Genomic DNA, 120,011 nt, shown 5'->3' with positions numbered 1-120,011 from the left:
AGAGATTTGTTTCCAAACAGATATTATAGGTGCTCGCTGAAAAAAACGTGGAAAAAAGTGCTTTGTGTTCAATGACCACAAAGTTTGAATTGTTTTTTGTGTTGAGGACTTTTTGGATGGGCCTGAAATCATGGCTTGTTGAAGCATTAAAGCCTTCCTTATCCAAACCAAGCGATATTTAACTTGCTTTGTTTGGGGGCCATTTTTGCAAAAAAATACAGTAGGTCAGAGGTCATCGGCCCCATTCATGTTTCTATGATTTTAGGATGTTTGTCGGATTTTAGGACATTTCTCGGATTTTAGGATGGTTTTAAGATTTTAGTACATTTCTCAGATTTAAGGATATATCTAGGATTTTAGGATGTTTCTAGGATTTTAGGACATTAGGGGCTTCGGCAGGACCTCTGTCAGGGGTGCAGGGGATTCTCCACTGGCACTTTTTTTTGTTTATCAAGCTCTGTTTTCATGCTGTTATGCTCTCTATGAATCACTTTATTTTTATTGTGAATTAGAAAATGGTTTAGGGGACCACCTAGCACCCTATCAAGGGCCAGATTTGGCCTACGAGCCATAACTTGTGTATCACTGTCCTAACTGCTCTCTTACATTATATTAACAGTAGATCATATAGCATCAGTGTGTCTTCCCCTGCTCAGTTGTAAGTTACATCACTTAACGTTACTCGCCATAGTCTTTGCGTTTGCACTCACCAGACCTGTTACAAGAGCCAGTATTGAGGCCTGCATTGAAATTTTTGCTTAACTCAAAGCAGGTAAATATATTTTGGAAAAAAAGTACTTAAAGTATTAAAAGTAAACATACCAAATGCAGAAATATCTTGAAAACAAAGAAGGAAACCACCCCCATAACTCATAATTGTGAAAAAGGGAAAAAGAAAGCCCCAAAACTCAAAATTATGAAAAAAAAAAATAGAAAAGAAACATCTGAAATACTTAAAAAGTATTACATTTGTTTTTTTTAAACCTTCAAAATTATTTCGAAATAGAAACAAATCACACCCGAAACGCAAAAATATAAGAAAAAAAAACACCTACAACACTCAAAAATATATTTAAAAAAAGAAAAAGACTAAAAAAAGTTTGTAATCAATTTTCTGTCAATTGACTGATTGATTAATAAAAATTTCAGCTGTACCATAAGTAAACTGCTGGGTACTAGTTTAAGTGTTCAGATAAATTTAACAAAGTAAAACGGAAAACGTGATACTCTGAAATGTAGTCGAGTAAAAATATAAAGTATCATGAAAATAAAAGATTTAAGTAAAGTACAAATACCTCAAATTTGTACTTAAATACAGTACGTAAGTTACGTACTTAGTTACATTTCACCTCTGTGCACACAGTGCGGGTCCAAATGGCAGTGACATGGAGCTGGTTATAACTTGTAACAAGTTTTCCCTTACAGAGCTTACTCAGAGCGCTGCTTTGTCACTTTGTCACACTGCATTGACTGCTACTGCTTGTTGCTGCCAACACTGTCACTATATCAGGTGAATGAGACCACTCTTCAGCAGACTACAAACTGATGTTTAAAAAACTAATTTCATGTATTTGGTGTTTTTTTAATCATTCAAATTTGACTGGGTTGTTAGTAACACGTTTGTCTGTGGTTTGACAAAATCAGAATACTTATGATATTATTACCAGGCATTATTAGTTATGCTACTTTAGACAGACTTGAAGTGTCATTTTTTTTAAAAGCAAACCTCAGTTGTTTTGGTGTAAAGGATATCTGATATCTAAAATCCACAACAACTATAACAAAAACATTCTGCATAGCTAGATACTTTTAGTGGCCCTTTAAATGAACAAACATGAGTGTGATTCCAAAGTCCACATTTTTTCTTGAACGTCCATCACATCAGCAGAAGACAAAGGCTAACCGATAACTGATATCTGATTAGAGGTCAATATCATCCTCCTGACTTAATCAATATATATCTAACACTCACAGATATCAGATCATTGCTTTCACTAACACTTCCACAGCCAATAAACTCAATGACAAACACACAAATACAAACACACAGTTCAGTGAGCATGCGCTCGCCTGGTGGCAAGTCAACAGCCCCGGCTGTAAGAGCTCCTTCCTCAATATCAACAGGAAGCCCCTCCTCCAGGAAACTATTAACAGGTTATGGGACCATGTTCACAACACACTAAAGACAGACGCACACACACACACACACACACCATGCAAAACAAGGCCTGTGTGCACTTAATGAGAGCAAAGTAGAAGTGAAGGTGGAAACTGGTCTTTAATTGTTTGCTTGCAACTTTTTCTTCTGCGTTTATGCACAAAAGCTTTTACAACTGAATTTGTTTGTGTGTTCTTGTGTTACCACTTGTTGGGAAACACAGGAAGAAGAGTTTGAGGCACTTAAGGGACACTTTAGCAAAGTCAGTACACTTTGGCTGATTCACATTTCTTCAAGGAGTCCCTTTTAAGGATAAGCTCTGGTTTCTAACAACGATCCACATACATTCTGATAAATCATCATTTTATGCTGTTTTTCAAAATTCAAAATTCTTTTTATTCTCCTGAGCATTTATAGGGAAAATCTGATTTTTTTTTAAGTGGGGTTGTAGAAGCTACTTATCTATAGTCAGTAGATAGTATAGTACTGTAGATGTCAGTCAGCATGCCACCAGTTTGGAGAAGCAGGCTGAAGTACTGACAAAGAAGCTAAGCAATGTACTGCTGTGGACAGAGGCAGGAACAACACATATTTTAGTCACCTAGAAAAAATCTACAACAGTTTAAATGTATTCCATATTGAAAATTTTTTCACCAGTAATTTTTCTTACATTCATTTTTCCTACATTTCCTAGAACGGGAAATGAGTGTAAATAAAATGTGCTTTCTAAAACAAGAGTTGTGTTGATTGTGTTGAAAAGCTGTGTTTTGTACTTTACCGATTTATGCATCTTGTCTTTTTAATGTCACATGACACCTCAGGTCTTCCACCATTCCAACAGTCTCCTCTCTGCAGTGGGTGAACTGGATTTGGTTCCCCATCTCAGCAGGCTGCTCCACTTTTTGTATCTGGGGAAATAAAAAGATGCAGGAGGAGGAAAGCCAGTAAAGTCAGGAGCAAACAGCGGCCAGCAGAGAGCTACCCCTTTGTGTGGCTTTTTCACTGCTTCCTTCCAACCAGGCCGCATCGCTCACCACATCTCTAACGCTGTGAAAACATAAACAGCTAAAGTCTCCACGCTGGGCGACAGCAAGCCAAAACATTTCACAGTCACTGGTGGAGAAAAGAGGCAAAATGACACGTATCACATGAACATGCTTTACCAGATAACAAGCAGGAGTGACATGGATGTATGTAAGCCCATTACCAGCCAAACAGAAATGACAGATAATAAATTAGTTATAATGAACCTTTTAGTTTGGATAAATTGCAAGTTAAGAGAGATTTCACTATGTTGCTAAAAACATTGCCCTTAAATTCCTATGTAAAATAGCAGGCACCAAATGAAAAGCTTAACCTCCTCGGTCAGAGTTATGAGATTTCTAAGCAGGTCTCACTTTATACTATGTCATAGTGTTGACAGTATATTTTATGAGATATTAAAGGGGTAGTATGGATGTTTTGAGGTGGGGGTTTTTATGGTGCTTATCCATAGGCAGTGTATTACATATAGTAGATAGCAGTCAGCATATCAACACTTCTGGAGAAGCAGGCCAGAGTACCAATACAAAGTCTGAGCAATGTGCTGTTGTGGATGGGGGTCACAGCAAAACATGTCTTAGCCACCTAAAAAAAATCATATCAGTTTAATGGTACGCTATATTTAGATTTTTTAAATGTGTTTTTTTTTTTTTGCTGCGTTATCTTGCTGCAGATTGCCATTTCTGACAGAAGTTACTGGATTTAGTTTCTCATCTATGCTCTCGTCAAAGTCATTTATCGCGCTGAACATTGCTGGTCTACCACTGATTCGACCACTGATTCGATCAGTTCATTAGTTTGTGTAATTGTGTGACTTTGGTGAATCCAAAATAACCCTTTCAAATGCCAAAGTTACATAATAACACAAAGTCACAGACTGATAAAGGAAAAGCAGGAAAATCCATTTTTCAAATGCTGTCTGGCTTTAAAGTGAGAAACTAAACAGCTTCAGTTTGCCGTCGGAGATCACTGTCTGATGGTAAGGTATAGATGTTGAAATAAACTAAATATAGTGTACACTTAAAATGATGCTAAGTTTTTTTATGGGACTCTTCTTTAAGGTGGCTAAAATACATTTTGCTATTGCCCTGGTCAACAGCAGCACATTACTTAGTACTTACTTAATTACATATCTGTACTCCTGCCTGCTTCTCTAAATTGGAGGCCTGCCAGCTGATTTCTACTATATGTAATACACTGACTATAGATAAGTACCTCATACAGCCCCACTTGAAAAAATTTGAACTATCTCTTTAAGTCATAGCAATGCTCTCATAATTCTGACTTCTGACTCATAAAATGCACCGTCACAAAGTTTTGGCGCATACATTTTGAATTACTAAGCAACAACATTCCCAAGCATCATTCCCAATTTTTGATTTTTTTTAAAAATGTTGTTGGTAGTATTGAGTTTCAATATGGAAAACAATCCAAATAAAACATGCTTTTACTGGTATTAATGAATCATCTGTATGGGGAATAGTTTCTCAATAAAATTCAGAGCACAAAAAAAATATTTTTGACCTATAAAGATAATGTGAGGATTTAAAATGGAGGAATTAGAAGTATGTAATTTCACTGTGCTCAAAATTTAAGGGCCATAATTCAGATTGTCAACATTTTAGTCCTTAAGACTCTGTGAACATGAGTTCCAATCAAAATAAAAAACATAGTGTAAGTTTATTTTTTTTCTAAATCAGCCTTTGCCTGGACAGAAATACAGACAATACTAACAAAATAAGTGCAATAAAGAATATCATTTATCTGTATACATTATATTTATATGATGTGGGGAAACAGGGACATGTATTTGAGGCAAAACACAAATTTTAAAATTACAAAAATGATGCAAACAAATTACAATTAAAGATGTAATTGCAGAAACAACCAACTGCTACACACACACACACACACACACACACACACACACACAAAGAGGTCATACAGCAGACAAGCACCGTCTGTTTTCATAGCTGCAGCTGCCTTGATTCGATGTAACATCCATACCAACACACACACACACACACACACACACACACACACACACACACACACACACACACACACACACACACACACACACACACACACACACACACACACACACACACACACTGCGCGCGCACACACACGGAATGTCCCAGCCAGACTGTGCTCTGCTGTGCAGCTGGATATCCTTAAGAGGTGAAGAAAGACATGGAGAAAATATGCTGGCATTACACCATTACACAGACACACAAAAACGCACACACAAACACAGACACACACATTCCAGCCCAAACCCTGATTAACCCACTGACCCCTGAGAGAGACCACCAAGGTGGACATTTAGAATCACACTAAGACACTAATTCACAATCACAAACACACACAACCCTGTCCAGCAGTCTCTGCTGCAGTCTGAGGAAGGGCGTGGTCATCCTCAAGCGAAATGGACAGGTTATCCATCCGTGTCCTCGCTCTCCCTCCTAGACCTCTCCTCTGATGATCGCACGTCCTTGAAGATCTTGGATTGGTGGAGAAGACACTCCTTCAGCTTGTCCTCAGTCAGGCTGAGACGCTCCTCCAGTACTGAAACAGTCTTTGTGTTCGAGGAGGCAGGAGGGGGTCGGAGGTACAATAATTATAAAGTAGTCAGAGAATAATTATAGAAGTAGAAAATCTGAAGAGCAGAGATCAGTCTGACAGCCTTGAAATAAATCCTGTTGCCAATGTGGAAAAATATCACAAGAGCTAAAAAGAGTTTTTTTAGTTGTTATGACACATCAGGATGTCTTTTCAGGACATGTTTTGACCTTGGTGCTGGAAGTAGCACTGTTCTGATTGTAAAATCTTACTTATACTTTTTAAAAGATATAGAAAATATCTACTTGTCTCTCATACAAAATGAGTTTAGCAGCAAATTGAAGACACCTTCATGAGGTGATTCTCCAATCCCCCCAAAAAACCCACACACAGTTAACTCAAAATGTATAGAAACTTTTCTGAGGGGTTTGCGTGTATGCATTTTATGTTTGCTGTTAATAAATATATAGGATGTGAACCTTTTTTGAAAGCCATCATTGTATCTAAAATCAAACACGGGGGCAGCATGATGCCAAAGTTGTTTGATTCTGTGTGAAAAAGAAAGACTGGTGTCATGAAGTGTCTTCGTCAAAGCAGTGTCACAGGATCTCTGTGTAAAAAAGGGCAAGCTACTTTACACTCAAACTCAAAGTACTTTTCAATCAAACATATGAATGAATTAAATAAGAAAAATATGAATATAAATGAATTGAAAACAAAAACGTCTCCAGTCACAGGTACCACATCAGCTCGCCAAATCATTCGTCAGCTATGTTTGTTCAGCTTCTGGTGACACCTGCTGAAACAGGTGCACACAGGGGCAGGTAAACCATAAACCTACTTCTACAGGCGTCTGTGTTGGTTTGTTTTTTATGTCTTTTTATTTGACTTGGCCTCAGATGCAAATCGCTGTGAGTTTGACAGAGGGGATTAATAAACTGCTTTAACTGAATTTCCTATGAAGAAAGATTTTGCAGTCTAGATGGTGCATCAAATACATTTCCGTTAGTTAATGTGACATTGAAATAAAATATTTCAGACAGAAAGATTTCATATCTTCAACAGTAACCCGTTGGCCCACCTCACTTTCGTAATTAATTCCCCATCTTTATGATGCCTTTTGGCTACTTCACACCCTGTCAGTTGACGGTTTTGACCTTTACTAATAACTGACCTGTGTTAGAATATCCAACTGTTGAACAATGTGCCGCAGGGTGGAGTCCAGACTCGATGGATGACCGGAGAGAACTTCCAAAGGGTGCACCTGCCCTCTCTCCTCCTCCTTTCTCCTTCCTCTTCCCCCCTCGCCGGCCCCGGTCTGGCTCCAAGCAGTCGCACATGCCCTTCCGGTCCTTTCGTCTTCTGTCCATCCTTCTACTCTTGAAGTAGTCACGTGACGCGCCAACAAACCGTTATAGTTGTGACTGTTGGCGGCCTGTGTGGGTGTCAAGTGTGTTCGACCATTTAAGAGCTGCAGATGAAGGCGAGAGAGAGAAAGAAAGACTGGTCTTCAGCTGATTGATTTTCAGTGGACGGTGCCCTCCTATATTTGTGTGGGTGCTTTCTTTAACATAAAAACACAAGTGCTAAGCTCTGCCATGAATTTTTCTCTCATCAAATGTATTGTATCCCAGAAGAAACCCACACTAAATCAAATCACCACTGTGACACCTTGACATTTAATTGAGTACCTGCCACTGAAAACAATGGGACCTCTAAATAATACCCCATTACAGGCATCCTGAAGTATCCAGCCTGATTCACCACTGTACACTTCAATGTACAGTAAGCAGAGAAAGGACTAGAAACAGTAACATTTTTCTGAAGAAAATTTTAGTGCACTCGCTTCCACTGTAAAACATTTCAAAGAGCTTAAATGTGTAAGCACTCAAAAAAGTTAAAGTGAAGCAAGAAGTTTAATCTCTCAGGTGAAATAAAATCTCAGTTTAAGCATAAGCACTGGATGGAGTTCCATTCTAAATTGTAAGTGTCAGGCAAAGTCTACACATGAAACAGAGTTAAAGTTTCAGTTGTGAATAATAATAATAATAATAACTTAAGTTACTGATGATCTTGTTTAAAATAATAACTTCTGGTTTGGTTACACCCATTTTTAGTTCAAGTCTTGCCCACTTCCAATTCATACTCATTACGAGCACAAATAAAGATACAAATAATTTGGTATGTGGTGATAATGGTGTACTTGCTCATTACTATTACCCTATTATTCTCCTGGAAACACTACATTGTGTACAACAAATCCACGCTGAAATCAAAGAAACAGTGGCATCTCGTGACTTTGCTTACTTTATACAACTTATGTTTTGGATGTTATTATCATACTGTCTGTGGTGTTTCATTGTTTTTGTTACAATGATATGCACACCTCTGAAACCTGCCCCCCAGCTCACCAAAGGCAATGGTGTCTGCAGCACGACACAGAGGCTCCCAAGGAACTCTGGTAGACAATATCTTTTTATTTTAGGTTTTATAAAACATAGCCTAATTCACAAATATGTAAGCTTTTACTGCAGACATTTTAAAGTTCAATTCAATTAAATTTTATTTATAAAGCCTATTATCACAAAACACAGTTTGCCTCAGAGGGCTTTACAGCATACGACATCCCTCTGCCCTTAGACCCTCACATCACCTAAGGAAAAACTCCCCCAAAAAAACCCTGTAACGGGGGAAAAAAATGGTAGAAACCTCAGGAAGAGTGACTGAGGAGGGATCTCTCTTCCGGGACAGACAGACGCGCAATAGATGTCGTAAATAACAATAAAATGAACAACAAAACAACAGCAATAATGATAACAATAGCATGTCATTATAACAATGATGGGGTAAAATTACTAAATGCACTCTATGATAGCATGTGATGTTATCTTACATGGCAATGTCTGCTGTGACAGCAAATACTGAATTCACTCTTGTCTATGATGACCCAATGATGCTTTGCTGTCCAGGGGACGTACCGGGTTACGAAAATATTTCACCACTGCCATATATCTACAGTTTGGGCACATCCAGTTTTGTTCATAGTCTTAATGAGTGAATGAAAAACATAAAAACTCTTCTCAGAAAGTACGTGAACGAGCAAATTTCTCAAAATGGTCAAGTATTTATTTTTTCTATGAAAGATCACATCTTACATTTGATTTACTAGATATTGGGTAGCTGATTTTGGTGCCCTCTTTACAATCAAATCAAGATGTCACATTTCTGTCATGTTTTGTGCAGAGACTTTATATAAAAGAACATATAAAGTCTCATAGTGGTTTTATAAATTAAGTTTTCAGATACGGGATTTGATTTGAATTTAAATTTTAAACATTTTTAGGATAAACGTATATAATCATAGTTATATTCATATAACATCAAAAACAAGTTTACCACAAAGCATCAAAAACAGAAACTTTATTTATGACTCTCTTAACTGACCACCTGTGGGTCCTGGGGACTTGCTACATTGAAAACCTATCAGCGTCACTGAATAATACTAATAACAGACCATGAATGGAGCCCTACACATTAAGCCTGCATTATTTCACTGTCTGATAGAGGAATCAGAGTGTTAATTAGCCTGCCTAATGTGCTTTGGTGATACATAATGCCACAAAGCCAACATCCTTCCTGCCTCATTCTTCTGTCAGCAGAGTAGGCCTTGAGCCTGTTGTAACTTGGCAGACTGAAGGAGGTGGATGACTCACACTGCTGGATTACTGACTGAACGACAGACTCTGTGACCGATTGACTAACTGACTAACTTGCTGGCTGAAGTGTTCACAAGGTTACTTGCATTCAAAGGCAGGGAAAGCTATAGCGACAGAGCAAACGAGAGAAAATTTACCTTTTGTGGAAATTTGACCTTTCCTTTTATTAAGAGTGGTCTTAACAAATTGATTTTCCTTTTCAAAATTTAAAAAACAATGACAAACAAACATGGAAAGGGAGACTAAACGAAGAGAGCACATTATGTTCACTTAGCCAGGGACACATTTTCCACATTCATCAGACAACTGAGCATGACTTCACATTAAATAGTTTCACACATGCACAACAGAGGCTTTAGGGTACAGGCTCAGTATTCTACTGGTAGCTGCTGAGAAGTGTTGCTTAAGGACAAATAGAAAAACAGGAGGATGTGATTCAAACTAGCCACTTTCTAGTCTTTAGACTTCTGCCTCAACTTTACTTGAGAGTTTTAAACTAGCCAGTCAAAACTAACTAATGTAAAACATTCACAAACTAAACAAATTGTTAATTTGTCAATAAAGTGACTGACATATAAAAGCTTTGGTAGGGCTACAGGAAATGCAGAATATGTTCTTATCGGAGGCATCTAAGCTCTTCAGCTAACTTGCATTATTCTTTTATTCCCCTTTAAACACAGTCTGCAAATTATGACCATTTCCACCAGTCCATTAATCTGTTTTGATTAATAATTTAAAGCTGGGGAAGGCTGTTTTATTTTGGTATTACTGGGCAACAATCCCAGAATAAACTTTGAGCATATTGTAACTCAAGTGGAATGAGAGAAAGCAAGATTTTAACACCTCATAGTCCTGTTTTAAGCCTTTAGAAAATCTAGCCTTTCACAGGAGACTTTGGCCATCACAGATCATTTCAAAGAGAAAGTGTTCCCACTGGGTGTTCTACAAATGCAGATGCGTGGACCTTTTGGTGAAAGCTTGATCCAATGAGAGAGAATTCTTCAGAGAAAGTTGCTATTCCAGCATTAGCAACAACTGTCTACACTACAAAGCAACCAATTAAGGAAGACAGACTCTTAAAATAGTCTAAAAGAGTCTGTCAATAAATAAAATAAAATGTGTCAATATTAGAGAGTAATTTGAGAGATGGAGAGAAAATGTCACTAATAGTTTGGCCTTCCATTAACTGGAACCAAATAAGGCTCACGGCTGTGGCTTCATGTTCACATTTATATAGGTAATGTTAGCTTGAGCTTGGAATCACAACAGATCACCTCACTGGAAGGAGAGCGTGCAGCTCTTGTACAAATTGGTTGCCAGTCAGCAGCTACAGCAACACAAATCCAGTCAGCGCAAACCCCAGCTCTGGGGTCCTGACAGCACTGACTCCCTGCCGAACCAACAAACTTCTTTTGCTGCCATTACACATATCATAATAAATGGTAGGTAAATGGGCATGCACTCATAGTAGCACTATGAGTCACATTCACTGAGGTTACCGTTCAAGGTGTGGTAACTGGGACAGCCATCGTGAGCAATTTGGGGTTCAGTGATTGAACCCCCAACCTTCCGATAAGAGGACGATCTGCTCTATCATCTGAGCCACAGTAGCCCCTTGTTAGATGAACACTGGCCACCCGCTGTGACATAAATTGCTGGGGGGATTTGTGCAGGCTGAATGCAAGCAGCTACAGCTGCCAGCCAAAGGGCTGTCTACCAAGCTGCTGCCTGCTTTCCTCCGGGTGAAGCAGTCCACAGCGCAGAGGCACGAGGCAGAGGAACCATGGGATGCTTGCTATCTAATTCTTGTCTTATTTGTGGTCTGATAATAATGAGAGAGCTCTATAATGAACTAAGATGAAAGAAATCAGTGTATGGGAAACAGTGGGTTACCATTGGAAGTGCATACATATGGCCAAGGTGGTTTGGTGGGAGGGGGTTAGGACAGAGAGGGGAGAGGAGGAGGGAGTATTTTCAAATACAGGCGTTCTTTTTTATATTGCCTTTTCAAGAATTCTGCTACCCCACTTTAATTGTTTGGCATATGAAATCTAAAAAAAGAAAAGAAAAAGTGAAAATGAACCATCACAATTTGCCACACTCAATACTTTTACATGATGGTAGGAAAAGTCGAATTATGGTGTTAGTACGACTAAAACTGGACTTTTAAAATACATGTAAACATAATACCAGTAATAACAAGTATTTTAAACAGGATGTGTAGTTGATAAGTTGATGAATTACACACTTATTACAGAAAAGCAGCACAAACCATGACACACATGAGTGTCTAGACTCAACTCATAAACAGTACCGGGTGAAGAAGTGCTGGGCTGTTGTCCAAAAAAATAGTCGGGTCTTGTGTGAAAGGTGGAGAGGGGGCAGGTGATGTATGGTGTGCACAGAGAGGAGCAGAAGGGGGGAAATAAATGAGGTATGTGTCAGGAGGATGGAGGAGGAAGGAAGAGGAGGGTGAAGAGGAGGAGGGTGTCACACATTCCTGGGCTAATGCATGGAGCAATCGATTCCGGCTCGCTTCCTGCGCACTGTCCTCACTTCAAAGACAGCGTGGAGGGAGGCAGGAGAGGAAGGAGGGGGGAGAGGAGGAGAGTGTGTCTGGAGAAAGGAGGAGGGAGAGTTACTCTTAACTCCTGAGTGGAGGTGAACAAAGCTGTCAGTGTGTTGATGGTGATTCTCTTTTGCACGTATTTCCCTCTTTATTTCTTCTCTCTTTTTCCCTCCACCCCCCATCCTCCCTGGCCACATCTGGCCAACATCTGCTCAGCTCATTTACACTCAGCAGTTGCAGATCTCCATCCCTCTGCACTCTCCCCCCTTCGCCAGGAAGTTTGGGTGCAATCAAACATTTAACAGGCAGGGTACCCTGGCTGGCCTAAATGTCAAATCAATGCACACACTCACAAGCAAATTCAAACATATAAAAGTACACACACTTTAGATTTTATGAAACTAATAATCAGCAGCAGCAGCAGCAGCAGAAAACTGGACATATTAAGAGTATTCAAAGGAAGTCTGACATCTCATTACAGCAAAATGCTGAGAATTAAGCGACAAATGTATAAAAATAAAGCATCATGAAAGATATTCACAAGTTAGAAGTAATGAAAAGTGCTAATTGATAGCTATTTACTCTGTCAAGTATATAGAAAAATGTGCAAAATCATGTGAAAATACAGAGCATGTTATTGTCAAGTTAATCTTAATCAAAGCACATAATCAAATGTACTGACTAAAGCTAGTTAGATCCTGCATATTAGCAAGAAGCTCGATAAGGACACTGTGCCACTGATGCAAAAATAAGTGCAACAGGAAGATTGATTATAATACTTTCAAGGCACACAGAGCTGACGCATGATATCTAAAACAAGAATCTTATGATTATAAGGGTCAGTTTGGAGATAAAATTATCTCTGCTCAGCTCTGTAATGTCAGGGGTCACGGCTCGCTGTAACTGTGGCCAGCAGGGGCAGGAATGTGGTGATGGCGTGCTGCAAGCTGGTGTTTTTTTTTGGTTTTTTTTTTGTGCAATGGGAGATGAGTGGGTGGTTAGACCAGAGTGGCAGAGCACAGCAGGAACTAGCTGCTGTGATAATAAGGAGGCAGTGGGGGTGAAGTGACAGTGCCCTAGTGATGATACTGAAGCAACAATGTCAACGCTGTCTCTACGTGACATTGTTAATGGATGACTTTTGCACATCATTAGATTCTGTAGGATAAAGTGGCTCGGTGCAGAATGTTGGTTGAAAGGTTACCAGGTCACGAGGGGTGCTGATGGAGTAAAGACAAAGACAACTGCAATGTTTATTGAATATAATATGTACACTTTGTGTGGTAAGTCAAGTAAATGTGTCATAGTGTACCATGCATACAGCTTATATTACTGCAATACATAAAATGTCTCCAAATATTCAACCAGCTACTAGGCTTGGGCGGTATCACGGTATAATGGTATACCAGGATATTTATAAATCTCAGGGGAAGGTATGTTTTTCAATACTACTATAAATACAGGTGCTCCTCTTTCTACTAAACGCATTATATGTAGTGCACAGCACGCACCACTAGAGCTCAGTCTCTAGTCTCAACTGGTGGAACATGCAGCTTAGCTGAGCTTGGGGCGGAGGGGTGGGGCTGTTGCACTTATACTGTCATATACTGTGTACCCCGGTTTAAATTTCAGGAAGCTATGAAATATTACATTATGCTCGTGCTGTTAGCCTATGAGCATGGAAGAACAACAACGCATGTAAGATGGCAGAGTGCAGCTGCAGCGATGGTCCGCCTTTTCTTGAAACCAGTAAATTTTGTTAATTCTTTGCAATGGTTGACTTCTAAATTTCTGGTATCATGACATGTCTAATTGCACATACTGTTAATAATTGCACATGACTGCAGCAGATTTACCAAACATGGCAATCAGAAGAGAAGCCAATGTTAAAATATTAACACTAGCAGTGATGTTTACGATCAAAAAGATCCTCAAGAGAAAACAGATCAAAAATAGCCTTCCCAAATCAAATCACAGATGTCTGATCAAAAACATGATTAGCATGAGCACCAGAATTAGCTGCGCTCTCTTCTGCCAGGAAACCTCAGACACTGTGACCCTTACATAAAAAAGCTGTTTGATCTTAATTGAAGGGCCTCTCTGATGTTGCACCTCCCCTTCCTTCCTCCCAGTTCTACCTGAAGCCACATACTCGGCTTCAAAAAACTGCCTGATGTTTATTATTTGACACTGAAAATCCTCCTTACGATGAGAGCAAAGATCTTCCGATGCCAACAACTTAAACTACGCTTCACTTTTTCAAGAATAACAATCCTGTAAGATGTCAATGTTACTTCAAAATGACAACTCTTTCGCTCTAGTAAATTGTCAAAAATACACTTAGCCAGTATGAATATAGAATATATGAGTGCAAAATAAATATTGTAAATATATCAGCAGAATAAGCACGCTTCATAAGGTGGTCTGTCACGTTGGTCAGAGCATCCTGTCCGCTGCAGAGGACACAGATGGGCTCTCAGCCTTGTGATGTTTAGAATTCACACTGAGCTGCCTGCCCTTGTGATGGACAGCACTGGCTGTGTTTACATGCAAACCAGAATGTCACAAATATTATAAGCACTACTTAAGGTGAGAGTGTGACTGCACAAGTTCTACAGTGACACTTTAATTATCCACGTGACATGGGGTTAATGAATGGAATCGAGTCGAATGGAAATAATGAATAAAGAACCTCTTGCTACAACAGCTTTTCAAGGCTGATATTGTGTAGAGATGACAAGCGGGTAAAAGTCTGGCTAGACACATGCGGGGGCGAGTGATGACATCTTCAACCACCACAGCAACTGTCAAGAGTTTGTCAGTTAGTTTATCATCATTAGCAGTATATAAAGTTATGCTGAAAAGTAAAAAAGGAGTCGTCTTGTCTGAGATAAACATCAAGCAAATAGACAATGGAGGTGAGTTTTGCATTGTCTAGACATAAAAGGCATAAATTAGAGTTATGTGATACTAGCTAAAGATAAGGCTTAGTCACTATTCATGGGCAAGTGAAAACTATTATTTAAATGGGCTTCTCAGCAGGATAAAGGCCAAAAACAGGTAAAAGGTGTATGAACTGGACATCCAAGAAGGTTTGGAGCTGGCTACCCCCTAATAAAATGCATCCAGATAAATATGGTGTTTTGTTTACCTATACCGAACCCTCAAGGATGGGGTCACGGTTTGGTGCACGCAGCCTCACACAAAATAAATATTACGTAGACTGATATAAGTAACATCGAACCAAAGTTCACACACACAAGCTCTGCTCTGAGACATTTAGACCAACAACGTTAGCAACATATGTTTGGGTTAGTACAAGCAGGCAGATAAGCATATTGGCGGACTGACTCATACAATGGCGTGCTCAAATAAGAAAACGGAGCTTGAAGACCTGCCTGCAGGTTCCCAGTGAGCAATGGAGAAAGAGCTGTGTGCAGAGGGCAGAAGGCATAATACCCCTTTCCCACCAAAAGTAGCACGTGCATGCATGTTTTTTAAACACGGGTAAATCAGCTAAAAATATGCTATAGACTGCTTTACCACTGCCCAGAGAGCAACACTGTGTACACGGCACTGTAGCAGACAAGTATGCCTCTCTGTCAGTGTGGGCGGGGTGTATTGGTGTGTCCAGTGGACATCACAGACAAACAGGAAAATGGGTGAACAGCAGACAGCAGCATGGGCAGAGGTCTGTGAAAAATTTACAGTGGTCACTTCTCTTCTATTTCTTTGCTTTCAGTCTCTCTTTCAAACTCAGTGCAGTATCATTTGGATCAATGTTTTAGTGCTACTTAGGAGGAGATGGAGGATAATTAGTGGCAGCACTTCATTGTATCTTGCAGGTTGTGTTTCCATAAATGGTGATCGTTTTTATTTTGTGCAGTGGGAATGAGGCTTTTGACACTTAAACTACTGTCTGTTTAAAATAAATAAAAAGAAACATAGAAAAATTGACAAAGAATTAAACTTACTTTAGGAAATCATTCGTACACGCAATGAGCCATAATGACAAAACATACCTTTTTTTAAACAAATGTTTCAAATCTTGAAAAAGGAATCTGAATGCTCTCTGAGGTTACTGTGTACCTCTGCTAGGGTTTGATAAAATTGCTTGTTGATTCAAACAACTGCCCTGACTTGCTGACCAAGTGCTGATATATTTTTTTGTTATTAAATATCCATTTCTAGCATGTTTTGCAACAAACACATATATAGTTTTCTTTACAAAAGTATGTCTATGTTGCACCGTGTTTACTGCCTTAGTTTTAATTGTAATATTGTCCCAGTGTCAGATTTCATTGATCAGAAACGTGAACACAACCCACAGTTAGAAACACACACACATCCCTTCAGTTTGATCTGAACAGTGGGAATACACACAAACACACAGTCCAATTAGTTATATTTGTGAGCTTTTTCAGCAGAGTAGCTTGAGTGCTTCAAACAATAAACCAATCAAACAGGTCTGCGGGTGGTTCCCTTTGTTGCTCTCTGTGGCGCTCACAGGAAATGGACTATTAGCAACTGTCAAGCTCCATCTGTTAACAGTGAGGTAAATAAACCACTGCTTGACTGCTTCCTGAGCCTTTTGTCCAGTATATCATGATGACATGGCAGCATGGCTTTATCTGGGAGGCTATAGATGTGAGTGAGTCTTAAATGATTTGAAAAGAAGTGTGCTCAGCGAGCATGTTGGTGAGTCAGTGCTGTGAGTGAGCACTATTCTAATAAAAATCTGAAATTGGCCACTTCATGTCACCTACGTTTGATATGATGATTATTATTCAGTATGACTGATCGCATAATCATCATATTATGTAAAATTATGTAATGCATGATATAAAATTACTTATTTTAATTGAACCATTTTATACAAATAAATACAAAAATAAAATAGTCAAATTAGAAACATTCTGGACAACAAATACTGACATCTGCTTTAAAACCTTTATCTAATTCTATTGTGTATCCATTGAGTAACCTCACCACTCCTTTCCTGAATTAGATGGTTTGTGTTGGACTGAACTTGGTCCTGTGACGGTAAGGGGGCATTTCCTGGTCACAGGATGCCATGTTATGCCTTTTATGAAGCTGGCTCCATGAAGGGAGGAAATCCTAGTTAAAAATCAAAGGAGGCATTAGCTGGCTCTGACCCTCTGCCCTGGTTTCATGTTTCTATTTTTGCAGACCAACGCACATACAATGCCCTCTGGACACGAAACACACATTCTAGGCAAACTTTAATGATGGCACGTACACACATGTACAACTGGCTGCCATTCATACAAAAAGACAGACGCACAAACTACCACCGCACACCCAAACACAACTCACACAGCTGGAGTCACTCTCCAGAGATCTTCCCTTGATTGTTACCAGCAGTCAGGGTCCTACTCTTTTCCACACACACAGTCACATGGAGGCGACCCTGTTGAACTCAGTGAGACCAAGAAAATGGCACTGATGTTGGTGTGTTGCTTCAGGTATCAGTGAGAGAATGAAACAAAATCCAGGGTGGTCAGTTTGACAAACACAAAGTCAGTCGTTTAACAGCTGTATCACTACAGCATTCATTTCAACCATGGCTCGGTCCAAGAGACAATGCTTTTTTTTGTTTGTTTGTTTTTTAAACCAGAGACCTCTGCATTGGCAAAAGCAGTTCTATGTTTGAAAGTGAGCCCAACTTTTTCATGTCCGCTCTTAGCAAAAGGGTTGAGGTTCTTCCCAGAGCCTTTTTCCCCTTTTTGGAAGAAAGTGTTCTTTAAGGAAAGCATGGGTTTTAAAAAATCCCCACCCTCAAATGTTCAAGCAAACACCAAGTAGGTCTGACTAAGCAATGACATGGCCAAGAAAACCCTCCTGTTAACCCTGATATCATGCTGGCTTAAATGCTCTGGGTTTCCCACAGATTACAATTTATGTATAAAATTAACAGCAAACTTAAAAAAACAACTATATCTATATCTATATCTATATCTATATCTATATCTATATCTATCTATATCTATATCTTCATATATATATATATAGATAGATAGATAGATAGATAGATAGATAGATAGATAGATAGATGAGTCTGTCCTTTAAATCAGTCTGTGTCCCCTCTCTAGATTCAGAGGTTTTTGTGGTCAGTGAACGCATCGCAGGTGGAACTCTACATGAGTTCTTTTTTCCTTAGCAAAAATTTCGACTCGTGGTAAGGATAATTAAACTATCGATCCATTCAGAGCTAATCTTACCAGATCAAAGGATGAGAGGAGCTGCTGCAAGTGAATGCAAATGATTAAACCCAGCTAAATGAACTGTTTCACTTTCAATGCAACTGGCGTTCTTCTGCTCCATCTGTGCCCAGAGTAGAGGTGAAATGCTTAACAGACCAGTATATATTTTAACAGCGCTCCAAATGGACAGTCCAGCTCCAAAAATATAAAATGTATTTGTGGCGGCAGATGTTTACAACATGGCGGGCAGCCACAAATCAATAAATGTGTCAGAAACCCTGATGTTGGTGACATTCTTTTGTAAACATACATGCATGAGCAATATCAAGGACAGCAAAATGATCAGAGTCATTTCCATGTATCAAACGATAAGTCAATAAAGTCATTTTCATGACAGAAAGAATGGTATTTGCAGTATAGTTCTAAAGCAGTAGCAGCAGCTTTAGTGCTCTGTGTGAGGTTGACTGCAATAATACAAGCAACTGTCTGTGCGGCAATAAACAAACACACACACAATATCCTCTTTCCCTCCGCCCCTGACCTTTATCCTTTAACAGGAAATCAGGTGGCAGGTAGAACCGGCAAGAGATCTGATAGCTCTGCTTCCTGTCTGTATTGCTAAGACATCACATCAGAGGATTCATGCTCCATTCATCTCTGTCACACCTAATTGTCATGTACACAGGTGCTGTCCACACCTACACCACGGCATTGTTGCTCTTCAAACAAAACACACACACACTCATGCACGCACGCACAAAAACACACAGCTAAGGATGTTCTAACTCACATGTGGTAACACAAAAACGTGCAGACTACGAAAACCAACAAGGGCACAGTCACATGAACACTCACACAAACAAACACACAAGTCATGTAACTATGATTTAAGCTGGAACCACAAATGTGATCTAACAGGATCTTTTGTCAGAGGTGCGGCAACATTGATGTTTTTTAACGCCTGAGCAAGAAGGAGAGCAGAAAGCCAAAACAAGGTTTATGTGGCTTTGAGGAAGTGAATACATCCTCCTTATTTCTCATCCTCCCTCTGTCCTTCTCTCTCTCTCCCCTATCTGTCTGTCTCTGACATCCGCACAGAAGCCACCCACACGCTCATTCAAAAATATCCTGCTTGGCGTCCGATTGCCATACAGTTCGTTTTCTGACCCAGTCACACACACATGAATGGGGACGGTAAGCACCTTGACCATCGACAATAACAACACCACAACATAGCAGCCACTATACTTTATAATACACAAAAACATACTGATAGAAATCTTCCACTGAAGCTCTAGATGTACATATACTGCATTCGGTCACAGAGCTTTATAGAAACACAGAAATGCATGTTTGTCTTACATTCATTACAAAAACACACGCAAGCAAGTAGTTCCCATATCATGACATACGTTCCATGTCCGAGCCAAAACAAAGACAAAAAACAATTTTCCCTCAGAAATTCCTTCAGAAATACAAATTCTATTGAATGGATGCAGCTGTTCATTCATAACATCTCTCCTCATCTCTCCTAACTCTGAGGTTTTATGTAACGGGGTCCTCGTTGGCTGTGCTATCATAATACACTGTCAGCATATATTAGATAAGTTATGCATAAATGCCGCTTCTGGATGGAAGGTGTGGATTCAATCCCAACGGTAGACAAGACTTATTCCTGAAAATGTGTGAACACCGGCAGATGGAGAGAGAAAAAATTGAGAGAGCAGCAAGACAGGACAGCATCTTGTTATGTAATAGATATAAAATTATATATGGCATGTATTCTAAAAACAAATGTAGATAAAATGAATTATGTAGTCTTTTGAAGGGGAAATGCACATCCTGCATAATGCAATGGCAATCTGTCTGTTTATATACACACTAGATTGGGCCATATTTTAATGGAATGGTATCAACTGAAATAAAGCAAATCAAATCTGATCCTTTCTTTACTGAACTAACTGTGTTTTGTCCACGTCAGCCTGCTGGTGTTGCAGCACTGCTCTCCACCCAGCAAATGATCATTTGTATGTCTATTACTCACCCTGTTTTACGTTGAATTTAGGAGGAAAACTGTCTTTTTCTCGCATGCCTCCAAAGTGAACAAATGGCAAAGGCACGGTCATCTTTAGTTTTAAGCCTTGACTTTGGAACGGCCAGAAGGATCCACCTGAGGATCAAAGGCTGCAAACTGGCTCATATGGGATCAGCAATTCACATATGCAGGTTGGGGCCTGACCAAGACACGCTTTACAAGACTAGGTTAAAACCTAGTATATGGCTGGACTGTGTACAATGGTTCCCATCATGTTTCCTTCAGGGACTCCTTTACTATCTCTAAAAACACTGATGTTTTTCAGGGATATTTAATATTGTATTAAAGTCACAACAATAACAGTATAGAATGACTGTACTGTACTATTAACCCAAATGCCTAACTGCAGGAAGTTTTTGTTTGAGCACTTATGATACATTTTAAACAGACATTCAGATTTCCTCTGAATGTTGCATCAGAGAGCTGCTGCATTCTGAACTAACTGGAGGCGGGAGAGTGGTTTATGGTTTATGCCAGAGAGGAGGGAGTTGCAGGAATCAAATGAGAAAACTAGTGCATGAATCACTTTTTCTATATCTGAGTGAGAATACTGATTTGATTCTGGAGATGGTTCTAATGTGCAGGAAGCAGGACTTGACAAATCCAAGTCTCATTTAACATTCACTCTGTGAGTAACTTCATCACAGGCCAAAATAAAACTTGGCTGTTGTTGGTGAAAGTGCTCTCTGCGAGCAGGTGTCCGTATTTAATCTTTTGTGAGATAAAAGTAGCATCAGTCTGTAACAGTGCTGCACACCTGTGTAAGGAGAGTGTATTCTCTTTGCCAGCAAGTCTAACAGAGTAATATATCTTCTCTCTAGTGATTTAAAACAGGACTTTCAGTATTTGGATCAAGTAGTTTGTTAAAAATAAGGTGTGTTTAATTAAGTAGGAAAAACCTGCTCTTTCAGTGCGTCAGGTAATAATTTAATCAACATTTATGTAAATGAATCAGATCACTCCTGGTATCAGCAAATGTTGTCATTATACTGGAATTTCTAGCTTTGATACAGTATTTTGAAAAAAAATGTTGAACTTCAATACCATTTTTGACACCAAAAGGGAAAATTGGCATAAAGGCACAAGCCTATGAGTTAGAATTTTAAGGAAAAGGATAACTAAGATTCTAACATGATAATGACAACTTTTCTTTACTTTGTTACAAGCAGAGAATAGCAGAATGACTGTAGTAAACATGAACAATAAGAGAGCGAGACAAAGCACAGCTGGTGCCGGTGCCGATCATTTTAACAAAACTATCAGCCAAAAAACCCTAAACAAACAAAAAAAAATTAATTAATATTAATGGACTTAATTGGCCACTAGAGGTGGCGTTACCGTTTTACAGTAACACATAGTGTATCTCCCTTAATAAAAGATCAATTCATGTTGCTCAAAAATCAGAATAGCGAATAATCATGTATCAGCTGTGGTCAACATGTGCTGCTAATTAATGAGTGGTGCAAACTCTGTGGTCCCTTCAGATACACTGGAGATGCAGGACTGAACTGTTATTAATCTTTAGTTTTTTATTGGTTATCTATCAGGATACAAGCAGCAACCTCCAAGGCTGAAAAATGAAACCAATGCACAAGTGCCAAAACCTGCAGTTCCTCTATTGGCCATTGAAGGCTGGCTTCAAAACAGAGTCAATCCCCATACACCCCTATTGTAAATATGCCCAACTTTACAGCAAAAATAGACATGTCTGAAGCCTTGGACAAAACAGCTCTGGTCTCTAGAGCTAATGCTCCTGTTCATGACAACTGTTTGTGGAGTGAATCTTTAAAATCTCATTTAAATTTTATTAGGCTTGATTCACACATGATTATAAGCAGGGCCACTTTGAGTGACAGGCTGTATGTGAAGTGTCACCACAGTCAGATTCACCCCTCGCTCCTCCACGTCTACCTTCCTGTCCAAATATGGTCACTTCTGGCAACGCCAAAATGCCGGACTTAAGGCTTTAAATCGGGAGTCGACAAATCAATGGGTAATGTCATGGTGGTGACATCCATTATTTTCATACAGTCTATATCAGAATACGTATAAGATTCTGGGTCCGGAAAGTGTGAGATATAGAGATTAAGAAACAAAACTTATTTGAATGAGACAGGAGACAGACTTAAAGAATGGAGAAAAAAAGCAACTGAAAGAACAAGAGGAAGAGGGGGAACGCTGAAGATGGACTCAGCCTTCTGACCCACTTCAGTAGGATGAATGAGTGAGCATCTGTCACCGAATCCTACCCCGAATGAAGATGACTCATCGCTTAGCACTGCTTAGCTCACCCCGAGAAACGGGCAGAGAGAGATATTTCCCTCTAATCAATCTTACCTAAGAGCAAGATGTCCATGTTTCTGTCAGAGGACATGATGTGGTTAGGTGAGACCCTCTGAAAATCAAAACACACATCAGCAAAGAATGCTCCTAAGAAATATGCTGCAACTGAGACTTCTTTTCCAATAATACGTCTTATTCACAAGAAAACACAAATCAGAATAAAACAAAAATTCTCTCACCAGATGTCATTTTTTAGGGTGGATTTTAAGCCAAGAACTTAACAGGACAATCAGGATCTTTAAAGCTGCACTGACCCACAGAAAACTGACATTTTACTCGCAATTCTGGAGTCAGATTTCCTTCAGGAGTTGATGGAGACAAAAACAGAGCCAAAAGGAGAATAAACGTCAGATTAAAATTCATCAGGTGACCAGAAACATGACTCTAAAATAATGCTAATGTTGCTCCATGTATGCTGGATTTGTGCTGCCCCAAAGTGGCCAGGGTGCTGAACAAAGAGTTGCCTTCTACCGCAAGAGGGGAGAGTATTAGGTATATTTTATTTGTTGTTGTTTATGCGGATGTGCCGAGACCCAAAGTTCAATATTTTACTTTTGACTTAAATAGGTGTTTTCTTGTATAAAGTTCTTTCACAATGCAGTTTTAGCATTAACTATATAGTAATAATGGACGTTGCCACCATGACGCCACCTATTGGTTTCTCAAGTCCTGTTTCAAGTTTGGCATTACAGCCAGTCTGTCAGAGTGGTCATTATGTGTAAGTTTAAACTTAACCTTACCTTAATAAAGTTAAACGAGTAAATTATAAAAAAGAAATTCACCTCCATACAGTTTCATTAATGTTGAAATTAGTTACGGAGACCAAAACTGTTTCTTGTACCAGGCTGTAAACGTCTTTATTTATGTTGTGAAGTTAGGCATTTTAGCATGTCTGTCTATGAGAATTGACTTGTTTTTGTTGCTAGCCTCGAGTGGCCATTAGAAGAACTGCAGTTTTTGGCACTTTGGCATAATTTTACAGCCATTTTTTCTTTCTTGTCTTTTTTTCTGGAGGTTGCTGCTTGGTTTCTAGTCACCAGATGGCGGCCAAAGAAGCAGCTGTGAGCCAAAATCTTTAAAGAAATACACTTGTGAGCTCAGCTTTCCTGGGAACTGCAAATATCTGCGGGCTTCTGTTTTATTTGCTCTGGTAGATCCATTTGGTCCCCCTCCACTTCGGACATATTTCCAGCAGCTTGAAATATACTAATATTTATGGGTTGTGATAATATGGGTTGTGTCTGAGATGAACACTGTAAAGAGAAGCATCATTGAGGCAATTTCGAAAACAACCAAGAGAGCTGCATCTAATGTGGAACTTTCTGTTGAATCCACTATCATGTCAGTATTGAACAAACTGGACTGTATGCTTTAACTCAAACAATGAAAAAAAACACTTAAAGCTTATTAATTGACTAGTCGACTAAACATTGCCTTAAGCCAATTCTCACCCTACTAGACTGTGACTGACCATCTTCACTGGCAGATCTTATTCACTGGTCACTCACGGCTACATCTTATGTTGAAGATTGAAAATGAACTGCAAGATTTCAAGCCAATTTAAAGCCCATTTGCTAATTGGTATGGCACTGTCAAGATAGAGCTCCCCAGCTCAAACTATAAAACACTACAAATTTTAAATATTGCAAACTTATATTATTTTATATATTATTTAAAAGCTTCATATAACGTATCAGCAGTTTTAGATTATGTAAAAAGGTGATAAATGTCGCTGTTTTCAGTCTTGTGTTGCTTAATGAATAGAACACAGCACTTACACAGGAGGGTTGTAGGGCCCCACTCATGCTAAAAATGAATGCACTGTTGACAACAGCAGTCCTTGTTGAAAGCATCAGCTTGCTCTGTGTTCATTAAATATGGCCAAGCACTTGCAGCGTTGGTGTGGAAACAGGCTTTGTTTGTCATGAAGTGGATTGTTCTGGGACCCAAGACGGTGACAGCTATTCCACCCTCTCTCTTTTGGTCTGAAGATGCCTTCATTCTATTCCTTCCCATTTAAGAGGAATGAATCACACTGGAGCACAAGTCGTGATCTGGACCCATGCCTACTGAATAGCCCTCATTATCACAAGCTTGTCTCAAAAACATCCCACTACTGAAAATGCTGAATGGACTACAAACTCTTGATTAGTTCCATTCAAGACACAATCTAGAGGAAAAACTCTTGTGGGGAGTTTTACAGCATTGGGTAATGTTCAAACAAGGAGAGCAAGTTTGCCTCAGTGACAATGGTTAGATGCAATTCTTTTGGTAACATTACACATAAATCATAAACTTATGAAAGTCAAAGGCAGGATGTAAAAAAGACAAAAACTGTTAATAGAACAATGGTCAGAACTGTCAGACCACATGTGCAGGTGGTCTAGTGAATCTGTAATCATATCTCTGTTACAGCCAGCCGGTTGTTAATGCGAGGAATCCAGTTTGCCTGCCTATGTGAAAAGTGTCTGCCTATGATCTGGTGTCCCTGCGCCCAGTTTTACAAGAACACTCCACCCGCTTATATAATAACATCATGCCAAAGATGACTCATCGTCATGGGACACAGAGGTTAAGCTTCCTGCAGCTCCCATGAAAAGCAGCAATGCTTTCATGTTATGAAAGTAACAGAAAAGATACACAGATGCAAGGATGCAGGAGCACCTACACAAACTCACCTGCACGGACAAACTCACAAACTCTTAAACTCAAACAGCAAACGCAGGTCAGATGAGTTGCACAGACATGCATTTCACTCTTGTGCTGCTTTGTGTTGCAGGAAAAACATCTTTTTTTTTTTTTACAGCCAGTGTCTAATTTCCTTAACTGCACAGTTGACATGAACAAGGAAATAAGCTATAGAGACCAAACCTGTTCTTTGTACCAGGCTGTAAACAAGTTTATCTCTGCAGCAAAGGTACTGTGTGGAATTTTCAACCACTAGTGGCACTGCAGAGTGATTTTGTTAACACCAGGTACCCATTTTGTTTGTATCTTGTGTTCTAATAGGCTGAGCACAAGCACGCAAGTGACATAACCGACATTCCTGCCAACTGAGCAGGGTAATCATATAATATATTACATATAATATGTGGTGCATCACTGGCTGCTAGTCTTGTCAAGACCCCTGATGTGAAAGTTAACTGACATTTTCATTTAAGGCTTAGCACGTTTATCAGGAGAGGAAGGCATATGACATGCTTTGGTTTCGGATTCTCAGTACAGAGGGGGTGTTTCTGGCACAACTTCACCTACAATCATGGAAAAAGGAAAGCCTTGCTTTCTAATGGGTCAAAGTCTAACATGTAGACCTACTTGACTAAGGCAAAAATCCTAATAATTTTTTATTTTCATTTTTTTATAACACTGTAGATGACTCATTGGCCAAATTCTTACTGTAACAGTTTAGGCACATTGTAAATAAGAAAAAATATGCAAATCTAAATATAAATCTATACAAATCTTGTCAGTGATTGCAACTGAATCATATGAATGGCGTGTTTGTTTGTTTGTGTGTGATTTCAGTGCTGATAATAGGTCATCCATGTAACAGTAAAGTTCGGCAGGTAGGCTGTGGCGGAAATAAACAAGCATGTGTGGCAGTGTGTCTGTAATGCATGAGAGCAGGAAGCTATTAACATGGCATTACCAGACCAACAAGGGGCAGGAAATTAAATTTGGCTGCCTCTGAGAAGGTTATGTCCCAGCCCTCCCTCGTGGTGGGTAATTGATTATTATGGCTTTCCACAGCTCCTGTGCTCGTGAATATATTTCCCACTCCATGTTTTCAACATGTTTTACCAGAACAGACTGCTCATCAGCTTGAGGGTAGTTCTACATGATATGAGGAAATTTTGCAATGTGCAACATCGTTCAATGCTGCAATGACAATATGACTTGCAATAAATAAAGAAATGCTATAGTGTGCATATTAGCTATACGTTTCCTGTTTGTTTCTGCTTTAATAAGTACACTGCTAACATAGCCTCAAAATATTGAATATTCTATATCTACTGAATGAAGAAATTACATAAATTATTTCCAACATGTAAATTTTTACTGGTCAAAGTGTATTCATATTGGGTATGACTTCAGTATTTAATTATTAAACAAAGCTGCAGTAGAACAACTTGAACTTTATCACAGAGGTACTCACGAGCCGGTTGTGCAAGAATATGGTTGAGTTTGCTGCCTTCAGCTTGATTTGACTTGCATTTGTAGAAATGAATGTATTCATTTGTACATATGAGTATTTTTTGCTGTGGACTTCCATGTCTATCTACTGTGCTCTAGGTATGCTTCTGCATCTGCTGTTGAAGTTCCGGGATGCACATGTTCGGATTACACTTAACGTTTTTATGCTTGGGCAACAAAGGCACATGGTAACCAGTGCCAGCAAGTCACGAAACACCCATGCTGGCACAGGATTAGGCAAAAAAGGCACATCATAACGTGAAGAAAAAAGAAAAGAAAACATCACATTCAAAATGAGAAAATTGAATTGAATTGAATATTTTTTTTTTAATTTTTTTATTTTTGATATGGAAAATTGAACTGGTATACAGACCCATACCACCCTCATTATCATTTTTCACAAAATGTGAAGTTTTTTTTTTGTTTTTTTTTTGGGGGAGGGGGGGGGTTTAAAAAACAAATGAATAAATGACACACTAATTCTGTTCTCACACACTGTACGTTTTCCTACAAAAACTAGTGCACCCAAATTGGTACATATCCCATGTAGTTTGGCTGTGATCACGTGACCTATGTGTGACCAACTTTGTGAACTTTCAGTCACTTGAAGGTACATCCTCAGCATGTTTCTTTTCCTAAACCTAATAACAGTAACTTTACATTAATTACGTAACTGTAGGTTAAGGAAGTAGTCATTCGTGGGGTACTAATTGGTAGGATATCATAGAAACTGTTGTGTGTGCATTTTCGTAAGATAACATAAAAGCATTTTATGAGAATACATTGCACACCCATAATTTGCTGTCCCTTTCACGTGGACGTTAATTAGGTGCTGTTACTACCCCCAATGCCGGCTTAAAGGCCAGAAAACTCTGAACAGGCAGTTAAAGAGGCTACTGTGTGGTTTTCACTGTGCTTCTCCTCTGAGCAGTGGAGAAAGGCATTTACTTCTCTCCTGAAATCATGAAGACTAAAATACATAATTATGATCTCTTCTACTCTAAAAATGTGTGCAGCCACATTAGTGTAGCTCCAGTGGGTCAGCAAGGTCAGACAGGAGTTTTCCCTGACTTACTGTTATATTACCTCACACAAATCTTGTTGATCATTAACACTTAACACCACTCAGGTCCTGTCACGCCTTTCTTTTCACCAAAGATAAAGGGACAAAACAAACATAGCCTACATTCATCTGGATTATGACTATGACACAAAAGGGTGGTTAAATTTCCACATCAAACAAGGTGCTGATCTTTACATAAGATTAAATCTACTGAGTCAAGGTCACAACAAGACAAACAGAAAACTTTCCACCCATCTACAGTTTTTACTTCATGGTAACTTCTCTACAAGTTAGTTACGGCCTCTCTATTATCAGAAATAAGTGGATGAAGAGACTGGGACAAAAAGCAAAGGCATGGGAGGTAGAAAAAGAAAAAGCAGGTCTGCCATCTAATAACAGCATGGTTGAGGTGGCAGGAACATGTTTTCCTGACTAGACTGCATTTCACTCCGCAAACACCCACAGAGCAAATACACTCATCCTGAAGTGAACATGTGCTTTGGAGACCTTAACCCCAATGGATACACACATAGGTTTGCACACATTCACACCTGGGACGACAGTGTACACACTCATGCATGATCACACCCGTACAAATACACCCACACACAATTCTAGCTCTTGTCTTGATGCTGGCAATTGTGTTTACAATGAGGTACAGAGCAGCTTTTCTTATTTGCACACTTCTTCTCACCTGTCACCATTGGCTGTTGCCATGGCCAAGAGGAATTCAATATGTCTTTATTTCAGAGTCTAGGGTCCTAGAGAGGATGCCCTGTAAAATCAGTTAATTTATTGTCCATTTGTTGGCTGTAAATTTAGTACCAGGCACCCTGACTTATAACTGATATCCTCTTGTATTTAGGACTTTTACATACAAAACTACCAAAATAATCCCTCATAAATTCAGCTGCAAAGGCTGACCAAACAAACATTTTAGTCACATCCCAGCTTCAACAAAAGTTGTACATGACGCTGCAAAGACTACAGGCAGCATCCAGCTGATGCGTTGTTGTGTTGTGTGACTGAATAACACAAAATGACAAGTTCACTGTCTGTGTTGCTTGTAAGCTAAAAATAAAACCTGAAGTGCTAGCATCACAAACAAAGACTAACCTACAGTTTTAATGCATATCTGATGATATAGTCTTATTACATACTCTGAATGTAATAATATATATGATACACACAGTTGTAACTGGCAGTTTGAGGTTTTACTGTGCTTTGCATTGTCATCAGGTGGAGGTGAAAAACAGATTCCAACTGAGGGGCCAGAAACAATTAATAGCTATAAGTTCTTCTTGTGCATTTCTGTTTGTGTTTCAACTGTGTCTGAAGAACAATGGAAATATTAGACTAATAAAACAAGATTAGGTAAAAACCAAGTATACGGCTGGACTGTAAATGCAACGCTTAAGGGCTTTTAATATGAAAGGAATTTTAGTTTGAAAAAGGGAAGTGGCCAGAATACACCAAGTCACGAACTTTTGCTTGCAGCACTGGCCCCATTGGAGCAGTCCACCCCAAAAATTAATAAATACATGTTGAAATGAAGAACAGTACACTTAGACACAGTCATGCAGCAGAAGGATCAGTCTTTCTCTAGAACTGCACACACTGCTTAGCTCCTTTTTGCTCAATTCAACACGAGCCTCCTCTCGCCTCTTCAGCTCTAGTTGGGGTTGTATGTCCCCGTGTGACTGGTGGAAGCTGCACTACCATCCGGCACAGTCAGAGCCTAGTTTCACTGATAATGTCAGTTTGCATACAGCCTATTGGCGTCCATTACCAAATGGATAATTTTGTCATTGTGACGGCACTCGTTCCGACACGTAACACGTAATTTTCACTTCAGTTTCAATCTGTCTATCATTTCCACCTTCTTCCAATGACAGCAGTAGCAGCAATGCTGACACTGTAACCCTTAATAACATTTAAAAAATATATATATTTTTGGGGCTTTTTGGCCTTGATTAGATAGGACAGAGGGTTAGTGTGAAAGCGGGAGAGAGAGGGTGATGGGATGGAGAGGGGATGACATGACCCCCTTCATAGCTTTTAATGACAGTGTGTGTCTTACAGACACAACTGCCCCTCAAATAAATTGATGAGGTGATCCTCTCTTTCCTCTGCCCAATATGGCCTTCGCAACCATGGTTGGCAAGTTTCTATCTAGCTTACTAATTCCACCATGCAGTCATGTCACAGAAAATGAACGATACAGTAATAGAGGACTGTCAGCGTTCACAGCTGTGTCGATGCCTATTTATTTCGAAAGATCAACGGCAAATGTGAAAACACAAACATCATCAGTCACTCAGACCAATGGTACAACTCAAATCGCTCACTCAGTCACTCACTAACTCACAGACAGACTTATGTGTTTATAGCGCTTTTCTCACATGCTGTGGTCAGGACAAAATTGAGTCCTCTAGTCTCTTAAAAAAAAAGGTCAATAAGTAATACAGAAATAATTTCTAAAAGTTGTTATTTTTGGTGCTTATGTAATGATTTTAATGGGGAAAATACTCTTTTTTTTCCTTCTAACTGCTCCCTAGGGAGGTTCAGGGTCAGCAGCAGTGCAGCACCCCTGAAATAATCAGTGTTTTCCTCAAGGGCATCTCTGCAGGATGTTTGCTGTCATGGGGACCTGAACATGAAACATGGCTCTGCAAGTTCACTTACTCATGGACAGATCTAATCAATGTTGCACATGTGGATAAGATTTAAGAATGACTTTCCTGCCAACACACAAAGTAACAACCTTCCACAGAGCAAAGCATGACTTCAGGCACACACATTTAACAAAAGTAAAGTAAGATCAGCAATTTAGGTCACTGACCCAGACACCGGATAAACGTTTTTGGGTTTTTTTGCCCTTTTTCTGTAACTTTCGGTTCCTTTCTTTCTTTGGCTCTTTTCTCTACTTGGTACATCCTATGAGTCAGTCAGCAACTCTGGTTCCTCTTGTTTCATCACTCTTTCATTTTTTTCTCCCTCTCTGTTTTACTATACTTCCTCTTTATACTTCTACTTTTCTCTCTGGTACATGCCAAGTGGCAGCTTTATCTGATTCCCTGTACATGGGTACGTCCTACAATAACCATTTACTAATCACGCACGTAGGACGCCTCTGACTAAACAGCCCAGACACAAAAACGGGAAGATGATTGTCATCGCAACAAAGTCAAAACATATTTAGAGAGTTGCAAAATCCCTGTGTGCTATGATTCATTACATTACAATCTAGCAAGTTTTGAGTTTCATGGTAGGCTTCTTGCCATCTCAGTGGTTTTGCAAACTTTTTATATTTTTTTAATGTTGGGGCGGCAGTTTTGTCTTGATGTTTCAAAAGCAGCATTATCTTTCAAGTTCTCTTCATGAGAACCTGGAACACTAAGTCTGAGTGGTTTGTCTCTATTATGAAAGGAATCCAGGATTACTTGATAGCTACATGAGGCATTGGCTATGAGTGAAGGACAAACACTGGAAAACCACTTTGTATCGAGCCAATATGAACAGGTTCAGTGTTGATGATTTATGTCTATAGCTTAAGTATAGCATTCTTTTAAATGAGCTTTGAATGAATTGGCATCACACAGCAGAAGTTCTTAGGAAAAGTCTCTTGTTCGAGAGGAAATGAGGCTTTTTGCTGAGAAGTTCAGTTACTCATATCCCAACCAGAGGTTTTTCTTCAGTTTCTTTCCCACCAAAGTCTCAAGTGGAGGCGAATCCTTTCACAGTGAGAAAGTGAATGAGCGTCATTGTGGCTTTGCATGGGATTAGCCCATTTTAAAGCCCCTTAGTAAGATTTACCCACATTATTCACATTTTAATTGACATTCCCACCCACACATGCACATGCTGGCTAAAATCAAAATCCATGGCAATGAAAAAAGGTGGCAGGAGGCTTAATGCAAGGGAGGAAATTTCAAGGTTCATTGACCTCACTCAAGTGTGAGTATTGTGCAGATACAATGAGAGTATTGACGTTATTGTAATGGGGAAAACACATAGGCATTGTACCTGATTAGATGAGTGTGTATGATCGTACAAAATATGTATGCAGCCAATGTAACTCACTGATCTTAATGGTCTGTTTGTAAAAAATCATGGACAGAATCTCAAGACACAGCCAGGGTAAGGAAGGGGTCCAGTATGGGGACCTTAGAATTGTGTCTCTGCTCTTTGCAGATGATGTGATTCTGTTGGTTTCATCACACTGTGACCTCTAGTTTTAAGAAACTGGGGCAGTTTGCAGCTGCATGTGAAGCGGTCAGGATGAGAGTCAACACCTCCAAGTCTGGGGCCATGGTTCTCTACTGGAAAACAGAGGATTGCCCTCTCTGAGCTGGGAGAAAGTTGCTGCCCCAAGCAAAGAAGTTCAAGTCAGCATGAGATGGATAGGATAGTTTGGCACGGCGTCTACAGTGGTGCAGTTACTGCGTCAGACTGTCATGTCTAAGAGGGTGCTGAGCCAGAAGGCAAAGCTTTCAATGTACTTGTCCATCTACGTCCCAACCCTCATCTATGGTCATGAGCTTTGGGTAGCAGAGCATGTGAGCGGAGCAGGAGCGAGCAGGGCGAGCGAGCGGGAGGATTTTGGCTAGAGCACAGAGTGCCTTTTATAAAAAGCTGCAGCATTACCTTATCTCTCGTTCCATTCCGCTCCAATTTCACTCTGGTACCGCTCACACCATGCATCTGAACCAGAAAGAATTTTAAAAAGGAAGCTGAGAAGTCATACATACAGGTGTACTATTCCTGTAAAAGTAACAGATGACAATGATTTGGTACAAGAAAAAGAATGTGGCAACATCATTTCAGTGGGTACAGATCCACTCTGGAACCATATTTACCAGAAGTAGGAAAGTGTAAAGAAAAATTGGACAACAGTTTTCTAATGTTATCATCTTGCACCACTGGAAACCAAAAATGCAAATATTTTTTCACCACACATGCTTGCCACACAAGTTTGCATTAGAAATTGCTCTTGTGCTCAGTTTTAGTATATTAGAGGTGATGGTTTATCTTTTTGTCCACACCAGATGGAGGAGAATACAAGACACAGAGGAAACAGCCAAGACTTCCAAATTCCTTAAACCAATAAGTGTAGATAGTGTTATGGTAAAGAAGTAAAATGTCATTAAAGAAACAGAAAAAAAAATCAGTTTGCAGTCAATAACATGCCATTATTGACCAACAGGTTAGAAAGAAACGAGCACCAGTGAACTTGACTCATTTTGAAAAATCAGGTTCGCCACCCTGTCCACACAAGCATTTGTGTAAACACTATGTTGAGGAAGTATCCTGATTTGATTAGCAGTCAGTTCCACTTCAGCACAAGCAGCACTAGATCAGAATGTAACAGATAATGTCGCGGTGGCAATTAACAGAAAGCCATTTTCATCTATCGGGGCTGAAAATGACATATTGGGCTTGCGAACAGAAATGTCAACAACAATCCACAGACCACTCTAACACTCTTCAGCCCCACACCAAAATGCCAACCTGTGGTAAACGTTCATAGCAGGTGGCTTAATGAATGACAAGGAAAGGCAGCTGATTGGGCTACAGAAGCCCTCAAAGAGAAGGCAGCTAACCTTGCCACCGTTGAGTCGAATCACAGGGAGGGAGTCCTGTAAGAGGGGCGCTTGCTGGGCTGCTTGATTGGCAGCTGGATCAGTGGGGGGTTAGAGGTCATGCTGTGTCTCTGCCCTTCACAGTACAGGCAGGAGGGAGCAGACTCAGTGGAGAAAGCTGCCCCAGGCCCTGGCAGCCACAGGTGGGCTTTGTGGTTTGTCATCATGGGTCCTGTAGCATCAAGCTGCCTCTCAGCCCGCTATCAGAGGGACAAACAACAAGCCGGCTCATCTGTCCATGTGTGTCCACATATTAACATATGCACATGTGCATGTGTGCATCTTCACAGTATGACTCTTGTTAATATTCCAAAAAGCTTTGTTTTTTTGTGTGAATGCTCATAGTGAGGACCAATTTAAGGCATTTGCAAACCTGTAGAATGTGTGTTCAGGTAAACACCATATGACAATTTGTACATATGGTAAACATCTGAGTGGCCTTCAACTTTTTTATACGTCTTCAGGCCTTTTTGGACACGGAAGCTATGACTTTTGGTTCATCTATTTGCATAAGTAATTGCTTTTTGGCTTTCACATATAGGTTCCAAGTACACTGTTGCATGCTCGCGTAATTTTTGACATTTATCACATGAGCTAAGGGAACAAAGGAACCCGTTGGGGAGATTGTTTACTGCAACATGCAAATTGGCCGTCTTGTTATCTCATCTTCAAGTGATCAAAATGTGGCACAATAAAACATCTTTCCCACTGAAAAAACCCTGCTGACACCCGCTAACATCTGGCTGTTTAGTGCAATAGGAAAGTATAAAATCGGCATTCAGTTCCAGGTCAAATAGTAAAGTCAAAAGTAGGGCACGGGTATTTATCACTTCTGGCTTCAATCGGCATTGATGGAAACACGTTGGAAACGTGCTAATTTCAGTTGCTTAACTGGTGAGATACAGTGATGAGCCACCACTAATTACCATCCATCTCCACCTAAGCAGCTATAAAGCAATGATCCAAATAACTCTGAGACAGAGACTGAATAAGTAAGAGCTAAAAAAAGAGAAGTAAGCACCGTCAACTTTGCACAGACTTCTGTCCATGCTGCTGTATACTTTTTTACCTGTTCTCCGGGCTGTCTCTGACGTCAATGGACACACCAAAACAACTCCCACACACACACACATGCTCCTCTACTGCAGAGCTGTGTACAAGCTCTGCTCTTCTGGCAATGGGAAAGCAGTTAAAAATGAAAACTAAACTTTTGGTGGAAAACTGGGATAAGTGTCACTTCTTCATCTTTCATGACTGGCTGACATTGGTTGTCTCACATAAGAACATTGTAATCCTGTACTTGCCTTCCTTGATAATATCATGAGACACAGACAGTATAGAAAAAGTTGCAGGAACATTACAATGTCTTTAGTTGGCAGATTACCAGAGCAATACAATATGACGACTTCTAAAAAAAATGGTAGAACATTTATGATTACAGTGTCAGCAAGAAGCTTTTCATAATTTGTTCTCTTCATTTTGAGTCTCATCTCCTTGAACATCCTACTTCAGTGGCTGCATTGAGGCGTCAGATTAGACATTGGCTGAAAGAGCTAAATTAGGCTGACATCCACTGTTACACGCCAAATGATAGGATACAGGAGGACCATGATAGATTTTCTTGGAAGAGGAAATTCCAAGAAATAAAGAGTGTGTGTATGTGTGTGTGTATGTGTGTGTGTATGTGTGTGTGTGTGTGTGTGTGTGTGTAAGCCAGTATTCTTGAACTGCTTCAAAGGAGCTGTGTTAATATGTGTACTGCTGCTGCAACAGGACTACATTCTCAGTGAAAAATCAGACAAAGACTACATCCACACCAATATGAAAATGCATATTACATGACCAACATACACTTGGCATGTGCATGCCGGGTGTGAACAGGGCACAGATTGTTTACTCTGCAGTTGGTTGTTTGGTTAAATATGAATATGGCAAGAGTAAGACCAGAGATTTCTTTGCTCGGACTGACGACAAAGTGGACAGTCAAGCGGCAGAAAAAAAAAACAGATATGGAGTTGTTGAAAGTAAATTCAGCAACATATCAGAGCTCTACTTAGAGCTTTTTTTGCTGGAGGAAGCAATAGCTATGGGAGAGGAGTAAGCTGAAGAAAAAAGTCATGTCTGCACACTTGCCACACAAGCTTAGAGAAAGCAAAGTTTCAATCCTTCTAAGAACCTGATGAAGATCTAAGTTTTGAAACATTTTCTTCATTATACTTGTGGGGTGTGGAGTAATTGAGCAGGTGTTACTTTTTCTTAAACATATATGCTGTTTTTTAACTGTTATAATTAATCTCTCTCAGTGGTAAAGGAGTACCCACAAAAAAAAAGACAAAATAATAAAGGATATGCACACCTAGCTTTAATGTTTTGGCTTGATACATCATGATTGATAAAACCTAATCGGAAGGTGAACTTGGTCATTCTTGTCAAGAGTCTCATTTTCTGCCCATCCAGACTAAAATACAGCTCTGGAGTTTTTAAACAAACTGATTCCACAGCATTTTCAAAGGTCTCCATTTTAGGGGTTCCAAAAGGCCAGAGCTATGCATTAACTTACCACTACTCATGTCTTTTACAATAAAAATGTATTACTGTGGATGTGGCCTCTAAGTGATCCAAAAGCAATTCCTGGAAACTTTTAAGCTGCAGATCTCAGTTTGAATAAAGCTCCTCCTCTCAAACCTTAAGGATTTGTTGCTGATTAATATGTCTGTAGTTTTTAAGGAAGTCCTGTCTGCAAATTGTAAAACCTGCATACTATGTGCTTTGGCCAAAAACAAAAAGATTAGCAAGTTATTGTTGTGCCCAAGCTGATTAATCCAAATAGCAAAAGCCACGTTCGGCCCATTTCTCTAAACAGGACATTGTCACCTTCCAGTCTGGCAGTCACAAATAGACAACACTCGCTCCAAACTTACCATGATGTGAGTTATGCACTAATCATTCAAAAATAGAGGCAGTCTCAGGGCTGTGTAGACGATTGTACTGTATAGGTGAGCTAAGAGCCCAGAGAAGCTGAACGTGGGTGGTGTAGGTGGATGCTTCTGAGATAGAAGAATCTACTTTTTGAATTTCTAGAGATGTGACGAGATTAGCGGGCAGAGGAGGTGTTTTTTTTTGGTAACCCCTGTGACATTCCTGCACTCACCCACCTCCTCTAACATCAAAGCCAGGTTTTTCTGTGGGTGTTCGGTTTAAATACCACAAGAGATGGTTACATCAGATTCTATGTGTTTTTCAAAACTATCCTGGCCACTTCTGCCTTCAAGGCCTCAGCAAGAGCATGTCTGGATTCTCCTGGTTTTGTGCAAATCTCAGCCTTGGCGCTTTCAATATTACAGTACCTGCAGGCTTGACTGCTTCTTCAAGTCAAACAAATGCTCATTGAACCCAGCCAGTCCAAAAATACTTGCATTTCAGGGCAAAAGTAGGAACTCTTGGTCCAATAATGACAAAATAAAGTGACTGTTCCAAAATTGTTCCAAACACATTAAGTCACATAACGCCAAAGATTTATATAACACTAAATATTATACTATGAATGTCCTTAAATTTTACCAAAATGGTAAATTATGTGCACAACTGACATTGCAGGTCCTGGTTTTCTTCCTGGTCTGTTTCTGCAGCAAAGCTGAGAGTCACTTCACATTATCAGATTTTTTATAATGATAATAAATCCAACTGCTTATATGAGCTATGGGAGCGATTCTCAAACCGTGGGTACTGGAGTTCCATCTTGTGGGCTGCCTCTGCAGCCAGTGGCAGAGGCCAGTTGGTTTGATTAAGTAGAAAAAAAATAGTTGGGGGGTTATTTACAAAGCTAGTTATTTGTATGTATATATGTGCTTAAGACTTGAATAAAAAATGTCAAATTAAAATGCATTAATTTCAGTTACCTTTGAATATCAGCACGCAAATCATGACACATCAGGTAGAGACAAATGTGTTTTGTCACTGTTGAATAGCAAACATCACTTGGGATACAAAATGGATTAGTTTTCGAAACTAATGTAGGAAAAGTGGTATAGGAGACAACCTTGCACCAATAAAAACTCCAGAAGATGTAGCGAGGAAATATGACCTGGAATACATTACACTGGATTCCTAATGGCAAACAGAGATGCTGAGCTGCAAGCACAGTGTGTTGAATATCGTGTTATCCTGTCAAATGAGGCGTTAAAACCATCAATGCTCCAAAGACACTTAAACACAAAGGAGCACGGATGTGTTGGGAAGCCAAAAGAATATTTCCTGAGGAAAAGGGATGGGCTTCAGGCACAACAAAAATTAATCAAAACATTGCTGATAGTTGCATAACACATATTAACAGCTCAATTTAATTTTTTAATCCTTTTTTTTTTTCATAATTCATTTGGGTAGGTTGTCTCTAAGGCTGTACCTGAATTATGCCAATCAGATTTGGCCGTTCAATACGAATATTTGACGATCTAGAGTTGTTTTTTTCATTTAAAGTTTTAAAGTTTGGTTATGCTCAGCAGGACATTCAGTGTGACAGTGACATTCACGTAATATCGTTAACAAGCTAACTGCGCTGACAACATTTTTTGCCAACACTAGATATCAAATAAAAATTAGAGACTGTGTCGTATTAAGTTGCTGTGAGCTGTAAATTCACCACTTCTCAGCAGAAGAGAGAAGATGTTATCTAAGAGCCTTTCTATGCAGAGTTCCTCCCCTCTGTGCCGCTGCCTGTGTGGCCACAGCTCCCTGTCCCAAACAATAACATAAAGTCAAGAGTGCTCATTCCACAGAAAACTCTGGTTTGCTGTGGAATTGGACTGGTGTTCCAATGTTGTGGTTCACTCGACCACAAAGACATGCATGCATGTATACAGTACAACTGTGCTGTACATACACTCACATGCTCATACTGTACATACACTCACATGCTTAGGTATGGCTCTGGTTCTGAATCTAGTCCCCCAAGAAGTCATTGGAACACAGCCTGAAAAAGCAATTTCATGCACATTCAGGCACATTTCAGTGCTTGTGTTGGTGGGGAAGTTACACACAACACCTTACAGACCAATAATCTATGGTATATTTTATTCACTTGTTATTTCAAGGAGAAGGAAGTGCATGCTACGACTTTCACTATGACTTTGCAGAGGAGGGAAAATACTCTGGAGGCAGGAGAGGTCCTACTGAGGAAATGTCTGAGAACTGGGGGAAAAATTTGAGAGACAAGGAAAACATTTCAAACAGTGAAGCCATTGTCATTTTTTATGGTACCACCTCCACAAGGTCCAAGGGTTGACGTCAAACAAGCCAAACCTTAAAGCCCACTCTGTCTCAAAACAGGTGGATCAACAGAGGCAATCATTTCCTCCTGGACACTTCCAAACACCAAGGCTATTGTGCTCTGCAATGAATGGAGGAGATGTGGTCTGTAATCAAGACGGTGGAGTCCAATTGCTTCAGAACATAGACAGTTGGAGAGAGGGTTTAGGAGTAAACAGGTGTATAGAGACAAGCAAAGATGGAGACAGGGGACAAAGAATAAAGGGAATGTGTACTCAAGGAGCGGCAGCTGTAAAGTTACTGCTTTTGGAAGCCATATTACAACCGGAAGGTTACTTGCTGAAGGATTCAGCTAGTTTTGTCAAAGTATTCTTAAATTAGACATCAAAGCATAATTTAACACAACTGAACTGGGCAGTTTAAGAAGCGTAAAAATGTGAATCAACATGCTACTGTCAACATCTGCTTAACTCTTTACTGAAAAAGAACGAATGCCACATTTCCATTGTTCGGCATGATACGCCTCTACTCAACTTGCTCTTTTTTTGTTTTTTCTTTAGCCAGAGTTGAGGATAGCAGCTGATATTTTTTAAAGCCACCTCAGTCAAGGTTCCAAGCTCAGCCAATGCTAGAGGGTGTTCAAACACTGCAAACTATGCTTAGGCGATATCTAGTTTTTAAACATTCCTCAAATTTCACTGTGGTATATGACAGTATTTGAGTGCGGAGCTACCAGCGGCACTACTTGTTAAACTCAAAATAAACCCTTAATTTACCAAGTTAGATGTGAAAATATGCTGTTTTCACCCCATGTACTCTCTCTCTGTCATTGCTGGCCTGCTATGCTACAGCCCTGTCACATTATCCCCACCACTCACAGTCGCCGTGTTCATCAGTTCAGCTGCCTGTTTCACTAGAAGACATTGACCTCTAGTGGAAAGTGTCTTGCACTATGTACAATACATCCTCAATCGAGAATCTCCCTATTAGTTTAATGATGAAGGATGAAAGAAGAGCATCTGTATTTTTGAAAGTACTGAAAATCATACCGTCAGGATTTCTAAATACCCTGGTATACCATCATACTTTGATACCGCCCAAGCCTACAGCAGACCTCTGATTGGTCAGAGAGAATTGTTATTTGCTAGACACAGAACATCCAGCAGAATCCCACAATTTTCAAGCTATCATCAGTCACAACCACACTTTTTTCTTCACTTCATCAAAATCTTAAAAAATGATAGCCCACAAATCTACGTTGTGCAATTGACGATGTACAGACGTTCCTCTGTTTGGTTGCCAATGAAAAGATTCAGTGTGTGTCGCATCAAAGATGATGACATAGCAGTCTCATGTGACATCACTATCAGTTGAGAATCCCACTTACAATGATGGGGTACTATCCACAGTGGAGAGCAAAAAATATAAACGGACCTGGTACCAAAGTGAGTTGAGTTGAGTCCAGTATAGTTGAGTCAAGCTAAACCATACAGTGGAAATGAGGCATACAGATGCTGCTCTTCACAGAAAATCTGCTGAAGTAGTCAGCACACAACATACAGTATATCACTGTATAACTTCAAGAGAAACATTGGATTCCTGAGACCTAATCCAATTGATCTATGCCAAATTCTGGGACATCAATGTGCAACTTGTTGACCCACCCTCTTGTCATTTGCCCTCACATGAGCCATTACAAAAATAGCTCCTGTTGTGTGAAACAAGATTACTGAATGATTCTTGACAAGGACCATGGCTGTGAGTTCAGTCTGAGGCCTTTGAAGTGTTACAACTGATTTGTCATAGCAGCAAAGGGACTTTCTAAGAATAACTAACTGTGGAGAGGGAAATAAATGGGTGACTTCCTTTCATTAGGCTCACTTAAGTGTTCAAATATAGCTAGTCACGAGGGGACTTGCAGCACAAAGGTGGCATGTGGACATAATCTTAAAGGGGAGTGCGGTGGGTCAGAAGGAGGGCATTTGTGCTGATGTTTCATTTATACAGTTTATTGTCATGAAATATGCTCTTTTTAGTACAGTATGTTGGTTACACTTAGCATAATTATGAGTTAAATATTAATGATGTGAGACTGGAATATGAGGATGTCATAATTGCACTTCCAATTTTGATCTATAATTTTACATTATTGCCATAAAGATGATGCAAATGTTCACTATATGTTGCCTGTATGAAAAGTCAGAAATTAGAGTTTGAATCACTCTACTACTCTTTTACAGTATCTGATTTTGACTCTGCCAGCTGTTTTTCATGAAATCCTGGTACATATTCTTGAACACGAAGTGATTTGGAAAGCAGAGAAATCAAAATGTGTTAGAATTGGAAAAACACATTTATTTCCAGGAGTTTCAAGCTGCCATTAACAGCAATTTCACATAAATGAAAAGAGATTTTGAGCTTGTTGGTTGTATGAAAATAATATAAGTCAGTTTTTTTTACACTTGTTTTGACATAAACGGATGTGCCTGCATTACCTGACTGGGAAATTATGACTACTTATCAATATATTGAAACCAAAACAACACATATATTAATGAGTCCGGGTTGTAAAGGTTAACCAATACCAATTATACAGATGCACCAATTTATTGGCCAAACATTGGTATTGGCCGATATTTGCCTCGTTGCCCAGAACTGACCTATCAACATATGAGATGAGATTCTCCGATGGCAGTGGGTGATGATTTTCTGTTGTATCACATCAATTTTGGGCAGGCCGAAAAGCAGTGCTTGACACTAACATCCTCCCAGGTGAAATCGCATATGTATTTGGGAAGAACAGGAATCTTCCCCGAGACACCTTCTGGACGAAAGGCAGAGTAAACTCACTATTCAGGCGTGAAAAGACACTCAGTTTTTTTTCCTGATGATACTACATTGTGAGCCATGAATCTGTGTTGAAAAGCTAGATAACTTCTAGCAGCCAGTGGCCAGAACTAACTGCTAACGGAAGTTTAATTAGGTTACATTATGTTGCTTTCGAGCTCTTTTAAGTAAAAATGATTATTGGGCGAAGGAAAATGTAATTATTATGATTTGTTCAAATATAATCTTGCAAAATTTACTTTTTGGTGATGAACTTGAATAAGTATGTTGTTTTCACAACAAAAACATATAAAGAGAGAGAATTTTTATATATAGCAAAAAGGCTTTTCAAGAAGTATTTCATGTTTAGGTTGTATTATGACTGTTTCATAAATTTGTTTGATTCCATCTGTGCTCATTCAAGGGCCTAATGACTTTAAGACAGTTTTTTTTGTTTCCCTTGCTTAAAAGGGGCGAATACACAACGACAAAAAACAAAATAAACAACAACATTTACATATCTGTATCAGCTGTCAGTCAAAATGGTATTCTAAATATTAGTATCTGCCCAGGATTAAGATCCAGCTCTCAATAGTCAAAAGCCCCTTTAGTTCTTCTACCACTCAAATGGGACAAAACAAAAGCTGAATCATTCTACAAAGTCTGCTAACTGACAATAAGTATTCATTTATTCCATTCAGTTAATGTATGACTTTATTTCCTAGCAACATCCATGTGTGAATTGTTAAGCAATACTGTAGTACCAAGCAGCCAACTGTGACACAGACCATTCACAAGTTGTTCTGTTCTTCTGAATGGCAGTTACATAACGCTGTGCAGCTACACAGACAGTTAATACTTTAACAACTGCATTGTGACCAAGAACAGTACACATGGCTTTTCCCGCATGTGGAATTTTGGTGCTCTCTTAAAAGTGTTTGTTGCTGCTTTACCTTGGACATAATTATTTTTATCAAACTGAACTAAAAGACACTCAGGGCTTGTATTCAAGGGAGAAATGTGTTACCATATGGAGGGCTTAGGTGTATGTAGGACAGCAGGAGGTTAATCTTTCTGTGTAATCTTGACACATATCCAACCATGAGCATGACTCATATCCTTTTATCTCTGAGAAAGCGAATCTGAAGATTACTGGACAGGTAAACAACTCAGAGGGAGAGAAAAGTGACAGACAGGATAGACAAACTGCTGACGTAGTGATAAAAATAAAATCCTGTACTATTAAGTTCATCTGCTGCGAATACTCACATGAAAGGTAGACCATAAAAGTACAAAAAGAAGGCACAAAAACATCTGAATATGCACTGTCACTTAAGGAGCTCTAAATGCAATATAATATCTTCAAACAGAAACTAAACATCCCAAAGGCAGTGGTTCTCACAAAAAAAAAAAGAGTATCGAGCGAGTATCCATACGGGAGATGGGATTGAGCTGCATTGCCACACAAATGCCTGCTAATCAGCTTTAGCACTTACGCTAATACCAAAAGGACTGCAAAGCACCTGTGGGAAACTCTACCGCCATTCAGAATAACCCCACTGCTCATTTCTAATTGTCCCACTGTAAAACAATGCAAGCTCAAGGCCAGCCCTAATCCCCCTCTCAGACTATGCTAGCGACCTAACGCTTCCCATGTTCCCACAAATACCGGGCTCACAGCCACCGCAAAACACTTAAGCATCTTAAAACAAGAGGATTACATCTGAACCTTGACAAACAATCAAACAAAAACAAAAAAAAAAAACAATAATACCTCTAACAAAATAAAATGTTTTGTATGGTGACCAAAATCACAGCTTTGGCATAAAAACTGCAATTCTTTGGTCTATAAGTCAATATCTGATTCTCAAAAGATCAGAAAGGTATCAGCAAAGTCCAGAAACAAAGAGGCAAACAATCTTAAGCAGTGTGCACAGTGGCTACTGTATTACAATCCCCAGCAATTTCATTAAAAAACGACGCATAAAATGACCTACAGGTTGTAAATTCAAGGCTTTATCGGGTCAGTTAGGTGGGAATGGGTGAGGGTAACAGTCTGAATAACATTCTGACTATGACTGGCACTCCTCTCCCTCCAATTTTCACTCACATTTTCACCATTGTCTCCCTGAAATTTCAAACATTGTTGTTCCCAGAAACCACTTAGACCCATTTCTCACTAGACAAAAATATCTAAAACATTATCATCTGGTTTTTGTCTTCAATGGTTATGGTCACAATCAGCATTCACGCTTGGGACAAATGACTCTGTAGTAGTCACAGTTATTTATCGCCATTTATCCTCCAGCTCTGATCGCCTCCAATCGGCAGTGATGGAAATACCACATCCACATGGACAAGCTATTTTTTGGCCCTTTTCTGGCACGATACAATGATGCCACTCCACAAACCAGGTCCGTCTCCATCCAAGCAGCACTCAAACATTGCTCCAAATTAGTCGTCACCAAGACTGAAAGGAAGAATCAGTAACTAATAGATATAAAAAGAACTGCAGTGACTTTTTGATGGCTTCGATGGCTTTGTGTGTAAAAACCTGCTTGGAGATAAACCCAGTTCTGACTGATAAAATGTACAAATGTGTTCTGTGTCTTGAAACAAATCAAATTACTCATTGACAATGCTTCTTTTTCTTTCTTTTTTTTTTAAATTTGAGGCACAAATGTATCTCTCTTGAAGCCCAGAGCAGAAAAACTTCATTTTAACCTCTTTTTTCTTTTTTTACACTTTCATATCACCTGCCATTACCTGTGAAGTTATTATGTTAATGCTACGTTCCTGTTTTTTGCAAACTTGTAAATACCAGGATGTAAACATGACCCATATTGCTGTTTAGGCTCAAAACCTTACAAATGAATTCCACAGGGAAGCTACGAGAAACGTAGAAACAAAAGTTGTATCTGACTGGCCAACTCAGTGTGTGATCAGATGCTGTTGGTCTGCACTACAACAAGAGTTACGTTAGGATCATTTTAATTGGAAGCTGATATGAGGTCCCAGATTCTGGAAGACCTTTGAAAAAGACATCTAGACAATTTAGTATGCAACTGAAGTTGGTTCTTTTAAATTGTGCTTTATAATCAAATGGTCCCACTATATTGCACCCTTTTCATCTTTAAACAATAATATTTAGAGAATTACTCTCTAGTTCAGCCTCTGTTCTTCCTCCCAACACTGAGTCAGTCTGTGATGTTGGAATATTTTCAGGGCACCCCTTGTTCCAGCACCTCTTCATGCCTTTTATTTTTTTTTTTAAATCATTTCTGCTCTTTGACTTTTTGTGATTGAACAGAAGTCAGAAAAATGTAGGTATATGCATAGAAGGGAGTTGAGACTGTAGGAGAGGTTGTTGATGGGTGTAAAGGTCAGAGAACATCCTTGAATCTGTTCATTGCTGCAGCAGAACCATGTCCGATTGTCATGCTGCATAAGTGAAAAGGAAATGGAAGATAAACACAAATGGGAAAAGCAAGTAAAAAGGTAAGCCATGAGCAGATAGAGTAAAGAGATATAAAGAGAGCAGATTGGATTTGGAAAAAGACAGGAAGAAGGTGGATACATCAAACAATAAAAGCCCATTAAAGCCATCCATCACTGCGGCTGTGGTCAGAGGTGGGGGATCCAGTTATCCCTCTCCAGGGAACACAAAGATGAATGACTTCCTAACAGGTGGACTACCAGCTTAACAGGGAGGGGGTCTCAGGGAGAGGAGGTGGGGTTTAACCTGGAACTGAGGCAGTGTTGAGTTACAGCTGCACCTCCGGAGAGAAACCATGACCCCGTGGCTTTCTCAACTCACAGGAAATGGATTTGTTTTCCTAGCACTTTCCCAGTAATCCTCCCATCTCAGACACACATATGACTGTGTAAAAAGAAAGGAAGACAAATGTGCAAATACTTTTGGAAGCACACGAAGACTAAAATGCTCAAACACATTCTTAAGCATGAAATATATGGCCTTGGCAGTATTATCAACAGAAAAACTGTTCCACAGACAGCTTTAACACAGATTAAGAATAAAATGTGCAAGTGCTACTTCCTCTGGCAAACAGATGGAACAGACATGAATATTCTCAACCCACCACCAAACTAAAAATAGCATTAAAAATTCCATTCCTAAATGCACTGAAAGTCAACTAAAAGTATAGCTCTGTCTCAGCTAACCTTCGACCTAATCCCTCAAGCAGGTAGATGTCTCCCAATGGAAGGAAAAAAGAAAACATAAAAAAATGTTTAGGAAAATAAATAACTTGATTTTTTTGCAAGCCGGATGAGCTGTACAGAAATAAGCCCGGCCGGCAACAGAGCCATGAGGCGTCTGATCGGCCTACGCAGTTCACCAGGCCACATCCTCTCTGCCTCCACTCAGGGAGAAAATAGCATCAGCAAGCAACACTGCCAGATATTAAGGTAGCCTGTTATTTCCACACACAAAAGTGTTGTATTGGTGTAGCAGCAGTTGTCCACCACAGTGAGACAAACATTTTTTTTTATTACTTTTGGGCTTTTTTGCCTTTATTGATTGGACAGGTTAAGTGTGAAAAGGGGGAGAAAGGGAATGACGCGCAACTATCACTGCAACTGAGCGCATTTTCAAACAAACATCTAGAGAAAAAGTGGCAACTTGGACTTTGATGCAAACATTAGGAAAGGTGATCAGAGATGCAAATCATGTGTTTGCCAACAGGATAGAGTGGTAAAAATACCAAACATCTTTTAATTTAATGACGCAAACAGAGTTTCCAGAAAATGACACAGGATTTTGTTTTTTTTGGCATACTTGTTAGCTTGTGAAAACTGGGCAGATGTTGAACTGACTAAGACGAGGGCAGTTCCAGAGACAGCAGCAACAGAAAGTCTGCTGATTTGGCAGGGTGCCGAGAAAGTCTGAAATCCGACCCCCAACACAACAAGGATCAAATACAGGTATCGTTTGATTGGAGACATTCTAATACTACTTGGTAGTGGATTTTTCAGCTGTTAAAGCTGTCATGCACCAATACTCAGCCCTACCCTCTGGGGTGTACTATACATACAGGAGAATTAGAGATGTCAACGCTTAATCGTTAACCAGTGTATAGCACTTGCTAGTGCACTAGTGCTACTCTCACTGAGGCAGACTAAAAAGAAAGGCTGGTTTGTATTTCACATCTTTTTCTTTTTTCCTAAAATTGACCTGTTAGTAAACAGTTAATAAGTGTCGGCCTTTCGACAGCAGAATAAACGGAAGCTGACATCCCTAAGGAGAATAGAAAAGGTAAATAGAGGAGAAAATCCACAAACTCAAAGACTTAATCCCTGAATGAAGTGAACACAGATTCAACATCCACGCTGGAAATAATTAAACAACATGAAGTGATCACAAGGGGCAGGAGGAGTGTTTTTGGTTCTCTCTCTTCTTTCCAAGATCTTACAGGCAAGATGACAACAACATAATAAAATCTCACGTCTGCTCTTTTTTATCTCATCCAAGTTCTATTTTCATCTTTCATTCCTGCCTCATGCTATTTCTCTGGGCAGGGATAACAGCAAGCAAAGAAGAAAAAACAACACACTATCATTTGCCTTTCAGGTGTCCCTGGTACCTGTAATAGACCTGCCCGGCTATCTTTAGCCTCCTGCATGGAACGACTGTCAGCACGTTCCCAGTTGTGGCCCCTGAGGATACAAGCTGTACCCTTGAGAAAGCACATTCAGAGCGCTGAGGATTGGTCGGATGTGAAAGGATGGCGGAGGTGTCATGACAAAAAGGAAGCCCTGAGAGAGACGGGAACAGCTTAGAAACAGTCAAAATATGCCACAGTGAGAGAAACTGCAGTAAACCTTTAAATATATGATGGCAGATTTATTACTGACATGAATTTTCCCATCACCTGAATGTTACACAAAATCACCTCTTAGGTATTTTATAGAAACAGATATTAACCAATAATTTACAGATTTTTACATCTGTCCTTGTTGGTATTTCACTTTAAAAAGTTATGTCCTTCAAAACAGATCCTGGTCCACATTGAACCACATCATCATCCTGTCACATGCTTCCAAATGTCTCATCCTTATTCTACATCAACACATTCAGAACAAAGCGGATTGCAAAATGATGAGATCTTCAGGGGCTCCAATGTCCTTGAACACTGTAAAGTACAGTGCTGTGTATTCGTCTTAAGGTTTGTTTTGGAGTAGGTGCCAAGGTTCCCCACACATTTTTATGGACAAAATTTCCAAACTTTTCTATGACTTTTCAAAGACCCATACATTTTTTTAAAAAAAACTCATGATCATATCATGATTGTATCCTTACGCTCACAATGGTCAAGAAAATGTAATACATAAGGGCATATTAGAGCTTAAAATAAATGTAAGCAATCATTTAAATTCCAAATTACATGAAAGGTTATCCACGAACAATTAATGATATTACAAAAGTTCAATTTTTACTTATTCCACGACTTTTCCAGGTTTTCCATGACAAATGATGATTTTTTTCATTAATGATTACTATGTTTACTTTTTCCATTGACCTATTCTAAGTTAAAGTGTTTGAATAAAGAAAACTGTTTCCCTCTTATAATTACCCAGGTCCAAGACGACATTTCAAGTTATTGCATCTGTCAATCCAACTTTACAAAATCCAACCCAACCCATTTAAGAGACTGGAACCATGGATTGATCGTTGATTATGTCATATCAGCACTAGAAATTTCAAAATTGTTGTGTTTTATCTGTCCTTTTTAGAGACGAATAAGTAGAAATGTATATATACTATCAGTGGTGGTGGTTTAGCAGTATATTTAAACAGCAAAACAGAGAAAAAACACTTCCAAGAGCAGGAAAAAAAACTCTTCTACTGATGAGCAGACACACCAACTGTAACAGCATGGCCTTAAAGTAACAACCTGCTTCCTATGAGTGAGTGTTGCATAAGGTTGAGAAAAAAGAGAGAAAGGGGAGAAACAGGAAGGGTGAGAGGGGTGAGGGGTGAAAGGACGGATGGGAATCCGAAGAGAGAACCCTCCTGAATTAGTGATATGGCTTGCCCTTCTCTTGTATTTTTGATGAGGAAGATCAAGTTTTTGAACACTTGCACGCCAGCGCCAAGGAGACTGGAGACGCCACTGGAAGTCACTGAGCAAAACACAGCATTACAGGACGAGCACAATGTCCTGGGATGAGTTTCCGCTTTGACTCCACTGCCACTAGGGGTGAACAACTGGTCAGGAGGTGTCATGTAAGATTCCAGTTACACAAGGTTTCATCAAATACTTACAGCTGCAGTGAGGACATTTTGTCCACTAGAACAAGGAACTGTCTTTTCCTTTATTAGTTTGCTGTTTTTGTGCTCAGCAGGTAGTGAACATTTGGTCTCTCTCGTGTCGTTGTGAAGAGGGCTCCAATTAGACATGTAGGGTAATCTGGCAATGAGTTTCGCCCAAAACTTTTTTGCTGGCTCAACTTTTGCAGCAATGCAATATCTTAACACACAACACATTGCGTGCCCGACCAAACACTTGCAAGTGCAAATTATTGGCTGATTAATTTTCATTATGTCAACCATGACAACTATTTGCCAAGAAAATTAATGAATTAAGTTGCACAGTGATAAAAAGTGCAAATATGAGCAAAATGTACAGAGCCGAAGAGTCGTCTATGTTTTCACCATCTGACATGCAATCCATTTGCAGCTTGCTACCATGTGGCCTAATCAAGCTATAACTGTAGCTTTAGTCTAACATAACTGTGCATTTAAGGATACTGACTTACAGAGCTAACTACTAGCATCGACACAGCCTCCACATTTAAAAGTAGACTCAAGATTTTCCTCTTTGATAAAGCTCATGGTTAGGGCTGGCTTAGGTTTGCCTTGGACCAGCCCCTAGTTAGGCTGACATAGGCTTAATCTGCCGGGGGACCTCCTATTATACACTGAGCTCCTCTCTCCTTCTCTCTCTCTCTCTTCATCTGCAAACACTCACGTCCTAGTACTGCATAACACTTACTCGACTTCTTCTCCAGATCATTTGTGATTTGAGATTTTCCGGATCATGGCTGCGCCTGGATTGTGATTGTTCTGATGCTGTGATCCTACCTGCGACTCAACTTGGATCGTGGTCATGGCTGTGCTGGTGCTCTGGTGCTGTCTGCGGCACTGACGCTGTGATCTTACTAGATGTCAATGTCTACTGCCATTATTATTAGTCATGCCTCTACTATAAACACACAAATATGATTATTATCACCATGTACATAAACTGCAACATTTGAATGTAACATTACATGCTATCATAAGTTACATTCATTAGTTTTTTGTCTATAACAAAAGTTATATGTTATGTTATTGTTACCATTACTGCTGCTGTGCATCTCTCCCCCTCTCTCTTTCTCTTCTCTCTCTCTCTTTCCTATACATAATTTTGCAATGTACTGTAATTTACTTGTTTTTTACTACATCTATTGCACGTCTGTCCGTCCTGGAAGAGGGATCCTCTTATTTTTTTTTTTGGAGGGAGGGGGTGTTCTTGTCAATGTGAGAGTTTAAGGACAGAGGGATGCCATATGCTGTAAAAACCCTTTCAGGCAAATTGTGATTTGTGATAATTGGCTTAATACCAAAAATTGACTTGACCTGACTTGCCTTTGCTTGACAGGTGTTAGCAAACACTTATTGAGAGGATGAGCACAGAGATGAGCCATTTCTGTTATCCTTTGTCAGATGTTAGCTGCTACTGGTCACACTTGTTGAACTGCCTGGGATTAGAGCTGTCGTTGAGCACTACATCGAACCCATGTAACAACAGCAACAGAAAGTTGTCTTACTTTTCTTATCTCAACTTTGAAATTTAGGTAAATTAAACGAAGTAAAGCTGTTCAATGAGGAAATCTCAAATTGCACTTGTTCTATTGTTGGGCAATTTACATTCACATTCTTACATTCCCTTCTTTTTCTTTTTTTTTGCAAGAACTCTATTTAAATGCATATCCCTCCACTAAATGTCACCTATGTTGCCTAGATGGAAAACCAAAACAATAAGCTAAGAGGCTTAAAACTGTGCAGACCTGTCAAGTTCAATGTTAACGTCATTTGATGTTTTTATCAAAATAATTACTTGAAGCAAGTAAGAGCACATTATAATAATCATATCAGGTGTACACAAGTTTTGAATGCCTGCATGTTTATCAGAATCAGTCTGCATGAGATTGCCAGCCAGTGTAATTCAAACAGTGTGTGACAGAACATTGTATGAATGAAAGTGCGTGATTGTGCTTTGACTAAGTGTGTATGAGCGTGTTTGCTGAGTGTAACAGTGTAAGTTTGTGTGTGGGCATGTGTGAGTATGAGGGTGTTATGCAGCCTCTGGGAGTCCTAGTCCTAGTGGAAAGTGAACACCCCCTTCCCCCCTGGAGCTGTTACTATCTTTAGCTCATTTCCGTCGTGTCTTGTCACTCGTGTTCTCCTCTACAGCACTTAAATCTGGTATCTAAACCTCCAGGCCATCCAATATCCTGTACTTCCCCTGCACAGGAAGCGAGAGAGGGGTGGGGGTGGGGCCATCTGTCTAAATGTAGACACATACAGTGCACACTGCAATTACATAAACATGCATGATCTTACATATTCACAGTTGATGGATGCACCTAAAGAGACCTGCTGAAAATGACAGCAGTAAATTTACTACACAGAGTCACAAAGGATAAGGATTATACACTCGTTCATTCACACTCGAAGGATCACAAAAGAAACACACACACACACAGATGCAAACACAAAGGTCCGTAACAGGAGGCCTGTCAGTAGAGGACACCTTGTCTGGTCAAACTGGCGTCACAGCTAACGTAGATGGACACGGGAGATGGCGCAAGAAACCAAATCTAACCTTCTGCTATCTAATCGCCTCTTTAGGACACACACAAACACACACAGGAAAGTTTATCAGGACTGTTCTTAAAAACCTTTAGCGTCAACACTCCACCAAACTTTATCTAGATGCTTAACCTCAACCTGATCCTCACGTTCATTCTTAACTCACGTGTTCAGACGTAAACTAACCCTGGCTGTGGCAACACAAACTAACTTCAAATGGAACTTACCTATGAGGACATTTCAGTCCTTATTAAGACAGGTACACCATGTACCCACACGCTCTCACACACACATTATAACACTCAGCTGGCCTCATTTCACGGTTGCCGTTCTCCATGTGATTCACAGCTGACTTGATATCTGTTCAGTGCAATGGGTTTGACACTCTCCATGTCGTCGCCCACTCTCTGCTGCCACTCAACACGAGGAGAGACTCAAGCAGCTGAGAGACTGTGCTACATTTTGAGAAACACCCAGTATCACAATTTGTTTTTTAGTTTATGAAGTGCATGACAAACTACTTTTTATAAATAGTTTTTTACTCTGTTCAATATGTTTAAAATGGTCAATTTATACAAATTTGATTTATGAAAACAATAAGGCTTAAAAAGTGAAAAAAAAAAATTCTTTAGATATACTATAATGTATAAGAGAAGTAATCCCTCTCAGTCAGCACGTGGACCCACTTTCAGTGCGTAGCAGTGTATTTTTAAAAACTTTTTTTAGACTTTGCTCTGCTTATATTTTATGGCCATGTAACCCCACAGTGCACAGGTAAGGTCAGGGCTTTACAAAAAAAAAAGTGGCAGCCAGGTGCCAGACTGTAAGCAGCAGGCATTCAAGAGACATAACATTTGAAAAACACGCAACTATAACAAGGCGAAATGCCTAAAAAAGTGAATTTGTGGTTGGCTTTCATAATGTATGTTTCACATGCTTGTACAGTGATCTGTCATAGCTGAGTTCCAAGGAGAGAGTGTGACGGGTGCAGTGCTCAAAGACGCACAGAGAGCAGCTGACAGACACTATATGGTTGGTGGATGAGGTTCGTCACTTTATAACTACTGGGGTGTATATCAAAGAGTGAGGACACAACCCAGGGCCTCTGTCTGCTCTTTGATGACGTAGTGTTTGCTGATAACACTCCATTCAGAAGCACTGAGCCCTGCTAGTGCCGCCAGCTCACTGCAGAGCTTAATGGCTAATGCAGAGAGAGAGAGAGAGAGAGAGAGAGAGAGAGAGAGAGAGAGAAGAGGGGGACAAAGCCACAGCTGATGCTACATCAGTATCATCATGTCACGACTGACATCACCTCCCTGTCCATGCACACATCCTGAATGGATACCATGCAAACAACATGAGAACACCCTAAAGGCCTCATGGGTAGTGTTTGCACGTACAGTTACGTCATGCATGGTCGTCCCATGTGTGTATATGATTCAAAAACTAAAGATTATTAGTTTGTGTGTTTATAACTGATGATATTAGCTGATTAGTTTCTGGAGGTTACTTTGTTCTTTAAAAAAAAACAAAAAAAACATCAAAAATAAATAAAGAAAATGCTTTCCACTCTCTGTTGCAAACAAGCTTCATGTCAAAAAATATATGGACACTCGAAAATTACACCAAGCTGACAGTTAAACATGTCATTAAAACATGAAAACAGCCATTAATATGTTGCTGTCCATCAGATTTAAAACTTGGCTGTAAAAGTTTAAATTATCTAGTGAGCTCTAGCATTAAGATATCCAAGTCTCCAGAAGAAAATTTTTGGGTTTTACCTTTCTGTCATGATCTGCCCTAAACTCCTCTTCAGGTGATGTTTTTCCTTTCTTTTATTCTATTCTGATTTTCTTTAGATTATTTTTGGAGCTTTTTTGCCTTTGTTTGATAGAACAGCAGGAATTGAACCCACTGCTGGTGCAGCAAGGGTGTAGCCTCTGCACATGGGGCGATACCAACTGAGCTACTTATCACCCGTTTCCTGTTTAATTTTGTTTCAACTATCTCTCATTTCAGATCAATTCACCTCCTGCCCTTGTGTTTTCCCGCCAACATTAATTGTCTGCCCCGCCCTGGTTAGTTTCACTTGTTCCTGTAGTCCTGCAGTCTACACACCTGTTCCCACTTCCCCAATTAGTGTCTTTCTACTTACAACGGTTCCTTTGTTCTTTGTCAGTTCTGTTACCTGCTTTCCTGTGCCTGTCTGCTTTCACCTGCCTTATTTTGGGACTGTAAGCTTTTTGAAATAAATCTCTGAATTCATCCGCCTGCCTCTTTTGTTGTCTCCATTTGGGTCCAGGGCTGCTACCTGCTCTCCAAGACTGTGACAGTTTCTGCAAACCACAGATACATTGCATTTGTGTATTTCATATGTATCATTCATTCATCAGCCGTAACTGCTTATCCTCTTAAGCGTCGCGGGGGGGCTGGAGCCTATCCCTGCTGTCACTGGGCAGACATATAGAGACAGACAACTATCCATGCTCACATTCACACCTACGGGCAGTTTAGAGTCACCGATTGACCTGACCTGCATGTCTTTAAAATGTGGGAAGAAGCCAGAGAACCTGCAAAACGAGGGGAAAAAAGTACACTCCCCAGAAAAGAGCCCCTCCTCCCAAGATCTGAACCCCACGCCAACCCTGGTTTGAACCTAGGACCCTTTTTCTTTGAGGCAACAGCGCTTACTACTACAACACCATGCCACCTGTAAGGTATCATATGGTTTCTAGACACGTGACTATGTCACTGAAGTGGTAGAGGGGATGGTGGATGGTGTGGCATCTAGGTAAGACACCTGCCAAGGTGCAGAACAGTTCAGGACCTACAAAAACAGAACTGGTTGTCTTTTAGAGAGCCATGACTGCGTTTCCAGTCGTTTTTTAGACACCAAACATGGGCAACTTGTTGCTGTGTTTCTATTGTGGATAGAGACAAAACTTCGGTTGTTTCTTACGAAGACGTCGCTGTGTTCCCTCCAGGATACTGCCACAAAAAACTGTTGTTCTAAGCCAAATGATCTTTTTCTAAGCATAACCAAGTGTTTTTCGTGTCTAACCCTAACCACATGTTAAACACAGCATTGTTGAAATGTAAAGAAACATTTCAACATATCGGTGACATAATAACAAATCAATGTAATGCAGCCATGGTCTGCAGAAACACAATCCCAACATTTATTCTGGTGATTGAGTTTTAAAGCCCTAACAATGAAAAACAACCCCAGAAAAAGTGTACACAAAAGTATGTGGACAGGGTTGTCCTTTCAATCCATACCTCAAAGAAAGTATGTGTCTTAGCCATAGTGCCATTGAGGTCTAAATAATTTTTTTTTATAAAGCATAAGTAATAAGAGGAAATGGCCCTAACTTGAAGGTATGAAGGTCAGCAATGGCTACAGGAACTGTGAGTAAAGGAACTTCCCCATCCGGCCACCCACGTACCTACCTCAGGCCATCTGCATCTCCCGTCCCTTCCCTCTCTTTGCCCATTTGTCTCTCAGGCTCTCCTACCCCTTTTCTCTCTGTTTCCGCCTACGCTTGGACCCATTAGGGCAATGGGGGGGAAACACGGATGCAGGGTGTAAGGGAAAGCACTCTGAGGACATCACCAATGGTGGAAGGAGGAGGAAAGGAGTTGGAAATGACCAGAGGGGAGGAGGGAAGGAGAGAAAAGGAAAGGAGGAGTTCCTCAGTAATGGAAATTAGAACTGACAGGAGGAGTAGCACTGGGGGCTCCCTGTTCGACTCGTTTTAACCAGGGATGACTCTCTCACACACACACACACACACACACACACACACACACACACACACACACACACACACACACACACACACACACACACACACACACACACTCCAATACTCAGTGACTCATGTACGCACACAAACAGAGCCCAAGTACACACACATTTGTACACATAACTTGGCAAAGTTGTATGTCTACTAACACTTGTACACACTATATTAACATACATGCAGGCTCATTCACTCACTGACATGCCCATTGACACAACTGCACTCACACACATAGATGCACAGAGGCTATGACAAGCTGCAGGAGGCACAGAGAGGGCGTGGATTTGCATGAATGAGTCAGGAGCTGTGTTTGTATTTTAAATTTTTAACAAAATTAGCTTGTGCACTAACAGCGAGTAAGCATGCAAGGGTCCAGCATTCATGTTGCTATTTGTGGCAAAGACCAAACTGATGTATATGTATGAAATGTGTGTGACACCAGGGTGCAGTGAGTTAGTCATTGAGTTAACAGGCAAGCAGAGCTCCAGTTAGTCTATTATTAGAGCTGCGGCTGCTGCTGCGGCCCCTGCGGGCCAGGGCCTCGGCACGTGGATTCCTGCTCTCTCCCCATCTCTCTGATCTCCCTCTCTCTGATCTCTCATGGGCCTTTCCATTCAGGCATGCTTGGGCGATTCATGCAGAGAGCAAACCTCCATCAAGCAGCCCACAGAAGGAAGCAGAAGATGAAGCGAGGACGAGCGAGAGAAGGAGCCAAATCTGAGACACCGTGATGTTGACTACACAGCGACTAATTTATAGTTCAACGTACCTCTGCACAGAGTCTTCACTGCGGCCAGGTGGCCTACTCTGTTGTGAGCATTTATAGTTGTGCAGTGGTGTATCTGCATCGCTCTGTAATTACACCAACAAAAATGCAAGTTGGCATTGGGGCTTTTGTGCCACAATGTTGAGTTTCTGTGAAGTTAGGTTTTTTTTTGCAAATGTAAATTTGAACTTGGAATTGAATATATTGGTTCTTAACAGTTTAAAGTACACTTAGATATATAAATACAAATTAGTACATTCTTTACAAATCACATAACACATTCACATAATTAGTAAAAACTAAACCAACAATAGTTATATACTAAATAACATTTACAATAAAAATAAGAGCAAAATACATTTTGAGTTGGGATTAATAATTGTCTCCCATACTCAGGAGAGTCTAAGCAGCCAGAGATTCCCCTATTATCTATTAAGGACTGACTACAGTGAGAACAGCTGCTCCACCTTAACAGTCCACCATAAGGGATCCTGGGCGGTTTATAATGCGAGGCTAACTTTGCTTGCTAACTTTGGGCCTAACCTCCTTCACTGTAAGTAGCAGGTGGCAAGAATGACACGGGAGCTTGACTCGGGTCTTGAGGAGTTTTAGCACTTATTCACAAACAACCCAAACTGTTTACACACTGCGCTGTTGTTTTTACCCTCGTACTCTCCACTGCAGTTGCTGTAGCCTCACTGTCACCGTCGCTGGCACACACCAGCAGAAATGAATTCTCTGTCTTTCTCTCTTGGCCGAACACTCACTACGCACACAATCTGACACCGAAATTCATGTTACACATGAATGTTATGTGAAGTGCAGTAAAGTTTGATTGATTCTACTAATACCCTTAAAACACGCATGTAAAGGACATGTCTTATAGCGACAATATTTTTAAAAAGTACAAAATTTGTGTCCATTATAACTTACAAGATACACAGATGAAACAACTGTCTTTTGGTAGACATGTTTTCCCTACATACACAACATGATAATGTTATTACTGTTTGTCTAAGACATTTTACATTGCATAAGTTAGCCTTGCTGTTAGCAGACTTTTCCTCCACTCATATGAAGCCAGGATAAATCACACAAAAAATTAGCAGGGGCTTAATTGTCTTCAAAATGTTTTGTTATTTATCTGCGACATACATTTTTTTAAAAAAAGTTTCACAGAGGGAAATTGTTTTCAGTTTAAAAACTAATCAGGGGGTCTGTGTTTCTGGGATGTGTAAAAAGAGTGTGTGCAATAAAAAGAGGAAAAATAATAAAACATTCTTTAGGTGCTAAATGAAGGAGTTTTGCACATGACCGCAGAATAAGCACAAAAGAGTTTACAATGACACTCAAACATGTTTTGGTCATCTGCAAATTTCTCTCAGTTTCTAATTTGTTGCCACCTAAGATGTCACATACTTATAACTGCTTCAAATGCAATGTAACTACTTATTCTCCTTTTTAGTTGAGATGTAAAAGTCATCAGGTGCAACTTCTCCTATAAGAATGCTACCAGAAACCTTTACATTTGCTATTAAGACTGACATCACATTTGGATGCAAATGTAAAAGCTTTCATGACTTGTGTATAAGTTGGATTACTGATGCATCATATCAGTCACAACTGAAGAAAAGAGAAACATTAAAATACACATTTTGTGGATATTTACTTTAAAACAGTCAATTTAATGACGTCTACATTTGAGAATTCACTGGAAATGATGTGTAACAGTAAACGTATCCACCTGATATCCCACATAGGTTAAAACTCATCGCTTCCTCTGCACATTTCCAAGTTAACATCAGAACATCTCAAGTCATGAATGACTGTTCTGCGTCTATGTTATTACTGGAGTCTTGAACCGAAACCACTTATCTGACTTGGCCATCCTCACTCTAAATGACTTCCACTTGGCTTGGTCCATTCATGGGTTTCCTCCCACACAGAAGCCAACGGCAGGGAAGGAGACACTAAAAGAAGTGGGGCAGCACACTAAAGAAAAATGACGAGAGCTGCAATAGCAGTATTCATGTAGACTCGGTTTAACACATTTTTCAGGGACTCAAAACGGTATAAGGAGATCTTTAAAAGCAAATACTTTTGGTTGTTCAGTTGTTGAATAAAGCCACACAAAAGAATGCCCACAGTAATAGAAACATCTTCCTACATTAGTCCTTCAACTGTGCAAAGTATTCAAAAGACCTTTACACTACTTCACTTTTAGTTAAGAGTTTTAAACGCGTCACAGCCCTGAAGGAAAAACATGTGCACCACTTCACTTTAGAAACTATATCTATATTCACAACGAAAACATGCCCAAACTCACATTCATCTGCTTATGAATATACAGGAACAAATTTGAGGCCATTTTCATGCTGCTAGGGTCCTGGCTGTGAATATTAATATTACTATAAATCATTAAATGCTACTTTCATATTCAATTTTCAATATATTTTGTAATGATACACTTTAGATTAATAAGCACACCAACTGACAAGTGCCTTTTTATCATTTACTAAGCATTGTTTTCAGTGTTTCAAGGCATACTGTATAAGTAGAGGTTCAAAGCTTTTGTGTAAGGGATGGCTGTCTAAGTAATGCATAGTGAAAGCTACATTATCACTGTTGATGTATAAACATCAACAGTCAGTTCATTTCACTAAAGCATGCTGGACAGGTGGATAAAGAACTTCAAGTATTTTGTCTGCATAAAATACTTTATTATGAATGGCTGACTTTTCAGTGAATGTCCTGTGATTCTTCTTTACAACAGTAGGGGGCAGTAGTTGTGTGTAACTTTTAATAGATGCTGTGTAAAGAGGGGACAGGCTGCTGATCTTACTCCTGCCACTCAGGGACCACACCTGCAGCAGTAGTATGTGTAGATGAACTGTGGTAAAATTCCCTCCATCTAATCAGTGCACTTTTCGTGAGCATTTGTTGTTTTGCCTACCATCCACGCCTCCACCACAGAAACAAAGAGTTTACAGCTGGATCTTACACCCCCCCCCCATGGTGCACATCATCGGTATTGGCAGATATTGGCTTGAATATGAAATACCATAATCAGCCAACATGCTGATTTCTGACAATATTACAAGGTGATTTTTTTTTAATTGACAAAGTGAACATGTATTAAGCTAGCTAAGGTACAACCATTTCTACATCAAGCAGATGCAGTGAGGTTGACTGATGCCTTTATTTCAAGCTGACTCGACTAATGCACTTTTTACTGGTCTCCCAAAACTCAGCACTGAGAGACTTCAGAGCACACTCAAAACTACAGCTCGGCTGTTAACCAGAGCCAAGAGGACAGAGCACATTAGGTCAGTTTTAGCTTCTTTGTACTGGATTTCTGAGACTTTTAGAATTGAATTCAAGGTCCTCCTTCTTGTATACAAAGCTCTAAATGGACACAGACCAAGCTACATTGCTAACTCCCTTCTCAACCATTTAACTTTACAAACACTGCAATCATCTGCTGCTGGTTTATTGGAGGTCAAGCAACAGCCGAAAGAAAACTGGGGACACAGACTTTATGAATTATGCCCCAAAGCTATGGAACACACTACCTATATATATCAGAGAAGCCGGCTCTCTATATATTTTTAAGCGAAAGCTAAAAATGCACCTGTTCACTACAGCCTTTAACCAGCTATGACTTTCTAAAACTCTAAAACGCTAACTGTTTTAAAAGTCCTTTAATGCTGAACTGCCTTGGTGACCTGCTTTAATTGTATAAAGCACTTTGTGCTACATTTCTTGCATGAAAGGTACAATATAAGTAAAGTTTATTAGGCTGGAAACAAAATGCCAGTTATCTAGTCTACAAGAAATGCGCACTCGAGTGTGAGCAAATGAATCACTGTTTCGTGGTTCTAACATGGCAGTGCATAAGGTATTTTCCCACAAACCTTATATGTTGACCAGCCATCCTCACTTCTGTAAAGCATATTGTTTTCCTAATACTCATTAAACCTGTACATTAAGACCCATCTACATCAATCTCAAGTTTCTACCCTGTTTATATGGGATCAGCAATAATGGAGTAAGCGGATAGCAACTAATTCACATCCAGGATTTTACCTTGCAACATAATGTGAACTTGAGTAGCAAGTTCAAGGCCAGGTCACTGCCCTGCCATCCCACATGGGCCCTCAGCAACAATAAAAACAGCAGAAAGGCATAAACATGGCATTCACAAGGCTGTTAGGTCGAAAAAAAGTGCAAGAGGCCAGCTGAAAGTTGGGATAATAAAGCAAGACATATATGTATAATCATCTAAATCTGGAAAAAAAATGCAGTGAGGCTTATTCCAGGACAAATGTTGAACAGGTGCATATAAACTGAACTGCAGTGCAGCTTAGCTAAGATAAGACAGGGTACATTTCATTTCAGCTGCATTTACATTTTCAATGAATTAAATCCAACATTTTATGAATGCAATCACTGAATTGTAGTTGCCCCGCAGCTCTGATTTGTGAATGTGCAGAACTGTATGATTTGAGTGGAAAAGTGCTTTTGTACATCACGATGCTGAAAAAAACGTGTGATGGCGCAAACAGCAGAGTGTTGCTTTTTGTTGGCATCAACACATTGCTGACAAGTGAATGGACTGCTTCCCTTTGAGGCAGGTGTCACTGCTGCAGCAGGATCGCAAAACTATAGAGTGGTCTGCACTGCCACCTGGTGGTTATCATGAAAACATCCTGACTCACACCCCCCCTCAAATACACATAGCCATAAACAGTAATAACAACACAATTTTAAAGGCATAAACTTTGCTTTCAGCCTGTAAAAAGCAGTAATGTAATTATTTTGATATGGTGAATAGCAGATGGATATTGCCACAACTGTGTTTTACGTTTTTGTGTGGTATGTCTGAAGGGAAATATACATGTCGAAAACCATCACTCGCACAACTCAGAAGAGATTCACTTTCATTTTATCAAATGTAGCAGACGACAGACTCTCACTATTATGTTTTAACCCTCTTAACCCTGAGCAGATTGGACTGGTTTGATTTCTTTCAAAAACATTGGGAAAAAGCAATGAGTAACAATTAGCTCTAAAAAAGGAGAGAATTTCTCTTTTTCTTTAATGATATTTTATCTTTTTTTTTTGCACTAATTTCAGCTAATGTTCTTGTCAATCTTTACAAGTTTCTTGCTAACTGTAATGTATTTTTTGTGAGAAATCATCCTAACGTGTACACGTTTAATTGTAATTTGTGTCTTTTTATGTCAGTATTGTTTGGCTTTAACAATTGCACATATTGCATCTTCAGTAATTGATTTCTCTATTTCAGTAACATGATGCGATATGAGATGAGGCTGTGTGACTGTAGATTTACGGTGCTAGCTTACCGTGTTGCTGTGAACAGACTGTCCCAACTCTATGACATGAGGGTCAGTGGATTGAGTGTCTGCTACTGCTGGACTGACCTGTGGAGAGAAAAAAAGTCTTATATAGCTGCTGCCCTTTTGACCTTTACAACATTTCTTACCTATATGATTTAATGAACACAGAAATGTTATGAGTAGAATGTCTTTAGACTGTGGACATTTTCCAAAACACCATATTTCCTAAAACAAAACAACATTTCAGAAGACAAAATAACATTTCCCTAAACAAAACAGAATTTCCAATATTACCCTTACATAATTTTGGGTAATGTAGTGTTTTCTGAAATGTTAAAGTGTCTTCTGAACTCGCATCATGTTTTGACCCTCAGGGCCATCGTAGCACAGTCTTGAATAAATTCAGAAACATAATATGCATAAAAAGTTTGGTAAAACTGAACTAACCTGAATGGCTGTGGGCTGCGGGTGGTGAAGGTGGGGTACTCTGGGGTGGATGTCAGTCAGGTGAGGTGGAGGATCAGGGGTAGACCTGTGACTGTGTTGTTGCAGGATGTCTCTGTAGGATTTGGTGTCAAAGTTTGTCCTCCACATCAGCACCTGGGGGATTGAGGGAGCAGCACAGTTCATCAGAGTTTCTTCTACAGGAAGTAAAAATGTGACCTTGAAGTTAAAAGCTGCTCAGAGTCAGGGGAACACAGGGTCACTATGTATTCATGAAACACCAACCTGACCATCAGCTCCCCCCGAGGCAAATAGGTCTCCAGCCCTGGAAAAGGCTACTGTTATTACAGCCCCCTGAAAAACAAAGCAAACAATGTTTAAGAATAAAAAAAACAACAACTTCACCATGACAAATAACATCAAGAACAAATCCAGGAACATGCTGGCATCGTTTGCACCACCGGTGTTTAGGTTTAAAAGTGACCGTGTTAACTGGTGACTTTCCACCGAATGTTACCATGGTTTTTGGCAGCAACGTATGTAAACGACTAGCGAAGATAATTTACACAGATGCATTTCAAATTTATTAAAGTAAAATTGAGGGCCTTTATGAGGACACCTTCATGTTCTTTTAATGTTTTATACAGTTGCCGTCACTACAAGCAATCATGACGCATTTGGATGAGTCACCAGTTTACCCGCTCACTTGTTAAACTAAAACACGTGTTTGTCTGAAACGGTCGGAACCCTGTTGAACTTGAGTCCGCTGTTGGGAGTATGAATTCTGACAACCCAACATGCAACAGGCAGACATTTTGATGCAGGCAACAGTTTTAATTAAATATTTAAAGCTTGCTGACTCATCAACATGTACATGCATATTTTTGATGACGTCAACTGCAAAAGGGGTCTGATGTCTGTGGGTGAGCTGTGCTGTAGCGTCACCTTGTGTCCATGAAGCGTGTAGATGAGGCGTCCCTCTAGCAGGTCCAGGATCTTAACAGTGCCGTCACTTGAGCCACTGATCAGGTAGTTGTTGGACGGGTGGAAGGAAAAGCTGTTTATTCCTGCACTGTGGACTAAACCAAGAGGTGCAAAGTAAGCCAAAAACACACACAATCAACACATTAAAGACTGACTAAACCTTCACATTACTTTTTTTAAAAGCTTTTTTTCAGATGTTTGGGAACAAAATATTACATTTCTACATATTGTGTTATGACTGCAGAGTGACTGCTCTCTATCGGCTGATACATGGCGACTGAAATTGAATTTGCTATTGGCTGATCCTCGTACCAGGAGCCTGCTTTTGTTACCAACTGAGCCCCCTGTCAGCGCCTCGTTGCCACCCTCTCACCAAGCATTGCAAACCTATTCAACTGCCCAGTAGGGTGCCAGGAACCATTTTCTAATTCACGATAGAAAATAAAGTGATTCACACTGGGAATTGTTTTAGTACTTTTATGCATACGCACAGACTCGCACTCACTGGATACGCTCGTCGGCCAGCGAAGTAAGAAACGCTTGCACCTCCTCAAGCGACCACGGCGTGATCTTTCTGGTTGCCATTTTGGGACGGCAGCTGCTACAATAGCTTTGCGGTTTGCGCTGTTCAGGGTATTCTGTGCGTGCCGCGCATTGATGATGCAGTGACGATTCTGTCTGAGGTCAGTGGTCTGCATTGTTTCACGTCACCTTTTAGTACCTCATAGTACCCCGTCAGCTTTTTTGGAATCCCAGGAGGGCAGGTACCAAAAAAGGTGGTACCAGGTACTTTTTTCTTAATGGAAAACCAAAAAAGGGGAGAAGAGTAGAGTAGAGCCTGTACCATGTAGTGGAAACGCACCAAGAATACATAAGGTGTCAGAGTGCAGAATACGACTGGTTGATTTGCATAACCATAACCCTAACCCCTTCTTACAAAACAGTTACAGTCTTGGCACAGAAAAGTTGATGGATATTTCAGGTAATATCTTCATTTTTTAAACTGAATATACAGTATTATTATAGTGCTGACATTTTGACATACCTTGATAATGCTGAATCAGCTTGTTAGTCCGTAAATCCCAGAGTTTCAGTGAACTGTCAACTCCTGAAGATGCGATACAGGTGCCACTTGAGTTGAAACCAACAAACGTTGCTGATCTGGAACAACAAAACACTCAGAGGAGTCAGTGACCTGCAGCAGGTCAACAGTCTGATGTGTAAATCACACACAACAATGTCATCTACAGTAGAGACTAAGCAATGACTACACTTAATGTGTTTTATTTAGGGGGTTTTTTACATCAACTTGGTAAAACCTTTTTAAAACTCCTAATTATAGTAACAGATGTTTGGGCTTTTCTTTTGGAATAAGAAACTATATTCTCCACCTCCTCAAATCTCCTGTTTGGAAATATATTGGATGTTCTATTACAAAAGGGTAAAAAAATATAAAGTCAAGAGACTTTGCCAAGTACAATTTCATAAGAAAAGATAATATGGTTAAGTTGTTGCTGTAAAGTGTTGTAACAAAGCTATAATTTAAAAAAAGCCCACACTGATGGCAAAATTAGAGCTAAAAAGACTAATAATTTTGGGACTTACTCTCCATAGTCAGTGAAACAGTTGATGCAGTGTTTGGTGGACGTGTCCCACAGCCGGACAGTGCGATCGTCTCCACAGGACGCTATCAGCCGTCCGTCTGGTGAAAACCTGAAGTAAGGAAAAGACAAAAAATTACAACTACAGCACAAACTGCTTAGTCTTGTTCACTGAATTCTATCTACTTGTCTCCACCAGATGTTTTTTCAAAAGACTGAAAATGAGGAGAGTGTAAAATATTTGAAAAAAGTGCATAACTATTATTTTCGTTTGTAAAAAGTAATATGTTACTGTGTTTTTCCTTGGATGAATCGTTGGTGAGCTGGACCAAAACTTAATTTCAGAAGGTGGCTTAATAGTAAGGCCATTTTTGGGGAAACCAAAACGATACATGGACACAAATTTGCCAGAACATAAGAAGGTACTGAGGATGTGGTGCTGCTGGGTACCTGGCACAGCGCACCCAGTTGGTGTGCTGGTTGAGAGAGTAGACAAAGCACTGGCGGTGAACGCTCCACACTTTGACAGACTTGTCGTCAGACGCTGTCACTAGTCTCTGTCCATCATGGGAGAAAGCAACACTGCGTACAGCAGCCGTGTGGGCTTTGAACACTGTTGACTCTCCTTTCCTGTAACACAAAAATACATAGTAACAAACACAAGTGTTCACTAACCGAGCTTCATCCAATCACACATACCGCACAGCCTCAGCCTGTACAGTCCTGATTTAAATGGTAAAAAGTGACATGAGCCTACATGGAGGGTGTCCACAGTCGCACTGTTCTGTCCTTGGAGGAAGTGGCCACCAGGTTACCAGAGGGGGAAAACTGCAGCCCTGTGATGATGTCCTGATGACCAACATAGCGGAAAGCCCTCGCCTTTGGAGCCAGATTCCAGATCATCAGGCTCTTATCCGCTGACCCTGAAGCTAGAGAGAGACAAACAAAAGATGAATGGGGAAGATTCAGTCAAGACTTCAGGGTTCATACACATTTTTACCAATACATTTCCATGACTTTGAGGCAAATGTTAAAGACCATACATTCTCTGAAACGACCATTGACACTACTTGTCAGTTCTTTTTCATGACTATATAATAGCTTTTTTATATTAGGATTATGACTGAATATGTAGATGTGACTTAGGGACTGTTCATCATTTATGAGAGGGGTGGGGGTGCAAGAAGGGGGAGGCATGTCAAATAATGGTTTAAGCACTGAGGAGTTTTTTTTATTATAAGGGCATCCACCTTCAAATGGCTGTTTTTGTATTTATTATCGTGCCAACTTTTAAAGAAAACATGCCTTCCAAACCTGCGGGCCCCTGGTTTTGGAAGGCATGTTTTCTGTAAAGGGGGGGGGTAAAGAAAACAGTTACTCATGGGTTTGAAGGGCACGTTTTCTTTTAAAGCTGTTGGCCATTTTTGTTTTTCTTAAATGTGTCTTTCTTCTGGTTTGTGAAATAATATTCTGTGACTTTTCCAAAACTTTTAAAGGTATACTTAGTTTTCCAAAACTTTTCCAGGCCTGGATCAACTTTTCCAGTTTTTTTACAACCATACGAACCCTGAGACTTACACACTCCCAAAGAACATCTTAACAGCATCTGTGAATTTGTAAAGCTTGCAGAGGCAACACAAATTACCCAGTTGTTTGCGGTTTGGATTGAAGTCTGCACAGGTGACAGCATCTTTATGCCCCTTGAAGTGTCTCTCTAAGGTTGGATCCTCCTGCAATGACAAAGCCCACTAAGTCAGCGAAACTCAGCATTTCCTCTGCAGTTTCAATTATTAAACGAAATTGTTTGTAGAGATGTGGTGAAGGGGGGATGTTCACATGGATTAGCACAGTGAAGAAAAATAATAGCTCTTTTAACTATTAAGACAAGACCTGTGCGATGAAAACTTAACCCCTACTTTATCTAACATAACCTTTTCTGTCAGAATCAGTTGCATCATGTCTGTAAAAGAACTGCTTCAGATTGAAGTCTAGGCGGAGGAAAAGTGTTGCAATGCTACAGTAGAAGTGGAGGGCTGGGAAACAACTCTCTATAGGACACAGCCTATCCGAGTAAACAGGGATGTGTTTTATGAAAGCAAAAAAGTCGTACAAAGTCATATTTACAAGTGCTATATAAATACTGTGAAAGTGACAAAACGCTCAGTCTACAGAGAAAATTACACAGTCCATATTCAGAAACTGTGCCTTTAAACCAGCCGTCTGTGAAGTTGTAATGTCACCGTTATACTATATGAAGGTAGAAACTGCTGCAGTGCCATTACATTCATTCAAAAGTCCCCAGGAAGAGTGCTGGGTTTTGAAGCTAATTGGCCAAACAGTGGTACAGCAATTTCTGGGGTCCATCATTTGATGCCATTGGACCAAAAAAGACTTTTTCCCATTGACTTACATTGAGAAAGAGGTGTCTGTAAATCAGTGGATACCAGGCATGGGCAGTATCACAGTATAATGGTATACCAGGGTATTTATGGGGTTAGCGCTGCACATTAATACCATCATATACTTTATACCCTGATGAATTTTCAGAAAGGACTGAAGGAATGAAACATAACAAACTGTCACAACTTTTTAATATAAAGTCAAGTGAAAACTTAAATTTAAAAATGAATAACTGAAAATAACTCCTCGAGGCTTTACATAGTGAAAGCTCTTCCCATGCTGACACTTTCCTTGCACCTTTAAATTAATTTTATCGGCAATCATTAAAATAAAGTGCCGATACAGGTAATTGGCAAAATGACAAATATCGGCCCCAAAAATCTGCCGAACCCTAGTATATTCAAAAACTTAGTATAAGAAAAACAATGTGTTTTTTTTAACATTAAAGCATGTAACCATGTTCTGGGAGAAACCCAAAATGCAAGTATGACCCTAAAAATGAGCATATGGGACCTTTAAGTGGAGGATGAGGAAATGCTTTGAGGGCTGGGCAAAAACTCCCTTTTGGACACTGCCTTTCGGAGCAAACCATACATAGTCGCGTTTCATGAAAGCAGTGAAGACAAATTAGACTGAGTACATAGTTCAAGAGTTGAAGAACGTCATAAACCAACGAACAAGACAACTAAAAGTTATGCGGTAACGATTTAACTTAACAGAGAGGACCTGAGGTGTGTTTGACAGCTCCTCTCGGCAAATCCTCTTAGCAGAGACGCAGCTAGCAAACTCGCCGACTCAGCTAACATTAGTGCAAGTTCACGTTATCAAAATAAACACGCTTCTGCTTATAAGCCTTTTTTAACATTAATAAATATACTTACCATGACAGACGCCATTGTGGGCGTTTGTTAAAAGACTTAGAGGTAGAGTTGAACCGCCGTGTTGCTCTTTAACGTCCCTCCCATGGCTGTCAAACAGTGCGCCTTCAATAACTGTCCCAGACCTGACCTGCCGAGCTCAGATTACACGGTCTTCTGCTCGACAGTCTTTCAGCAAACTTAATTAACTTTGAATTATAAGAGCTGTAATTGACAACTGTTTGTACAAGCTGACGAATGATAACCGCTATTTCTACAGCTAACGCTAAATAAGTAGCCACCTGTGGTTGTGATGCTGTGGCAACCATAGGCTGTATGGCGGCAATGAAGAAAGTAATGCTGCATTCACGTAACATAAAAAAAAACGGACATGCGATAATCCGTTGTAAAAATTTCATCCGCGAAAGTTGGTGGTACATTTAATGAGTTAAAGCCGTGTATAATGACTCGAAATTAGAGGCCTGCCGCCACATGTAACTGAATAACATGAAAAGCATGAATATTATGTTAGGAGCTGTACTTTATTTATCAGAGGAGGGGGTGGCTGGGGTGTGACTTTTATTTTTAACCTCCACAAAGCTACAGATATTTTCCTTGAGCCTCCCCGAGTGACTTGAGGTAAATGCATGACCCTCCTTCCACCATATAGTAGTTGTTAGATTTTTAAAATGTAGGCTACCCTTTGATGTTTAAAGTTAAAAGCTAAAAACGAAATCTGAAAAAAAAAAAGTCTTGAGTTTTCACTTTTGCTGTGCATGCTGGCTAAAATGGCTATTATAAAGTGTTTTTTTGGTGAATTAAAAAAAGACATGCAGCAGGTTTGGAAGGCATGTTTTCTTTAAAAATCAGCAGTAAAATATATACAAAATACAGCCGTTTTTTTAAGGTACTCCCCAGTGCTTAAAAAAATGATTTGACATGCCTCCCCATGGTTGCACCACCCCCTCCCCTTTCATAAATAACGAACAGTGCCATAGTGTTTGGTGACAGCAGCCAAAGGTATTAAACCTCGACAGCACTGCCCGCACACCACGGATTTAGTTTGGCGAATTTAGATTTTTTAAAACGGTGCTTTCTACGGAACGTGAAAGCAGCACTGCACGAATGAAGGTGGAGCGTCCTTCGCTGCTAAGCAACTAGCCAGCCATATCATATGAAACTGCAGCGGTAGCGCAGTATCAGCTTCTGTGATTGGCTCGGGAAAGCGTAATGACCAATCAGCAACGAGATTGTTAAACTTAAAAATTGATGTTTGGTATTTCGGTTTGAAAAGATGTCGCTCAATCGGGGCATCGGCAATGTGGAGGTAACATTACTTTAATGACAGCTTTACTTATAATATTCACCTGCTGTTAGCATTGCACTACTGATTATATACTGTAATTTAAATACAGCGTGAGCCAACAGAAACAAAGCTAGCTGTCATAGCAGCCTTGCTAGTTAGCTATGGTCAGTGTTACCATATCAACGACAGTGCACCTGTAAAAATGATATCGTTAGCAAAGTTAGCACTTTCTGAAAACTCCCATACTCGAAGAATAAATCAGCTAACGTCAAAGTAAGAATGTGATACACGGTCTTTCTTTTTGGTCTTACAGCTAACAAAAAACTCATGTTTGTCGTTTCTTTCCAGTACATGAAAAAAAGGATACCGACAAACGAAAAGTATCAGCATATCAAAACAAAGTTGGACACAGGTATATTTTCCATGCACAGATGTACTATGTTATAACCTACTTTCATTTGTCGTGAGTCAAATTATTTATAAATGCTTTCTTATGAGTGTTGCTGTCATTTTTGTATTGTAGGATGCAGCCTTACAAAGTATATGGAAAGACTGGAGGAGATTAAAAAAAGTGAGTAACTCTATGGAGGAGGAATCTGACCTGGCATGTGTAAATGTTTATAAGTAGGGATGCACGATATTGTTATCTGATATATCTGATATGCCTATATGTCACAAGTCATTTGGCCAATAACTGATACCGTTATCGATAAATACACTTTCCCCCCAACCTAATTTTTGTGATCAATAAGTCTCTTCTGTAATGGAGTTACCATCATATCATGCATACTCTTTTCCTGATGGCCCACCAGCAGTTAGAGACATAAAATACAATGCTTTTCAATAACATTCATTCATTGTGCAAAATCAAAAAATACTTTAACCTAGGGTTGATGTTTTGTACATGTTCACTTTGTCAATTAAAAAAATATATAAATATCGGTTTGTTATATCAGCAGAAATCAGCATGTTGGCCAATTCTGTCATTGTTTTTAAAGCCAATATTGGCCGATACCAATGACGTGTCGATATTATCATGCATTCCTATTTGTAAGTATCATGTTTTATCTTTTATTCTACTAACTATATGCACTGTGATGCATTCATATAACCCAGATGTTTAAAGGAACAGTGTGTAAGAATTAGGGGGATTTAGTGGCATCTAATGGGAACGATTGTAGATTTCAGCCATGCGATCAAGATTGGTCCCTGGGCTGGACTTGACATTTCTGGACTATGGGACATCTCTGAAACAGGTTCATACAGACAGCTGTATTTTTTTTACACTTCCAAACAACAATTTCCAAGTCTTCATACTGTAACTTCTGTGTCTGAGAATCACAATTCACAGTGGGTTCCTTATAGATAAGAACAGCTTTAGCGTTCATTCACACGGACACATAAAACTGCTTGGATCACAGTTTTGACCCGGTGCGAACAAAACAGTGTCTCTATCCAGCCGGATATCAGAATGCTGCTGTACACTATTGGAACCATGACTACATCCAGTCCATTAACATTTTATAAACACTTTCCCTTCTGCCTAAATGTGAACAGGTGGAACTAATACTCTGCTTTGACAGGACTGTATAAAACTCACACATTATCCAGTTACAGTGAAATCAGCCCTGCTACAGCACAGGCCCTGTTACGAAGAGTGATGTTGGTGAGAACTATTTGCTGTAGGATTTGCCAACTTGGCACTTATTTTCTGTGGGGTTTCTTTTCTCTGTCTACCTGTGTACTTCAAGAGGTAAACTGGAGACGTTCAAACCCACTGATATTTCCCAGTTGAATAACTTCTTTGTAGACAGTGGTGATGTTGTGTTGACTCGTCCTCTGATTTCTCAGGGATAAGTGACACAGATTCCTTCACTCTCCAGTGGAGGATTGTGCTGCTGTCCACAAGTAGTCCTCTGTGTGACAGGACTTTGGGGGACATGCTGATCAGGTGCCAGCTGGGGACTGTGAGAAAGTGTGTGCTAGTGAGGCCACACTGTGGATAATACCAGGATCCATAGCACAGATAAAACTGTCTGAGCAGCCCGATTTGGGTGCAGTAGTGGGAGCTCTGGCTGGAAGGCAGCATGGGAACAGACAGGACAGAGCTGAGGTTTAGTGAAGCATTAGAGGGGGCTGAGGACATGGAGGACATGAAAGACCCAGGTGAGTTATGTGTCGTACGGCTGCAGAACAGTGGTTAGATTATGCCTGTAGATAGACTTTTTGACTTTTGACTAACCTTTTGGTATCTTTAGGTACAGCATGAACCTTCTGATATCTGAGCAAATTGGCTTGATTTCTTTCAAAAACATGCGAAGAGGGCAATGAACAATTTATCAAGAAATGGCCCTAAAATAGCAAGAAATTAGTAAAAAAAAAAAAATCTGCAAATAAAAAAGGAACAGTAAAAAACAAACAAAAATGAAGACAAGAAATGACCTCTGTCTCTGTTTGTCTGTCTGTCCATCCTTCTATCTATCTATCTGTACCCCTCTCTCTCTCTCTCTCTCTCTCTATATATATATATATATATATATATATATATATATATATATATACAGCTTTTATTTGTTTTTTTGTCTGTGGAACATTTCTTGCCAAGTTGCTTACTATGTTTTTTCCATGTTTATGAAGAAAGATATCAAACCAATTGCAGGCTTCAAAGGTTAAAATGCTAGTGGAAGGCATCCGAATGCAGCACTAGAAAACTGATGTTGGTTAAAGGGTTAATGTTATTTCAAGACCATCACTTGGGCTTTGTGGCTCATTCCTCCTATAACCTTTTGTAGGTTTGAGTATAAGTTGTTTTTTTTTCTTTGTTTTTCCAGATTACAGGTATCGAAAAGATGAAATCTTCAAGCGGTTAAAGGTCACAACGTTTGCACAATTGGTAAGTATTAATGTATATTTCCTAACGCACTGCAAGATTCATGTCGTACTTCATAAATCCAGTCAGCAGTTATGGTATGATGGAAGAGATGACGTTAAAAAGTGCAGGGAGAAACCCTGATCCATTTACAATGCTTCATGATTAATAGCTTACTTGTGTGAATAGTTTTAGACAGACAGCCTAGAATTCATTTAGCTTGGTGTGTTACATTCATTGACAGACTCTAGGATATTCTTCTGTTTTTGCAGTTTTTCGTCCCTGTAAAAGCATCTATCTAAACTTTGTTTTTCACTCCAGATACTTCAGGTAGCCTCTGTATCCGACCTGAATGAAAGTGAAATTAACGGTGAACCACACATCCCAGAAGGTACAGTAACGAGCAAAATTACTCATTCACTTAAGACTGTGAAACTGCCAAACCGCAAATGATAAAAATGACCCGCTATCATTGTGTGTTGTGGATATAGTGTAACATATGATAAATGGATGACTGTAGGTGACAGTCTGTTGATTTCCTGCTCCTTGCTGGTTTGCAGACGGTCTGTCTGTGGGGTCTGATGCAGACCTGGAGTGTATGTCTGAACACACCAATGGCTCCCCACAGCCGTCGCCTCTGTCAGATCGCCTGGATTCAGGGGACAGCAGGGAAATCTGCCACTCTGCCAGGTCAACACTGCTAAGGTACTTCACAGCCACACTGAATACCTCATACTGTACACAAACACTGTGTCACTTCTAGTGAGAGATTGTTTTCTAAAATTGCTTGTATTCGCCACTGACATGTTTAGAGTATTCTTAGTGTCTAAAAACAGTATGGGAAGGATCCCTACAGAGAAAAACCTTTTAAAGAATAAGATCCTTTGTTTTTAACCAGAAACAGCCCCGAAACCCACCGGATAAATAAACCCACTCGTCTCAATATAAACAAACAGTAATTTTATCATTGTAAGACACACTTCATTCAAAGTGGACTGAAGCAAAGTAAAAATCACAAAAGCTGTCTTGGTTCATCTTTCCACTGTTCCAACTATCACCAACTCTGGTTTGTTTGTAAAAAAAAAACACTGACTTTACCCAGTTAGAACTGTACACATGCTGGGTCTAAATTAAAATGACAATGGTGATGTACAAATTATTATTCCCACTAATATCCAAATCATATTGCAATTGCAGTCAAAATAATCACAATTACAATTTTTTTCAGAATTGTTCAGCACTAATGCATACATAAGCCGCATTTATACTGCCTGTTCAAAGCGGGAATATTGTGTCGCTATGCTGCCTTGCTCTTCTGTATATAATGCATGATAACGGAAAGGGGGACAGAGTTGGTTGGCCGAGACAGGAGGTAAAAACAGCCCTGGTATGAGGTCTGTGCAAAACATAAAGCTGGAAAGACATGACTGTTGGTGGGGAGGTGTGACATTTTGATTATGTATTACCACGCTGCATGGGATTTGAAAAGCAGCTGTGAGAAATTAGCGGCTAATTCAGAGAGAGGAACAGCAGTTGTAAACGTCTGCAAACTGGGAAAACGGCGAGTTTTGAGAACTCCTTACTCTCCAAGCAGAGAACGAAATCACTTAGCATATAACATCGAAGATAGCGGCAATGCAGTGTATTATCACTCGCTGGAGTGGAATGATGCCGCCGTCATTTGTTTCTGTGTAAAAATGTGAAGTAGGCTAAAAGAAGGGACCTCATAGAGGCTCTAGAGCATCTCAGTGTAAAAAGAGCTGTAGACACACACAGACAGACTCACACAATCATATTCAGTCACACAAAGCACCTAACAATCACAACTCACAACCACAAGCACACATGTAACCCTACACTCACCATATCTGTATATGCACTTAACATACTGTACATACCCTTTTTGTCCCTTAAGGCATCTGCCTGTCCCAAAACCCAACCCTCCATTATATCACACAATAACCTCAATCAGTACGCTCTCAGCATCCCCTCCTGTCACCTGTGCCTCCCCCCCAAAGCTTGAACAGGGACCCCAGGAGTGTAACTCTATCTGTGGTCTCTCCAGGGGGTTCAGCCTCTGTAGGCTCTGTCTAATGGCAGAGCTTTTAGGTCATCTTCACCTTGTGGGGAGGACAGATGGAGAGAGAAAGTAGGGCAGCACTGGGGTAAACCTACACAAGGGTGAAGTGGTGTACTTCTACAGTGTTTGGCTGAGCTCCATATTCACATTTGCTGCAGAGAGTCTTTTTCCCCCCGGATCTGATTTCACATTAACTAGTCCAACACCTGTGAGATCAACACTTCCCTGCTTGGAGACAGAGAATCAGTACTGCCCTGTGCTGAATCATCTTTGACTGGCATAGACATGTGTATGTGGGATGCACAGATGAAGTGGTGTTCGATGATTGGTGCCATGGAAAATATGGGTCTAACTAGTCATCAAGTGTCAATAAATTGGGATTAGTCAGTGAATATACTAAATCAATGCATATGGTTGTCTAACCTGATTTAGACTAAAAGAAGCTGTAACCTACAATAATATGTAGTTCTGGAGAAAGATAGTTGATTGTTGAGTCTCATTACAAGGTTGTTAAACACCAATGCTTTGGGTTGGTGGTTCAGTCTGATTATCAGCCCAGCATTGTCAGTATTTGATGACCTGGTTATGAGATTGCACTGGTATTTTAGGACCTGGGAAAACACAGTAACAGTAGTTAATCTAACTAAAATTTGAGTATGTCACATTAGCCAAAAATCATTTTAAAAAAATTGATGGCTGTTTTTCACTTTTTCCTTTTTGTTTTCTTTGCTATAGGTTGGGATGGCACCTTTGCACAATATACAATAAATATTGGATACCTAATTGTACATTATTACTTACTTATTAAAGATCCAGTGTGTAGGGTTTGGGGGCATCTATTGGCAGAAATAGTTCATATTATTCATAATAGTTTTCATTAGTTTATAATCACCAAAGTATAAGAATTTCATTTTCATTACCTTAGAAAGAGCCATTCATATATACATATAGAGCTGGATCTTTTCCGCAGAGTCCACCATGTTTTTTGTAAAGTAGCCCAGAACGGAAAAACCAAACACTGGCTCCAGACAGGGCAATTTGCGTCACTAACCATCAGAGTTCTCCTACACACTTGGAACATGGGAGAAGTTTCAGTTGAACAGCCTCACTGCTAGATGCCACAAAATCTTACACACTAGACATTTTCATGTTATTATTGTGCCAACACCAATTATTGTCACCTTTCAAAATGTGTTGAAGTTAGTGTATTTAACATAGTTTATGCACTTATCTATATGTTTTGTACTGAAACATGTCAGATGCCTCATAGGTCCATAAAATTGCATAACCTATTCAGGAATTGTAGCTTCACTGATGAAAAACAATACATTTTGAAAAATACAATAAACCTTATTTCTGTAGATACAAAACAGCAAAATATGTACAAACAAGGAATGGAAAGAAGGAAGAATCAAAACCACATTTGCCAAAAATTGAAAGATAATAAATTAAATTGATTTAAATAACACATTTACATGTCAGGCTGTATTTCTGACAAAGACATTGCAGCTTCTAAGCTTTTACCTCTTACAGTGTTATTAGTGGTGTGGGAGAGATGAACCTCGACAGGAACAACCAGAGAATGGATAGTGAGTTGGTGTCCAGCCCAGAGCCAGCTGACCGGCCTTACCCCGACTGCCCCTACCTGCTGCTGGACGTACGGGACCGGGACGAATACGACCGCTGCCACATTATCAGCGGTAGGTGGCACGAACATGAACCCGGATCATCAAGCAAAAAATATCCATTATTTTAATTTGAATCATTTCTCTCCTCCAGCACACAGTTTCCCCATCGCCATGCTGTCTCGAACAATGAACCCCTACACCAAAGACGTGCTGGAATATGTATCCTTGAATTTTATTAATTTAAAAAAAAGAAAAAGAAAGGTTCAGGATGAAGTTACTACTGTTTTATCTGAACTTAACCCAAAAACCTTAGAAAAATTCAGCTGGAAAGATCATCATCATGTATGATGAGGATGAGAGGATCGCCAGCCAGGCAGCCACCATCATGTGTGAACGAGGATTTGAGAATCTGTTTATGCTGTCTGGAGGTAACGTATTGCTCAGGTTTTCTTCGTCTACTTCCTTTAATGCAGAGATACTCAACTGGCTTCGCTTGGGGGCCACTTTTGCAAAATGACAGGAGGTCAGGGGCCAGTCACAGCAGCCCCATATGTGGTTCTAGGATTTTAGGATGTTTTTAGGATTTTAGGACGTTTCTAGAATTTTAGGTCTTCTGTAGGATTATAGGATGTTGCCAGGATTTTAGGACATTGGGGGCTTAGCTAGGACCTCTGTCAGGGGGTGCGGGAGATCCTCCACTGGCACTTATTTTTGATAAACAAGCTCTATCTTGATGCTGTTTTATGCACTCTTATCTATACTAAAAGCACAAAAACAATCCCCAGTGTGAATGACTTTATTTTAATTGGGTATTGAGTTGAGTATCAGTGCTTTCCTACATGTCACCACTATTTGGTGTAGCTGTGGACGTGGCTGGAGCTATCTATCGTCTCCCTCTGCTGTCCTCTCCTAGGTCTTAAGGTCATTGCTCAGAAATTTCCAGAAGGGATGACGACAGGCTCCATCCCCACCTCCTGCCTGTCCTCTCCTACATCACTGAAGGGAAAGAAGAGCTCTTTGCAGCCGCAGCAGCCATCTAAGGCAGCAGAGAGGAGGTGGCGGTTTACATCAGACGAGCTGACCAAGGTCCAGGAGCAGCTGGAGGAGATACTCATCCCCAGTAACTCCAACAGTAAGACCACACTGTCAGAAACTCAACTTAATGAGAGTATTGGGGAAACTTATATCAGATCAGCAGGCCTACTCTTTTTTGGGCAATACTCAAAGCCCACAATAATCAATATAGGGACTGAAAATGTCGAATCGGTGCATTGCACTTTTTCTGTTTCGTTAGTTTAGTTGATAGGTTTATAGGCTTATAGCAGTTTATAAGTTCATAAGCAGTTGTTAATTTACGGAGGATTCCTCAGGGGAAAAAATGCTCCATTTAAACCAAAGTGAATTCAGTATTCTTGTATTTTTGGTCAATTTTATTCTCCACGTGTGAAGGATTATATTGTTGAGGTGACCTGTGGTAGGTCACAGTAGTGATAAACTGAATTAATTGATTGGAGGTTTATCAACTCATTCACATTCTCCATTTTCCCAAATACCAAATTACATAATTGCTTCCAGGAACTTTCCCACAAACTTGATGTTGGATATCACGTCCTTTTCAGCAGTTGATGGGATCCATAAATAAGGCATGACAGACCAGTCCTATCAGTCAAGATCACAAAATGGTTTAGATTGTCTCATTCGTTGTGATATTTTTGCTCCATTTCATGAAATTCTGTTATCAGGTAGATTTAAGTCACAACTCATAACCTTCACCTGAGAAAGTTAGACTCACAGTTGTTATTTTTGACCATCATTTTGCTTCTTTGCACGTGTGTTCATTGCAGGCCGCATGTCCAGCCGCATGTCGACCAGCAGCTCCCAGTCTAAAGCGTCCAGCGCTCGGAGTCGACAGAGTTCCTCCACAGCTGGGAGGGACAGCGCCAGGGTTCAGAGCAGTAGACCCTGGAAATAACACCACCTCCACCTCCCTGCACCCAAACCATACAGATATACCAACAAACATACCTCCAACACAAAGTCCATTCACTTCAGGCTCCATAACTGTAAAGAAACACACCTCTGGTCCAAATAATCCTCCAAGATACTGTAATCCTGTACAGTCAGAGGTGAGCAGGAAACAACACAGCTCCTTAATTTAAGCAACTTGTAGACACACATACATGTGCTTCTGATATTCTCTACCATCTTTAATCCATCTCACACCCAGACGCTGAATATTCTTTTCAAAGTTTGTTCCCAGCAACTAAAATATATACATATAAAACTCTCATTGGGACTTCATTAACACTGGACAACAGTATGAAATTAAAAACAAATTTTCAAATGTCAGCTGGAACAGGGCAGAGAAATTCTGGAGGTTTATGTCAGACTAAAGTATTTTCCCCTTGATGTTTTTTCTTGATATATTTAATAAATGGTGTGTGTTTGAATGTTTGCACAGTGCCTCATCTGCGAACCTGGAAACCGATGGATCTGTTTGCACTTAAATGAATTTCTTGACACTAGTCGCATCTGTTTTTTTCCACTTCACTCTGTGGATAACCTGTTCTTTTTTTTCTTATCATTTTTATGTCCAGAGCGTTCACATTTTGCTCCATCAGTACGACAGGCACCAAATAAATGGCATTCCTATCATACTTTTTCGCTGGAGACAGTATGTTGATATGATTTGATATGAAGGATGTGCTGGGGATTGTTGTATTACATGAGATGTAATATATAAATACATATAGTTACAAAGCTTGAGAAAAGCTGTGCTGTATTTTTGTAATTTTTTCCACATTATTCTGATGTCTTATCTGATTCCAAAACTGATGATAAACCAACAGCCTTTATGTACAACTTTTTCATGTGCTCATGCTGTTACGTGACTTTCGTGTTAAGTTTCCTTTGTGCGTGTGGATTGAAGTACTGGAAGTTGTAATCAAACTAGCTGATTAGTTGAGGCCTTCACAAAGACAGTCATCACAAAAATAGCAATGTAACTAACAGAACGAATTGTGCATTTTGTCATGGTAGTAAAAGCAGCACTTCAGTACCTTACAGATGCATTTGAAAAACAGTATTTCTAATTTGTGGCCTTTTGTTGTAATGATGTATTGCATGATTCATGGTCAACTTTCCCCTCTAGACACTCACACAGTGTCCTTTGAAGTGCATTTTATGAGAATATGGACTGAAAGATATGTTTTCACTCAGTCTTAACTCACATTAACAATCTGATCACATGATTATGTTTGTAAATTAATGTCAAATAAAGTGAATAATTGTTTGCTGTATCAGAATTGTTTCCTTGTCTTAATAAGACAACACATAGCGAAAAGGTTCTTTCTCTCAATGCCCTTTCACATGCCCCGATCCAGATCCCCAACAGCAGTCGCTGTCAGCAGGCTTGATTAGGCCGCCTGTGCCTTGTTAGTCAGAGTGAAGCTATCAATTAGGTGTCTAACCTCCACTTTTACTGGTGAAATGTCTTACTTTTTTTTGTAAACCAGGTTTTTGTGTTTGTTTTTGCTTTTTGTTTTAACCTGGTTTATTGATGATAGTAATGATTTTGCCTTTTGTTTACAAGGGTCATTGTGGTTCAGGAGAGAGGTGAGGGCTCAGCAGTCTGGGCTCCTCTGGCTGTGGCTGTGTAATCAGACACTGGTGACTGACAGACAGAGGATTTGGGGCCAAAATTCATCCTAGAGAGAGAGGTATATTGATTGTGACCCACCTGCAAATGTTTTGGCAGTTAACTGTTGATGTTAGATTTAAGAGTCATTCCCCCCCCCCACTGAAATGATTCAGTGACGCCTTGCTTGAGACCATGGTTTTCTTTTCTTTTCAGTTGTTTTGTTTGTTTGTTTGTTTGTTTTGTTGTTGGTTTTTTGTTTGTTTGTTTGTTTGTTTTTACCTTTGTGGCTTTTTGCTTAATTTTTCCAGGATTTTTGTTCTTTTCTGTTTCCATTGTGAGTTTTGGTTAATGAACCTTCTTCAACACATTGTCCACCTAACTCCAGAGCCAGCCAGCCAGCCACACAAAAATCACACATTTATGTAGTGTTATTGTTTATAATTCTACAATTACTATATATATTCTTATTTTTTCTTTATATTTTCTTGTAACTTTTTTTAAAAAGTTGAAAAAAAATTGAAACGGCAGTTTTCTGTTGTGCTCATTTATTTGTCTGTTTGTGGTTTTCACGATGTCTGAAGAGCCATGATGTACGATGATGATCATGGTTATGATACTGGAAGTGACATTTGCCAACAATATTCTCTCCACAGAGATTTACACCTCTACACACACACACACACACATTAATAGGGGTTCTTGTAGGTGTGGTCCATGATGGCCATCAGAGCCAGCCAAGTCTCCTTGGCGGTGGGGATGATCTGATTGGCTGGCAGGACGAAGCCATAACGACCGGTGTCCCTAAGCTCGAAGGTGTAGGAGTACTTGATGCCCTGGTTGTAGGTCCAATCGATGGTGCCACCGCTGGCTTGGTCTACAATTGAAACAATTGTAATTGTAATTGTATTGTCAGTACAATTGAATTGTATTGCTCAGGGTATTTTTATATAAAGACAGCAGGAAGGAGGACCACCATGCAAGTTGTTAGCTCTGGGGACAGTATTAGGTGTGAACATCTGATTTCTCTATGTCATTGGTGTTCAGTGAATATGGTTCATTTCACAAGTAGAACCAGAATGTAGAATTTAAAAAACTTGACTTACAGATGGTGTTGATGATGCTGCCGTATCTGTAGCGAGTACCGTACAGGGAGGCCAGGTCAGTGATAGCCTTCTTAGCCAGATTGTGCTGTGGAAAGAATATGATCACATATGAATATCCACCAATAGGTTCTCATATTGCTGTTGCACATTCTTACATTTATAACTTAAAATAAACAAGGCCTGGGTAAGTAAGTCATAAAAGCTAAAAAGTATGATTTTTACCAGCTCAGCCTGGTCCTTGACTGGAGTCCTGGTGTAGCCATAGGGGTACAGGAGCATCTGGGAGTAGGAATGGATGGAGATGAAGGCCTTGAAGTTACCGTGAGACTTCACAAAGTCCACAATGGACTTGACCTCAGACTCAGAGTGAGCACTGGGACCACGGTAGGTCTCTGAGCAGGGGTTGCCACTGGCACCAGCTCCTACAACAACAGAGTCAGAGAAACTGTCTATAAATACCACCTGAAGACACAAATACTCATGCTGCAAGTGTAGTTTCAATAAAATGCAAGTGGGTGGAAATTCTACACATACTAATTTTTCATACAACCTGTAGCACTGATTATTTTTTAAACAAAACAACCACAACAAAGTACTATACACTGAAGGTTTGAAATTTGAAAAGGAAGTTAAGAATGACATACAGTTCCTAAATTTCAGCTACAAATGAAAGGTGTTACCTCCAAAACCAGCATCCCAGTTCCTGTTGGGATCGACTCCCACACAGTTAGACCCGGGGTTGGGCTTCCTGGTCTTACGCCACATACGGTTCTGGAAACATCAGAGTCACAATTTTCACTTTTCTTTCTGTTGAAAAGGAAATGTAAGTCTTGATCTATTTATCTTTAGTTTTCTTGATTGATTAGAAACACGTGTCAGTTTGTGTTAATTTGTACAACAAGTTCCTGTCTTTATTTATGATTACTGAGTGGATTAACCTGAAAGGTTCTAATATTACATATATATTATTAACCTGTCCATGTCTAAAACATATTCACCGCTGCAAAGTAATTTTGTAGAAGAAGACAGGACAAATTTTGTTTTTATGTCCTTGAAAATGGAATGGGAAACCGAAGCCGAAGGTCCTACTAATGAATATTGTGAATCAAAAACCGAAATGTGGCAGGAGGTAATAATAAAAATCAGTCAGTAAAACAATTCTGGTGATAAGAGGCTTACGTTGTTGTGAGTGTAGTAGTAGCCATCAGGGTTGGTCACAGTCTCAAGGAAGATGTCCATCTTGTTGAGGATGGCGGTGAGAGCGGGGTCACGTCCATAATCAGTCACAATCTACCCACAGAAATATAAAAACACAATGTTCAGTGCAGCTGGTTAGTAATCAGAAGCTGCAGAGACAGTGAAGAAAAAACAAAAACAACGTGAGAATTATAAAAGCACCTTTTTGGCAAACCAGGTGCCGCTGGCCTGAGTGACCCACTCTCTGGAGTGGATTCCAGTGTCGATCCAGATGGCGGGACGGTTGGTTCCACCGGTGCTGAACTGAGACAAGAAATTCAAGAAGCAATGAAACAAAGAGTAAAAGAACAATTATTAAATTTGTGTTTCCTGATATATATATATATGATCCCCAGCCTGTTTTCTTACCTTGAGGACATTCAGGGGACGACCTTGGTAGCTCTGACCGATCACAATCTTGCTGACCATATTGGGATTCTCAGCCACCAGCATGTCCTGGAACGCGTAGATCTAAACACAAAAGACAAGATTCTGGTCTGTAGGGTTAGGGTTATGACATAATTATGTACAGCACTGTCTGGTCTTGGGTGAGTTAAAATCTGCTGGTAACAAATCCGTAATCTAGCTGAAAGCCTAGCGCTCTCATTATCAGGAGACACTACTACATGCCATTTGGGCCTTATATAATCAGAGTGAGAACTGTGTGCCTATGTTGTCAGTGGATGTTATTCTAGGACTGTCCCTTGTCATTGATTCTGCTTGAAGAGTAACTAAACCTCCCACTTTTGGCTTGAGTGCATCCTCCCTGGAATGTGAAAAAAACGTCAAAATTGGGCATGGTTAGGAGAAGGTTAAGACACACCCAGTCACCCCATCATGCTGCCTATTGATCTTCAGCACCTCTCTGCCGACAGGGTGCTCAGTTAGTGGTGAAAGCAGGCTCCTGGTATGAGGATCAGCCAATAGTGCATGGCACAAAAAAAGCTGTAAACATCCGCTAACATTCGACTTTTTAATGCAATAGAAAGTGTATCCGCATTTACACCCGGTCAAATGACTCTGCAGCAGTCATGGGTATTACCACCTCTAGGTCCAATCAGCATTGATGGAAACACAACACCTGGTTGAACGCACTAATTTTAACTCCTTCACAGGCGAGATGCAATGACACGCCACCACTAATTACCACCTTTCTCTTCCTAAGCAGCACTAAAACATCCATCCAAATTAGTCTGCACCAAGTTTAAAAGAGAGACTGAAAAAGTAACAGATATATAAAGAGAACTAACCAGACTAAAGTTTTCAAAAGCCTCTTCCATGCTGCTTTCTGCTGTTTATCTGTTCTCAGGCCTGTTCGTGATGTTGAACGGACACACACAATAACCCAGACAAACACAGAAAAGTATAGTTGTCAAAAGAATCTATAGCCTATTTTTAGCAGATTTACCCGTGTATGAAAAACCTGCGTGTACACGCTGATTTTTGGTGTGAAAGGGGTATTTGTTTCCAAAAATGTACTGGATGTGCATCACTTTTGAAGTTTTGGTAAAACTTTATTAGTTGCAAGGATACTGACACATTTAACTAGACCCTCAAGTGAAATATGACCTTAAAAAGTTATTTTTTAAAAAACAAATACAATTAAAACATACATGTAGTACAACCTCTGCTGTACTACATGGAATGTCTGCAATTGTTTACATCAGACACTAGGGCAAATCATTAATAGCTAATAATAATGCTACAAATAACTACCTAATGACCTTTTCATTTTCTGATGTAAGAACAAAGAATTAAGTCTAAACTATTCAATATAAGTTGTCTGTGGTATTAATGCTTTCACTGAGTAATGGTAGCCATTGAGTGTGTGTACTAACCTCGTCGATGGGGTGGTACCTGGAGAAGTCAAAGCTGTCTGTGTTTCTGGGCTCAGGGACACGAGCAGCAGACACCATTTCTTCCTCCTCCTCATCTAGCATTGCCTGCAGGACAATAACATGGAACATATATTTTTACTTTTTTTATCTTTTATTTTTAATAAATCCATTACTGAAATAGATTGGCCCAAAATCTAACTCATACTATGAAAAGCTCAAAACTGCAGTAGATTTAGTTTTCTTCCTGTTGAAGACTGGACTTGAGAATCCGAGATGTTTGCAGGTCTCCTACCTGAAGGTCTTCGATCATGATGGAGTACTCAATGTCCTGACTCTCCAGGTGAATTTTGACGGACTGCAGGCTGTGGACAGGAACTCTGACATCCACAGGGGTGGCCACATCAGTCACTCCCCTCCAGAAGTCCAGCTGGAAAAAAACATAGATATCCTCAGAGGTTTGTCACTAATTTACGGCTTTGCTTTTTCTTTTTTTACTTCCAAATTTAATTTTAGAATCATTTTAAAATTGTTGTGGATGATAACTGACCTCAAACTCGCTCATGTCCTCCAGGCCCTTGATAAGAGACAGCTGGACTTCATCCTTTGCAACAATGCGAAGCACTTGATGCCTGCAAAAAGAGAACCACCATGTTAAAACATCCTTTGACTCAACTCAAGATCTCAGACCCAGAGAGAAGTTGGCACATGTGAGATGAGGTAAGATTTCTCAAGGTTGGTACTCAAAATGTTCATCATGCATGCCATAGTAGGGGGACTCAGGGGACACATCCCCCACAATTTTTAGAACATGTTAATTTGCCTTACCGGACAATTTTCCCTTTTTTTTTTAATATCTAATAATCTTATAATTCTAGAGTAATTTTCTTGTCACTTTTACTATTTTTTTTTTTTTTTTGCAATTTGCTAGACATTTTTCACAAAGGTGCTAATTGCCCTCATCCCATGTTTTTTTTGTAAGATTTTTTTAAAGAAATCCAAACAATTTGAAACCAAATTTCTGAATGCAGATTACAAAACTGTTGTCAATTCAGGTTCTAAAGAGTTAAAAAAAAGTTGGAGGCCCCACATGTTGATTCATAATTTCACATTTCTGTACAGCAGTGAGAGGCTTTGGCAGACCCACTTACCCCTCAAACGTCTCCTTGCCGAGAACGGCCACAAACAGCGCGGTGAGTGCGAGCAGAACCCTCATCGTGACCACCAGTGTGAACCTGGCAGGGCCAAACACAGGCTTTTATGGCAGAGTGTGTTTATGGTCACGTGTCCAAACCACAACCTTGCTTAAGGTGAGGGAGGTGTGTCAGCGGCTGGTTCCTTTCCCACGCCAGTCTGGACATATGAGACCAGAAGTTGCATCATGTGTTTAATGACATATGTTTTTGACATATCCGGAGTTGGGTCAGTTTTTAAAGAAAAGGATGGGTTGTTTTAAAGCATCTGTAGAATTTAGTCTAGTTCTTTATTGAATTTAATTACAAAACATGTTATACACACAAAGGCTCAGAGTCTAATAGTCAGAATAAGTAAAAATTAAATAGCTAATGAATTATTTTCCCTATCAACTCAACTGTCAGTTACTTTTTGGATGATTTGTTTAATAATTTTGTCTGCAAAATGGTATAAAATACTTTTTTAAGTTTAGTCATTGCAATCCAAAGTGTTTGTGTTGTCCAAAATTTAAAATGTATTTAGATTATTAGAAAACACAGAAAAGCACAAACATCACATTTAAAAACGTGCAGCTAGAGAATGTTTTATATATTTAATGCATAGTAAATAGCCATCCCTCAATCGACTAACTGATGCACAAGTAGAAACCTTGACTTAGTATAAGATTTATTTTGCTAGATTACATATTACCCAGAAATTATCACTGCATATATGTAAATGACAAAAATACCAAAGAAAACATGGAATTACTGTTTTGACTGAATAGATTTTTTTGATAGTTTATTTACAGTTTAAATTGAATAAGCATAGATTTTACAGCATATTTAGTTACAGATTGATGCTGACCATTTTTTACCCATTGGATTTATTTATTCTTTTATTTATTCTAATTATTTTAATGTTAATTGCTGTAATTTTCCATGATTTACTACTTACTTTTTCTGTGCTATTTTATCTTTGCTCTGTGAAGGACTTGGGACTACATGGTTGCATGAAAGGTGCTATATAAACAGAGTTTGATTTGATTCAATAATCCAAGCAGTTTCAATAGCATATAGCAGATGACACCGTTTTCGATTTAATGCAGGTTCTTCCTCAAACACAACCATCTTTCCAAGGTGGCAATCTTAATTTCTCACATGGGCCTGTTTTTGCCCAACATTTTGCTGGAGGAGCTGCTCTCTATATGGTATGTTTGAATTTATTTACAAAAAAGACAAATTTTGGGGTTGATTTGAAGACTTTTTTTTTTTAAATGCATACCAAGTTTAACCTTGTCTCTGGACATTTATCTAGAAATTATAAGATATTTTGTTTTATCCAGTTGTAAATGTCAAGTCATGTCTTTATCTCACCACATATGTAGTTTGTCACTATATCATTTTCACCTGATATTATTGTGTGAATAACTGCAGTTTCTATGGGAAAATTGGACAAAAATTATAAACAATACAGTATAACAATGTTTGGTCATTGTCTGTGCTGGTCTGAAGTCTGTTCACAGCTTATGATGGAGTCTCTCTGCTCAATAGGAAGTCACGGTCGTCCACTGTGTGTTTCAGCTTCCTCTTTGTTATTGTTGGGGCAAGACTGCAATCAGCAAACAGCCTCGGTAAGCCAAATTTAAACCAGCTGCTGATGTACTGTGAACTCCACATGTTAACACTAAAACACATTCAGATATGAGACAACTGAAGATGTCAGAGGGCAAAAATTCACATCTGGTGCTTTCACATGGTTTCCTTTAAAAATGGGATATCCACCCCAAAAATGTAACACCAGCAAGAAGAAACAGAAACATTAATATCCAGCTTTTGACTACTCTGCTTCTACTTATAAATAAGTCACATTTTAACAGGTATAGTCATCAAGACAGTTTAAATATTGAACAATGGACGTTAGATAACATTTTCAGGATCTTTGAAAGTCACTAAAATTCAATTCTTTGTGCATATTGATACCGTCTTATGTCTGTGTAACACAATACTGACCACACATTTGAGCATCTAATAATTTAAAGTCAGTTCACATGATAGCAAAGTAAATATCTTTGACTTTACTCACTAATTTTACTTCTCTCCACTGCAAATGTCCCAAAGCCTGCGAGCTTGTGTTAAGCCAGCCAGCTGATAAGAGGAGGAAAAATAAAGAGACAGAAGCCGAGATGGAGTCAGCTGTGGAAAACACCTGCTGGAAGGTTTCTGATTCACAGAGACTCACAGTAAAGCAGACAGTGTGTCCGTCCAAGTCCATGTGTCCCTACCAAAGTGTCCTTGAGCAGGACACTGCAGTCCTACCTGCTTACTTTAGACATTACTGAAAGCATCAGCTAAACACAGACGTGTCTAAATTCTGTTTTCATCACGGTGAAACAGCATTTTAAGAATTTTTAACTTCCTTAATTTCATGTAATCTACTTCTGCTAGAACGTGACAAATTTTCTGTTTCCAATAAAACAAAACCATTTATAATTGCCACGGAAAAACAGGTTTTTTTTATAAAAGCTGTAGCATTAGTGGACTTTCTTCAGTCTGACAGCAACGAGACGCTGCAATCATCAGGCTGAACCTTCACTGGATTTTGCTGCTGCTGCTGATGATGTTTGCACATTTGTGAGTTGTACTGCTGTTTCGTTTCACTTGCATAATGAAATTGAAGTCATTGAGTCATATTTGCTCAAGTGATGAAGTTGGAGAGCACTGCCAATATAGAAAAGCACTGTGCTGTATCAGAATCACAAATACTTTTTTGATTTCCAGGGGAAATTGTTGTTCGTCACAATTGCTAGAGGTAGAAGTAGAAATATAGTATGTAAAATTAGTTTAAAAAGTGCAACATGTTACAATGTTAACACTTATATGTAAAATAATTTAAAATACGAATATGGATAATGTGCTGAGTATGAAAAGTGTGTCAGAAAATGAAAATATGTGCCGTATATTACTGCAGTCGAATTATTGCACCAACTATGGCCATCTATAGTTATAATGAGCTCTAACACAAACACTCTTTCTTATGGGACCTGGACATACAGAGGCACTATGCTACAGTGGCTTGAGAGGGTGAAGTGTGTTACAAAATGACCCAAAAAAACTATACTATGGATCAGTTGCCCCTATTTGTTGGACAAAAAACTGTGATCATTATAATTAGGAACAAGATAGGAGATGTGATGTCCAGTAGATGCATTTTACACCCAGGCAAGTGCATTTTCAGTTCTGGCCTGTGGTGCCACCTATAGTCTAGAGCTGGGGGTGAAAAAAAAAACAGCATCATTAACAATCCAAATGTGGAAACCATCTTGCTACAACAGCCTCCACCATAGAGATAATAATAAGATGTTTATGTATTTTATTTAACATGATTTGTATGAACAAACAGATGTAAGCATATATTTTCAAGCACTATTACATTTAAAAACCTGCAATAACAAATAATCATTTTAATTTCTATGGCAGGCAGTTAGTGCATTTATGCTACATCATACACTTTGTGGTTAAAGCCGATAAGTGGCTTTATTTTTAGGCATCATATCCACTGCTGTTAAGTGTAACTTTAAAATACCTTTTGATTTATCAGTCTTTTTTTCTAAATCCACATATATTCTTATTCAGGGTCACATGAGGTGACTTAATACTCATCTTTTGATACACCCTCTACACCTTAAATGCTGCAGGTCGTTGAGGTTGAATTAAGTTTTGGAAACTGCAGGAGAAATGACTTCCTCTCTGTATATGAAGAAAACAGCTTATAGATGCTGAGCCTAAAGGGAATTCAGATATCTATTCCAGACAACATGGATCAGACATCACAGGGAAGCAAAGTGTTGCTGAAAAACAGCATCCACACTCATCAAACATGATTCTGTAATGGATAACACCATCAGAGCTGTCAGGGTGTGACATTGTTGTTTCCTTTCAGAAGGCCAGCAGCAGTTCACAGAGGAAGCTGCTAACCACATTGTTTCCTGTCACTAAGGCAGCGCTGCAGCTGTTTCACAGGCGTTTCATTACGAACCATGAAACATCAGATCACAAAACGAACCAGCTGCGGTATGTGGTTTGTGTCTGTGAATGTGTGTGTCCCAGGCTGCTTCCAAAGCCTACTATTGCATTCAAAAAATGTAATGTTTTCCAAAACAAAGACACATTTCACTACATTTTTTGTCATATACTTCTCAATGTTTTAATAAATATTTTTACACCATGCCTTTAAGACAAAACTCACAGATTCATGATAAGGACAATAAAAAAAGCTCTTTGGCAGAAAAAAAACTGCAAAATATTGAATCAGAACTAAAGCAGGTTGAATCTGTCATAAATACGATCACGTCCTTTGTTATAACGACAACACGCCCCCGCTGCTCTCTGATTGGTCACTCTGCACTCCATGACAGGCATTCTCTATTTCTATTGGTCAGTAGGAAGATCTGTCATGGCCGAAGCTCGCCCCTGAAAATCAATGAAAAGTGAACGGGACCTCCAGAGTGAGAGCAGCGTCAAGCTCGAGAGAGGACGTAAGTATTTTTCCGGAAGTATGGAAACTTTTTCTTAAAAATAAAAGGAGAACTGTTTCGTTTCATCATAAATGAAATGTTCATGATGTGACCACGGTCTGTAGTAGTGTGGTGGTAATCAAATTCAGTCCAAAATTTAGTGTTTTTGAACCCGATGTAAACTATATATTTTCTTTCATTTTAAATTTAATTGATTTTATTTTGTGTTGGTTCGTCTGAGAAGCAAACTTTTGTAGGCCTTAAGTGTAATTAGATCGTCAAAGTAGCTTTAACAACACATTATGCAAAATCTTGGAGTGACCTCAGTTTTTTTTTTGGCATTTTTTGTGTCATAATAACTACAAGTGGGTGTCCTTTAATGTACAGAAGCTGTTGCCTATCAGCTCATTGCTCTTTTCCCATGTTTTTGACAGAAGTCAAGCCAGTCTGCTCAAGTTTCAAAGGTTACTTTGTCAAAGTAACCTAAAGTAACTCATTACATTTGATGACTTTTTGATTGCTATCCAAGAAATGTTTTAACTGGGAGAAAACAGTTTGTTTGGTAGTTGGCTGTCACAAAAGAAGGCGTTCCTGCATGGCAAACAGGTGAAAGGCAACTGATTGAATGATATATCCTACTAATGCTTTTTTTTTTTTTAACCAAAAATGTATATTTGAATGTAACCCCTTTGAAAATTCCAACATTTTCTGACTGCAGCCTAATTTAAATACATATATATTTTTTAATCATGGTTACAGTAATTAATTGCAATTAGCCTACATTTATTGTGTAGGCCTAGTTTAATTACGTGTAACTAGTTAGCCATTTTTCAACAGGGCTTGTTGTTTGTAACATAATTTGTCTGTTAGTGTCACATCGACTCTTTGTACATGTATATAGACCCGGGTAGATTTTGAAAACAAATGTTTTATTTTGAAAGCTCTCGCCGGAAGCCTTTTTGTTGATTCCGTTACTCTTGACACCTGTGCAGCGCAGGACCTCCGAGGAAGGAGCGGAGAGTCAACCGGGCTCTTGTATCATTTCTCCGGTCCGTTTTCAGGCACTTTTTGGTTTTGACAGTACTTTTTAGCAGCAGCTTTTCTGTTCTCTTCGACTGGACCGAGTAAACTCCGCCCAGACAGACTCAAAAATGGAGATAGAGAAAGAAGTAAAAAAGGTAAGCTTTCTCCCGGTGTGCTCGGTATCTCAGACTGACCGGGGAACGCCCTGAAAAGGTGTGCCGAGCACGGTGCAGGTGGTGAGGAAAGTTACAGTATCACAGGCACACTTTGCTTATTTTTCCGCTTTCATTTTGAACGTTTTTCAGAGTCACGTTTGAGCGTTTTTTATTGGAAAAAAATGACATGAAATTAGGCTTATGTAAATAACACGAGCTAACTTGACAGAACAGTTGATATAAAAACACTTGACGTGTGATTACACGACTTAACTTGTCGCCTTCTTCATTAGCAAAGTTACTTCCCTTTGAGAGTGTGTTCCCCTCTGAGAGAACCCAACGCCAGACTGCGTTTAAAAATTTGAACAATATAGTGTAACCCTGCGCATCACCAAAACCCACGAGCTCTACAAGAGCTAAACAAATATTTAACAAAACAATAAAGGCCATTGTAAAGTTCGGCATAGGTATTGTTCACGAAAACCTTTTAGTTGATATAATATTGATATTTTGGTATTACTGCGCATTGCTCTATTTGCAGACAGAAACGTCACACTGACAGTAAAATGCAAACCATTCGCAGCAGTGAATTTACCAAAGAGTAAGACTTGCTGTTTGAAACGCTGCTGAATTGTAGCAGTGCATATGAAATATAAAGTTATGTTTTCCTCTACACGTACTTAGGTTTTAACCATTTAAAACTTGAGCAAATCCGCTTTATTTCTTACAAAACATGCGAAGAAGGCAATTAGCAACATAAGAGGAAATGACCCCCCCCAACCAAAAAATGCAAAAACTAACAAGAAAATTACCCAAATATTTGCAAAAAGGAGAAATAACTATAGTGAGACAAACAAAGGAGGAAATTACCAGAAAAGTGCTTTAAAATAAAAGTAACTATGTGAAATAATTTAGAACATAGATCTATGATAATTACAAATATGTGTCCTAGCTCTTTTTGTCCATCCAGGTTTCAAAGGGTTAAGCAGGAAGATTAAAAAAATATGAGGGGAGTTTTTAATGGGTTTTTAATGGGAAGAAGAAAAGTTTTCTAGTCTGCTATCTGACTTAAAATGTTGAGGTTCTCTGATAATGTGAGTTTTACTTTTCCACACAGAGATTTTATTTAGAAAGGAATACAGCGTGTTCAGTGTTTGTTCATTAATTTAAAATCAGAGTCAGAGTTAATTCAAGATGCTAGTCGTTGTTGGGCACATTTTGCATTCATTGGATTCCTGGCATATATTGGATTCCCTCTGCTTATGACCCATGGAAAATCGCAGTCTAACTAATTGGACATTACTTTTAGATAATACCTGTGAGGTTTGTGTGAAGCCAGTCCAAAACATTAACTCATCAGCTAAAACTGAACTGCAAATAATTAGTTTAAAGCACTTCTTTTGGTGGCCTTGCGGCCTTTTACTGAGGTCATTTCTCCTGCAGTTGTTGTTGGTGGGAATCCTTGCATAGACATGCAGGTAGCTGGCAGCAGTGCAGGGCAGTACAGGTCGCTGCAGGGTTAAAGGGTGGTTCAGGGGATGTGTTGGGAGTAGCAGGGAAACTGCAGCATGTTTCCAGCATAATGCACCCAAAGTAGTGTTTCTTGCTTTACGTGCAGGGACAAACTATCATTTTCAAAACTGTCAATTAAAACTGGGCGAAGCACTTGTTGATGCCCATACTGTATGTGCGGCATGGATCTAATATATAGCTTGCAACCCACAATGTGTGCCATTTCAGGATTCACCAGCCAATGTGTCTGAATATAAGGTCTTATTTGATTCTCTTTTTTTTTTTTTTGGCATTGAGACTTTTTGACTGGAGCAGGGTCACAAAACAGACAGCTTTTTGTCACCAAAGTGAAGCAATGCGCCTGTCTGTAATAGAGCCAAAATGTATTCATGTGTCTGGTGACATTTTCTGACTATGTGAATAGATCTATTTGCTAGATCATGAGGGCCATTGTTAACCAAGTCCAGTCTATTAACCCTTTAAAACCTGGGCAAATTGGCCCAATTTCTTTCAAAAACATAGGAAGAAGGCATTGAGCATCTTAAGAAGAAATGATCCAGAAATGAGCAAGAAATTAGTAAAAAGCACAAGAAAATTGCAATTTGCACTAAAACAATCCCCAAATAAACAGGAAAAAAACATGGAAGTGACTGGGGAAAAAAGCTTAAATTATTTTCTCTATTATTCTGTAAAATATTTTGTAATATATAATGACTACAAATCTAATTTTCTGGAAGAATTTCCCTAGCTTTTAAAAAAATACTTTCCTAAATCGACTTATCCCTTGCAGTTTACATTCCTGGCCAAGTTGCTCATTGACTTTTTTTCTCATTTTTTGAAAGAAGCCAAACCCATTTGCTCAATTACTTCAAAGGTTTAAATATTCATGAACGGCGTCTGAAAGCAGCACAAGATTAGTGATGCTGATCCACATTTCCAAGGGTTAAAGTGCAGGAGACACTTGTATACAGTATATACAATAAGCTGCTGCTGGAAAGTGGGTCTGTGCAGCTGGATGACCCAGACAGACCCAGCCTGACATCTGCTCTTAATCGCTGGGGGAGATAAGTCTTGAGCGGCTGCTGGAGGCTGCAGGTCGCTCAGAGCGCCTCAGTCATGGAGAGACTGCTGTAATTACTGTCAAACTGTAACTGCCCTTTTCACGAAAAGCAACTTGTGCGTTTTGGTAATATTATGCTCAATTAAGCTCATGCCATCATCCAAAAAGAAGGTTGAGGTAATAAGTTGTGACAATAAGCACACTGTGTGCAGTCTGGGAAATCCTCATCACTGAAATTCAGTTAAATTGAAGTTGTTTTGGGTAATTTTTCACAGAGTTGTGTTCTGCTCCAAGCACCTAGATGGTTGTTCAAGTTGCCAAGGGCAGGAATTTTGAGGAAAATTTTGCAACTGGGAAGAGTAACTTCATGCTTGATGTTTGCTTCAACACATTTTAGATTCGTCTGTCGGACTATCAGACTTTCCCTGGCGAGCAGTCACAAAAGTACTACATAAAAAAAGAAAATAAAACATACAGCTGTCTCCAAAACCAAGCAAGACACCGAAACAGAAGAACAACAAAATTCTGACTATATTGATCATCTTCACTCCATCCATATACTCTAAATAAGGACGTTTTGGTCAGAAGAGTGTATGTTGGAAACATGGTATAAAGTATTGAAACTGAAACCAAACTTCAACAGCTAGTGTGGAGAATGCAGTGCTACTTAAATGTAGAAAAAGCAGTTTATGAATTGTGGAAGCAGCTGGACTGAACTAAACTCCGCTTTCTTGAATCTGCCTGAAATTCATAAACAGAGGTCCATCAGTCATGGAATTAATTAAAATTCTTGAAATTTTTAGTTCTTTCTTTATTTTTTCTTCTTTTGCTCTCTCCCTCCACGATTGCCAGCAAGCTGGAAATATGTTTGAATAGGGTTTGCATCATATATGAAAATATTTGGGAACCCTGTTAATGCACACAATTTTGCTCTGCTATTAGCTATCGACAACAAAAGTTTAAATGTAAAAGATTAAACGTGTCTTGTGGTTTTATGTTTTGATGCTTCAGAAACAACATATCTACATGCAGGTGGCCCGCTGAAATGAAAATGACTCCATAGCCAGTGGCTACCTTTGTTACGGCTGCCACTGGTCTGTAGCTCAGGCCTGCTGCTACACACTGACTCATGAATATGACTCACCAGATCTGAACTGTATAATTTGTGTCTGACCAACCTCTTTCCAGAGTGTTGTCACAGCAATCATTCTCCCTGCAGGCTTAGTCATAATACAAAGTCACTGATTAACATCAGCTGCTAATGCAGTATGTGGATCTGTGCTCCGAGGAAAGACACACACACACACACACACACACTGATGGCCTCTGCCAGAATTCCACAAGTGGTGAGCACTTAGCTTGGTTCACTTTAAATCCCAAAACTTAATTTAGCATTTTAGGTATTTAACCGATCCTCTCACCCAGAGTGTCTTGAAATGGACAACAACAGATTCTCTGAAATTAGCAGATCACAAACTTCACAAGCATGATAAAGTGCAAGTCTGTAGGCTACAGCTCCTTGTTAAATAAGAAATAGTAGATTCATGGTATCAAAAAAAAGTATTGTTTCAGAGTCTGTACATAAAATCTAATATCAGCATGTCACCATTACCAAACTATTTTGTACAATATAGCCAGCTGTATCTAGAATGGAGTTCTTGATTGAGTATTGGTCTGAAAAGTGGAACAAGAAAGGAAGAATTATATGAATGTTGCAACGTCACTGAGATTCACTGAAGTCTTCACCACTTCATTACCATAACAAATCCTGCTGCTAAACTCGAACTCTAAAGTCTTCTTCTCCTCAATTGCTCCCAGGGGAGGAAAGTCTTACTACTCCTGAAGGTGAAAAGGAAGATAAAATATGGGCATCATGGCTCTGCCGTTATAAACACTCCACTGTCTGCATTCCTAAGTAGTGAGTGTCTTTTGGGTCAAAAAACGTCTCTCTGACAAAAGGGGTGCCTGCCGAGATTCCACGAGGCTTTCAACAGCATTGAATAGTTGACCATATATGGTCATAAACAGCAGTAATAGCTTAACGTGGACAGGAGCATTGTTTGACACTGAATCCACAAAAAAAAGGATATAAGAAGAGCAGTACAGTCAGAAGCCAGAAAATTGGAAAAAATGAAGACTGCAGTTACAAGAATGTAAGAGAAATGTTGATGAAACATTTCAAAAGCAAAAAGAAAAGGACTTTGCTTGAACAGAAATCATCTGAACTTTTATTAGAGCAGTGACTTTAAATGCTGTTTTTTGCCCCTAAACTAAGGTTATATTGTTAAAAAAAAAATAAATTAAAAAACAAAGTCATATTTTGTTTACTTTTCCTAAAAAGTGCGTCGGTAATGTTGTTGCTGCTATTCCTGTTGCTTCCAGATGTGATTTTACCTCTAAACCATTTTCAATCCAGAGTCATTATTTCCCACATTAAGCATCAAAAATTTGTTCTAAAAGAGTCTGAGTCCCCTGAAAATGTCCATGCTGATGTTGGTCTACAGTGTAAGGCACCACAACAGAACCACTGGGGCTGCACAATTAATCCAAATATTATCATACTCATAAAATGGCTGCATGCAAATGAAGCATTGCAGTGCTACAGAGATAAAAAGAGAAGAAAATTCGTAATATAGCATGAAATAAAACAAATATTGGCTTTTTTTTTTAGGTGGCTTAAAACTAATCAATTAAGGCAGAGTTTGCTCAGTGCTGTTCGATTGAATGGATGCGATGTTGCATTTTTTTTCATAAATAATATGGTGGATGGATTCATGTAAGTGTATGTTTTTAGACACATTTTCATTTTTGTAAAACAACACCCCTCCTCCCAGACTATTACGCAGTAATTTGGTGGCCCCTGTGCAGTAACTCTGGGGACCTGTAGGGGTCGCAGAAACCCCATTGAAGATTCGGGCTATAAAAGCAAATACCATTCTCTTGATATTAGGAATTTTCTGTCCTGGTTCCTCGCCCTGCTCAAACAGGAGCTCAGTATTTCCCCTCAGTGGTGAAGCAGTCAAAACCAAACTGTGATAGCACTTGTAATCTCCCTCATGTGCTCTGCTTACAGATGACCCTCGGGCACGAGTTTGGCGCTGGAGCGTCCTGTTTGAAATGCAAGGACAAGTGTGAAGGCTTCGAGCTGCATTTCTGGAGGTTTGTACAGCTTATGTCAAGCAGTTTAGAACATTCACACAAACAAGTTTGATGTTTGCAATTTGGTCTCAATCCCTTGACTCCCTGAGTCTAGGCTAGAAACATTTGGTAATTAAAGTAAATGAGCAGCAACTGTGCTTAAAGGAGGCCTGTTGGTCAAATCAGAGTCCTCAGGTGGAAGTGCACAGTGGTCCACAGTAGAAAAATGGGTTTAATGGCCAGCTGCCAGGAATGCTGGAGTATAATTACAAAACGGGACGTTAAAGAAAAGCATGCCAATTCAGCACATTGTTCCTGGAATGCTATGGTTGTATTATAAACTATAGGTCAAGAAGAGCTAACTAAACTTCCCTTCACAGGCCTGACTGTTGAATAACATCACTTTCCTCTTTGCTTAATTAAAAATACTCTGATAGCAGCAGGAGCCATGACCTAAGAGGAACATGCTGTTTCCGAGTACAGCCGCTTTTCATGTTTGTCTTTGAACAGAGTCCCATGTCCCTTCAGCTTAATGTTAAAAAAAAAACGATGGAGAGAGTGGGAATATCAGTGTAAGTCTACAGACTGCCTGATTAATGGTCTGATTGATGCTGGGAGTGGGGAGTTGTACTACTCACGGGTTCTACTGGTTCTGAAAATGCCCTCCAAGCGACGCCTAAACAAAGATGCTCACATAAGTTTTAGTGTAGACATGATGTTTAAAAAGAACAAAACTGTTCAGGCACCCTGACTGCCCAGGGTTCTCTGTCTTGCCTCCCCTGCCTGTCACAATATGCACATTTATTTGGACCAGTGGCTCATGAAATACTCTTCTGTCTAGACAATTGGCCACACTTGGCTAATTTTTCTGAAGACAGCAACAGGTGCCCTGATACCCTCCGCAGCACCAGTACAAAGGCCCACCATGGGTCTGTGGTCGTGGTTTTAATGTGTCTGACATTCAGCCAGGAATGTTGTACTGTTATAGTGAGATGGTGATGTTTTCCAACTGAGCTTTTTGCAATATCACAAACTTCAAAGATATGAAATCCTGAATATTCATTGATGATTTATTTCTTTACCATTAAAGGTCCCTCGTGGAGCTTTAGACCTTTAGCATCGCTATGGTGCTTTTTTTTTTTGAATGGCTTCCTATTTTGAAGATCCCATGCACAGTGACATTGACACATGCATGCACACAGATAATGTACACATTTTTATTTGTGGTGTGGGACTATCTCAGTTATAATCACCAGGTGACAAGATCACCATGATCATGCAAAGAGAAACTGAAATGGGTCATCAAAGACAAAGAGTAAGAAGAAGATTGCAAGATAGTAAGCAAAGATGTGAATAATTCAGGATTCAAAATACTTAGAAAATGTTTTATAAGGAAGGAAATGCACAAAAAATATTTGTTAGACCTTAAGGAAACACAATGGGCTTCATTCACAAACATGAATGATGATTCTGATTCTGATTCACTAACATACTCACTAATACTAACCAAATTGGCTTGAGCGCTCGTGTTGGAAATATGCCAGTACTTTTGCGTGCGCAAAGGGAGAAATTTCTTCTTACATATTTGTAAATGAGCCTCAGTGAGTTTTGGTGAGTAACAATGAATGTACAATCATTTGACAAAAGCTATGCATGTACATAACTTTATATACAATTATAAATGTACGTATGTTACAAAAGTTATATGTATAAATAAAAACTCCACAGGGCCCCTTTAACATCACCAGAATGAGAGGGAAGGACTTTTATGTACTGTAGGAATAAGTCTTCATCAGTTCATAGTTCATGGTTGAAAATGTGTGTTCAACAGTTTACAAGTCTTTTCCTGATATTAAAGCTGTTTTTATTGCAGTGTGTTCTCACCTATACAAGTTTGACACTGCTGAGAGAAATCTGTGGGCCTGGTCATGCTGAAGCATGCCTAGCAGTCATAAATTATGTCATAGTTCCTCTACAAATATGAAGCAAGTTGTGTTGGGACATGTGAAAAGTGCAGATATCTGAAAATGAATTGAACACATTGTATTGTATTGTAGCAAACTTGAAGCAGATCATTGTTGTAAGAAAAAATAACAAAAGAAAAAAATGTTTATATTAAAAATTAAGTAAAATGCAGTTAAGGGATGCAGAAGGGATAAGATGCATATTCAGTGCATTACCAAAGCAACAAAACATGGCCTACAGTATCCATGTAAAGTGTAGAAGAAGGACATTTTTCCATTCTGAGCAAAGTATCAATGCATTATATAAATCCCTTTTTAGGAACTGACTCATTAAAGCATGAGGCGATTTACATCGATAACACATGCATGCATAAAACAATGAACTTTGAAAATATTTGAAAATCCATGAAAATTTTTAACCTAAATATTTTCCTCTTCCCGTCCTCTGCAGAAAAATCTGCAGAAACTGCAAATGTGGCCTTACAGAGCACAACGTGCAGATGAACTCGGAGGAGAACAAGAAGGTAGGCAAGCTGTTCGAGGACACCAAGTACACAGGCCTCATGGCCAAGCTGAAGAGAGACGGGATCCCCGGCAACAAGGGCAACATGGTGACCATCACTCTGCCCACCTCTGCCACTGCTTACATTGTACCGCCGAGTGCTTCCTCCACTGTGGTGCCCCCCTCTGCCACAGCTGGTTCTGTGCCGTCTGCTGGAGCTGCTGCAGGCTCTGCACCCAGCGGCGCTCAGGCTCCACCTCAGCCACAGCCCGTACCAGCCAGCGTCGCACCGGTAAAGGCTAACAAAGTGCCGGTTGCTGTCAGTGCCTCATCAGCCAATGTGGTACCAGTCCCCAAAGATGCGCCAATGAAGTCTGTCACATATGAGTGGGCACCACCAGTGGCCAATAAGTATCTGGTAAGAGCTCAAACTTGTGATAAAATGACTGTAACAAAGCTGGAGATTTTTCTTAATTATTGAGTAATCGTTTAAAGAAACAATGCGTAGAGTTCTGTAGCATCCAGAGGTGAGGACTGCAGATTGCAACCACCTGAAACTTCACCCATGTGTCAAGGTCAAACTCCCGCTTAGGATTCCTTCAGTGTTTAATGATAAAGGGGGTTTCATCAGGAACCAAAGGACCAATATTATGTCTCCATATTGTGCCTTCCTGTCCAATACAAAGGGTCCAGGTGATTAAAAAAGCTTAAAAAAAGCTTTTCATTTTTGAAATTAGTGTTTCTTTGATGCTAATCTGTGCTCACCATTTTTCTCCAGTAACTTAAAGCTAGAAGGTCAGGAGGTTTTACCAGGAGCTGAATTATCTGCCGAGGTTTCTTTCTCTCCAAAACAAACAGACCTGGTGATGTTAAACAGTAAAAACACTGAATAGAACAGCTTTATGTAAATATAATCTATGTTTCTGAGATGCTACTTATAATGGAGGGACTGCTGACAGCGGTGGAAGATGCGAAAATGCCAAAAACGCCTATTTGGAGCCAGTATTTGGTTTGTCTGTTCTTAGCTACTGTAGAGACATTGTGGTGCACCATGGCGATCTCCATGGATGAGGACCTGCTTCCTGTGTAGATAATAACTTCACATTTTAAGCTTTTATTAAGTTTTCACAAGAAAAATAGCAAATACTAGCTTAAGGTGTAGATATGTCTGCAAAAAAACATATCATGGCTTGTGTCACACGTGTGTATTTAGTGATATTAACCAGTTTAGTAGGTGAAATTAATTGCAGAAACATTTAATTGCCATTTATGAAAAAACAGTTTATTCTGATGAGAAGTTTGCTGGCTCTGCTTCCCCTAATCAGCACCATGATGAAGTTTTACCACTCCTCATTACGGCTTCTGTCCTGAGACAGTCAGTTTAGTCCATGTGCACTGCAAAATGTGATCTTTTTCACTTATCACCTGCTTGTAGTTATTATCAGAACAAAAGTGTGGAAGTAAGTCCTGCATCTGTTTGTTTTGTCTAGTACTGTATCTGTAGGACCCTTGTTTGGCATGTCTTTCTCACCACAAGCCACTGTTTCAGAAGTTTTTTTTCTAAATTATTTGTCCTTACTCTGTTTCCCATTGGTCCTGTACTTCTCTCTGTGCATTCTTCTCGCCTCTGTCCTTCACATAATCTTCCGTTATCCCATCTGAGCCCCTCTTCTGATATCTCCTCTGACATCCAGGTGGCACGTTACTTAGAGCTGCTCCCACCAGAGAGACGTCCGGTGGTTGGTACAGAGGGAGCCACTTACCGTCGGCAGCAGATGGCCCGCCAGCTGCCCGAGCATGACCAGGACCCCTCCATGTGCCACGAGCTGAGCCCTGCTGAGGTCAAGCAAATGCAGCAATACGTCCGCAAGTACAAGGACGAGGCCCTGGGTGTTGGAGATGTTAGGCTGCCTGAAGAGATGGCTGTGGTTCAGGCAGGAGGGCAGGGAGGAGTTGGGGTTGGGGCTGGAAGCGCAGCAGGTGCCAGAGGGCCAGGGTTTGGACCTGGAGTTGGGGGTGCTGGGGTTGGAGCTGGTTCTGGCCCGGGAGCTGCAGGCTCTGGGCCTATGGCTGGGGCTGGAGCAGGAGGTAGAGGAGCTGCAGTTGGAGTTAGTGCTGGCTCTGGACCTGGAGCAGGAGGTAGAGGAGGTGCGGCTGGAGTTGGTGCTGGTGTTGGACCTGGAGGAGCTGCAGCTGGAGTCAGTGCTGGCTCTGGACCTGGAGCAGGAGGTAGAGGAGGTGCAGTTGGAGTTGGTGCTGGTGTTGGACCTGGAGGAGCTGCAATTGGAGTCAGTGCTGGCGTTGGACCTGGAGCAGGAGGTAGAGGAGCTGGAGCTGGTGGTGCTGGACCACATTCAGGCCCTGGGACTGGACCGTCTGCTGGAGGAGCCATGGGTACGACTGCCACTGCTGGAGCCATGGGCGTCCCTGGAGCTCAGCTCGCTGGTCTACAACAACAGAACTTTGTAAGAAGTTTATGTTTATTTATCAACCTGCCATTTTCCTTTACATCGACACTGTACCGGCATTCAGGCCCGATTAAATGGTTGAATATTGTATCAGAGTATTAAAAAGGATATCTGCTGATACTGATAGAGCACTTATAAGCAGCGAACTGATGAGAAGTATTCAAATATTTAAATGTGTAAAACAAAAACTTTTCTTAAAAAATTCCTCTTGTTAGCTTTTAACTATGGCTTGTTCAGAGTCACTAAGTGGACAACATTAATTTGTTGAATGATACAATTATTACAGTATTATACAATCATACAACTATTCTAAATTATTGCCCAGATCAATGGAATATTGCTTGTATTTCACTGTAGTTTTAATAAAATACTAGCTAGTTGCAAATACAGTGAAGAAACTTTCCCCAACAGTTTTAGAAGTATAAAGAGAGCTGTGTCCTTATAACAAAAGGGATCCATTCTGCAGAATTGTCCTCGTGCAACACAGCAAATCCTTCCTACAACCAGAGGCACTGCACTATGGTGGACTCAAAGATAAAATAAATGATTATAAATCAATGCAAAAGTGTCCAAAGCTGCAGGAAATCTTTTTGCAATAACAGTGTATAAAAATACTTGGTTGGTAATACTCAGTTTTGGCAGCAATCTGCACCAGTTTCTGAGTCTGCTGCTATTCTTGTACAAGGCATAGGCGAGATCACATGAAGTATTGCTCCAATGTGATGCAACAGGATAAGCTACTGCTTTGCAACCATTTTGCCTTGCTAACCCGTAAAATTAAGCAGTGTCTACTTGCAACCTGTTATCACAAATTGTATTAATCAGGATTTTGCAGACTTCTTTGGGGAAGAATCAGATAGGAGATCCATGCACTGTGTTAAAAGCTGCCAGTAATTTTTAAATCTGCAGCATTTCAGTCTAATAGAGATCTTTGTCGGGCATTTTCAAATCATCATAACAATGCAGAACAAGTAATATAAAGACACAAACGCATTCATCTCTGGTGATTGGGATCTGCTTAAATGAGAGTCAGTCCACTCTCAGGTTGAAAGAATCACAGCCTGCACTCTCTGACACTCCCACATGGGGAAGAGAATATGTCTCCACAGAAACCTAAAACAACTAAAGCAATACTATACAGTACAAGGATATACTGAATACAGCACATCAAAAATGACATCAAATAGTCTAAAAAACACTAAATTAATATTGAAAGTACATGGAAAAAGTAGAAAAAATAGAAAAAAAACTAATAAATTACTCGCCCAAAAAGGCTTTAGAGATACTGGCAAGTTCAGTCAAGTGCTATTTGGTACAGCCAGGTCTCATTTATGGGCTTCATATCAAAGGGGGTGAGTACATATGCATACAGCACTTTCAGTTTTTTTTGTTTTGTTTTTCAAATAGTTTTTTTTTTTCATTTCACCAATTTTGACATTTTGTGTCCATTTTAAGTACAGTGTAAAATACAACAAAATAGGAAAACACCAAAGAGGGTAAATACTTTTGCAAGGCTTTCTACCTTTAGAATGGGAAGCAAGGTTGTAAAGTGTTTTCTGAGGGTGTGATTAACCTCTTTCAGTTAATAGTGTAAGTGCTGCTAAATCCATAATGACAAACTAAAATGACAGTAATTAAGTAGATTCACCCAGATGTCTCATTACTGTATAATAATATAAGAGGCGTTTCTCACAGACAGAACACTAGGTGGAGCCATAAGACCAACTCTGATTCAGCCTTCCCCATACAGGATGATGGATATTGATTTAATTATAATCCACAGTGGGTCATGAGTCACAACTGAAGTTTTTAAGTTCCCATCATCACCACGTGCAGTGAGTTTATTCTTTCTCTGTGAAGTCTTATGATTTAGATCACAAAGTCCTTTTCTTTTTCCTGTTCCTATGTTGTTCTTAACAATTCCTTAACTTTATCCTCCCACTTAATCCCACTCTGTATACTTGACTGCACATTGTCAAATACACACTTTTCTCGTTTTGCAGGGAGTGTTACAGTATGCCTTTGCGTTGTAAAGGGGAATTCCACATATTTTCAGTTGTAAAATGTGTCATTCTCTACCATTCAGGGAGTACAGTCATCTAAGGCAAAAAGTTCAGATGTTTCCTATAAAATGGCCCTTTTTTCCATTCAAAGGAGGCATTCTTTACTTTGAAATGGACTCAAAGAGAAGGATATTGGCCTTTGTGTTAACCCACTGGAAGTACATCATAATTGTGTTGTTATTAGAGAGAATGAAAGAAATCTCTCTTAGAAACTGACTGTTCTGACACAGTATTATTTTACGTAAAAATATTCATATTTTGGTACTCCATTTAATACATGTATTGTGTCATAAGAGACCAAACTTTTCTGAAACGACTTGGTGATTAAAAGATTACATGACTTTCTTGAATCATATTACAAGTTGATAATTTTATCAAGAATTCCATCTCCTTAAATGTCATAATTTGACTAAACACAACAAGCACATGGAAGACATTAGCTAGTACTCTGGGAACATTTTTTTTTTTTTACATTTTCTAGATTAAATAATCCATTTATAATCTCTGTAGACCCTGGAGGTGCATCAGCCTTTAAAGACAGTTTTTGCAGTGGTTGAACACTGGAATTACAGAGTCTGTCAGGTGATGCCATTAGGTCTAAAATGATTTTTTCCCAGGAAATATGTCATAAAGGAGACGTCTATAAAGCATTCATTCATTCATTCATTCATTCATTCATTCATTCATTCATTGTAAAGCAATGTATACGTTTTTTGAGCATCACACCCCCTGTGAAATGACTTGTTTCACTTTTGGGATTTGATCCATAACCTTGAGTAACATTTGTAAAGTCTCAGAGAGTTTCGAGATTAAATCATATTGATGCTGGATATCTGCTGGCTCACCAGCACCCCTAAAATATTAGCCTTTTCCCACAGAGGCTTACTAACATTATACTGATAGCCAGTAAGTTCTGAGACTTAATAATTGACAAATCAAAAAAGGCTTGATAGATTATTGATTAGTACTAATAATATTTACTTGTTACGCTGTTATAAACCAACAAGAAACAAAACTGAAGTGATCAGTCATTAATTGGAATCAGGGAATTTTATGTCACCTGTTGAAGCGCCTTCTTAGACATCAGTTCCTAAATGAAGTCACAAGTCAAGTCCATCACTACACCAACCATCTCGATTTCTCTTCTCTGTTTGGCAGTCATGCAGTCACTGCCAGCAGCCAATGCGTCTGGGCGAGCCAGCTGTTTATGCCGAGCGGGCCGGCTACGACAAGATGTGGCACCCAGCATGCTTCGTGTGTTGTACCTGCAACGAACTGCTGGTGGACATGATCTACTTCTGGAAGAAAGGCAAGCTGTACTGTGGACGCCACTATGGAGACAGCGAGAAGCCGCGCTGTGGAGGTTGTGATGAGGTGAGGGAGGATATAATTATTTAACTTGTTTGAAAACTATTTTAGTATTTTATTTGTTTTGTTTGATTTTCATTGTAACACAGTTATAATGCTATTTTGGACGCATCAGAGTTTCTGGAGTTTTGAGGTCAGTAGCTCTCTCCAATCTATATTTTGTGCCCGTCCACAGCTGATCTTCAGTAATGAGTACACTCAGGCTGAGGGCCAGAACTGGCATCTGAAGCACTTCTGCTGTTTTGACTGTGACTGCATCCTTGCCGGAGAGACGTATGTCATGGAGAATGACAAGCCTGTCTGCCAGCCGTGCTACATGAAGAGCTATGCTGTGGTAAGACAGACTTTCTTTCTCTTGGTGTCTGTTTGTTTGGTTTAAAATTTTAGCATTTCTTTGTTGGGAGCTGTTATCCAAACCACGATTCCGGTATCTGGATATTTTTGAGCTTTTGTGGAACGAGAGTTAAACCTCTAACTCTAGAAAGAAATGTGTGTCAATTTTTCGTAAAATAGAAGTGGGTTATTGAAAATTTCCTTTGGCCAGTCTAGCAGTAGAAGTAATATTATATTGGCAGTATCTAAAAATATACTGAGGCTAAAGTAATGCAGATTCTTGTTTAGCTGTCCAGTGAAAAAATCGTCGCAGGAATTGGCATTATTTGGAGAAATGCAGTATATAAAGCATTTTCTGTAAAATTAAGAAAAATAAGGGTATTGTGGATCATTAGATTTGTGTTAAGGGTCTTGCACTCTTTGAACAACAGAGCTCAGCGTAAAACTGATATTAGAGAATGATTGTAAACAAACGCTGGCAGCCCAAAGTCAAGAATGTGAAGCACCCGGCATGTGTTTACATGCTTTGTCTAACATAATCTCTTGCAAAGCCACTGTTTTAATGTTACTTCATACTTGCCTTCACTTCTGACTGTGTCGATGTAAACCATAGGATCTGTGTATTTAAAGGTAGAAATACCCCTGGGTCACGAAGCAAGTGTTCATAACTACATTAAATTAGGCAAACATTTAATTCTTTAATGTATTAGCTATTGGTGGGACAAAAAAAAGAGAGAAGTGTCTAAAATGTCAGTGAAGTTATTGAATATTAAACCTTGTCCCGAAACTCATTTATCACTAAAACAAATTTGACTTAAAAGGAGAATTGAAATCAAAAACGCTAACATCAAAACATACATTGACAAACACAACAATGTGTTCAGAAATGTGACTAACATTGGTCAGAACTGTTTTCACAGAATAGTGTTAAAGGGACAGTTCACCCCAGAATTAAAAAATACATATTTTGTCCTTTTACTTGTACCATTAGTTAGTTAATGTAATGTCGTGCTCACTGAGCAGAGTCTGAGAAAAGACAACATGACTAAAATTTACATTGGAAGTTTAAATACAATATGAAAATTAATAGTGAAAAAAAAAATCTAAGTAAAAGTTAACTATTTTCTTTGACATAACTGTCTCCTCTGCTATCCCAGAAATGCTCATCCTGCCAGATTGCGGTGGAGCCTGAGGCCCAGCGGGTTTCCTATGGCGAGTACCACTGGCACGCCCAGCCTCAGTGCTTCAAGTGCTCCGGCTGCTCAAAGTGCCTGATCGGCCAGCGCTTCATGGCTGTGCAGGCCTTCCTCTTCTGCTCCGTGGAGTGCAAGAAGAAAACCATGGCTTAGACGGCCAAACAGCTCCCTACATCTTCTCCACAACCACTTGTGAAACCAGGATGGGTTCAGCTCAGACCAGAACCAGAGGACGGAAAACAAACACTGGTGCAGCTGCACATGGGAGCAGATGGACTGTGGTTGTGTTGACATAGAACAGAGTGCCTGATACCTCTAATGTAGAGACGTACAATAACATTTAGTCCACTTGCTTTTGGGTGCTCTTTTCTGTCTGTCAACAGTTTTGATAAATCTGTCTCAAATAGACACCAAATCATCCAGTTTATCTGCCTTAAAATCTGTTATCTTCTTTCAACAAGTACGTTTTTTGTTGCTGCTTTTCTTGCACTGTGTTAATTTTGTATCACTGGTGGCAATCCAGTTTTTTTTTATGTTAAATCTGCCTTACATAGTGTAAGTGCTGTTCTGCTCTTATAGCACCTGCTGTTGATTATGAGTCACGTTTTACTGCTTCCTTGTTACAAAAAACTACTGATACTCTCCTCTTTGCAGCAATATGACAAACAATAATAGCAAGGTTTGGGTCTGCTTTGCATCTGTTGCACTGTATTTCAGAAATCGTAACAAACTACACCAATATTATTAAACAAAGAAATTCACTTCAATGTGGATTTCAGTAAAATATTTGAAAGTAATATCACCCCAGCTGTGATAACAGTATATTTGGCTATAATATGTGATCTAATGTAGATGTTTTACTGCAGTAATACTACAATAATAATAACAATCTATTAAGGTATATTGGGGTATTTTCATAGTACTTTAGGGGGACAAAACAATGTGAAAACCCTTCAGTATTCATTACCAGTTATCAGTTAATGTACAAACTATAGATCTTTTTCAGGGCAGACACTATGACATACCATGGTAGGAAAAACACAGCTGTATGTAATAACATTTACCATTTGAAACCTGAGAAAATTGGTTTGATTTCTTTCAAAAAATATGGGAGAATGCAACAAACAACTTAACAAAACATGTCCCAAAAATTTGCAAAAATTCTGGGCATTTTCCCATTTTTTGGATCATTTTCTAATAGTCCTCCCCTCTTTTTTTAAAAAATATTTTTTAAATAACTGTCTTGTCACTTTTTACTAATTTCTTGCATGGTACATTTATTTCCAAGTTTGTCATTCCTTTTTTTTTTTTAACAATGTTTTCAAAAGAAATCAAATCAGTTTGCTCAGAATTCAAAGGGTTAAATAGCTTGTGAAAGGCATCTGAACACTGCACCTGATGTCGATCCAGGTTTCAAAGGGTTAATAGTGGCTGCATTACACTTTCAGGAGGCCTTGACCATGTGCATGCTGGCTCACTGGAATAGCTCACTGGGAAACTAAATGGAACTGAGCCACTGTTAATGTTATCACTGTCACCTGTAATATTGCTACTATGACAAGTCAAAAAAAACAGCCCTGTAATTAAGCAGTGGTACATAGACAGATGTACAACAGGTGTTAATCATTCTGTCCCTCTTGTGTGTATTATATGTTGATAAACAAAGTTTACAAAGATATGAACTATTGCAGGGATTGTATTAGAGTTTATGTGATAAAATTGAATGACTGTTATGCAGTTCAATCAGAAAATGCTGTAGAGTTGTTATGACTTTCACAAATATTCTGCTTTTGTATTAGATTGCATTTGATTGTGCAGGTGATTTGATCTCTTCCACAAAGTGCTGTCTAGTCTCGGGTCCACATAATTAATTAAATAAAATAAGTAATGATTAAAAGCAAAATATAATGCATCATCATGTATGAATAAAATGAAAAAAGCTGAACGAACCAATCATGCAGTGCAGAAAACATGTATTCTCACTCTGTATTTAGGAATCACTTAAGAACTTAAGACATGAAAGTTTTTATCCTGCGTTGCTTAGATCATCCACTGGGCTCCTGGTGAATATAAATACTGTAAAGTTGTTGTATAGGAATAATGGCAAAGTACCCGAGTGAATTCATAGTAATGAATTCAGGAAAATCGCTGGAAATTTCTTTTTTCTTTTTTTTTCTTTTTTTTTGGTGCCTGTACATTCCCTTTCATGCAATAAACTGCACTTTACTATTTTTCCCAATAATGTTACTGATATCAAACCTCTGAGTCTCAGCAAAATCCTTGATATATAATGCAGTTGAGGTTTATCACTAAAGCTCCTTCACAGCTGTGGTCCATCCACACAGGTGTTTTCACTCAAGCTTGATTAGACCTCTTCTCCAGACTGGGTGTGTGCAGACAGCTAGATTTGACTTGCACTTGTTGTAATAGCAGGAGTGGACAATAATTAAGTACATTTACTTTAGAACTGTACTGAAAAGTTTAGTTTGTAGGATTTAGGGGTATATTTTGGCAGAAAGTATGTTTTCTGTAGTGTATAATCAGCTGAAAACAAGGATCGCTGTGTTGCTGTTACTGAATGCTGTGTTCAAATGGGGTCATGTTTACCATGATCACAGTCCATTTGAGCTCCCTCGTGGTGCATGCCATGGACTTTCACAGTGTAGGGTAAGTTTATATATTGTAATTTTAGTAATTATATAATAGTCTGAGGAAAGTGTTCATATTACCAGCAGCCTCATCTGACACTATGCCTTTTCCTGCACTGTGTGACTCGCTAACTAGCTTGCTAAATTGTTAAAAAAAAAAAACGACAATAGCATTTATGTTGCCATGGTTGAGCAGTGGTGCTCTCTCGACTTAACCACTTGAACACCAAGCATATTGTTTACATGGCTTCTAATGTTGTAACTAAGAGCTCACAAGTTCCATTTGGATGCAGCAATATAATGAGTGGTTTGTAAAACAGAGGTGGCGGGTCCTCGTCCATAGAGGTTGATATGTTGCATCACCATGTTTCTAATTTAGCTTAGTCAAATATTGATTTTAGATAGGGCCATCAGTCAGCAGCCCCTCCGCCACAAGTGTTGGTAAAACACAGGTTTTTTTATGTGAAACTGCTTTATTTTTACTTGTTAAAATAACTCAAGTACAAATCTTAATTTTTGCTTGTATAGTTTGACTCAAATGTAGTTGTGTATTTTATGCATCACTATGCAGCGGCTGAATAAACATACTGGTCTAGTGGACACTGCCAGGGCCCTGCTGATCCTCCACAACATCCAGTCTTCAGAAAATCACAACAGAAGGTGAGCCTTTTTAATTCACAGTTTTCACAACAGACATTTTGACTCGTCATAGCAGCAAAAGCACAGTTGAAACTAATACAGTGAGCCAGTATGCAACATACCACTAACAGGACCCTGGAAGAGGCTTACATAAACTGAATACAGCCATTGGTAATGTTACTAATTACACCTGTGCTTTTCCTGCTACGACATCCCTAAAAAAGCTCTCCTGGTGCATTTAGTGAGGTGACCTCATATTATTTCCATCATGGCTGAGCAGAGATTGAGTCAGTATAACTGAAAACACCAGGTTGGATGTGCAGGCCCTTTGATACTGCTAAATAAGGAAAAGCTGTATCATAAATCCATCATGCATATACATGTATCGTATAATTTCCACGGTGTACAATTTATGACCAATGCACAAAACATTACCATTTTTACCGTGACATCACCCATTGGTTTGTCGACTGCTGTTTTGAAGCCTTGAGTTTGGTATTTCCGCTGCCACATCTTGTTTTTGGAGCCATAAGTGGCCATATCTGGATGAGAGGTTGAGCTGTGGAGGAGCGAGGGGTAAATATGATTTACAAATCAAACAACACCTCACAGTAAGGCTGTCACTCAAAGAAGCCCTGTCCTTAAATATGCATAACGTTAAGCCATATAAAATGTAAATGGGTGAGATAAATAAAATTCAACCCTTTGCAGTTGTCATGAATGTAGAAGTTAGCTATAGAGACCAAAACTGTTTTTTGTATCAGGCTGTAAAGTTGAATATTTTAACATGAGTGTCTGTGGTAATTGACTCACTTCTTGCCAGCCTCAAGTGGCCATTCAAGGAACTGCAGTTTGGGCACTTCTGTATGGGCTTCCTGTTTAAGCCCCTGAGGTTGCAGCTTGGTCTGGAAACGGTTCTAAACATGCAGGTGGCGTAGCCTGCTAGAGGCTAATGATGTTAACACTATAAACAACACTAAACAATAGTGACAGTGCTTACAGAGCTAACAGTTTCACCTGGAGAGGAACCAGAGGGTGGGTGCTATACTTCTGCAGCGTCTTCTACAGCTTCTTGATATCCAGCCCAATCTCATTCTGAAGTTGTCAAATACTGCCGCTTTTGGCACCAAAATCTACCTTTTGCTTCTGCATGATACGCTCCTGGATGTAGTCAGCTGAGAATGTGGCCAGACAACACTGTTCACGGTGTTATCATATGCCAGTGGACAGCCAAATGGCAGACAACGCCACAGACAAGCGGCATCATTTGAGAATGTTGCTGGATGGAACCTGTCATGTCCGCATGACACGCCCCAGGATGGCACTGCAGGTAACAATGTTACATAGAGAACAGAAGGGTGACTATAGCGTGGGCAGTAGGGTTGGTGGATGGGTCCAACAAACCCCGGACTTTCATATAGGAGTCAGGTGCTGCCTGTCAAAATGTGATGTTTTTTTCTACACCTTTCCATCGGAATCCTTCCACTTTTCCTAACATCTGCACCAGCATGTACATCTGTTAATGTTCCAGCATTGGTTGCCATGTGCTGTTGTTGCCTAAACCTAACCCTGTGCGGCGTAATCCCACCATGTGCTTGACATCGCGGTAGCAAAATCCTGAAACAATGACAGTAGACGCAGAAGATTACCTGGAGCATAAGATGTAGATGCAGCATTTTGATGCAATGATACGCATCTGCAGCCTGACTGGCTTACCACAACAAACCACAGAGAAGCTCGGATTACAAAACTCACAGGTAACGTGACTTCATCCTCTGCTCAGGACGCCATGACTCCACAATATCGTTACATAGTAAATAGTGGTTTGCAGCAATTTCAGTGCTCTGAATGTTGCATACAGAACCTTTAAGCTATTTTAAAATTGAAACTTGTTAATGACTCTTGTACACAAAGGCACAGTAAGCATCAAACAGAGACCTCCTTCCTGTAGTTGAAACACTACCTCATCCAAAAACTGCTTTACCTTTAATCTATTAGTACAGCTCAGGGTGAACTCTCTCTGACGTATCAACGGTTGCATTCTGATGGGAACTATGTAGCAGGACGGCCATGATGGAAAAACCACCTCTGAGGGGCGTGTATTTTCATTCACCATGTGGAAACAGTGCACAATTCAAGGAAGCTCCATCTCTAAGAAGCCCCATTGTCTTAAATGGCAGCCGGCCCAAAGCTGTGCTGCTATTTCCCCTTCGTCAACCACAACTCTGCCAGACCTGATGTGACCTAATAGCCTGGCCATTATATTGTGACTGATCACCCAGTCATAACCCCTCTCCAATATCCTCATGTATCCTTTCTCTAATTTCCCTGTAGCGGAAATTCCTTACCTTTCCAGTTCTGCCGTAACAGGAAGTTGGGGCATTTTTGGCATGAGACTTACAGTGTTGATCTAAGAATTTTGTTTTCTGAGAGTAGAAAGGAGTGAGGTCGTCTTCCTGTGTGCTTTTGTTGGAATTTGCATGTGATTTGTTTCATACTTGAATTTGCATTGTGCTGCAGCTTGACACATGATTTGCATTGTGATTAATTTCTCATGAATTTGCATCGTGATATAGTTTACTTGAACCCCTACCGGACTCCATCACGCTTGTGAATTTGTTTCGCTCTTCAGCTCCATGCTTGCTCATGAAAAATTGAAGCTTAGTTGCTTAAGTGTTGACTGGCTTGTGGTTTATCATCCTAATACCAAATGATGATTGATGTTTCTGGTCCTCCTGGGGGAGCTTGAGGATGTCTGATGTATAGCAGAGAACTAAATGATGGACAAGAGAGGTATTCTTTGTCTTCCGTGTTTCCTCTTTGAAATCTTAACCCTTTGAAACCTTAACATTTCAATTACTTTCAAAAACATGGGATGAAGCCAATGAGCAACAAAAGAAGAAATGACTAATTGAAGTCTTCATAAAGCACACTCAGAGCTTGCACTGAGAGAACCCGTGTCATAAATCCCAGTTATAAATGCATGAATGTAGGGCAGCATTTACGCAAACTGTATCCAGTGTATAAGCAGTGAGTCAGAGTCACATGGAGAGAGATAAGAGATGAAATCAAATTGCAATTTTGTAATTCATTGGAATTTGAGTTTTCTATTTCCACAGCCTGCAGCTACAGCAGGGCACTTTGGAAACAGACACATCAAACACTAACTGCTCATAACTGAGAGGAAGTTTGTTTCATGGTTTTATGCTCGGGTTACAACACTGTGTGCTGTTGATCAGCACTTGGGGAACTTTAAAGCATTTGTGCATTTTAAATAAGCTTTTTTTTTTTTTTTTTATTACAGGACATTGTCTTAGTCCTGTAACAAAGACCAGCGATAGACCACCTCTGTTTTATGTCTAAATACCGTGTAACACATTCTTACAGTAGAGGCTGCAGGGTGAGGATTACATGAATTCATCTGAATTTGCTTATAATCATTGCTTAAAAACTTCTACTGCTAGCGTCAGAGTGGAGATACTACAGATGTGGGTTAAGTGTCACAGAGCAACTAAGATGTTATTCTTAAGAGTAGACAAAAAACATTTATTTCCTTTGTTTTTGTAATTTTATGAATATCTTGTATCTGTAATTTTAGACAACCAACATTTTAGTGAAATTTTATTTCAACTGCCTTGTAAACTATATCATTTAAAAAGGCTTCTTATTAAAATCCCGCTTGGCATTCTCTCTAGTATTGTGTTTTCTGTGCTTCATATGGTGCTAAACCATAACGGCTCAATACTGCTACCTGAGACTGGAGGGCCAAAAACACATCCTTGGTGGATGGTTGATGAGATCTGCAGTTGTAGTGAGTATTTTTCCCTCAGCAGCCAAAAGGGGCAATGTGCCCATTCCACACTTGACTATGAACTTTGACAAGCCACACACAAGGCTATTCAAAGAAGGCTGGGACACGCTCTTTGACCCAATGGTAGCACTGGGCTATGACACATGTGCAATATAACTAGAGCTGCAATGTTGGAGGGTTACAGCAGACTGTGCTATGAATAAAGGGAAGGTGCCTGCTCAGGAACTCTTTGGGTGCACTCTTTTAAGCAACCTTTTGCGCGGCCGGTCTGAACTTAGACAGAACTTAGGGGCTGATCACACAGTCGCATCGCTAGAGAAGCGTCGCCAGCAAAACCATTGCTTCCCTATGGTACAGAGCTTCTGTTGGGCGTTGTCCCCTTCTTGCTGTGTGACGTGTTTTTTGGGGAGTTTTGGGGTGCATATAAAAGTTAAAATATTTTCAGTGTTTCTGCTCAAGGCATGGAGTCTCATTGTTTGTTTCAACGATAGCAAAATTATAATTGTTACCCATAAATTCTTTTCATACAAAAATATTCTGCAAGATCAACTGTGTATGTCTCAGCAAAATGAATCAATCATCCCACATGTTGTGTGATAGTGCACCAGCTGTTGAGCCTTCCATCAACTGCATAACCAGATATCACAGTGCATATGATTACCCCAATGATGTAACCTGACGTGATGCTGTGACTTTCCTTTTTAACCTTCTTGGTGATACAAAGGCAGTGACAGACGATTTTCACATGGGTGACATAGACGGCTGCCAAGGCCGCCATCCAGAGCTTTAGAGCCAAAATTGTCTGGCACTGCACAAAGTGAAAAAAAATATGCTTAATTTGAAGTGTTTTAAACAGTATTTTCTTCAGCTACTTGAAAGAACAAACAGTAGAGAGACTAAGAGTCAGGTAACTCTGATCACATACCCCTAACACTGTAAACAAAAGAGATAAGTTCAGGCATGCAAAGAGAAAATTGGAAAGTGAATTATAAGAGAGCTGATCAAAGAAGTTGGGGAAGATACGGATGTATGCAGAAAGAAAAGACTGATATACAGAAAATCTTGTTCTTCTTCAAGTGAAATGCAATTTGGGGAGAAACTGCAACTTCATTATTTCCAAAGAAACAACTTATTACTAAGATTCGTATAAATGTTCATATAAGATACATCAAAAATGTAAACTGTTTTTCAGATTCGACAAACAGCAGGCTAATGCGCGGGCTTCATATGTTCTAGCCAAGAAGAACATCCAGTTCTGGCTCTTCAGTCTCCATCATCCCACGTTAAACACAGACGTACTGTACCATGGAATCTTAAAAACTTTCCTTAACTCAGGATGAGGAGTAGCATCACCCACAGCAGGCATCGTAACTCAACTGGTACACATGCCAGCTGAAAATCCGATAACTCACCACCCACATTCCTGCAGAGAGGGAGTGAGCAGGAGCAATTCATTTTTATGGAATGCAATTATAAAGAGGACCTGGTAACACAGGCTGTGATCCAGCCAACATGAGTGATCATGTTTGGTGATACAGTCAGACAAGCTGTGTGCGTGTGTGGCTCACACACTGAGTCTTGCTTTTCATCCCACCAGGTGGACTATTGTACTTTTCCAGTATCGCTGTGGATAACTGCCAGTCCTCTTTACCAGTTAAAGGCTCAGATCACCAAAAAAACAAAACATTTCAAATAATGCTGCGCATCTCTACCACAAGTTTGCCATGGGGAAAGTTTTGATTTTATTTCCCTTTAAGATATTTGTGATGTTGGGGTTGATGTGGATAATTAACAGACCTCTCTGAACAGTCCTCATTGGAACTTCTTTCCATGTAACACAACTGAACTGATGGAATCCTTGTTAGAAAAGTTCTTCTTTATTTTTGCGCTTTGCACCACAAAGAATTCCATCCCCTTCCAGACAAATTTCTCACATTAACTGCCACAAAAAACAAAAATGAAGTCAAAAATATCTGTCATTTGGAGCGTGTCATTTGGAGCGCTGATTTTAACACGGCGCTACCTCGCGCCACTGTCGCCATATTAATGAATAAAAGTGGAGCATCTGAACAACGTCAATCACACTCTGGCGGCACTCATACTGCCCCCACGGGAGCGGGGCGTCATTACAACGGGAATAATCCATTTCAGGATTTTATGAATCAAGATTAAATTGGCCAAAAACATATTGCAATCCACTGATGAATCGATTTTTTTTTTTTACTTAACCCTAATAAGAACTATAAGAACCTTAAATGACAGAAATCATCTTTTGGAAAAATTTCTTTGGCATGTAGGCTACTTTTAATTTTCATTTTGACCTATATCCCATTCACTAAGATGTGGGGAGGAGGCTTCATGACCTATACTGCAGCCAGCCAGTTTGACAAGGTGTGTTTTCAGACTTAATTGGAAGTTGTATTGAGGGTCAATATTGCTTATGTCTTTTGGAGAAGAGTTCCAAAGCTGGCTGAAGGCTTCGACCTCCATGGTCGTCAAGAGGGCAGGAGGTGAAGTGAGCTGGATGGCAGAGGAGGAAGTTTCTAAAGAAGAGGTAATCATCTGGTAATAATGAGGGCCACTGAACTCTGGACCACCTGACGTTTATTAAGAGGCTTGAGAGGAAGACTAAAGAGGAAAAAATTGCAACAGTGAATATGGGACATTATCAAGTTGTGAATGAGAATGGCAGCGCTGTTGGGTGTTTTAGCGACAGGCGAAAAGAATTGATATTGTGTAGATTATTGTGTGCAGACTGAGTAAAATTGTTGGTGTGTGCTGGCATTGTGCTGTACAGGATGAGACCTAGACACTTCACCATATAATTTTTTTGAACAGCATTATTCAACTGCAAGAACTGGTTTCAAAAACTACTACATTGTAATTACTAAAATGCTGTGCTTGCTCCTTCCTCAGAGGATTTCAGATAGTTGTCTGTTCAGGTAACTGAGGAGGACTATTGAGTTTGTTCGGTGGTTTATTTGTATTAAAAAAAAGGTTTGGTAAGTGATGTAAGCGAAGTCCTGTTTTCTCTTTGCTGTGGTTTGTCCACCATTTTCACTACCATGACTACTCTTCCTCGTACTCCTCCTCAGAGATGCTCCTCTTGATCCTTTATCAGCTCTTTACTCCTTCTATTCTGCCTTTTGAAATTCTTCATCATTTCCCCCTACTGATCCTCCTCCTCTTCTGTCCTCCTCATCCTCGATTATTTTAGAACAATGCTCCTCAAAGTATGGCTTTTCCTGTGTTACTTTGTTGTTTTCCACCCTTCAATACCATTACCTTTTTTCTGCTTTCTTATCTTCCATGTGTAACTTTCACCTCCCTGATTTCTTTCTGGTAGTGCCTAAAGGCTTGACAGATACTTAAAAATAAAAGAAGTGCCAGATAGCCCTTTATGTTTGGATCATATGGCATCCAGATTTCCCTTTCTTCTTCTTGCTGAAATCATTCAGAGTGGAGGCCAGTAGAACACTGCGAACCCAGTTTTGACAGTACTTCTGTACCCGTTTATCAGGCGTGCTAAATTTTGATGCTAAATAAATGAAGTGCTAGCAGAGATTATGAGACATTCAACCTGAAGAGGGAGCAGCTTGTTTTGTTTTCATATTCCTCTACTAAAGGGAGCGATGTCTGTGCACTTCCCTAAAACCACAACGATACTTACTAACGTCATCTCATATCAATTGTAGGTGCATGAATTGAATCAAATAAAGATTGAATCATCACAGACTTGATGATATCAGAAAATATTGTATAATTTTCCAAAACATCAATATATTTTGAATACTTTAAAAACATGTCTGGAGGGGGACTTTAACATAAATTCATGTTGTTTGATTCCATATAATTGTATCGTCATTAACAGTGTTGGCTGAGCGCTTGAGTACATTTAATCCCAAATTCTTTAAATGTACAAACAGTGTGAAAAAAACAAAGAAAGAAAAGACTTAAAGACAGTAGGATGTAAGAACAGAAAACAAAGAAGCAAGAATGGAAAAGGAAAATTAGAGAAAAAGAAATTTGGGAAGGGAATAAATAAATATATTGTAAGTAAAGAACTTGTGTACTTGTTTTGATCCCATCTCTGCTAACCCAAACCAACATTTTTGTGATCCTGCATTAAGTTAAGCAATAATCCGAGTCTTTTTGGAAATGATTATTTGTGGAATCTACATTAGGGCCATGAAAACTTTGTGACTTTTTTAATGTATCCAGTGCGAGTCTCCCTTCCCTATGGACATGTGTTTTATGAATTAGAGCTTGGTATTGGGCTAAATGGGCTTTTAAAGTCTGCAGGAAGGTTTTGAGGATTTAAAATGTGTGCCCGATAGTGTTATAGCACCTGTTGAGCAAATGTCTTACAGATCTCCATCTTTACAGCTCTGACTATAATCCTGCCTGAAAAGCCAAAGGATTTTCCTGTACTGGCTAAAGGGTTTTCATTCTCTGTCAATTTTGAGAATAAAAAATGTTCTTTGCTTAAATTTCAAAAAGATGGCAGGTGGTTATAACATTTAAAAGCTTACAAATTACTTCATCAACCTCAATTTCCTTTTCTGATTTCACTTTGTCAGACTTCTCATATGGCCATGTCTCACTTTTTAACAATGTACACAGAGAGGTGGCTCCACTGTTTTTGGAAACACTGGTCAGTATTTGTTAGCGTTCATCAATTAGTCAGCACCCTTGATTGAGGAATCCAGACTGGTTGCCAGGAAGCCGAAGCAGACAGGCCCAGACATCTTGATTGTGTTTACTCCTGGAAGGGCAGATTAGTGGTTAGAGAACATCCAGTTACTGAGGGATCTCATGTTCGATTCCTGCAGCTGCTTAAGTCAAGTCAAGTCACGCTTATATGTCTATAATTCAATATCAAATACAATGTCTCTTTGGGCCTGACGGTAATGTATCAACAGTGATTCCCAGCACAGCCAAAACCCTCCAAGACGACAAGGACACACAAGAATACACCCGAGAAAAGTACTTACTCAACTTCTGTGAGCCTCAGCGTTGTGAGCATCTGATATCAACACAAACAGGCTGACCTGCCTTAAGTTACCGTATTAACAAACTAAACATTACATGCTAACCTGACTTATGGAATAGGGGGATTTCGTAGTCCTCTATCCAGAAATGTTGAGCGCTGAATACTTTAAATTTGTATGCACCAATTTGAGCATTTTCTGCCTTAACTCATGGTCTAAATGTCTTACATTTTGTCAAAATAAAAGTAATCTGATACTTTAATGTTTTTTATTAAGGTGACAAATGTACATATTCTATATATTGATTGGGACATTTTCCTTGCATCCCTGCCAAAATCTCCCTTTATGTAACTAAACCCTACAAGCTGGCATATAATGACACAGCGAATGGTTCTGTCTTGTGATGTTCTCAGCTGATGCAGCTGAAACAGCATTGACTATCATTGACTAAGAGAGCAGTGGCTTTTGGCGCTGGGATCTGTCGAAAGCACTGCAAAAGTGGTGGTATTTAACGGCTTTTGGACTAAGAATGGGCTGGACTCTCCCACACGCTGTGGGAAAAAACTTTCATTTGAATGAATGGGAACAATTCAGTTGTGCATCTGCAGCGTAAGCCTTTTTGATTTAGGTAAAAAAAGTTTGTCTCTTGGCACCTTAGGGCATTTTGATTTGTTTGTATGGTTGTTTTTTGGTTTGTTTGTTTTTTTTAGATTAAGAATACCAAAGTTGTCTGTCTATTTCATCCATCCAGCATTTTAGTTTAGTGTGTAGACAAGTCAAGTCAGTTTTATTTATAAAGCCCATTATCACAAAACGGTTTGCCTCAGAGGGCTTTACATCACATGACATCCCTTTGCCCTTAGACCCTCATATCGCCTAAGGATAAAGTCCCAAGTAAAGGACATTATAGTGAGCAGGGCCGCCAGCGTGGCTATGGACTGTCTCTGAACTTCATGGTACACGAGACAGAGGTAATAACCGATCCTCTCTAGATAAATTTACATAGAGCTTCATGTTGACAACAACAGATTCTCTCTGGGCTTACCAGTATTTTATTGACCTAAACCTGCATAATGTTGACTTTGGGTCTCTTGGTTACTGTTTGCACTTTGCGATAAGTTCGCCAATTAATGTCTGTCTTACAGATGGCAATATTTGTTTCAGTTAGACATGCTGGCAGTGCTACGGGCTGTGTTTGAATTATCTGAAAGATGAATGAAGACCTATTTACATTGTTTTTATTATACAGTCAAATCAGAAGTTCTGAGTTTCTGCCTTGACTGAAGGTATATCTCATGTTGAGGTAAGCTCAGCCAATAAAGCTGGGGAAGGCAGAAATCTGGAAAAAAAAATTAGAAGCGGCAGAATTTGAAAATACAATCCCCACCTGCAGCTCTCCCCTCTCTGTGCTTAGCTCCTCCCACCAGATGACAATGGGCATATGCACGCACTTCATACAGTAACCCAGTGTTGCCGATACATTTATTCATTTAATCTTATTTCATTGTAGAGTCGCACACAGTGAACATTGTGCTACAGACCAGGCATAATCAACTAGCTTTGTCCAGAGGCCAAGGGCCAGACACATACATGTTTCTAGGGTTTTATGACATTTCTAGGATTTAAGTACATTTCTAGGATTTTAGGACATTTACAGGAATTTAGGATGTCGCTAGGATTTTAGGACAGCTCTTGGATTGTAGGACATTTCTAGAATTGTAAGCCGTTTCAAATTTTTGAATTTTTCTATGATCTTGAGACAATTCTAGGATTTCAGCACATTTCTAGGGTTTTTAGGAAGTTTGTAGGATTTTTTGTCATATTGCAGATTTTAGAACATTTTTAGGATTTTAACACATTTTTAGGATTTTTGGACGTTTCAAGGATTTCAGAACATTTATAGGATTTTAAGATGTTTCTTGAGTTTTAGGATGTTTCTAGGATTTCAGAACATTTCTAGA

The 120,011-nt window shown here is 39.5% G+C and overlaps 4 protein-coding genes across 9 annotated transcripts; 2 read left to right on the top strand and 2 right to left on the bottom strand.

The window, feature by feature from the left end:
• Positions 1-3,302: 3,302 nt before the first annotated feature.
• Positions 3,303-68,137, bottom strand: poc1b (POC1 centriolar protein B). 5 transcript variants are annotated; one of them, XM_042496702.2, is made up of 13 exons: positions 67,818-68,129; positions 66,182-66,266; positions 65,294-65,465; positions 64,987-65,166; positions 64,541-64,648; positions 63,981-64,096; positions 62,897-63,030; positions 62,237-62,305; positions 61,955-62,107; positions 61,514-61,591; positions 32,616-32,672; positions 6,939-7,235; positions 3,303-5,780 (listed from the first exon to the last, which is right to left on the bottom strand). In XM_042496702.2, the coding sequence occupies exons 1-13, from the start codon at positions 67,830-67,832 to the stop codon at positions 5,640-5,642; spliced, it is 1,605 nt and encodes a 534-aa protein (XP_042352636.2). In that variant the 5' UTR covers positions 67,833-68,129; the 3' UTR covers positions 3,303-5,639. The 5 variants fall into 5 exon arrangements, with proteins under 5 accessions (XP_042352636.2, XP_087936307.1, XP_087936306.1 ...); XM_088080180.1 differs by lacking the exon at positions 3,303-5,780 and adding an exon at positions 56,151-56,233 and having other exon boundaries at positions 7,144-7,235; positions 67,818-68,133; XM_088080181.1 differs by lacking the exons at positions 3,303-5,780; positions 32,616-32,672 and adding an exon at positions 56,151-56,233 and having other exon boundaries at positions 7,102-7,235; positions 67,818-68,133.
• Positions 68,138-68,500: 363 nt separating this feature from the next.
• cep41 (centrosomal protein 41) lies at positions 68,501-78,975 on the top strand. Of its 2 annotated transcripts, none has more exons than XM_042496705.2 (11): positions 68,501-69,120; positions 69,448-69,511; positions 69,623-69,670; positions 71,931-71,992; positions 72,290-72,359; positions 72,529-72,673; positions 75,582-75,748; positions 75,828-75,895; positions 75,990-76,104; positions 76,590-76,808; positions 77,521-78,975. In XM_042496705.2, the coding sequence occupies exons 1-11, from the start codon at positions 69,088-69,090 to the stop codon at positions 77,646-77,648; spliced, it is 1,119 nt and encodes a 372-aa protein (XP_042352639.2). In that variant the 5' UTR covers positions 68,501-69,087; the 3' UTR covers positions 77,649-78,975. The 2 variants fall into 2 exon arrangements, with proteins under 2 accessions (XP_042352639.2, XP_087936310.1); XM_088080184.1 differs by lacking the exon at positions 68,501-69,120 and adding an exon at positions 69,127-69,372.
• Positions 78,976-79,844: 869 nt separating this feature from the next.
• On the bottom strand, positions 79,845-84,770 carry cpa5 (carboxypeptidase A5). The gene is made up of 11 exons (XM_042496650.2): positions 84,642-84,770; positions 84,041-84,122; positions 83,786-83,920; positions 83,494-83,598; positions 82,025-82,126; positions 81,818-81,919; positions 81,599-81,709; positions 81,100-81,190; positions 80,642-80,841; positions 80,420-80,504; positions 79,845-80,190 (listed from the first exon to the last, which is right to left on the bottom strand). The coding sequence occupies exons 1-11, from the start codon at positions 84,704-84,706 to the stop codon at positions 80,003-80,005; spliced, it is 1,266 nt and encodes a 421-aa protein (XP_042352584.2). The 5' UTR covers positions 84,707-84,770; the 3' UTR covers positions 79,845-80,002.
• A 5,378-nt stretch (positions 84,771-90,148) lies between these two features.
• Positions 90,149-108,219, top strand: tes (testis derived transcript (3 LIM domains)). Its single transcript, XM_042496769.2, has 7 exons — positions 90,149-90,357; positions 96,003-96,088; positions 98,483-98,951; positions 100,228-100,998; positions 104,223-104,438; positions 104,608-104,766; positions 105,923-108,219. The coding sequence occupies exons 1-7, from the start codon at positions 90,331-90,333 to the stop codon at positions 106,112-106,114; spliced, it is 1,920 nt and encodes a 639-aa protein (XP_042352703.1). The 5' UTR covers positions 90,149-90,330; the 3' UTR covers positions 106,115-108,219.
• The last annotated feature ends 11,792 nt before the right edge of the window (positions 108,220-120,011 follow it).

Source organism: Plectropomus leopardus, chromosome 7 (genome assembly GCF_026936395.1).
Source record: "Plectropomus leopardus strain MGB_pleo_1.0 chromosome 7, ASM2693639v1, whole genome shotgun sequence".
Taxonomy (NCBI): Eukaryota; Metazoa; Chordata; class Actinopteri; order Perciformes; family Serranidae; genus Plectropomus; species Plectropomus leopardus.
Note: the sequence above shows the minus strand (reverse complement) of the source record. Positions and strands in the feature narration are given on the sequence as shown.

Excerpts from the sequence above, each read along its gene's own strand:
- poc1b (XM_042496702.2), bottom strand. Across the intron at positions 64,097-64,540 it reads TGTTTCACTGACTATGGAGA|ATCAGCAACGTTTGTTGGTT; the intron begins GTAAGTCCCAAA and ends TTGTTGTTCCAG. Across the intron at positions 61,592-61,954 it reads CGCAGCCCACAGCCATTCAG|GTCAGTCCAGCAGTAGCAGA; the intron begins GTTAGTTCAGTT and ends TTCTCTCCACAG.
- cep41 (XM_042496705.2), top strand. The coding sequence starts at position 69,088 with ATGTCGCTCAATCGGGGCATCGGCAATGTGGAG. Across the intron at positions 71,993-72,289 it reads TCACAACGTTTGCACAATTG|ATACTTCAGGTAGCCTCTGT; the intron begins GTAAGTATTAAT and ends TTTTCACTCCAG. Across the intron at positions 76,809-77,520 it reads CATCCCCAGTAACTCCAACA|GCCGCATGTCCAGCCGCATG; the intron begins GTAAGACCACAC and ends TGTTCATTGCAG.
- cpa5 (XM_042496650.2), bottom strand. The coding sequence starts at position 84,706 with ATGAGGGTTCTGCTCGCACTCACCGCGCTGTTTGTGGCCGTTCTCGGC. Across the intron at positions 82,127-83,493 it reads GGTACCACCCCATCGACGAG|ATCTACGCGTTCCAGGACAT; the intron begins GTTAGTACACAC and ends TTTTGTGTTTAG. Across the intron at positions 81,920-82,024 it reads GTCCCCTGAATGTCCTCAAG|TTCAGCACCGGTGGAACCAA; the intron begins GTAAGAAAACAG and ends TTCTTGTCTCAG.
- tes (XM_042496769.2), top strand. The coding sequence starts at position 90,331 with ATGGAGATAGAGAAAGAAGTAAAAAAG. Across the intron at positions 90,358-96,002 it reads TAGAGAAAGAAGTAAAAAAG|ATGACCCTCGGGCACGAGTT; the intron begins GTAAGCTTTCTC and ends CTCTGCTTACAG. Across the intron at positions 104,767-105,922 it reads ACATGAAGAGCTATGCTGTG|AAATGCTCATCCTGCCAGAT; the intron begins GTAAGACAGACT and ends CTGCTATCCCAG.